The following is a 143,626-nucleotide window of genomic DNA, read 5'->3' as shown; positions in this document are numbered from 1 at the left end:
AGCAGGACAGGCTGTGTTCGTTTGAAGTTTTAGTAGCCTAAACAAGTTCAGAGCCCAAGTGTTTGTGGTTCGTTTTAGAGGTTACCAGTGGGAGATGAGGACCAGCAAGAGCTTTCAGGGCTCGCACCTTTAGCGTAAGAGCAATCGCTGGACGTTCGCAATTTCGGTGTTGAGCTCTGGCCAGATTGAGCAGGGGTGGCTGTGTACGTTGGAAGTTTTAGTAGCCTAAACAAGTTCAAGAGCCCAAGTGTTTGTGATTCGTTTTAGAGGTTACCAGTGGGAGATGAGGACCAGCAAGAGTTTTCAGGACTGGCACCTTTAGTGTATGAGTAATTGCTGCACGTTCGCAATATCGGTGTTGAGCTCTGGCCAGGTTTGAGCAAGAGAGCGAGTGTACGGTGGAAGTTTTAGCACCTTAATCACGTTCAGAGCCCAAGTGTTTGTGGTTTGTTTTAGAGGTTACCAGTGGGAGATGAGGACCAGCAACAGCTTTCAGCGCTGGCACGTTTAGTTTAGGAGCAATCGCTGGACTTTCGCAGTTTCGTTTTTGAGCTCTGGCCAGATTGAGCAGGAGAGGCTGTGTACGTTGCAGTTTTAGTAGGCTAAACAAGTTCAGAGCCCAAGTGTTGGCGTTCGTTTCAGAGGTTACCAGTGGGAGATGAGGACCAGCAAGAGCTTTCAGGGCTGGCACCTTTAGTGTAAGAGCAATCGCTGGACGTTTGCAATTTCGGTGTTGAGCTCTGACGTGAATTAGCGAGACGAAGCGATGATACGTCTGGACCTTTGAGTGTCTAAACAAGTTCAGAGCCCAAGTGTTTGTGGTTCGTTTTAGAGGTTACCAGTGGGAGATGAGGACCAGCAAGAGCTTTCAGGGCTGGCACCTTTCGTGTAGGAGCAATCGCTGGAACGTTTGCAATTTTGGTTTTGAGCTCCGTCCAGATTGAGCAAGAGAGCGAGTGTACGTTGGCAATATTAGTAGCCTAAAAAAGTCCAGAGTCCAAGTATTTGTGGTTCGTTTTAGAGGTTACCAGTGGGAGATGAGGACCAGGGGACAGCTTTCAGGGCTGGCACCTTTAGTGTAGGAGCAATCGCTGGACGTTCGCAATTTCGGTGTTGAGCTCTGGTCGATTGAGCAGGACAGGCTGTGTTCGTTGGAAGTTTTAGTAGCCTAAACAAGTTCAGAGCCCAAGTGTTTGTGGTTCGTTTTAGAGGTTACCAGTGGGAGATGAGGACCAGCAAGAGCTTTCAGGGCTCGCACCTTTAGCGTAAGAGCAATCGCTGGACGTTCGCAATTTCGGTGTTGAGCTCTGGCCAGATTGAGCAGGGGTGGCTGTGTACGTTGGAAGTTTTAGTAGCCTAAAGAAGTTCAGAGCCCAAGTGTTTGTGGTTCGTTTTAGAGGTTACCAGTGGGAGATGAGGACCAGCAAGAGTTTTCAGGACTGGCACCTTTAGCCTATGAGTAATTGCTGCATGTTCGCAATATCGGTGTTGAGCTCTGGCCAGGTTTGAGCAAGAGAGCGAGGTGTACGGTGGAAGTTTTAGCACCTTAATCACGTTCAGAGCCCAAGTGTTTGTGGTTTGTTTTAGAGGTTACCAGTGGGAGATGAGGACCAGCAAGAGCTTTCAGGGCTGGCACCTTTAGTGTAAGAGCAATCGCTGGACGTTTGCAATATCGGTGTTGAGCTCTGACGTGAATTAGAGAGACGAAGCGATGATACGTCTGGACCGTTGAGTGTCTAAACAAGTTCAGAGCCCCAAGTGTTTGTGGTTCGATTTAGAGGTTACAGTGGGAGATGAGGACCAGCAACAGCTTTAAAGGCTGGCACCTTTAGTGTAGGAGGAATTTCTGGACATTTGAAATATCGGTGTTGAGCTCTGGCCAGATTGAAGAAGTGACCGAGTGTACTTTGGAAGTTTTAGGAGCTTAAACACGTTCGAGCCCAAGTGTTTGTGGTTCGTTTTAGAGGTTACCAGTGGGAGATGAGGACCAGCAAGAGCTTTCAGGGCTGGCACCTTTAGTGTAGGAGCAATCTCTGGATGTTCCCAGTATCGGTGTTTTGTTCTGGCCAGATTGAGCAGGAGAGCGAGTGTACGTTGGAAGTTTTAGTAGCCTAAATATGTTCAGAGCCCAAGTGTTTGGGGTTCGTTTTAGAGGTTACCAGTGGGAGATGAGGACCAGCAACAGCTTTCAGGGCTGGTACCTTTAGTGTAGGAGCAATCGCTGGACTTTTGCAATTTCGGTGTTGAGCTCTGACGTGAATTAGCGAGAGGAAGCGATGATACGTCTGGACCTTTGAGTGTCATAAACAAGTTCAGAGCCCAAGTGTTTGTGGTTCGTTTTAGAGGGTTACCAGTGGGAGATGAGGACCAGCAACAGCTTTCAGGGCTGGCACCTTTAGTATAGGAGCAATCACTGGACGTTTACAATTTCGGTTGTGAGCTCTGCCCGGACTTAAAAGGAGAGTGAGTGTACGTTGGAAGTTTTAGTAGCCTAAAGAAGTTCAGAGCCCAAGTGTTTGTGGTTCGTTTTAGAGGTTACCAGTGGGAGATGAGGACCAGCAAGAGCTTTCAGGGCTGGCACCTTTAGTGTAGGAGCAATCACTGGATGTTCGCAATATCGGTGTTTTGCTCTGGCCAGGATCAGCAGCAGAGCGAGTGTACATTGGAAGTTTTAGTAGCCTAAACAAGTTCAGAGCCCAAGTGTTTGTGGTTCGTTTTAGAGGTTACCAGTGGGAGATGAGGACCAGCAACAGCTTTCAGGGATGGCATCTTAGTGTAGGAGCAATCGCTGGACTTCCGCAATATCGGTGTTGAGCTCTGGCTAGATTGAGCAAGAGACCGAGTGTACGTTGTAAGTTTTAGTAGCTTAAAAACGTTCAAAGCCCAAGTGTTGTGGTTTGTTTTAGAGGTTGCCAGTGGGAGATGAGCACCAGCAAGAGCTTTCAGGGCTGGCACCTTTAGTGTAGGAGCAATCGCTGGACGTTCGCAATTTCGGTGTTGAGCTCTGACGTGAATTAGCTACAGGAAGCGATGATACATCAGGACATATGAGTGTCTAAACAAGTTCAGAGCCAAGTGTTTGTGGTTCGTTTTGGAGGTTACCAGTGGGACATGAGAAAAAGCAACAGCTTTCAGGCTGGCATCTTTAGTGTAGGAGCAATCGCTGGACCTTCACAATATCGGTGTTGAGCTCTGGCAGGACTTAGCAGGAGAGCGAGTGTAGATTGGAGGTTTTAGTAGCTTAAACACGTTCAGAGCCCAAGTATTTGTGGTTCGTTTTAGAGGTTACCAGTGGGAGATGAGGACCAGCAAGAGCTTTCAGGGCTGGCACCTTTAGTGTAGGAGCAATCGCTGGACGTTCACAATATCGGAGTTGAGCTCTGGCCAGATTGAGCAAGAGAGCGAATGTGCGTTGGAAGTTTTAGTAGCCTAAACACGTTCAGTGCCCAAGTGTTTGTGGTTCGTTTTAGAGGTTACCAGTGGGAGATGAGGACCAGCAACAGCTTTCAGGGCTGGCACCTTTAGTGTAGGAGCAATCGCTGCACTTTCGCAATATCGGTGTTGAGGTCTGGCCAGATTGAGCAAGAGAGCGAGTGTACGTTAGAAGTTTTAGTAGCCTAAACACGTTCAGAGCCCAAGTGTTTGTGGTTCGTTTTAGGGGTTACCAGTGGGAGATGAGGACCAGCAAGAGCTTTCAGGGCTGGCACCTTTCGTGTCGGAGCAATCGCTGGACGTTCGCAGTATCGGTGTTGAGCTCTGGCCAGATTGAGCAAGAGAGCGACTGTACGTTGGAAGTTTTAGTAGCCTAAACACGTTCAGAGCCCAAGTGTTTGTGGTTCGTTTTAGGGGTTACCAGTGGGAGATGAGGACCAGCAAGAGCTTTCAGGGCTGGCACCTTTAGTGTAGGAATAATCGCTGTACGTTCACAATTCCGGTCTTGAGCTCTGACGTGTATTAGCGAAAGGAAGCGATGATACGTCTGGACCATTGAGTGTCTGAACAAGTTCAGAGCCCAAGTTTTTGTGGTTCGTTTTAGAGGTTACCAGTGGGAGATGAGTACCAGCAACAGCTTTCAGGGCTGGCACCTTTAGTGTAGGAGCAATCGCTGGACATTCGCAATATCGGTGTTGAGCTCTGGCCAGATTTAGCAGGTGAGCGAGTGTACGTTGGAAGTTTTAGTAGCCTAAACAAGTTCAGAGCCCAAGTGTTTGTGGTTCGTTTTAGAGGTTACCAGTGGGAGATGAGGACCAGCAAGAGCTTTCAGGGCTGGCACCTTTAGTGTAGGAGCAATCGCTGGACGTTCGCAATATCGGTGTGAGCTCTGGCCAGATTGAGCAAGAGAGCGAGTGTACGTTGGAAGTTTTAGGACCTTAAACACGTTCAGAGCCCAAGTGTTTGTGGTTCATTTTATAGGTTACCAGTGGGAGATTGAGGACCAGCAAGAGCTTTCAGGGCTGGCACCTTTAGTGTAGGAGCAATCGCTGGACGTTCGCAATTTCAGTGTTGAGCTCTGACGTGAATTAGCGAGAGGAAGCGATCATACGTCTGGACCTTTGAGTGTCTAAACACGTTCAGAGCCAAGTGTTTGTGGTTCGTTTTAGAGGTTACCAGTGGGAGATGAGGACCAGCAAGAGCTTTCGGGCTGGCACCTTTAGTGTAGGAGCAATCGCTGGACATTCACAATATCGGTGTTGAGCTCTGGCCAGATTGAGCAGGAGCGAGTGTACGTTGGAAGTTTAGTAACCTAAACAACTTCAGAGCCCAAGTGTTTGTGTTCGTTTTAGGGGGTTACCAGTGGGAGATGAGGACCAGCAAGAGCTTTCAGGGCTTGCACCCTTTAGTGTAGAGCAATCGCTGGAACGTTCGCAATTTCGGTGTTGAGCTCTGACATGAATTAGCGAGAGGAAGCGGATCATACGTCTGGACCTTTGAGTGTCTGAACAAGTTCAGAGCCCAAGTTGTTTGTGGTTCGTTTTAGAGGTTACCAGTGGGAGATGAGGACCACCAGCAACAGCTTTCAGGCTGGCACCTTTAGTGTAGGAGCAATCGCTGGACATTCGCAATATCGGTGTTGAGCTCTGGCCAGATTGAGCAAGAGAGTGCTTGTACGTTGGAACTTTTAGTAGCTTAAACAAGTTCAGAGCCCAAGTGTTTGTGGTTCGTTTTAGGGGTTACCAGCAACAGCTTTCAGGGCTGGCACTTTTAGTGTAGGAGCAATCGCTGGACATTTACCAATTTCGGTGTTGAGCTCTGGCCAGATTGAGCAGGAGAGGCTGTGTACAGTTGGAAGTTTTAGTAGGCTAAACAAGTTCAGAGGCCAAGTGTTTGTGGTTCGTTTTAGAGGTTACCAGTGGGAGATGAGGACCAGCAAGAGCTTTCAGGGCTGGCACCTTTAGTGTAGGAGCAATCGCTGGACGTTCACAATATCGGAGTTGAGCTCTGGCCAGATTGAGCAAGAGAGCGAATGTGCGTTGGAAGTTTAGTAGCCTAAACACGTTCAGTGCCCAAGTGTTTGTGGTTCGTTTTAGAGGTTACCAGTGGGAGATGAGGACCAGCAACAGCTTTCAGGGCTGGCACCTTTAGTGTAGGAGCAATCGCTGCACTTTCGCAATATCGGTGTTGAGGTCTGGCCAGATTGAGCAAGAGAGCGAGTGTACGTTAGAAGTTTTAGTAGCCCTAAACACGTTCAGAGCCCAAGTGTTTGTGGTTCGTTTTAGGGGTTACCAGTGGAGATGAGGACCAGCAAGAGCTTTCAGGGCTGGCACCTTTCGTGTCGGAGCAATCGCTGGACGTTCGCAGTATCGGTGTTGAGCTCTGGCCAGATTGAGCAAGAGAGCGACTGTACGTTGGAAGTTTTAGTAGCCTAAACACGTTCAGAGCCCAAGTGTTTGTGGTTCGTTTTAGGGGTTACCAGTGGGAGATGAGGACCAGCAAGAGCTTTCAGGGCTGGCACCTTTAGTGTAGGAATAATCGCTGTACGTTCACAATTCCGGTCTTGAGCTCTGACGTGTATTAGCGAAAGGAAGCGATGATACGTCTGGACCATTGAGTGTCTTGAACAAGTTCAGAGCCCAAGTTTTGTGGTTCGTTTTAGAGGTTACCAGTGGGAGATGAGTACCAGCAACAGCTTTCAGGGCTGGCACCTTTAGTGTAGGAGCAATCGCTGGACATTCGCAATATCGGTGTTGAGCTCTGGCCAGACTTAGCAGGTGAGCGAGTGTACGTTGGAAGTTTTAGTAGCCTAAACAAGTTCAGAGCCCAAGTGTTTGTGGTTCGTTTTAGAGGTTACCAGTGGGAGATGAGGACCAGCAAGAGCTTTCAGGGCTGGCACCTTTAGTGTAGGAGCAATCGCTGGACGTTCGCAATATCGGTGTTGAGCTCTGGCCAGATTGAGCAAGAGACCGAGTGTACGTTGGAAGTTTTAGGACCTTAAACACGTTCAGAGCCCAAGTGTTTGTGGTTCATTTTATAGGTTACCAGTGGGAGATGAGGACCAGCAAGAGCTTTCAGGGCTGGCACCTTTAGTGTAGGAGCAATCGCTGGACGTTCGCAATTTCGGTGTTGAGCTCTGACGTGAATTAGCGAGAGGAAGCGATCATACGTCTGGACCTTTGAGTGTCTAAACACGTTCAGAGCCCAAGTGTTTGTGGTTCGTTTTAGAGGTTACCAGTGGGAGATGAGGACCAGCAAGAGCTTTCGGGGCTGGCACCTTTAGTGTAGGAGCAATCGCTGGACATTCACAATATCGGTGTTGAGCTCTGGCCAGATTGAGCAGGAGCGAGTGTACGTTGGAAGTTTTAGTAACCTAAACAACTTCAGAGCCCAAGTGTTTGTGGTTCGTTTAGGGGTTACCAGTGGGAGATGAGGACCAGCAAGAGCTTTCAGGGCTTGCACCCTTTAGTGTAGGAGCAATCGCTGGACGTTCGCAATTTCGGTGTTGAGCTCTGACATGAATTAGCGAGAGGAAGCGATCATACGTCTGGACCTTTGAGTGTCTGAACAAGTTCAGAGCCCAAGTGTTTGTGGTTCGTTTTAGAGGTTACCAGTGGGAGATGAGGACCACCAGCAACAGCTTTCAGGGCTGGCACCTTTAGTGTAGGAGCAATCGCTGGACATTCGCAATATCGGTGTTGAGCTCTGGCCAGATTGAGCAAGAGAGTGCTTGTACGTTGGAACTTTTAGTAGCTTAAACAAGTTCAGAGCCCAAAGTGTTTGTGGTTCGTTTTAGGGGTTACCAGCAACAGCTTTCAGGCTGGCACTTTTAGTGTAGGAGCAATCGCTGGACATTTACCATTTCGGTGTTGAGCTCTGGCCAGATTGAGCAGGAGAGGCTGTGTACGTTGGAAGTTTTAGTAGGCTAAACAAGTTCAGAGGCCAAGTGTTTGTGGTTCGTTTTAGAGGTTACCAGTGGGAGATGAGGACCAGCAAGAGCTTTCAGGGCTGGCACCTTTAGTGTAGGAGCAATCGCTGGACGTTCACAATATCGGAGTTGAGCTCTGGCCAGATTGAGCAAGAGAGCGGATGTGCGTTGGAAGTTTTAGTAGCCTAAACACGTTCAGTGCCCAAGTGTTTGTGGTTCGTTTTAGAGGTTACCAGTGGGAGATGAGGACCAGCAACAGCTTTCAGGGCTGGCACCTTTAGTGTAGGAGCAATCGCTGCACTTTCGCAATATCGGTGTTGAGGTCTGGCCAGATTGAGCAAGAGAGCGAGTGTACGTTAGAAGTTTAGTAGCCTAAACACGTTCAGAGCCCAAGTGTTTGTGGTTCGTTTTAGGGGTTACCAGTGGGAGATGAGGACCAGCAAGAGCTTTCAGGGCTGGCACCTTTCGTGTCGGAGCAATCGCTGGACGTTCGCAGTATCGGTGTTGAGCTCTGGCCAGATTGAGCAAGAGAGCGACTGTACGTTGGAAGTTTTAGTAGCCTAAACACGTTCAGAGCCCAAGTGTTTGTGGTTCGTTTTAGGGGTTACCAGTGGGAGATGAGGACCAGCAAGAGCTTTCAGGGCTGGCACCTTTAGTGTAGGAATAATCGCTGTACGTTCACAATTCCGGTCTTGAGCTCTGACGTGTATTAGCGAAAGGAAGCGATGATACGTCTGGACCATTGAGTGTCTGAACAAGTTCAGAGCCCAAGTTTTTGTGGTTCGTTTTAGAGGTTACCAGTGGGAGATGAGTACCAGCAACAGCTTTCAGGGCTGGCACCTTTAGTGTAGGAGCAATCGCCTGGACATTCGCAATATCGGTGTTGAGCTCTGGCCAGACTTAGCAGGTGAGCGAGTGTACGTTGGAAGTTTTAGTAGCCTAAACAAGTTCAGAGCCCAAGTGTTTGTGGTTCGTTTTAGAGGTTACCAGTGGGAGATGAGGACCAGCAAGAGCTTTCAGGGCTGGCACCTTTAGTGTAGGAGCAATCGCTGGACGTTCGCAATATCGGTGTTGAGCTCTGGCCAGATTGAGCAAGAGAGCGAGTGTACGTTGGAAGTTTTAGGACCTTAAACACGTTCAGAGCCCAAGTGTTTGTGGTTCATTTTATAGGTTACCAGTGGGAGATGAGGACCAGCAAGAGCTTTCAGGGCTGGCACCTTTAGTGTAGGAGCAATCGCTGGACGTTCGCAATTTCAGTGTTGAGCTCTGACGTGAATTAGCGAGAGGAAGCGATCATACGTCTGGACCTTTGAGTGTCTAAACACGTTCAGAGCCCAAGTGTTTGTGGTTCGTTTTAGAGGTTACCAGTGGGAGATGAGGACCAGCAAGAGCTTTCGGGGCTGGCACCTTTAGTGTAGGAGCAATCGCTGGACATTCACAATATCGGTGTTGAGCTCTGGCCAGATTGAGCAGGAGCGAGTGTACGTTGGAAGTTTTAGTAACTAAACAACTTCAGAGCCCAAGTGTTTGTGGTTCGTTTTAGGGGTTACCAGTGGGAGATGAGGACCAGCAAGAGCTTTCAGGGCTTGCAACCCTTTAGTGTAGGAGCAATCGCTGGACGTTCGCAATTTCGGTGTTGAGCTCTGACATGAATTAGCGAGAGGAAGCGATCATACGTCTGGACCTTTGAGTGTCTGAACAAGTTCAGAGCCCAAGTGTTTGTGGTTCGTTTTAGAGGTTACCAGTGGGAGATGAGAACCACCAGCAACAGCTTTCAGGGCTGGCACCTTTAGTGTAGGAGCAATCGCTGGACATTCGCAATATCGGTGTTGAGCTCTGGCCAGACTTAGCAGGTGAGCGAGTGTACGTTGGAAGTTTTAGTAGCCTAAACAAGTTTCAGAGGCCAAGTGTTTGTGGTTCGTTTGAGAGGTTACCAGTGGGAGATGAGGACCAGCAACAGCTTTCAGGGCTGGCACCTTTAGTGTAGGAGCCAATCGCTGGACGTTCGCAATATCGAAGTTGAGCTCTGGTCAGATTGAGCAGCGGAGCAAGTGTACGTTTGGACGTTTTAGAAGCTTAAACACGTTCAGAGCCCAAGTGTTTCTGGTTCGTTTTAGAGGTTACCAGTGGGAGATGAGCACCAGCAAGAGCTTTCAGGCTGGCACCTTTAGTGTAGGAGCAATCGCTGGACGTTCGCAATATCGGTGTTGAGCTCTGGCCAGATTGAGCAAGAGAGCGACTGTACGTTAGAAGTTTTAGTAGCCTAAACACGTTCAGAGCCCAAGTGTTTGTTGGTTCATTTTATAGGTTACCAGTAGGAGATGAGGGACCAGCAAGAGCTTTCAGGGCTGCACCTTTAGTGTAGGAGTAATCGCTGTACGTTCACAATTCCGGTCTTGAGCTCTGACGTGAATTAGCGAAAGGAAGCGATGATATGTCTGGACCATTGAGTGTCTGAACAAGTTCAGAGCCCAAGTGTTTGTGGTTCGTTTTAGAGGTTACCAGTGGGAGGTGAGGACCAGCAACAGCTTTCAGGGCTGGCACCTTTAGTGTAGGAGCAATCGCTGGACGTTCTCAATATCGGTGTTGAGCTCTGACGTGTATTAGCGAAAGGAAGCGATGATATATCTGGACCTTTGAGTGCCTAAACAAGTTCAGAGCCCAAGGGTTTTGTGGTTCGTTTTAGAGGTTACCAGTGGGAGATGAGGACCAGCAAGAGCTTTCAGGGCTGGCACCTTTAGTGTAGGAGCAATCGCTGGACGTTCGCAATATCGGTGTTCAGCTCTGGCCAGATTGAGCAAGAGAGCGAGTGTACGTTGGAAGTTTTAGGACCTTAAACACGTTCAGAGCCCAAGTGTTTGTGGTTCATTTTATAGGTTACCAGTGGGAGATGAGGACCAGCAACAGCTTTCAGGGCTGGCACCTTTAGTGTAGGAGTAATCGCTGGACGTTCGCAATTTCGGTGTTGAGCTCTGACGTGAATTACAGAGAGGAAGCGATCATACGTCTGGAGCTTTGAGTGTCTAAACACGTTCAGAGCCCAAGTGTTTGTGGTTTGTTTTAGGGGTTACCAGTGGGAGATGTGGAACAGCAAGAGCTTTCAGGGCTGGCACCTTTAGTGTAGGAGCAATCGCTGGACGTTCGCAATATTGGTGTTGAGCTCTGACGTGAATTAGCGAGAGGAAGCTATGATACGTCTGGACCTTTGAGTGTCTAAACAAGTTCAGAGCCCAAGTGTTTGTGGTTCGTTTTAGAGGTTACCAGTGGGAGATGAGGACCAGCAAGAGCTTTTGGGCTGGCACCTTTAGTGTAGGAGCAATCGCTGGACATTCACAATATCGGTGTTGAGCTCTGGCCAGTTTGAGCAGGAGCGAGTGTACGTTGGAAGTTTTAGTAACCTAAACAACTTCAGAGCCAAGTGTTTGTGGTTCGTTTTAGGGGTTACCAGTGGAGATGAGGACCAGCAAGAGCTTTCAGGGCTGGCACCTTTAGTGTAGGAATAATCGCTGTACGTTCACAATTCCGGTCTTGAGCTCTGACGTGAATTAGCGAAAGGAAGCGATGATACGTCTGGACCATTGAGTGTCTGAACAAGTTCAGAGCCCAAGTTTTTGTGGTTCGTTTTAGAGGTTACCAGTGGGAGATGAGTACCAGCAACAGCTTTCAGGGCTGGCACCTTTAGTGTAGGAGCAATCGCTGGATGTTCGCAATATCGGTGTTGAGCTCTGGCCAGACTTAGCAGGTGAGCGAGTGTACGTTGGAAGTTTTAGTAGGCTAAACAAGTTCAGAGCCCAAGTGTTTGTGGTTCGTTTTAGAGGTTACCAGTGGGAGATGAGGACCAGCAAGAGCTTTCAGGGCTGGCACCTTTAGTGTAGGAGCAATCGCTGGACGTTCGCAATATCGGTGTTGAGCTCTGGCCAGATTGAGCAAGAGAGCGAGTGTACGTTGGAAGTTTTAGTAACCTAAACAACTTCAGAGCCCAAGTGTTGTGGTTCGTTTTATAGGATACCAGTGGGAGATGAGGACAAGCTAGAGCTTTCAGGGCTGGCACTTTAGTGTAGGAGTAATCGCTGGACGTTCGCAATTTCGGTGTTGAGCTCGGACGTGAATTAGCGAGAGGAAGCGATCATACGTCTGGACCTTTGAGTGTCTGAACAAGTTCAGAGCCCAAGTGTTTGTGGTTCGTTTTAGAGGTTACCAGTGGGAGATGAGACCACCAGCAACAGCTTTCAGGGCTGGCACCTTTAGTGTAGGAGCAATCGCTGGACGTTCACAATATCGGAGTTGAGCTCTGGCCAGATTGAGCAAGAGAGCGAGTGTGCGTTGGAAGTTTTAGGAGCCTAAACACGTTCAGTGCCCAAGTGTTTGTGGTTCGTTTTAGGGGTTACCAGTGGGAGATGAGGACCAGCAAGAGCTTTCAGGGCTGGCACCTTTAGTGTAGGAGCAATCGCTGGACATTCACAATATCGGTGTTGAGCTCTGGCCAGATTGAGCAGGAGCGAGTGTACGTTGGAAGTTTTAGTAACCTAAACAACTTCAGAGCCCAAGGTGTTTGTGGTTCGTTTGAGAGGTTACCAGTGGGAGATGAGGACCACCAGCAACAGCTTTCAGGGCTGGCACCTTTAGTGTAGGAGCAATCGCTGGACATTCACAATATCGGTGTGAGCTCTGGCCAGATTGAGCAGGTGAGCGAGTGTACGTTGGAAGTTTTAGTAGCCTAAACAAGTTCAGAGCCCAAGTGTTTGTGGTTCGTTTTAGAGGTTACCAGTGGAGATGAGGACCAGCAAGAGCTTTCAGGGCTGGCACCTTAGTGTACGAGCAATCGCTGGACGTTCCCAATATCGGTGTTGAGCTCTGGCCAGATTGAGCAGGAGCGAGTGTACGTTGGAAGTTTTAGTAACCTAAACAACTTCAGAGCCCAAGTGTTTGTGGTTCGTTTTAGGGGTTACCAGTGGAGATGAGGACCAGCAAGAGCTTTCAGGGCTTGCACCCTTTAGTGTAGGAGCAATCGCTGGACGTTCGCAATTTCGGTGTTGAGCTCTGACATGAATTAGCGAGAGGAAGCGATCATACGTCTGGACCTTTGAGTGTCTGAACAAGTTCAGAGCCCAAGTGTTTGTGGTTCGTTTTAGAGGTTACCAGTGGGAGATGAGGACCACCAGCAACAGCTTTCAGGGCTGGCACCTTTAGTGTAGGAGCAATCGCTGGACGTTCGCAATATCGGTGTTGAGCTCTGGCCAGACTTAGCAGGTGAGCGAGTGTACGTTAGAAGTTTTAGTAGCCTAAACAAGTTCAGAGCCCAAGTGTTTGTGGTTCGTTTTAGAGGTTACCAGTGGAGATGAGGACCAGCAAGAGCTTTCGGGGCTGGCACCTTTAGTGTAGGAGCAATCGCTGGACATTCACAATATCGGTGTTGAGCTCTGGCCAGATTGAGCAGGAGCGAGTGTACGTTGGAAGTTTTAGTAACCTAAAGAACTTCAGAGCCCAAGTGTTTGTGGTTCGTTTTAGGGGTTACCAGTGGGAGATGAGGACCAGCAAGAGCTTTCAGGGCTTGCACCCTTTAGTGTAGGAGCAATCGCTGGACGTTCGCAATTTCGGTGTTGAGCTCTGACATGAATTAGCGAGAGGAAGCGACCATTACGTCCGGACCTTTGAGTGTCTGAACAAGTTCAGAGCCCAAGTGTTTGTGGTTCGTTTTAGAGGTTACCAGTGGGAGATGGAGGACCACCAGCAACAGCTTTCAGGGCTGGCACCTTTAGTGTAGGAGCAATCGCTGGACGTTCGCAATATCGGTGTTGAGCTCTGGCCAGATTTAGCAGGTGAGCGAGTGTACGTTGGAAGTTTTAGTAACCTAAACAACTTCAGAGCCCAAGTGTTTGTGGTTCGTTTTAGAGGTTACCAGTGGGAGATGAGGACCAGCAACAGCTTTCAGCGTGGACACCTTAGTGTAGGAGCAATCGCTGGACGTTCGCAATTTCGGTGTTAAGCTCTGACGTGAATTAGCGAGAGGAAGCGATCATATCTCTGGACCTTTGAGTGTCTAAACAAGTTCAGAGCCCAAGTGTTTGTGGTTCGTTTTAGAGGTTACCAGTGGGAGATGAGGACCAGCAAGGGCTTTCAGGGCTGGCACCTTTAGTGTACGAGCAATCGCTGGACGTTCACAATATCGGTGTTGAGCTCTGGGCAGACTTAGCAGGAGAGCGAGTGTACGTTGCAAGTTTTAGTAGCCTAAACAAGTTCAGAGCCCAAGTGTTTGTGGTTCGTTTTAGAGGTTACCAGTGGGAGATGAGGACCAGCAAGAGCTTTCAGGGCTGGCACCTTTAGTGTAGGAGCAATCGCTGGACGTTTCGCAATATCGGTGTTGAGCTCTGGCCAGATGGAGTAAGACAGAGAGTGTACGTTGGACGTTTTAGTAGATAAACGCGTTCAGAGCCCAACTGTTTGTGGTTCATTTTATAGGTTACCAGTGGGAGATGAGGACCAGCAAGAGCTTTCAGGGCTGGCACCTTTAGTGTAGGAGCAATCGCTGGACGTTCGCAATATCGGTGTTGAGCTCTGGCCAGATTGACCAAGAGAGCGAGTGTACGTTGGAAGTTTTAGGACCTTAAACACGTTCAGAGCCCAAGTGTTTGTGGTTCATTTTATACGTTACCAGTGGGAGATGAGGACAAGCTAGAGCTTTCAGGGCTGGCACCTTTAGTGTAGGAGTAATCGCTGGACGTTCGCAATTTCGGTGTTGAGCTCTGACGTGAATTACAGAGAGGAAGCGATCATACGTCTGGACCTTTGAGTGTCTAAACACGTTCAGAGCCCAAGTGTTTGTGGTTCGTTTTAGGGGTTACCAGTGGGAGATGGGGACCAGCAAGAGCTTTCAGGGCTGGCACCTTTAGTGTAGGAGCAATCGCTGGACGTTCGCAATTTCGGTGTTGAGCTCTGACGTGAATTAGCGAGAGGAAGCGATGATACGTCTGGACCTTTGAGTGTCTAAACAAGTTCAGAGCCCAAGTGTTTGTGGTTCGTTTTAGAGGTTACCAGTGGGAGATGAGGACCAGCAAGAGCTTTCAGGGCTGGCACCTTTAGTGTACGAGCAATCGCTGGACGTTCGCAATATCGGTGTTGAGCTCTGGCCACACTTAGCAGGAGAGCGAGTGTACGTTGGAAGTTTTAGTAGCCTAAACAAGTTCAGAGCCCAAGTGTTTGTGGTTCGTTTGAGAGGTTACCAGTGGGAGATGAGGACCAGCAAGAGCTTTCAGGGCTGGCACCTTTAGTGTAGGAGAAATCGCTGGACATTTGCAATTTCGGTGTTGAGCTCTGGCCAGATTGAGCAGGAGCGAGTGTACGTTGGAAGTTTTAGTAACCTAAACAACTTCAGAGCCCAAGTGTTTGTGGTTCATTTTGGCAGTTACCATTGGGAGATGAGGACCAGTAACAGCTTTCAGGGCTGGCACCTTTAGTGTAGGATCAATAACTGGACGTTCGCAATTTCGGTGTTGAGTTCTAACGTGAATTACCGAGAGGAAGCGATCATACGTCTGGACCTTTGAGTGTCTGAACAAGTTCAGAGCCCAAGTGTTTGTGGTTCGTTTTAGAGGTTACCAGTGGGAGATGAGGACCAGCAAGAGCTTTCAGGGCTTGCACCCTTTAGTGTAGGAGCAATCGCTGGACGTTCGCAATTTCGATGTTGAGCTCTGACATGAATTAGCGAGAGGAAGCGATCATACGTCTGGACCTTTGAGTGTCTAAACACGTTCAGAGCCCAAGTGTTTGTGGTTCGTTTTAGAGGTTACCAGTGGGAGATGAGGACCAGCAAGAGCTTTCAGGGCTGGCACCTTTAGTGTAGGAGCAATCGCTGGACGTTCGCAATATCGTTGTTGAGCTCTGGCCAGACTTAGCAGGAGAGCGAATGTACGTTGGAAGTTTTAGTAGCCTAAGCAAGTTCAGAGCCCAAGTGTTTGTGGTTCGTTTGAGAGGTTACCAGTCGGAGACGAGGACCAGCAAGAGCTTTCAGGGCTGGCACCTTTAGTGTAGGAGGAATCGCTGGACGTTCGCAATTTCGGTGTTGAGCTCTGGCCAGACTTAGCAGGAGAGCGAGTGTACGTTAGAAGTTTTAGTAGCCTAAACAAGTTCAGAGCCCAAGTGTTTGTGGTTCGTTTTAGAGGTTACCAGTGGGAGATGAGGACCAGCAAGAGCTTTCGGGGCTGGCACCTTTAGTGTAGGAGCAATCGCTGGACATTCACAATATCGGTGTTGAGCTCTGGCCAGATTGAGCAGGAGCGAGTGTACGTTGGAAGTTTTAGTAACCTAAACAACTTCAGAGCCCAAGTGTTTGTGGTTCGTTTTAGGGGTTACCAGTGGGAGATGAGGACCAGCAAGAGCTTTCAGGGCTTGCACCCTTTAGTGTAGGAGCAATCGCTGGACGTTCGCAATTTCGGTGTTGAGCTCTGTCATGAATTAGCAAGAGGAAGCGATCATACGTCTGGACCTTTGAGTGTCTGAACAAGTTCAGAGCCCAAGTGTTTGTGGTTCGTTTTAGAGGTTACCAGTGGGAGATGAGGACCAGTAAGAGCTTTCAGGGCTGGCACCTTTAGTGTAGGAGCAATCGCTGGACGTTCGCAATATCGGTGTTGAGCTCTGGCCAGACTTATCAGGAGAGCGAGTGTACGTTGGATTTTAGTAGCCTAAACAAGTTCAGAGCCCAAGTGTTTGTGGTTTGTTTTAGAGGTTACCAGTGGGAGATGAGGACCAGCAAGAGCTTTCGGGGCTGGCACCTTTAGTGTAGGAGCAATCGCTGGACGTTCGCAATATCGATGTTGAGCTCTGGTCAGATTGAGCAGCGCAGCAAGTGTACATTGGACGTTTTAGAAGCTTAAACACGTTCAGAGCCCAAGTGTTTCTGGTTCGTTTTAGAGGTTACCAGTGGGAGATGAGGACCAGCAACAGCTTTCAGGGCTGGTACCTTTAGTGTAGGAGCAATCGCTGGACGTTCGCAATTTCGGTGTTGAGCTCTGACATGAATTAGCGAGAGGAAGCGATGATACGTCTGGACCTTTGAGTGCCTAAACAAGTTCAGAGCCCAAGTGTTTGTGGTTCGTTTTAGAGGTTACCAGTGGGAGATGAGGACTAGCAAGAGCTTTCAGGGCTGGCACCTTTAGTGTACAACCAATCGCTGGACGTTCGCAATATCGGTGTTGAGCTCTGGCCAGACTTAGCAGGAGAGCGAGTGTACGTTGGAAGTTTTAGTAGCCTAAACAAGTTCAGAGCCCAAGTGTTTGTGGTTCGTTTTAGAGGTTACCAGTGGGAGATGAGGACCAGCAAGAGCTTTCAGGGCTGGCACCTTTAGTGTAGGAGAAATCGCTGGACATTTGCAATTTCGGTGTTGAGCTCTGACCAGATTGAGCAGGAGCGAGTGTACGTTGGAAGTTTTAGTAACCTAAACAACTTCAGAGCCCAAGTGTTTGTGGTTCGTTTTGGAGGTTACCAGTGGGAGATGAGGACCAGCAACAGCTTTCAGGGCTGGCACCTTTAGTGTAGGAGCAATCGCTGGACGTTCGCAATTTCGGTGTTGAGGTCTGACGTGAATTACCGAGTGGAAGCGATCATACGTCTGGAGCTTTGAGTGTCTGAACAAGTTCAGAGCCCAAGTGTTTGTGGTTCGTTTTAGAGGTTACCAGTGGGAGATGAGGACCAGCAACAGCTTTCAGCGTGACACCTTTAGTGTAGGAGCAATCGCTGGACGTTCGCAATATCGGTCTTGAGCTCGGCCAGATTGAACAAGAGAGCGAGTGTACGTTGGCAGTTTTAGTACCTTAAACACGTTCAGAGCCCAAGTGTTTGTGGTTCGTTTTAGAGGTTAAAAGTGGGAGATGAGGACCAGGAAGAGCTTTCAGGGCTGGCACCTTTAGTGTAGGAGGAATCTCTGGACGTTCGCAATATTGGTGTTGAGCTCTGACGTGAATTAGCGAGAGGAAGCGATGATACGTCTGGACCTTTGAGTGTCTAAACAAGTTCAGAGCCCAAGTGTTTGTGGTTCGTTTTAGAGGTTACCAGTGGGAGATGAGGACCAGCAAGGGCTTTCAGGGCTGGCACCTTTAGTGTAGGAGCAATCGCTGGACGTTCGCAATATCGGTGTTGAGCTCTGGCCAGACTTAGCAGGAGAGGCTGTGTACGTTGTAAGTTTTAGTAGCCTAAACAAGTTCAGAGCCCAAGTGTTTGTGGTTCGTTTTAGAGGTTAAAAGTGGGAGATGAGGACCAGCAAGAGCTTTCAGGGCTGGCACCTTTAGTGTAGGAGCAATCTCTGGACGTTCGCAATACTGGTGTTGAGCTCTGACGTGAATTAGCGAGAGGAAAGCGATGATACGTCTGGACCTTTGAGTGTCTAAACAAGTTCAGAGCCCAAGTGTTTGTGGTTCGTTTTAGAGGTTACCAGTGGGAGATGAGGACCAGCAAGGGCTTTCAGGGCTGGCACCTTTAGTGTAGGAGCAATCGCTGGACGTTCGCAATATCGGTCTTGAGCTCTGGCCAGACTTAGCAGGAGAGCGAATGTACGTTGGAAGTTTTAGTAGCCTAAGCAAGTTCAGAGCCCAAGTGTTTGTGGTTCGTTTGAGAGGTTACCAGTCGGAGACGAGGACCAGCAAGAGCTTTCAGGGCTGGCACCTTTAGTGTAGGAGCAATCGCTGGACGTTCGCAATATCGGTGTTGAGCTCTGGCCAGACTTAGCAGGAGAGCGAGTGTACGTTAGAAGTTTTAGTAGCCTAAACAAGTTCAGAGCCCAAGTGTTCGTGGTTCGTTTTAGAGGTTACCAGTGGGAGATGAGGACCAGCAAGAGCTTTCGGGGCTGGCACCTTTAGTGTAGGAGCAATCGCTGGACATTCACAATATCGGTGTTGAGCTCTGGCCAGATTGAGCAGGAGCGAGTGTACGTTGGAAGTTTTAGTAACCTAAACAACTTCAGAGCCCAAGTGTTTGTGGTTCGTTTTAGGGGTTACCAGTGGGAGATGAGGACCAGCAAGAGCTTTCAGGGCTTGCACCCTTTAGTGTAGGAGCAATCGCTGGACGTTCGCAATTTGTGTTGAGCTCTGACATGAATTAGCGAGAGAAGCGAGCGATGATACGTCTGGACCTTTGAGTGTCTGAACAAGTTCAGAGCCCAAGTGTTTGTGGTTCGTTTTAGAGGTTACCAGTGGGAGATGAGGACCACCAGCAACAGCTTTCAGGGCTGGCACCTTTAGTGTAGGAGCAATCGCTGGACGTTCGCAATATCGGTGTTGAGCTCTGGCCAGATTTAGCAGGTGAGCGAGTGTACGTTGCACGTTTTAGAAGCTTAAACACGTTCAGAGCCCAAGTGTTTCTGGTTTGTTTTAGAGGTTACCAGTGGGAGATGAGGACCAGCAACAGCTTTCAGGGCTGGGACCTTTAGTGTAGGAGCAATCGCTGGACGTTCGCAATATCGGTGTTGAGCTCTGACGTGATTTAGCGAGAGGAAGCGATGATACGTCTGGACCTTTGAGTGTCTGAACAAGTTCAGAGCCCAAGTGTTTGTGGTTTGTTTAGAGTTACCAGTGAGATGAGACCCAGTGGGCTGGACCAAAGCTTTCAGGGCTGGCCCTTAGTGTAGAGCTGGACGTTCGCAATATCGATGTTAGCTCTGGTCAGATTGAGCAGCGGAGCAAGTGTACGTTGCACGTTTTAGAAGCTTAAACACGTTCAGAGCCCAAGTGTTTCTGGTTTGTTTTAGAGGTTACCAGTGGGAGATGAGGACCAGCAACAGCTTTCAGGGCTGGGACCTTTAGTGTAGGAGCAATCGCTGGACGTTCGCAATATCGGTGTTGAGCTCTGACGTGATTTAGCGAGAGGAAGCGATGATACGTCTGGACCTTTGAGTGCCTAAACAAGTTCAGAGCCCAAGTGTTTGTGGTTCGTTTTAGAGGTTACCGGTGGAGATGAGGACTAGCAAGAGCTTTCAGGCTGCACCTTAGTGTATGAGCAATCGCTGGACGTTCCCAATATCGGTGTTGAGCTCTGGCCAGACTTAGCAGGAGAGCGAGTGTACGTTGGAAGTTTTAGTAGCCTAAACAAGTTCAGAGCCCAAGTGTTTGTGGTTCGTTTGAGAGGTTACCAGTGGGATGACGACCAGCAAGAGCTTTCAGGCTGGCACCTTTAGTGTAGGAGAAATCGCTGGACATTTGCAATTTCGGTGTTGAGCTCTGGCCAGATTGAGCAGGAGCGAGTGTACGTTGGAAGTTTTAGTAACCTAAACAACTTCAGAGCCCAAGTGTTTGTGGTTCGTTTTGGAGGTTACGAGTGGGAGATGAGGACCAGCAACAGCTTTCAGGGCTGGCACCTTTAGTGTAGGATCAATAACTGGACGTTCGCAATTTCGGTGTTGAGGTCTGACGTGAATTACCGAGTGGAAGCTATCATACGTCTGGACCTTTGAGTGTCTGAACAAGTTCAGAGCCCAAGTGTTTGTGGTTCGTTTTAGAGGTTACCAGTGGGAGATGAGGACCAGCAACAGCTTTCAGCGTGACACCTTTAGTGTAGGAGCAATCGCTGGACATTCGCAATTTCGGTGTTGAGCTCTGACGTGAATTAGCGAGAGGAAGCGATCATATCTCTGGACCTTTGAGTGTCTAAATAAGTTCAGAGCCCAACAGTTTGTGGTTCGTTTTAGAGGTTACCAGTGGGAGATGAGGACCAGCAAGAGCTTTCAGGGCTGGCACCTTTAGTGTAGGAGCAATCGCTGGACGTTCGCAATATCGGTGTTGAGCTCGGCCAGAATGAGCAAGAGAGCGAGTGTACGTTGTCAGTTTTAGTACCTTAAACACGTTCAGAGCCCAAGTGTTTGTGGTTCGTTTTAGAGGTTAAAAGTGGGAGATGAGGACCAGCAAGAGCTTTCAGGGCTGGCACCTTTAGTGTAGGAGCAATCTCTGGACGTTCGCAATATTGGTGTTGAGCTCTGACGTGAATTAGCGAGAGGAAGCGATGATACGTCTGGACCTTTGAGTGTCTAAACAAGTTCAGAGCCCAAGTGTTTGTGGTTCGTTTTAGAGGTTACCAGTGGGAGATGAGGACCAGCAAGGGCTTTCAGGGCTGGCACCTTTAGTGTACGAGCAATCGCTGGACGTTCGCAATATCGTTGTTGAGCTCTGGCCAGACTTAGCAGGAGAGCGAGTGTACGTTGCAAGTTTTAGTAGCCTAAACAAGTTCAGAGCCCAAGTGTTTGTGGTTCGTTTTAGAGGTTACCAGTGGGAGATGAGGACCAGCAAGAGCTTTCAGGGCTGGCACCTTTAGTGTAGGAGCAATCGCTGGACATTTGCCATTTCGGTGTTGAGCTCTGGCCAGATTGAGTAAGACAGCGAGTGTACGTTGGACGTTTTAGTAGCTTAAACGCGTTCAGAGCCCAACTGTTTGTTGTTCATTTTATAGGTTACCAGTGGGAGATGAGGACCAGCAAGAGCTTTCAGGGCTGGCACCTTTAGTGTAGGAGTAATCGCTGGACGTTCGCAATTTCGGTGTTGAGCTCTGACGTGAATTAGCGAGAGGAAGCGATCATACGTCTGGACCTTTGAGTGTCTAAACAACTTCAGAGCCCAAGTGTTTGTGGTTCGTTTTAGAGGTTACCAGTGGGAGATGAGGACCAGCAAGAGCTTTCAGGGCTGGCACCTTTAGTGTACGAGCAATCGCTGGACGTTCCCAATATCGGTGTTGAGCTCTGGCCAGACTTAGCAGGAGAGCGAGTGTACGTTGGAAGTTTTAGTAGCCTAAACAAGTTCAGAGCCCAAGTGTTTGTGGTTCGTTTGAGAGGTTACCAGTGGGAGATGAGGACCAGCAAGAGCTTTCAGGGCTGGCACCTTTAGTGTAGGAGAAATCGCTGGACATTTGCAATTTCGGTGTTGAGCTCTGGCCAGATTGAGCAGGAGCGAGTGTATGTTGGAAGTTTTAGTAACCTAAACAACTTCAGAGCCCAAGTGTTTGTGGTTCGTTTTGGAGGTTACCAGTGGGAGATGAGGACCAGCAACAGCTTTCAGGGCTGGCACCTTTAGTGTAGGAGCAATCGCTGGACGTTCGCAATTTCGGTGTTGAGTTCTGACGTGAATTACCGAGAGGAAGCGATCATACGTCTGGACCTTTGAGTGTCTGAACAAGTTCAGAGCCCAAGTGTTTGTGGTTCGTTTTAGAGGTTACCAGTGGGAGATGAGGACCAGCAAGAGCTTTCAGGGCTTGCACCCTTTAGTGTAGGAGCAATCGCTGGACGTTCGCAATTTTGGTGTTGAGCTCTGACATGAATTAGCGAGAGGAAGCGATCATACGTCTGGACCTTTGAGTGTCTAAACAAGTTCAGAGCCCAAGTGTTTGTGGTTCATTTTAGAGGTTACCAGTGGGAGATGAGGACCACCAGCAACAGCTTTCAGGGCTGGCACCTTTAGTTTAGGATCAATCGCTGGACGTTCCCAATATCGGTGTTGAGCTCTGGCCAGACTTAGCAGGAGAGCGAGTGTACGTTGGAAGTTTTAGTAGCCTAAACACGTTCAGAGCCCAAGTGTTTGTGGTTCGTTTTAGAGGTTACCAGTGGGAGATGAGGACCAGCAAGAGCTTTCAGGGCTGGCACCTTTAGTGTAGGAGCAATCGCTGGACGTTCGCAATATCGGTGTTGAGCTCGGCCAGATTGAGCAAGAGAGCGAGTGTACGTTGGCAGTTTTAGTACCTTAAACACGTTCAGAGCCCAAGTGTTTGTGGTTCGTTTTAGAGGTTACCAGTGGGAGATGAGGACCAGCAAGAGCTTTCAGGGCTGGCACCTTTAGTGTAGGTGCAATCACTGTACGTTCGCAATATCAGTGTTGAGCTCTGGCCAGATTGAGCAGGAGAGCGAGTGTACATTGGAAGTTTTAGTAGCCTAAACATGTTCAGAGCCCAAGTGTTTGTGGTTCGTTTGAGAGGTTACCAGTGGGAGATGAGGACCAGCAACAGCTTTCAGGGCTGGCACCTTTAGTGTAGGAGCAATCGCTGGACGTTCAAAATATAGGTGTTGAGCTCTGACGTGAATTAGCGAGAGGAAGCGATTATACGTCCGGACCTTTGAGTGTCTAAACACGTTCAGAGCCCAAGTGTTTGTGGTTCGTTTTAGAGGTTACCAGTGGGAGATGAGGACCAGCAAGAGCTTTCAGGGCTGGCACCTTTAGTGTAGGAGCAATTGCTAGACGTTCGCAATATCGTTGTTGAGCTCTGGCCAGACTTAGCAGGAGAGCGAATGTACGTTGGAAGTTTTAGTAGCCTAAGCAAGTTCAGAGCCCAAGTGTTTGTGGTTCGTTTGAGAGGTTACCAGTCGGAGACGAGGACCAGCAAGAGCTTTCAGCGCTGGCACCTTTAGTGTAGGAGCAATCGCTGGACGTTTGCAATTTCGGTGTTGAGCTCTGGCCAGACTGAGCAAGAGAGCGAGTGTACGTTGGAAGTTTTAGTAGGCTAAACAAGTTCAGAGCCCAAGTGTTTGTGGTTCGTTTTAGAGGTTACCAGTGGGAGATGAGGACCAGCAACAGCTTTCAGGGCTGGCACCTTTAGTGTAGGAGCAATCGCTGGACGTTCGCAATATCGATGTTGAGCTCTGGCCAGATTGAGCAAGAGAGCGAGTGTACGTTGGAAGTTTTAGTAGCCTAAACATGTTCAGAGCCCAAGTGTTTGTTTTCTCCATCTTCTTCTTAATATTCATCTTCTTCTTCTTTGTCTTCTTCTTCGACTTCTTCTTCTTTGTCTTCCTCTTCTTCCTCTTCTTCCTCTTCTTCAGCTTCTTCTTCTTCTTCGTCATCTTCTTCTTCTTTGTCTTCTTTGTCTTCTTCGTCTTTTTCTTCTTCTTCTTCATCTTCTTCTTTTTCGTCTTCTTCTTTTCTTCATCTTCTTCATCTTCATCTTCTTCTTCGTCTTCTTCTTCTTCCTCGTCTTCTTCTTTGTCTTTTTCTTCTTTGTCTTCTTCGTCTTCCTCTTCTTCTTCTTCTTCTTCTTAGCCTTCTTGTACTTCTTCTTAGCCTACTTCTACTTCATCTTCTTTGTCTTCTTCTTCACCTTCTTTGTCTTCTGTCTTCTTCTTCGTTGTCATCTTCGTCTTCTCCTTCGTCGTCTTCTTCTTCTTCTTCTTCTTCTTCATCCTCTTCTTGTTTTTCTTCTTCTTCTTAGTCTTCTTCTTCTTCTTCATCTTCTTCTTCTTCTAAGTCTTCTTCATCTTCTTCTTCATCTTCTTCTTTGTCTTCTTCTTTTCTTTGTCTTTTTCGTCTTCATCTTCTTTGACTTCTTCGTGTTTGTCTTCTTCATCTTCATCTTCTTTTTTATCTTCTTCTTCGTCTTCGTCTTCTTCTTCGTCTTCTTCTTTGTCTTCTTCTTCTTCTTCTTCTTCTTTGTCTTTTTCGTCTAATTCTTCTTAATATTCGTCTTCTTCATCTTCGTCTTCTTCTTTGTCTTCTTCTTCAACTTCTTCGTCTTCTTCCTGTTCGTCTTCATTGTCTTTTTCTTCGTCTTCTTCTTCTCCTTCTTCGTCTTCTTCTTCTTCATCTTCTTCTTCTTTTCTTTGTCTTCTTCGTCTTCTTCCTGTTCGTCTTCATCATCTTTTTCTTCGTCTTCTTCTTCTCCTTCTTCGTCTTCTTCTTCTTCCTCTTCTTCTTTTCTTTGTCTTCTTCTTCTTCTTCTTCTTCTTCGCTTTCCTCTACTTCTTCTATTTCTTCATCTTCTTTGTCTTCTTCATCTTCTTCATCTTCTTCGTCTTCTCTGTCTTCTTCGTCTTCGCCTTCGTCTTCATCTTCGTATTCTTTGTATTCTTCTTGTTCTTTTTTTTTGTCTTCTTCGTCTTCTTTTTCTTCTTCATCGTCTTCTTTGTCTTCTTCTTCATCTTCTTCGTTATGTTCTTCTTCTCAATCTTCTTCATCTTCTTCATCTTCTTAATATTGGTCATCTTCTACATCTTCTTTGACTTCTTTCTTTTCTTCTTCTTCGTCTTCTTCTTCTTTGTATTTTTCATCTTCTTTGTCTTCTTCTTCTTTGTATGCTTCGTCTTCTTTGTCGTCTTCTTCTTCTTTATCTTCTTCTTCTTCTTCTTCTTCTTCTTCTTCTTCTTCTTCTTCGTCTTATTCTTCTTCTTCTTTGTCTTCTTTATCTTCTTCCTCTTCTTCTTCTTCTTCGTCTTCTTCTTCTTTGTCTACTTCGTCTTCTTCATCCTCATCTTCATCTTCGTCTTCTTCTCCTTGTTCTTCTTCATCTTCTTCTTCTTCTTGTTCATCTTCTTCGTCTTCCTATTCTTATTCTTCTTCTCTTTCTTCTACTTCTTCTTCGTCTTCTTCGTCTTCTTCTTCTTCATCTTCATCTTCTTCGTGTTCTCTGTCTTCTTCGTCTTCGTTATGCTCGTCTTCTTCATCTTCTTCATCTTCTTCGTCTTAGTCTTCTTCTTTGTCTTCTTATTATTATTCATTTTCTTTTTTTTCATCTTCCTCTTCTTCGTCTTCTTTGTCTTCTTCGTCATCTTCGTCATCTTCTTCGTCTTCTCTTCATCTTCTTCTTCTTCATCTTCTTATTCTCCGTCTTCTTCTTCTTTGACTTCTTCTTCTTCCTCTTCTTCATCTTCTTCTCCTTCTTCTTCGTCTTAGTCTTCTTCTTTGTCTTCTTCCTCTTCTTCTTCTTCTTCTTCTCCTTCTTCTTCTTCCTAACATCACATAGAACCACAAAAAACAACATATCATAAAATATAATAAAACAAAATCAACCAAAACAAATTAAATTTAAATTAAATTAAATTAAATTAAAGTAAATTAAATTAAAGTAAATTAAACTAAATTAAATTAATAATATAAATTAATAAAAAATAAGATAAAATACACACAGTAAAATAAAAAATTATACTAAAATAACATAGTATAATACAACATAAAATAAAACATCATAAAATAAGAAAAAATGCAAAGGAAATAAGAGAAAAAATGGAGCAAGAAAGAAGGAAAAAGAGAAAATAAAAGAATAGAAAAGAAGAGAAAAGGAGAGAAAAGAAGAAAAAAGAAGAAAGAGAAAAAAGAGAAAAGAAGAAATATGTAGAGGAGAAAAGAAAAGAAAAGAAAAGAAAAGAAAAGAAAAGAAAAGAAAAGAAAAGAAAAGAAAAGAAAAGAAAAGAAAAGAAAAGAAAAGAAAAGAAAAGAAAAGAAAAGAAAAGAAAAGAAAAGAGAAAAATAATAAAGAAGAGAAAAAGAATAAAGAAGAGAAAAATAAATGAAAATAAATTTGATTTCCACTTGTAACCTTTATGATTTGTGTCTTTTTAATGTCTTTTTAGAACTGAAAAGCCCCTGGCATTACAGGCAAATAACAGCCTCATCGTTACTCGACTCCTGGTGAGTGCAGGGAATGGAAAAGAAGAGCATAGAGTAGAACACAACAGAACAGAAGAGTAATGCTTTGTTATGCCTAGAGTTCTGCATGCCCGTGGCTGCCCCTGTCTCCTGGATGGGCAGGGGACCTTATCGAGTTAAAGGGCAAAGCAATTGGGCAGAAAATAAAACCCCTTGTGTTCCAGCTTGGCCTCAGGTATCCGAGGGGCTGGGGTTGGCTGGGCTTAGATTCTGAGCGATGCCCAATTCTCTCTGTTGCAAGTCCGGTCGTGTTCAATATCTTGAACTCTCACGATTACCGATGAACTCGTAACACCATACACTTTCAGTCTAGTCGCGTTGCATGAACTAGCATGGCCACACTTCAGGAATTTGGTGGCGTTCAATGAGAACTCTCATGGCTAGATTAAGGAATAGTGCAGTTTATGGAAGCAACAGATGCACATGTTCTTTTGGATTGCCGGTGATAGAACTGCTGCCTACAAAGCATGTGCACATCCCAGGATGAGCCTCCTGCTCCTGGTCCACGAAGGTGGCCCTTGTGCCCTGCACGCGAGGGCTGGAATCTTTCTAGACTCCCAGGGTGGGCCTGGGCCCCTGCGCTCACCAGGTGTCAAATAACGATGAGACTGTTATTTGCCTGTAATGCCAGGAGGGTTACCAGTGGAAATAGGATCCCTTCCCTTCCCTTCCCTTCCCTTCCCTTCCCTTCCCTTCCCTTCCCTTCCCTTCCCTAAACCTTCCCTAAACCTTCCCTAACCTTCCCTTCCCTAACCTTCCCTAACCTTCCCTTCCCTAACCTTCCCCAGCCTTCCCTTCCCTAACCTTTCCATTCCTTTCCATTCCTTTCCATTCCTTTCCTTATTGCTTTTCTTTTCCTTTCCTTTAGTTACCTTTCCTTTTGTTTCTTTTCCTTTCTTTTCCTTTCATTTTCTCTTTTTGTTCTCATTTCTTGTCCTTATTTTTTCTCTTCTTTTCAATTCTTTTCTTTTCTCTTCTTTATTGTTAATGGGTTTTTTCGATTTTTTTTTTTAAATTTATGGTATTTTATTTTATGGTATATTTTATTATGCTATTTTATTATAATTTTAATTATTTTACTTTATTAATTATATATTATTTTATCTCTTTTTTTATTTTGTTCTTTTATTTTTATGTGCTGGTTTTGTCTGGGGTAGAGTTAATTTTCTTCATAGTAGGTAGTATGGGGCTGTGTTTTGGATTTGGGTTGGAAACAATGTTGATAAAGCAGGAATGTTTTAGTTACTGCTGAGCAGGGCTCACACAGAGCCAAGGCCTTTTCTGCTTCTCACACCACCCCACCAGTGAGTGGCCTGGGGGTGCACGGGAAGTTGGGAGGGGACACAGCCGGGACAGCTGACCCCAACTGACCAAAGGGGTATTCCATACCATATGACATCATGCTCAGTATATAAAGCTGGGGGAGGAAGAAGGAAGGTGGGGACATTCAGAGTAATGGTGTTTGTCTTCCCGAGCAACCGCTATGGATAGAGCCCTGCTTCCCTGCAGATAGCCGAACACCTGCCTGCCGATGGGAAGTGGTGAATGAATTCCTTCTTTTGCTTTGCTTCTCCACGTGTTTTTTTTTTGCTCTACCTATTAAACTGTCTTTATCTCAGTCCACGAGTTTTCTCACTTTTATTCGTCTGATTCTCTCCCCCACCCCACCTGGGGGTAGTGAGCGAGCGGCTGTGTGGTGCTTAGTTGCCAGCTGGGCTTAAACCACGACAGTCCTTTTTGGTGCCCAACGTGGGGCTTGAAGGGTTTGAGATAATAACAGGTTCAACAGAACTTCTATCTGTTAAAAGTTATAGGTCAACATTAGTTTATTTAATCTGCACCATGATCTTTTTTTTGCTGTATCTGTTAAAGATTGGCCTGCGCTTTTTCAGTTTGCTGTGCTCTGCAGAAATTAGTGATGTTTTGCCTGGGAGATTTGTTTTTCAATCACTGACCTTGAGCTGGGTAATCTGGTGTTTGGTCTCTGCGCTGAAGCCATTATTGTACTTTGGGTACCATCTCATGGAGATACTTAACAATTATGCTCCTTCTTCTGAGAGTTATTTTGTGGAGGAAATACAGAACAGCACCCTTGCTTCCTTCTTCTGTGATGTTGTCTCCCTCATGACAATGACCTCTCAGTACCTTGAACATCCTTGGGCAGTTAAAATACATCTATTGATATTCCTTAGACATATTGCTTCAGTTTTCTCTACGGTCAACAAGCAATTTAGGAATATGACCCAGGTTCCACGAGAGTATGGTCATGGGTGGCACGGCATATGGGAGAATATGGGCAGGTATCTAGAGAACTTCTCACCTCCAATGGTCTGGACTTTCACCCCTGAACAACTACGGGATCCTGATGAAGTGGTAGAATGTTTGAAAAAAAAATGCCATGGCTACTCCAGAGAGGCACAACTTACCACGCTGTGCTGGGCCCTGGCCAGTATCTACCAAACACTGCTTGATACTATGCAGCACCCTCAGGGAGAAGAGAGGGGAAATAAACCAGGCACTGTATCAGTTGCCCCTATAACTAAAAAGAAACAGTGGAAGCGGAAGTCAGCTCGTTTAGTAAGGGATGAAGAAGCTTCTCCTAAGAGGGAGAAAGAATCAGAAGAGGCAGCCTGTTCTGCAGCAGAGCAGCCACAAGAACAGGAGGAGGAAGGGACTGAGATAATCAATGAGACGGAAACCACCTGCTCCCTATCCCTAAGTGAGCTGTGAGATATGAGAAAAGATTTTAGTTGTCAACCAGGTGAGCTAATTCTCAGCTGGTTGCTTTGATGCTGGGATATTGGGGCCAGTAGTCAGGAATTAGAGGGTAAGGAAGCCCAGCAGCTGGGATCCCTTGCCAAGGACAAGGCCATTGACAAAGGGATTGGAAAAAAAGCAGGAGTCCTCAGTCTTTGGCAGCGACTCCTGTCAAGTGTGAAGGACAGGTATCCCTTCAAGGAAGAACTCGCAAATTCTCGAAGGAAATGGACCAACATTGAGGGGGGCATCCAGTATCTGAGGGAATTAGCCGTGTTGGAGGTGGTCTATAACGACCAGGCATGCAAAGACCCGGATGAAATCCAATGCACAGGGTCCATGTTGGCGAAAGTTTGTGCGAAATGCAGCAACGTCTTACACCCACACCCTGGCGATAATGAACTGGACAAACATTGAGGTACCAACTATAGATGAACTGCCCAGGCAACTCCGAGAATACGAAGATAACCTTGCTCCCTCCATGTGTGCTTGTGTCTCGGCTGTGGACAGACACAGACTGACTCAAAACATGTTCGAGCAAGCTGAGAAGGGTAGGTTTTCCTCATCCACTCCAACCAAAGCCTCAGCTGTTAAGAGTCAGCTTTTTCCTGTTCAAGCGAAAGGGTACCAGCGGCGCACACCACGTGCAACCCTGTGGTTCTTCCTGCGTGACCAGGGGGAGGACATGAGGAAGTGGGATGGTCAACCTACCTGGAGACTAGAAGCTCAGGTACAGGAACTTCAAGGGAAAACAACAGCCAAAAAGCATCCATCCAGCAAAATGACTGCTCCAGTGTCTGTTGGAGAGAGTAGAAGGGCTGACAGTACTTTTGATCCTGATGAAGGCACTTCTGTTATGCATTTACAAAAACCAAGTAATGAAGACTCAGACCAGGAGTAGAGGGGCCCTGCCTTTGGTCAGGCGGAGGAAAGGGACAATCGAGTTTACTGGACTGTGTGGATTCGATGGCCTGACACATCAGCCCCAGAGGAGTATAAAGCTCTAGTGGACACCAGTGCACGGTGTACTCTAATTCCATCAGATTACAAGGGGGCAGAATCCATCTGTATTTCTGGAGTGACAGGGGGATCCCAAGAACTGTCTGTGTTGGAGGCTGAAGTAAGCCTAACTGGGAATGAGTGGCAAAAGCACCCTATTGTGACTGGTCCAGAGGCTCCATGCATCCTTGGCATAGACTATCTCAGGAGAGGGTACTTCAGAGACCCAAAAGGGTACCGGTGGGCTTTTGGTATAGCTGCTTTGAATACGGAGGAAATTAAACAGCTGTCTAGCTTGCCTGGTCTCTCAGAGGCTCCTTCTGTGGTGGGGTTGCTGCAAGTTAAAGAACAGCAGGTGCCAATTGCTACCATGACAGTGCACCGGTGACTGGTTCCCATCCACAAGTTGATCCGTCAACTGGAAAGTCAAGGAGTGATCAGTAAGACTCATTCACTTTTTAATAGTCCCATATGGCCCATGCAAAAATCTAACGGAGAGTGTCTGTTAACAGTGGACTATTGAGGCCTGAATGAGGTCACACCGCCGCTGAGTGCTGCCGTACCAGACACGCTAGAACTTCAATACAAACTGGAGTCAAAGGCTGTATGCAACAATAGATATTGCCAATGCGTTTTTCTCGATCCCTCTGGCAGCAGAGTGCAGGCCACAGTTTGCTTTCACATGGAGGGGTATCCAGTACACCTGGAATCGACTGCCCCAGGGGTGGAAACATAGTCCTACTATTTGTCATGGGTTGATACAGAGTGCACTGGAACAAGGTGAAGCTCCCGAACACCTGCAGTATATTGATGACATCATTGTGTGGGGCAACACAGCCGAGGAAGTGTTTGAAAAGGGGAGAAGAATAATCCAGATTCTCCTGAAAGCTGCTTTTGCTATAAAACAAAGTAAGGTCAAAGGGCCTGCACAGGAAATTCAGTTTTTAGGAATAAAATGGCAGGATGGGCGTCGTCATATCCCAATGGATGTGATCAATAAAATAACAGCCATGTCTCCACCAACTAACAAAAAGGAAACACAAGCTTTCTTAGGTGTTGTGGGTTTCTGGAGAATGCATATTCCAGGTTATAGTCTGATCGTAAGCCCTCTCTATCGAGTGACCCTGAAGAAGAAGGACTTTGAATGGGGCCCTGAACAGCAGCAAGCCTTTGAACAAATTAAACGGGAGATAGTTCGTGCAGTAGCACTTGGGCCAGTCCGGACAGGACAAGCTGTGAAAAATGTGCTTTACACCTCAGCCGGGGATAACAGACCCACCTGGAGCCTCTGGCAGAAAGCACCTGGAGAGACTCGAGGTCGACCTCTAGGGTTTTGGAGCCGGGGATATAGGGGATCTGAAGCCTGTTACACTCCAACTGAAAAAGAAATATTAGCAGCATATGAAGGAATTCAAGCTGCTTCGGAAGTAGTTGGTACTGAAGCACAGCTCCTTTTGGCCCCTCGATTGCCTGTGCTGGGCTGGATGTTCAAAGGGAAGATCCCCTCTACGCATCACGCAACTGATGCTACATGGAGTAAGTGGGTCGCACTGATAACGCAACGGGCTCGCATGGGAAACCCCGACCGCCCAGGAATCCTGGAAGTGATCATGGACTGGCCAGAGGGCCAAAACTTCGGAGTGTCACCAGAGGAGGTGACTCGTGCTGAAGAGACCCCTCTGTATAATAAATTATCAGAGACTGAGAAGCAATATGCCCTGTTTACAGATGGCAGTTTTCTCACTTTTACTCTTCTGATTCTCTCCCCCACCCCACCTGGGGGGAGTGAGTGAGCGGCTGTGTGGTGTTTAGTTGCCAGCTGGGCTTAAACCACGACAATCCCTAGTACTACAAATAGGTACCAGAGAGAGTACTTTAGTTTCTAAGAAAGAATAGGGGTAGTCAAGATCTTTCGAAGTGCAAGCTTACTTAAGGGAAAAAAAAATCAGCCAAAGATCTGACAAAGAAATAACAGCAATGTCAGCAGCATAGTCTTTAGAACAGTGTTTCTTTGTGGCGGCCCAAGAAAGTGCCAAAATACTACATGTTACATATGCTGTATTGACTAAATATAATACTAGAAATGTCACCTGAAAGCTGTTGCTAGGATTTGGGGCGATTTAGGAGCCCTGTGACAAAAAAAAAAGGTCTGAATTGCCAGAATGTGCTTTAAGATAATATTGAACAAGCTACAGTATCTGAGGAAATGTTTCTTACATTTGAAAACTTGCTGAGCTTCCACATACTCATTGATCTCTATCTGCATGCTGCTCATCACGAATCACACATGCAACCATTGATACAGTTAACAAACCATTCATACATCATCCAAAGCATCCCATGAGCAGAGGCAATTCAAAGGCTCCTGTGGACTTGATGTACAACTAGAAAGGCTCATGCTTCCTGCCACTGCTAGAACACTACCAGGCTCGCAGCTACATCTACAGACCTCCTGAAGATGAGGAAGTATGAGGAAACACTTTAGATTGCCACACAATGGTTTCTTCCTCCATTGACCTTGAAGAACATACCCCAAGGCGAGTAACACGTTCTGAAGGCCTCTCCACCATTACAGCACACATTCATCATTCCCAAACGTTAACCACTCTACCAGTTGTTTCTGCAATGTTTCCAGCTGAAGGAATAGAAAGCTAATCTGCCTGGTTAATTTTCAGCGTTAGAACAGCAGTGCCATTCCTTCTTTATCCCCACATCCAGCTATTGGTTTGATCTTTGATGCTAGCAGCACGTCTCCTCTTATTTTAGGACAGCATTAAAAGAGCAGGATAGGGTGCCATCCAACCAGAAACGGAGGATACACTCACAAGGCAGCACTTAGCAGACATATACATCCATTAACCCCCCAAACAAGGCCATCTTTATAAGAACCATGCTGTGGCATCCAGAATTACTAGGGAGTGCCTGAGAGCACTGAAGCAACTACTGCAGTAATACGCCCAATGTTTACATGCAGAGCCACATAAGTTCAGGAGTTTCTGCTTGCAAATACTTCATGGGCACCAGGATGCTGCTGTACTGTTTGTTCGAGACACACTGTAACTCATCAGTCTACTTTATTTCTTGAGAACCAACATCAGAAAGATGTGGCAAAACCACAAGCTAATAATATCTACTGATTGTGCTGAGGAGGCATACCTTTAAGGCGCCTGGAAAACATGGCCATTCAAACAAAGCTAACGTAGCTGATACAGAACTGGACTGTACGAATACGTAAATGAAAGCCATAATCCTGTAGTCAGGATTGCATTTGAATAGCTGTAATTTTAATCAATACACCCAATTCTCTGTCCTCCGTAAATCTTAGGAACACAGAATTAAAACCTGGAGCACAGGCAATACACTTCAGGGTATTGTTCTTTTTCTCTTGCCTGAAACAGACATTGTCTTTAGGGAACTAACAGCAACCACTTATGAATGGAACTTCTTGTTTGCATGGTTCACCAGCTGACAACCCTTGGTCTTTCCTCTATAGCTCGTACACAAAACGCCAGATTTGGGGCGTAAGAATACCTACCATATTTCCCCCCCGCCCCCCGTCCTCCCCATGGGACAGACATGTTAAAATCTACCCCATGACAACAAAAACTAACAGCAGCTTATAACTAGAAAGATACTATCTGAATGCCTCTTGAAACTAACACCCATAAAAAAAGTTGACACACTGAAACCCCTAACAAAGAATACAATGCCTTATGGATACTTACAGAACACAGGATTTGCTGGTAGCTTTAACTCCTCCTACAGGGATTCTTCTAACAATTGCCAATGAGTTCTTAGGAATCAGGGCCTTATCATCTGTGTATTCTGAAAACAACATAAATACAGAAAAAAACATTAGTCAGTTTGTAAGAATGTATATTAATATGTAATTACACAGCCCTTCAGAGAATCCCTTTACAGCTATAAAAGCAAAACTTTATATGTAACATTGCGCTGTTATCATCTCAACATGCGAACAAGTACATTTCAAGAAATCTTTGCGTTTCAGAATCAAACACCAGCAGCAAAATCTTTTTCATGTTTTTGAAACAGTTTGAATACCAACAGCACAACGGTCTCAAAGGTTACTGAAGGAGAGTCCGATAATGCACGAGGTTCTTTCCCGATCTAGCTTAAGTTGCTTTGGCTTCCGTTAGGCTACAAAACCAATAGATCTTTGGAGCAAAACAAACCACAGCAAAGTCTCACCTGCAGAAACCAGATTCTAAGCCTGACTAGCTTGCCCTGCAACAAACCAGGCACTTAGCTAAAGCATGAAAACTCTGTGCTGTCGCTTTCATAGCTGTTACCTAAAAATGATTCACCTCTGCTGCTCGTGCTCCAGACTGACAGAACACAGAAGAGAGCCTGCCATCGCTGCCTATTTCTTGGAGCTTAATCCATCAACAAGCACACTTCTCAGCTGCCTAGTGCTTTACATTTAAATGGAAACAAAACTGGCAGGGCTAGAGTATTCTTTCTGGTCCAGATCACAAACCACTGGATTAAGACCAGTTCAGAGTCCCATTTCTGTGAGGGTTTTTTTTTTGTATTTTGCCTGATAAGCAGAATAGCACATTCTCCAACTGTTTTGAGTCAAAATGTTACAGGGTAGGGAAGAGTACTCAAGAAACCTGAGTTCTGGAGTTTGCAATTCTTCCACTATATTGCGAGAACAGCTCTTATAATAGACAGGTCAAGAAATTCAGATCGAATTAAAAGGAGGCAAGTTTGACTGTGTAGACATGGCACTTTGGTTTAGTGGGCATGGTCTTTTCCAACCTTAATGACTCTGTGATTCTGTAAATGCATCATTCTTGAGTATAGGCTTTTTGAAAGGAATTCTCCTTTATAGAACATGCCTCTATAGTAAGCATGGAAGACGACACACGCGCACACACACACACCCCCCCGGCCTTTCAAAATAGGTCCCAACCATCCATTTTGTCTTCCCAGCATCCTCAAAAGAGTCCCTCATATCATTTTCTTCCACTGATATTTAAAATCCTGATTACTTTCAACTTATATTAGAATTGTTTCTATTACTAGATTTCCACTATGAAAAGTAACAAGTTACAGAACTGTAAAAGCCTAGAGGACTTGGAAAAATCTGAACAAGTATCACGGAATCACAGAATCACGGAATTACTACAGTTGGAAAAGACCTGTAAGATCATCAAGTCCAACCATCAACCAACACCACCATGCCCATTAAACCATGTCCCAAATGCCACATCCACAAGTTCCTTCAACCCCTCTAGTGTTGGTGACTCCACCACTTCCCTGGGCAGCTTCTTCCAGTGTTTCACCACTCTCTCGGTAAAGAAATTTTTCCTAATATCCAGCTTGAGTAGTAGGCCATCTTCACTCAAGGTTCAATTTGTTCTTTCTAAGATCATTTCAACATGTAGTCAGGACTCCACCATAGACAACATTATAAAAAAACAGAATATCCGGGTCTAGTTTTTCCCTTTGTCTTCTGAAAGTGAGTTTAAGCATCTACAGATGGTTAATAAAAACTGAAACTCACGGTTATGCATATAAACCAAAAGTTTGACATATATATACATTCCACTGAAAGGTATTCTCTAGCTTTGCTCTGAAAACCACTGGGGGATTTTGAAATCTCCACGTGGAAAACACCCTTACGGAAGCTTCAATAAGCATCTGTGTCACTAATATACCAAGTGTAATTTTTTATACTCATTTTACAGATGTCGAAGTGCAACACAACCTACTTAGAGGAGGATCTTGTCACTGTTAAACAAGAGTGACACTCTTTAAGGCAGGAAAGATACTCCTGCTTTAACTTCACCTTCAGGCAACACCACATTTAACAGAACCTAGTGAGGCAGATACTTTCCCTTCACTGGCTTTGGATTACATATGAAAAAAAAGCAATGCACTTTGTAAAACTGGTATTATGGGTATTAGCGTAACACTTTGTGGGGGAACTTATTTATGAGTATAACTTTTTGTCCTAAAACTTTGTAACAGAATGCTATATAACTTTGTTATAACAGTTTCTGCTATAACGGAATCCACGTGATTTGCCTATTTAAAAACTTTTTTTCTTCTGGTGATAATAATAGGGCTCCATCACAGTTTATTACCATCCAACATGCTGGTTTTAAGGCTCTGTTTGACACAGACCCAACTATTACAGGAGTGACGTCAGCCAGTTGGCCGTTCAGCCTGCTAGCATTTCTGAAGCTGAAAGTACATTAGCAACTGAACACAAAATTCAGAGACCCTTCTGCAGCAAAGCCCTTCAAGCAAATTAAACATTGTTCAAAAGCTCTTAGCAATTTTATTCAATGCTACTAGAGAAATTCAAGACTTCCAAAATATATCTCTATCTATGCATGTCATGCAATCCAATGGCATCCCGAAGACCCCCAACACCCGTGCTGTTCAGTCTCTTCGCAGACACTCTCCCAAAAAATATCTGTAGATACAGAGCGAGCTTTCAGTCCAACCACTTCAAAGACTACAGCTGAAGTTACCATTACCGCAGCATACGTATTACAGAATCCTAGAATCACAGAATGATAGGGGCTGGAAGGGTCCTCTGGGGATCATCTAGCCCAACCCCCCCACCACAGCAGGTTCACCTAGAGCAGATTACACAGGAATGTGTCCAGGCGAGTTCTGAATATTTCGAGAGATGAGGACTTCACAACCTCTCTGGGCAGCTTGTTCCAGTGCTCTGCCACCCTCAAAGTAAAGAAGTTCCTCCTCATGTTTAGATGGAACTTCCTGTGATCAAGTCTGTGCCTGTTACCTCTTGTCCTCTCACTGGGCACCACTGAAAAAAGACTGGCCCCATCCTCCTGGCACCCACCTCTGGAGTATTTATAAGCATTAATAAGGTGACCCCACAGTCTTCTCTTCTCCAGACTAAAAAGAACCAAGTCCCTCAGCCTTTCCTCATAAGAAAGATGTTCCACTCCCCTACTCGTCATTGTAACCCTTTGCTTTACCCTCTCCAGAAGTTCCCTGTCCTTCTTGAACCCGGGAGCCCACAACTGTTCACGGTACTCAAGATGCGGCCTCACCAGAGCAGAGTAGAGGGGGAGGATAACCTCCCTCGCTCTGCTTGCCACACTCTTTCTTGATGCACCCCAAGATGCCATTGGCCTTCTTGGCCACAAGGGCACATTGCTGGCTCGTGGTCAACCTGTTGTCCACCAGGACTCCCAGGTTCCTATCCACAGAGCTGCTCTCCAGCAGGTCAGCCCCTAACCTGTACTGATGCATGGGGTTATTCCACCCCAGGTGCAGTACCCTACACTCTCCTTTGTTGAATTTCATAAGGTTCCTCTCTTCCCAACTCTCCAGCCTGTCCAGGTCATGCAGAATGGCAGCGCAGCCTTCCGGTGTGTCAGCCACTCCTCCCAGTTTTGTGTCATCAGCAAACTTGCTGAGGGCACACTCTGTCCCTTTATCCAGGTCATTGATGAATATATTGAACAGCGGGAGCCAGTACTGACCCCTGGGGAAGACCACTTGTTACAGACCTCCAACTAGACTCTGTGCCACTAATCACAACCCTCTGAGCTCTATCTATCAGGCAGTTTCAATTCACCCTACTGTCCATTCATCTAACCCACACTTCCTAAGCTTGCCCATGAGGATGATGTGGGAGACAGTGTCGAAAGCCTTGCTGAAGTCAAGGTAGACAATATCCACTGCCCTCCCCTCATCTATCTGATGGCAGTCATGCCGTCAGAGAAGGCTATCGGATTCGTCAGACATGACTTCCCCTTGGTCAATTCATGTTGACTACTTCTGATAACCTCCTCTTCCTCCAGATGTTTGAGAGGACGCCCAGAATGAGCTGTTCCATCATCTTTCCAGGGATGAAGGTGAGGCTGACTGGCCTGTAGTTTCCTGTGGTTTCCCATATTATTCTGTTGAAATTTTAGTACATGAAACAGGAAGAGGAAAAAAAACCACTATTACACATTTTAAAGAAAAGACTGTTGTAAGAGTGTCAGAGAACCACAGAAACAATTTACAAGTCTTTTTATTTATTTTTTTTTTTTTTTTTTATTTCTTTTTATTTCACCTCTGAGAATCAAGCACCATTTATTAGCTTTAAAATAATTTATGACTTCTCTAAGAACACTCCTTAACGCATATCCACCATTAATGTTCTGCCATAAAACTTCAGTACTGCCCTGATGTGGTTACCACGTAGTGCCAGGAAAAAAACCCCAAGGTTAGAAATCAATGATGAAATGATGCTCAATAGCATCTGAATGGCAATGTCTTTGGCGTAGAAAAGACGTTATATTGACAAGAAATTCCTAAGTATAATTTAGAGACAGAGAAGACTCATGTGCAAGATGGCTTTAAAGGCTCTGCATAGATTATAACTCATGGATACACTCTTGATTCAAAATGTGGCTAGTGAGCAGTTTCTGCAACAGCCACAAAACCAGTTTTCCAATGCAGTGGAGTAAAACAAGTTGAAGACAAGACGAAGTCACCAAACCCACTGTTTTAATTCAAGTTAGCCACGTGTTCTGTTTCTATCACCTTCAGCTTTCTCCGCCAGATGTCAAAGAAATCTGGCAAGTCTGTTATTACAAGATATCCTTCCACCTTTCCTTATCATTTTACCTAGAAGAATTCCAGGAAAGCAAAACTACTGTAAGCTCTACATGTTGCACATAAACAACGTATTCTTCTACGCCTAGCTCAGCATCTAAAACACAGATCTGAAGGTGGTTGTCAGAATAGCAACTACAAAAGAACAGCTCTGTGAGGCCCCCAACACAAGTCACAGCTACCGATCCTGGCCAAATCGCATTATTGCTTCCCACCCCGCTTCATCCCAGACGCCACTTGCCCCCTGCGCAATGGTGGGATAGGCCCCAGGCTGACTCATGCTGCACAGGGACGAACCACAAAGAGCAGAGCAGAGCTCCTGCAAAGAGCAGTCACCGCAGAGCGGTTTGCGACTCCGCCAGCCGGGCGGTCCCCCAGGCCCCGCACCTGCTGCCCCCATGCACCTTCTTTGGTCTGGGCGTTGGTGATCTGCAGGTCACAGTTGGCCGCCTTCAGCCTCTCGTGGCCCATGATCTGGCGCTTGAAGTTGCACAGGGAGATTTGGAGGCCGTCGGAGGTGACCATGTCATAGTTCAGCTTGGAGGAGAACTTGTAATGGATGCACGACATGGTCAGGGCCAGGCGGTGTCTGCTCTGCAACAGCGTCTACCGCAGGTTAGGACCCGCAGCGGCTCAGGGAAGGGCCCACTGAGGGGGTCAGGGCAAGCAGCGCAGGCTGAGATCAAGCTCCTCCTCTCAGCGGGGTCAGGAGGGCAGACAATGGGGAGAGGTCCCCATGGCCCTAGCTCAGCCTCTGCACTCTCTCCCGCACACAGCGCTCCCAGGCCCGACCGCTCGCTATGGCGACTCGGGGCCGCTGCCTCAGCATTCTGCTGAGCGGTTTCCAAGCCGACAACCACACAGGCCGCTGTGAGCGCGTCACTGCGCATGTGCAATGGCACACCGCACCCATCCCCTGCCTTATGTAACGCAGCGCATTATGACAAAAGGCCCACGTCATGTGGGCGTGGCGGCCCCACCCTCTTTGTCCTAACGCTGAGCACCCCGTAGGGGAGAGCCGTCACCGGTCGGCATCACCGATGGTCAGCCCTGGGCCTGTCACCGTCCCGGGACGCTGGTGTCCCTGCTTTCCCCAGGCCTGTCACCGCCTGGTGTCCTGTCACCCCCCAGGCCTCTCACTGCCCAGTGTCCCTCCTGTCACCCCCCAAGGCTGTCACCACCCGCTGTCCCCGCCTCTCAGCAGCCAGCCACGGCAAGACAGCCTGGGGGAGGTGCAGCGGGCTTTGCTGTGTGGCGCTCGGCTGCCCATGCCGGAGGGCAAAGGGATGGGACATCTCAGGGGCTTGAGTGGATCTTGGTGCATTTATGGGAAGTTCAGTCAAAGAAGCTAGTGACCATTTACGTTTAGTGCCATAGGCTAATGTACTTCCCAACTGTGGTACGACCACTGTTGCTTGAATGCTGGAGAGGAGGACTAAAAAGCAAGGAACGAACCATGAGCATTAGGAGGGGCCCCAGGACAGTATTTCTTGCTTTCCCAATCATCACAGCTGCTGCTGCAACAGCCCTCCCGCATGAAATGATGCCTTGAGTTACAAGGGCTAGTTCTGCTCAGTACTATGCTATGGCTTGCATATGTTTCTGGGCCAAATGGCTGTTCCTTTCTCCTCATGGAAATATAATAGAACAGGCTTGGTGTAGTCTGGCAGGGCTAACGAGGGAGCTTCCACGACTGCTTGGTTTAGATCTTTAAATGCCTTTTGGGTTTCCGGAGGCAGGAAATCCTTTTGATTTCAGTGCTGTCCTCTATATCCAAGGGGTAGTTACTTTTGCTCTTTGTGTCTGTTTGGTTTTCCTGTTAACAGTGAGTTGGAAGCCTAGGTTTTAATATGGTAGCCTTGCTTATAACCCTGTGGTGGAATATGGATTATACTTTTTCATTCTGTAATTTGGCCATAGCCACAGTCCAAACTACAGCAGCAGAGGCAAATAAGCCTGACTGCTGCATATGCACGAAAAGCCCATCCTCTACCAGAAACCAACTCTCCTGGGCATCTGTCCCACTGAATTCTCAGTGGTACAAGGATGGGCATCTACGTTAGGAATTTTCACTGGAGAAAGGAAGCATACCGCCCTTCTGCCAAGAAGGGTTTGTCACTAGATCTGGTCCATAGATCTGTTTCTATGCCTAAAGGCAATTCGTATTCCTCCACAGATTCTCCCAAAACCTTACTGTAGACCACATGCACTGAGCATTGAAGGGGGGTGCTCCAGAAGCCCTTACAGAAAACCTGTTCTAATAGGCCTTCACGATGCAGATTTCTTCCTGGATGGAGTTTATCGGGCCCTGCAGACTCCGAGACAATGTGGATATTGGCAGATAGATTAACTTGGTATTCTGCAGAAAGCCATAATCAAACTAAAGAGAATGTTAAAAGTTTGGTGGCTGCTACAGGCCTATAGGCTCAGAGTCATCTCTGGGTCCGAACCTTACAGGTTTAACTAATGAACCAAATCTGGCACATGCTAACCCTTTTACAGGAAATAATTTACATGATTCAGATTTATTTGAGGATTATACTACCCTATTTGCACAACTACCAGGGCAATATTAGATAGGTGGAGAAAGGGCATTTGAGGATTTACCCTCAACCTGAGCTGAGAAGTGTATTCTAAGTGCATTTACACCATCTGCACAGGTTCGAACCAGTATCTCTCCTGCCTCTGTCGCTCCTAGCTACTGCTATCTACGGGAAAAAGTGTTACAGTCCTCTGACAGAACGTGGCACCAAGTTCCACCTCTCTGTAACAGCTTTTATCCCACAGTTAGGGGGTTGCAAAACTAGAAAGAGCTATAGCAAATGTGTCAAGAGAATTCGAAAAAGCCATTAATGAAAGCACACACAGTATTACAGCCCCACGGGGACAAATCAAATTATTATCACAAATGGTAATATAGTCTCTGTTAACCCTCGGCCGCCTTTTGACAGCACAGCACAGCACAGCACAGCACAGAGGATGTGCATTATTGAGTAACACCTGCTGGGCTTTTTATGTAAAGCAAGACCAGAAAAATGAAACTGATAGAACCAAGATAAAGCCTCATTTAAAAATATTACAGGAAGTAAGGCAGGGATCTCTCTGAAATCTGTTTGAGTGGCTAACCTCTTGGCTCCCAGACTTAGGTAGACGACTGTGAACTAAAAGGTTTTGGGCTGCTGTATTCACTCTCTTGTTTGACTTTATAATTATATGTGTGTACAGTGTTGTATTACCTTATGAACTCGACTCACGACTTAATGAATAGTGTAGTGTGACCCTGATGGTCAAAGGAAAAGGAAAGACTGTTAGGAAAATCTCATTTTCTTAACTATTGCACCAATTAGTCTTTAGAGTATGAACTGGTATGAAATTACTCAAGATATATCTAGTTGACATTATATACTGCCTAGCCATGGTTCAATCAGCATGACTAAAGGACCCAAGCTCATTGCACAGAGGAGGACAGCCCCCACCCTCAAGAAGAAAGGATTCCCCTGGACTACCCAGATCATGCCAGCATCCCAGCCCCTCCGACACCTCTGGGAAACCTTCCCCTTATCTGGCATCAGAGATAAGGAACTGCAGCAAGACCAACTCCGGGTACATCTAGATCAAGGAAGAAGCAGGTGGATGATCACGCCACAGAATTTGAGTTGCTTTGCAAAACAGCATCGTGTGTGTGTGTGCACGCTAAGTAGCGATTGGTCAAATCGCGTTGGACCTGACCGCTTGAAAGGTGTAAGAATTATGTGTAAAAACTCATTTGGGGTGCCCCAGTTTGAATGGGACAGCTCATCCACATGATGATAGCAAGAATTCCTCTTGTATAAAAAATAAAAAAAATATACTTTGCATCCCAGCCTGTCTCCTTGGGCACCAGTGCCTCCTTCAATGAAGTCCCTGACTTCTTAGAGAATGGGATGGAGGGCAATGGCCCCAAGGACCACCTGGGAGCAGCAATGCTGGGGGACGCTGACTCCTTCTGGGGGGTGCAGCTTCCCCATTGCAGGACCCTGAGGGGAAGCAGGGTGGGGTGGCAGCCAACCTCCCCACCTGGCTGCCACTCTGTCCCTTGGAGACTTCCGAGGACAGCTCTCTGGAGAGCTCTCCAGACAGTTCTCTGCAGTCTTCAGGGGACGGTCCTGTGGAGAGTCCCCGGAAGGATCCCCTGAAGGGTCCTCCAGAAAGTCCTCTGCTGAGCCCCCTGCAGATCCCCCTGCTGAGTACCCTGGCCAGCCCCCCAGCTGCCCCCAGCATCAACTACCCCATGTGGCCCAACTGGTGGAGGAGGTACTGTGGAGGAAGCCCTGGGAGGTTTTGACTTGCTGGACGCTGCCTCCGGGCATCATCTCCTGCTGGGTGGTGCCCAGATTGGGCAAGGCGGGCGGCAGGAAGAACAAGTGCCCCGCACCAGCCAGCACCCCCAGATGCAGGAGACCACCCGCGGGACACAAAAATATCCAAAAACCCTGTGGCAGGGGAAATTACATGGGGACGGCACGGCAGTGAGCAGCAGTGGGCAGCAGGCAGAAAGCAGCAAGCAGAGAGCATCTGAGAGCAACAAGGTGCCTGCCAAGAGACCTAGAACCCATAACCCACCACTCCAGCACTGTCTCCCATAGCACCCACGAGCAGAAGAGATCCAGAGGCAGAGACTTGCACCCACCTGCTCCAGCCCCAGCCCTCTCCCACATCCCCATTTCTTGCTTAATTCATTAAAAAGACTTGGGTGTTCACTTTGCAGCACCCCTCTCTGCCTGAGGTCATTTGTGCAGTGGGAGGGGCAGCAGGGGGGTTAACGCAGCCCCAGCCAACCCCGCAGGTGGATGAACTGGGCTGGGGATGGCCATTGAGAGGGTGGGTAGACGGGGCATCACACCGGGTGGCGGGCACCCGTGGGAGGAACCACCTTGATTAGCATCAACGCCGGGAGGACGGTGGCCTCCATCACTGCCCCAGTACAGGCATCACCGCCCCGGTACCGGCATCACCATCACTGCCCCAGTACCAGCATCACTGCTGCCGAGCTGGATCCAGCCCTGGGAAGGAGCCACGGCAGCCCTGCGGGGGCCAGGCAGGGACGTGCTACATGCACATACTACGATAAGCAGTGTGAAAAGATACACTCTAGAACCAAACATGCAAACAAATGTAGACACAATTGTAAGAAGATGCCGAACTTGTTGTGTAAACAATCCCAAAATACAAAGAAAACCCCCTGCGGGTGACGTGAAAAGAGGAAAAAACCCTGGGGAACACTGGCAGATAGATTTCTCTGAGTTACCAAAATGTAGACAGTATCTACCAGTGTTAGGAGATACATTTTCAGGACGGCCATAGCTTTCCCTTGCCACACCAATCGGGCTAGAGAGGTTGTTAAGTCATTATTAAAGGAAATAATCCCTAGATTTGGGATTCCTGAAGGGATATCTTCTGACAATAAGCCTCATTTCATTTCAGAGGTAGTCCAGGGAGGGTCAAAATTTCTCCAATTTAAATGGGATGTCCATACCCCACACTCTTAAGAGGCACATCTCAAAATTCTGCCGAGAAACTCAACTGAAGTGGGGGGATGTTTCACCAATTGCTTTAATAAGGTACAGTACGGAAAGTGGGTGGTTAAATAAAATACTTCATGGGATGGGGTTCTCCTTAATAGGTTGGTTACAGAGCTTACTTCAAACTCTGATTGTGTTTATAATACTGATTGTAGTAGTTTGTATCATTTTTGGATGGATCGAAAGTATAATTGTTCGGGCTGTAATGTCACGATCCTCACCCTTAATGACAACCACAACTCAGGAAAGAAAAAAAGACCCTGGAAGCCTCCCTATAAAAGGTGGAACCGAATTCCAGCAAAACGTACGTTGACGGGAAGAAACCGACAAACAGCTTTGGAAAGTCTTGAAGCCCCCCCGCTGCCACCCCCTGATGGAGATTCCAGATTAAAAAGACCTAAGTGAGACTTATGTGAAATAGGGATTATTTATCTAAGTCTCAAAGGGGGGATTTGTTGGAGATGGGCAAGAAACAAAACAAAGTCTATTGCTCAAAGAGTTAATAAGACATGGCCCTGGGACAAGGAACAGGATGGCACCCTGAATCAGTCAAGCAAGGAAATACCAAGGTAAGCACAAAGGCAACAAAACTGCTGATAAAACCAAAGAGAAAATTGTTTGAACGATGAGTGAACTGTCCTAATTAACACAGTAAAAAACCCACCTCAGGCAGGGAAACCCCTTACCAACGAAAGCTCCTTCCTCACAGAATACGAGCAGGAAAAAGAGAGGATGCTGGGACCTAAACTGAAAACAAGGCATCTAAGAGGCAATGGGAACCAGGGTAACTAAGCTCAGCTGTAAAAAGCACTGATAACTGTTGCTCGGCATGTAGAAATGCTTCACCGTGTGTTTACCGAGGGGTGCTAGCTTTGTGGAGTTACCACCTAGCACCCATTGCTGCGCAGACATGAGATCAATCAGGATCTCGACTCTGTGTGTATCGGCCTCTTGTACAGCGGGTAAAGAACCCAACTTCTGGGACAACACTGGGCGCCAGCAGCTCCCCCCCCACAGGCCAGCATCTCTGCTGCAGGGCCGGTGGCCCCATGGCCACCCCCGGGCCTGAAGCACTGGGAGCTGCTTAGTACTAAGAAAATAAAGGGCAAGTCCCGTGAGAGGCTGCACACGAGGAAGAGGGAGGCAGGAATCCGTTCGCTTCCTCTCTGGTACCACACACCTCTCTCCAGCTTCCACCTGACATTGCTCAGACACAGTCTCTCTCACTTGTTCTGGTTTCTGCCTGTCGGTTGCAATATTTGTCTCTTCTTCTGATTTGCTCTTGAGAGGCGATGGGTTTTCTTGAGAGACATTGTCTTTTTGCCCCTCATGCCCATGAAGCTTTCTCCAAAGAGACATAACATCCAGCCAATACTTCGGCTCCTCAAGGACAAGGCTTTTCATCTCATGCAGCATTTTGCCTGGAAGAAAAAGCGGGTTCAGGTTAAGTAGTTCAGTCTCAGCATTTGATTCTCCTATGAATCAAGAAGAGCTGTTAACAGAGACCATGTTCAGATTTCATTCATGAGCAAAGCCAGGAACCGCAGCAGCAGCAGACATCACAGGCACAGCCAAGCTCTCAACACCCACATACCCCACCAGCAGAGCCCCAGGCATCGCTCTGATTACGAGGAAGAGAGAGGCCAATTCACTCAAAAACCTTGACGCTGCTCAAGGAGGGGGCGGGAAAAAAGGCATTTCTATTTCTCATTTAGAATCATGGTTTAATTGGATCCTAAAACTGAAGGCCATTTGTGATCTCCCAAATAAAACTCCCACCCACCAGCACGCAGGTATCAATCCACTCACTTGAAATTCTTATTCCAACACCGACAGACAATGTCACCTGAGTAGCCGAGTTCTGCGAGATCTGTGCGCTGAACACTTAAGTGACACAAGATACACATCTGGATCCGCTTAACCGACAAGAAAATGACTTGTCCTTTAAATGCACCAAAGGGTCCAGAACAGGACTTCAGTCTCGGGGGGGGTCAGGGCGGGGGGGGTGGGGGGTGCATTTTTTTGGGGGCGGGTGGTGTTGCACATACACACGTATGTACAGTTTCAATGGTCCTAAAGGCGTTGGTTCCCATTGTGGCTTAGGGGCTTTCTTCACTCTGGTGTGATGCACCCACGAGGTCTGCTCTTTAATCTTGATCACTCTATGGGAAGTCAGCAGCACCTGGAAGGGACCTTCCCACTTCGGTTCCAGAGGTGGATCTGTAAAGGACTTCACATACACATAATCACCAGGCTTAATATCATGCACCGGCCCATCAAGACCTGGGGCTCTGGTTCCTAAGACCACTTTATCTCCTGAAGTTGTTTTTACAGGCTTATCACATAATTAGGTAACGTTTCATCCCCAATCTGAGTTGATATTCCCTCCTGCACGATATAGGGCCTCCCGTACAGTATTTCAAAAGGGCTCAACCCCTCTTTAGTTCTGGGCTTAGTTCTAATCCTCAGGAGTGCCAAAGGTAATGATTGTGGCCAGGATAATCCGGCCTCCTGCCCTAATTTTACAATCTCTAACTTAATTAGGTTGTTCATCTTTTCCACTTGATCACTTGCTTGTGGCCTATATGAGGTATGTAACTGCCAATCTATTCCCAGGAGTTTATTAACTTGTTGAACAATTTTTGCAATAAAATGTGGTCCTCTATCCAAGGAGATTGTTGCAGGAATCCCGAATTTCGGTATTATTTCCTGTAGTAGTGCTTTGGTTACTTTCTTAGCCTTATTAGTTTGGCAAGGGAATGCTTCTGGCCAGCCTGAAAAGGTGTCTGTTAAAACTAGTAAATATCGGAACCCTCCTTTCCTTGGAAGTTCCGAAAAATTAATCTGCCATTGTTGCCCTGGATAATTTCCTTTTCCTATTTGTCCCAACTGGACTCTAGAGCTTACTTTAGGATTCTTTTGTAAGCATATTTCACATTGCTGTGTCACTTGTCTTACAGTGATGTAGAGGTTCCGGGCAACTATACGTTGACTTAACTATTTATACAATGCCTCAGCTCCCCAGTTAAATTTCCTGTGTTCTGCTATAACTATAGCCCATAGTAACGCAAATGGGATTATTATTTTACCCTGTGGAGTCTTTGCCCACCTACCTTTCTCTATTTCTCCACCTAAGTCTTCAACTAATTTCTGATCCTCTTTGAAATACTTAGGTTCACAATCAATTTGTATTTTACCATCTGGGATCAGCAACTGTATTTCTACCTCATCTTTTTCGGCTGCTCTCTTAGCTTCGCGATCAGCCATAGCATTGCCTAATTCTTGAGCAGTTTTTCCTTTCTGATGTCCCTTGCAGTACATATTAGCTACTTTGTCAGGCAATTGTACTGCTTCCAAGAGTCTGAGAATTTCCTCAGCGTGTTTGATATTCCGCCCTTGGGTAGTTAAGAGTCCTCTCTCTTTCCATATTGCTCCGTGGGCATGGACTACCCCAAAGGCATATTTTGAGTCCGTCTAAATATTTATTTTCTTATCTTTGGCTAACTCCAAACCTCGAGTCAGAGCTATTATTTCTGCCTTTTGAGCTGAGGTATTTGGAGCAAGGGCTTTGGATTCTATTACCTGATCCATAGTGGTTATCGCATACCCTGCTTTGCGAACTCCTTATCCAACAAAACTGCTTGTGTCTGTATTATCAGAAGTCTTCAGCATCTTCCAAAGGTTCCTCTTTTAGGTCGGGTCGGCTGGAATAGACCGCTTCAATTGTTTCCAGGCAGTCATGTGATATCGGTTCTCCAGTGGTCCCGCTAAGGAAAGAAGCTGGATTGACAATGTTAGTGACCACTATCTCCACATCATCCTGTTCCACCAGAACAGCCTGATATTTGAGGAATCTTTGTGGTGAGAGCCAGTGCCCCCCTTTTACCTCTAATACTGTAGATACAGTATGGGATATTGATACTGTAATCTTTTGGCCCAATGTAAACTTACGGGCTTCTTGAATATTTAGCACCAATGCTGCTACCGCCCTCAAGCAGCTAGGCCATCCGTTACTTACTTCATCAAGTTGTTTGGAAAGATATGCCACCACTCTTCTATATGGTCCCAAGTTTTGGGCTAGGATTCCCAGAGCTATTCCTTGCTTCTGGTGGGAGAACAACCAAAAACGCTTAGTAATATCTGGTAACCCCAAGGCACGGGCGTCCATTAGTCTCTTTTTCAGTTGCTGGAATGCCTTTTCTGCATCTTCATCCCAGGTGAGGTCCATGGGATTGGAGTTTATCAGTTCATAAAGTGGCCTTACCAAGAGGCTGTAGTTATATATCCATAGACAACACCATCCGGCCATCCCTAAGAATGTATGGAGTTCTTTGACCGTCTGTGGCCTAGGAGTTTGGCAAATGGCCTCCTTTCGTGCCGCTCCCAAGGTTCTCTGACCAGCCGTTATTTCATATCCAAGATATTTACCTGTTGCTGAGCCATCTGGGCTTTCTGTAAAGAAACTCGATAACCGTTAAGTCCAAGGAAATTAAGTAAGCTAACAGTCCATATCACACATAATTCCCTGGTTTTAGTGGCTACTAATAAATCATCCACATATTGCAACACTATTCCATCTCCATGGGGTCGCTCCCACTGTTCCAAGTCTTTGGCTAGTTGGTTCCCAAAAAGAGTGGGGCTATTTTTAAACCCCTGTGGTAAAACAGTCCACGTTAGTTGTAACTTTCTTCCAGAATCAGGGTTTTCCCACTCAAATGCGAACAGCAGCTGGCTCTCTGGACTCAAAGGTAAGCAAAAGAAGGCGTCTTTCAGGTCCAATACGGTAAACCAAGCCAATTCAGGTGTCAATTTAGTTAATAATGTATATGGGTTTGCTACGACAGGATGCAGATCTTCTACAATTCTATTGATCGCTCTCAGATCTTGTACTATTCGATAATTACCATCCAGCTTTTTAATGGGCAAAATAGGAGTGTTATATTCCGATTCGCATTCTGTTAATAGCCCATATTTGATAAACCGGCTGATTATTGGTCGGATTCCTTCCCTGTCTTCGGTTCTGAGGGGATACAGGCCACGCCCCTGATCTGAATCTGACTACTATTGGGGAGGCATTTTTTGCTTTTCCTGGTATTTCTGAGGCCCATACCCCTGGATACACTTGGTTCTGAATTTCTTCAGGTACCTCTGAGCTAACAGGAGTATCTATGAGGGCCAGACTTAGAAGTTCAATTAGCTGGTCATCCCCCACTCAAAGTTCGAGCTTTCCTTTTTCAAATTTTATCTCCGCTTTCAGTTGTTCCAGTAAGTCTCGTCCCAATAGAGGTTTTGGTGAGTTAGGCATATATAGGAATTTATGTATTCCCAATTGTTTTCCCAGTCTAAATTTAAGAGGTCTTAAAAAGTACGCCTTTTCACTTTGGCCAGTAGCTCCCTTTACCGTTACAAAGTCTTCATCTGTAGGTATTAGAGCTTGGTTTAAAATGGAAAAGGTTGCTTCCATGTCAACTAAAAACTTCACATCTTGTTGTTGCTTCCCTAGCTTTAATATAACCAGCGGATCCGCTAGGGTAGATTCCCCAGGTCCCCATCAATCTTCCTTAACTTGGGCCTGTCTTTTCCTTTTCCCTCTCCACCTTTCCGGACATTCACTTCTCCAGTGTCCCCTCTGTTTACACCACGCACGTTGGTCTCTTCCCAAAGGTCTCAGTCTTCCAAATCCCATACCTTTACATTCCTCGCTTTCTTGCAAGGCAGCTACTAAAGCCCGCTTACCCTTCCTTCTATCTTCCTCTTCCCGATTACTAAACACTCTCCATGCCTCATCTAATAAAGCTTCCAAATTCCTACTCTCAGTTGGCTTTAGTTTCTGTAATTTTCTTCGAATATCACTTGCTGACTGCCCTATAAACAGGGATACTAACTGTTGTATGCCTACTTCTGATCCCGGATCCAGAGGGGTATGTCTCCTCATCGTATCTCGTAATTTATCCAAAAAATCTGAAGGAGTTTCCGAGTTTCCTTTGGGCCTTGCCACACAGCGTATAGAGCAGACCAATTTATAGTCTTTGGAATTGCTCTTTCCATACCTCTTGTAACCCAATCTCTATGTTTATTTAGTAACTCCTTATGAGCACTTCTGTTAGGATCCCAGTGCGGGTCCTGTAAGGGGAAATGATCTTTTATGTCCCCTCCTGTGCTTTTACGTTGGTCACTGGCTAAGTCAAGGCCCGTTTTTAAGATTAACTTTTTTTCGGTTTCTGTCATGTGATCCAACAATAGTTGGATATCATTCCAATCAGGGTTATGTTGTCTGATTAAAAACTGAAAGTGCTTAGTGACCCCCACAGGATCATTTCGATAGCTTTTTGCTACTGATTTCCGTGTTTCCAGATGAAATGACGAGAAAGGGACCTTTTTTAGAATGGGACCCCCTGCTGGTCCCACTGCCTCCCTAAGAGGTGCTTGCACCACTACCTGCTCTTTTCTGCTCTGGGTTCGGGAAGACACAGGGCTGTCTAAGGAAGCCTCCAAGTCTGAACTTTCATCTTTTCCTGATTGAATTCCTGCAGGAAGTCTATACTGTTCAGGCAAATCTCCCACCCCAGAGTCCCCGATCCTTCCCAACTTTGTACACCTTTGCCCAATACTACTAGCTGAACAACATCTCCTAATTTTCCCTTTCCCTTCTTTCTTATTTTCTTTTTCTAACACCAATATCATAGGATCTTGTGGAGGTACCAATCCACAGTCTTTCTGATACTCAGGATGATTACAAAGAGTGAAAAACATATCTGCATATGATACCTCATCCCATTTTCCTTCTCTCCTTAAAAGTAACATTAATTGTAGTAAGGTATTATAATTTAAAGTTCCGTCAAAAGGCCACTTTTCCCCATCATCCAATTTATATAGTAGTTTATTATATTATATTATTTTATATAGTACTTTATTAAAGTCTTTCTATTTACACTTCCTCCTGGTGGTCCTCCTATCTCCTTCCAGTGTACCAGGATGCATCCTAGAGGACTTTTTTTCAATATTCCTCCACTCTGTCCTCCCCCCATGCTAAGTGCTTACTTGCGGGAGGTTATCTTTTAATTCAAAAACACAACCTGATTATATTGACAACAATAATACCTTATCCAAGGTATAAGGTGCAAAGGCGTGCTTGCCCCACAGCAAATGCACCTAAATTCAAGACAATTGTCGAGATGAAACTCCTGTCTTCCGTTAAAAGAAACAATATACTTATGACACTTCAAACACTTAGCTTGAACAAACAAACCACACCGATGGCAAAGCGGACAGACACTCGTCCATACTCCACACCAAATAAACTCGTCACTACTCTGTTCTGTATTTCCCCCCATATAACACTTTTACTGATTCTCTACATTTCTCATGTTTCCACAAAGCACCTGCTTAAGTTGGCCTGATCGCTCAATCCTATCCCAGTTAAACCAGTTTCCCCGACATTCAACACACCAAAAATTGTCCCCAAACCACACCCAAACGTTCTGTTTACAGTGAAAGCATTCAAAAACATATATTGGGTTGCATGAAAAATCCTGATGTCCGTGTATAGGACAGTAAAAGTTAACAATCGGTTCAATTGAATCTGTCATACACTTCGTTCATCTCCAGCCGCTCTCCTCGCAGAGAACATGGAACCACAGATCAGGACTCCACACTCACCCAGCAATCCAGCTACGTCTCACCCGCTTCAACTTATACCCGCACCAACTACATGCTCATACTTTTCATACAACACAAGGTACTGAGCCCACAAGTTTCTTCAATATACAAATTGTAATGACTATTACCAATATCCCAATTATAGCCGCAATAATATAAATTTCAATTCCCATGGGTTATAGTTGGTATAAGTGATAGCCATCTCGTACTCCCGCAACTTCAGCGAAGAGCACCCACAGTGTACTGCCCTTTATCAGGGATTCCCGCATCCGCATACTACCCTTTATCAGGGATTCCTGCGCCACTACTGGATTCGAATCCTAACCACCCAGGGGCAAGCGCCAATGCTCTTAACCTCGCGTAGGATGTCTCCTCACGACTTACAGGTTCCCCTTCCACATTAACATACCTGGTCCACTGATGGTCCTTGTCTGTCCCTGCAGTGATCGGGCGAGCGAGGGAGGCCCTCCGAGAAATCTCGGGGCACGCCAAAGACATCCCACGCTCAGCCGGTCCCTCAGCCGGGCAGAGAGTGTCCCATCTGGGTCGCCAAATTGACGCGCAGAAACAAACTTCACAACTCACAAAGAGTTATAAAGCAGGTATGTTTACTTCGGCGCCAGGGTTCAAGGGGATTGTTCCTCAAAGCTTGCACACTCCTTCGGCAAGTAAGCAATTATTTATTACACAAAAGCATACATATTCATGAGATTACATAAGACAAATCATACATATTCATAAATGGGGTGGAGTAATTAAAATACCTATGGCATCAATTCTAAAAATGTCCACGTTATCTTTGCGCATGCTCGGATCTGGCTGTGGTGGTCATTTACTTCCTTAGAGGGTCTTATCTTCTTCTTCCTCCTTATCCTTTGGACGAACTTTTGGCCATTAATACATATTCCTCTGTACTTGGAAAATTCTGCATTTTCTAACTAGCTTTAGCCGGTTTCAAGGTTATTGTGCCTGCTTTTTGCTTTTAATTGACGCGTTAGTTCCTCAACAACCTTGGCCCTCAGCGAACATCACGAGCACGGGTTTTCATAACGAGTCTCTTAAGGATTCAACAGGAGATATAGTCACTATCTAAAGGCTTAGGCAAGGTACATATTGTACATACTGATTCAGCAAATATGAGCTAATTACAAGTGTCCTTATATTTTTACATATCAGGGCCTCAACTCGGGTATGTGCTTGAGCTTAGAGGAGGTGATGTGATAAGTAGGAGCCTGTATCCAAAGTACTAGCTAGCTTAGTGGTTAATGTATATATGTTCAGGGTAGTTAGGCCTTTGTCATAACTGGGAGGATTTCATTGTGGGAGGTGCGATTAGCTTAATTCTTGTAGTACAGGTTCAGCTTCCAAAAACGTAAAGCACCGATCTTAGAAGCAGAATTGAGAAAGCAGGTTTTTCTGCTAACCCATTTGTACGACCTTGGGTTTCATAGCTGTTTCATTCCCCCCAGTTTTTTTTCTAACCTGTAAATGGAATGGATAATGCCTACCTTTTTAAAAGACTTTGGAATTATTAGCTGAGGGAAAAAAAAAGTCAAGACTTTATTGTCATTTCTGGTTATCCCCAAGTATGCTTTAACATTTGGAGAAGGAGACAGGTTTTGTCACTTCTTCAAACTTTCTCTATGCTCTTTGAAATAGGTTTGTTCCCTGACCAGCAAAAAAACAATGGTCATGTTGCAAGTGCTACATGACATGAAAGTGAAAATATTGGTACAAGACTGAGTCCCACAAACTGAAAGCTAATGAAATAGCAATTGAGGTGGTTGTGTCTCTAAGCAAGAGCATCTCAGTTGTTCCAGAAGTCTCTAAAGAGGGGGAGTAGCAGCTGTCATCGGTTTTTAACTTGGGCAGGCAAGCTTGGTCAAGGTGGTAAACCAACATTTTGTTAATACCAATTTCAAGTTGTAGCACACACAATACTTGAAAATAGTTTATGCAATGGATGTGCTGTTGTTTCTTCACACCTTGAGAATATTATTGTTTTGGAAGATGCAAAAGTTCAGCACTTTTTTTGAAATGAAGCTTACAAAAGTGGTAGATACTGTGTTGAAGTTTTCAAGGCGTGTGTAGGCAACCTTTCTCTTACTTCAGGAATTCCTTCGTGGGGTGAAGAAGGGAGGGATGCAAGAAGTGGTTAAAATGAGAGCAAGAAGGACTGAATACAGGCAATGCAGGTTATGGTTGTACCAGGTAAAGCGCGTTGCAAAATCCAGGATCCAGGTCCCAATCTGAACTACTCCAGTACTTGGAGTCTGTGGAGGTATGTCACTGTAAGGCATGCCCAAACTAGGTAACCCTGTGCCTTCGGCGTAGACACGGGGCAGAAGAGCCTGGGGTGTGCTGCCCAGAGAGAGAACAGGAGTGGTAGTTCTGCTGCTGTTGAACGGGACATGTGTCTCTAAATCCCTTTCATGGCTTGTGAAAAATGCCGTTTATTACAGCCTCATCTCATCCCCTAAGTGTACTTCTTGATAATAATACACAAGTAAAACATGTGCTTGACCTTCAGGGCGTATTTGATATACAGTTACTTTTTTGTAGTTGTTAATTTTGTTAGTCTTTTAGAGATTGGCACGCAAGCTGAAATTTCCATGGCTTTTTGTGTTATGCTTATAATAATACCCAGTAAAACTTCAGGGTTTTTTTTTTTTTACATAGCACAGCTGACAGTGTAGGGCAGAGTTGTTCTTTTCTTCTGATTTTTATTTGTCTTTGAGCATAAATCAATCTTAAATCAGTGTGCAGTAAATGTACATGGTACCCGTGTACTTCAAAATCGGATTTTTTTTTCCCCAGCATCGATCGGTTGCTTAGAAACCCAGAGTTGCATTGACCAGGTGTTGGAAAGTCATCTGTCAATAGAAACCATCACTAATTGAGTTATGGGGAGCTCTGCCTGCTCTGTGGCATCAGTGGGTATGAAGGGTAAGGATTTGATTAAGACTGAAACTCCATCTGAATATTTTTATGTGGTTTAATGATAGTACTTGCTTACAAAGTTCTTACTATCAGAAATCTTGAAAAAAAGGTGTGGCCAGTTGGCTTGTAAGAGTTTATTTGTGTTAGAAATATGCAAAGTTGCTTTCTTTAGCAAGAGAAAGTAATTTTTGTCCAAAATACCTGATCCCAGGTATTTTAACTTGGTGATAATTGTTCAAATTGTGAACTGATAATAATGAGTTCCCATGGGATGTATACCCTGAATCCTGTCTCAGTTGATGTGGTGTGTAGGTGTGCACAGTATGCGTATTTCTTCATTTTGTGATGATGTGACTCCTAACAGTTTCTCTTTTTTAGAAATAGGTCAAGGAGCTTTGCTGCCAGGCCTGGGGCATGTTCTGAAACTGTAAATGTGAGAATGAAAAGTATGTGTTTGATGCCTTCCATGAAGCTGAAACCTCATTTGTGCATTGAGAGGAGAGTATGTCTTTAAGAGTAAGAATGGAAGACCCCTTGCAGACTCTAAGCCATCTATTGACCGCTTACAGTTATTATGATCATACCTTGGAGATTTCTATGTCACATGTTCTGAGTCGGAAAGAAAAGATTTGCTTTCCTGGCCTACTTTGTGATCCTATGTTAACCTTCTAATGTTTTCGGACATTGTTGTCCCTCACTTCCTTTTCTAAGTTCATATGAAGTATGTAGGTTTTGCAAGTCATACGAAGCCTTCAGCAACTCCTTTGCAATTCATAGGCTGTGGTGTTCCTTGAGAATAAAAATTGCTATTTTATTACTTCAATAAAAGCCAGTTTGGAATTAAACTGCTGATGTTCTCTTGATGCTTGTTGCTTTGTATAGAGAGGCTTAGGATGGTGGAGTGGGATGAGGGGGAAGAAATTAAGTGGCTGCTGCATGTTTGCTGCGAGGTAGATGTTTCCCTCCCTGTTTGACAGTGAGAGGGCACTTCCAATATAATTATAAGTTGTTTTCTTTTTGAAAATCAGTTATGTTTCTACAAAAAACATCTAAGAGTATGTTATCCGTTTTGTAGCTTCCTGTGTAGTTATTCCTCTGTTTTCCATTGTATTGCCAGTTCAGTCCCTTATGCTGTTAGTTTGGTGTGAAAGACAAGACCAAAAAGAAAAAAAATTCCTTTCTCTCAGCTTCCTTTACAGAAAAAATAACATGGTTGTAAAACCTGCTGTTGAAAATTCTAGATCGAGCATACTATTTTAGCTACTTAGCAGCTTTTTAAGGGATCATTTCTAAATTCTCTCTAGAGTAAATGTACTAACTGCTTTGAGCTTACAGTGTCTGAGTTATTTCACATAATAACCATGCAAGTTTTGGCACAGTCACCTCTATGTTAGTGCAACTAAGATTCTGAGTCTTAATACAAACCTTGGAGGATTGGCATTATTATCACTCTATGCTTGAAAGCTTCTGGAATAAAGTATTCTAAATCAGCAACTGTTGTGAGTGACGCAGTAGTAGCTGGACAAGAGACACAGCTGAGGTGTTGACTTTCACAGCAGCTTGTATTTTCAGTGGTGATTTTGATGTTACCATACTCTTATGCTCCAGAAAGAGTATGGAATGCATCTTTTTTTAAACTCTGTGCAGTTACCAGATACTACTCGGAGGGTCTGAGGTTTCTGTCTGTTAATACCAAAATCATGGTGACTCAGCTCCAGGTTATGTTGTGCTTCTTGCACTTAGGCTGGCACCTGCATTTCAGGCAGCCTTACAGATGCACAGAAACATTAATGTTCTCAAGACAGCACTCAGCTCTTGTTTTGAAGTTCACATCTTTCCGTTGACATAAAGGAAAACTGTATGAGACCCCTGAGCACATGTGGTTTGACGGTTTTGATGAGGTAGAGCATGATATCACTGTTTGACTAGGACACTTCTGTTCTGGTGCTTCCTGAGACCTGAGACCGCAGTCAGGAGGAGAGTGAGTGTACGCAGTTCTGGCAGATGCTGGGGGTTATGGACTAAGTGTTAAAATCGTGGTACAAGCAGTGAGAAACTGAAGTTGAATGAGATAGTGTCATGTCAAGCCGGGTTAAAGTTAACTAAGTTTAATGAAAATGCAAACCCATAACTTGTCACGTAATTGTGCTGTGCCACTTGAATAGGTAGTGGTGAATTGTTTTAGCAAATGTCAGAGAGACTAATCAGAACCCAAACTCTGCAAATTAACTCTTCAGGTGAGTTTTGAGTTGTGTCTTTATGAGCTGGTAGTTTCTACCTCCTTTGTTTTGCTCTAGTTTGGGATTAAAATTCTTTGCCATTGTCATTTCTGGAGTTTGCAAGCAAGTCTAATGGTATTTCTCTTTTTCTTGTTTTCCAGCGTGCCATCAGAAATGCTGATGAAGATATTTTCCTACTTGGATGCTATGTCCCTGGTGTGTGTTGGTTGTGTGAATAAGCACTTCTATCATATGGGCAACGACAAGTAAGGAAGAGGGAAGCATAAGTGCTAGCCTTAATGGTGCAGCAGTTGAGTTTACCTGAGTTGTGAATCTTTCTAATTCAGTTGTGTTGATGCATGTACCTACTAGCAATTACTCTGCTGAAAATGTACTGCATAGCTCACAGTACAATGTGTTGTAAGGGATTCTAGCCCTGTTCAGTTTAATAGGAATTATGAGGCGAAAACTAAATACGGTGTTTTGAAATCACACAGAATCACAGAATCAGTACGGTTGGAAAAGACCTGTAAGATCATCGAGTCCAACCTGGGGAAAAAAAAAAAAAAAAAAGAAAAAAAAAAAAGAAAAAAAAAACACACAACATCAAAAAACCCACAAAAAAAAACCCCACAAAACCCACGCCACACAACAACAATAACAAGCCACAACCCACCCAACACCACACAGCACCATGTCCATCAAGCTACATCCGACAATGCCACATCTACACGCTCCTTGAATACCTCCAGGGAGGGTGACTCTACCACCTCCCTGGGCAGCCTATTCCAGTGTTTCACCACTCTCTCAGTGAAGAACTTTTTCCTAATGTCTAGCCTGAACCTCCCCTGTCGCAACTTGAGGCCATTTCCTCTAGTCCTGTCACTAGTCACTTGGGAGAAGAGACCAACACCCACCTCTCTGCAGCCCCCTTTCAGGTAGTTGTAGAGAGCGATAAGGTCTCCCCTCAGCCTCCTCTTCTCCAGGCTAAACAACCCCAGCTCCCTCAGCCGCTCCTCATAAGACTTGTGTTCCAGACCCCTCACCAGCTTCGTCGCCCTTCTCTGGACACGCTCCAGCACCTCAATGTCCTTCTTGTAGTGAGTGAAATGTTGCTATTAGCATTTATTTTGTTGTAAAATTTGCCCATGTTTGTTTGTATGCATGTGCACCTGCACAGGCTTTTTGGTTCAGGCAATCCTTAGTGGTGTGTAGCCAGCAGCTTTGTAGAATTGTCATAGCTTTCATAATTTTGAAGTCCTACTTATTTCGCTCTTTCACTAGGTTTTGGCAGAGGGTTTGATTTAGTCCAGTGATTCACTAGTGGGTTTTATCAGCTGGTCTTTCTGACAAATGTTGGTGACTTCTAAAAGAAAACACTGACACCTTTTTTTTTGTAAGCTATTGCTTACACAGAGCTCACAAATTGCTCCTACCGGTATCATGATAATTTTGTGAAAGGATCAAGAGGAGAGACCCTGATTGGTATGTGATAACTAGGATGTCTGGATATCCTTTTTTCCTAGGATTCTGCATCTTTAGCGTTGTCTTAAACGAGAAAATCTCTTCCTACGTAGGAAGTTGCGGCATCTGGTATTCATCCACTTGTCACTTATTTGCCAGGACTTGTACAGTGAATTGGTTAACATTGGCATTGACACCTTTAGAACTGATGAATTTAAAGGGAAGACCATAATCCAGATGTATTTTTTGAGGCTGTCAGCAGATGCATGTAGATCAAAATTGTGTAGTTGAGACAAATTATGTATCTTAATACGCGTTTCCCACTTCAGGATAGTGAGGTAGGATAAAGACATTGTGGCTGTTCAAGGGAAGCCGATTCATCTTTCTCCATCTCAACAATGTCTGTTTCCATCTTCTAATCTTGACAGAGATTACTGTATGTGCACAAATGGGATTCAAGGAAAAGACACTTTCCCTTATCTAAGAGACTGACTGGTTCAGTGGGACCAGGTCACTTCTTCCTACTGGATTTCCATGGACCTTCTTGTGTCCCTGAATGTTGTGGTGAATGAACAGAAGTTTTAACTGAAGTCCCTGCATATCACTGTGGCAAATCTGATCTGGTTTTTAGGCAGAGTATCTTTTTGAGGGTATTTCTGCTGTCCTGGAGGTACAGGATGCTGTCCTTGATGCAACAGGACCATCAGCTTTTCATTGTGATATATCTGTGTTGCCTAATACAGTGCTTTGTCTTTGGGCTCTTCAAATAATGTCTGTGCTTTAACAGTTCCTTGGCACTGATGTCTTCACTGTAACTGTTGAAGGCAAGGAAATGTTTCTGACACCCCTTTCTGCATCCCCCTTGCCCCAGCATGTGGTGTTGGGATTGGCACTGTTTAACACCTTTGTCGGTCACATGGACAGTGGGATTGAGTGAACCCTCAGCAAGTTTGCCGACGACACCAAGCTGTGTGGTGCGGTTGACACGCTGGAGGGAAGGGATGCCATCCAGAGGGATCTTGACAGGCTTGAGAGGTGGGCCCATGCGAACCTCATGAAGTTCAGCAAGGCCAAGTGCAAGGTCCTGCACATGGGTCGGGGCAATCCCAAGCACAAATACAGTCTGGGTGGAGAATGGGTTGAGAGCAGCCCTGAGGAGAAGGGCTTGGGGGAGTTGATTGACCAGAAGCTCAACGTGAGCCGGCAGGACAGGCTGAGAGAGTTGGGGTTGTTCAGCCTGGAGAAGAGAAGGCTCTGGGGAGACCTTCTAGCAGCCTTCCAGTACCTGAAGGGGACCTACAAGAAAGCTGGCGAGGGCATGTAGTGATAGGACAAGGGGTAATGGCTTTAAGCTGAAAGAGGGTAGATTTAGATTAGATCTAAGGAAGGAATTCTTCACCACGAGGGTGGTGAGGCACCGGAACAGGTTGCCCAGAGAAGTTGTGGATGCCCCATGCCTGGAAGTGTTAAAGGCCGGGTTGGATGGGGCTTTGAGCAACCTGGTCTAGTGGAAGGTGTCCCTGCCCATGGCAGGGGGACTGGAACTAGATGATCTTTAAGGTCCCTTCCAACCCAAACCATTCTGGGATTCTGTGACTCTTCCAGCCTTCCTGTCATGCAGTGAGGGAAGTTCACATAGATGGTCTGTCTGAAAGCCTGAGGCTTTTGATCACCAGCAGAAAGTGCTTGTATAAGATGAAGTGAGAAGCCAGAGCACAGGGGAAGATGCCTTGCCCAGATCTTTTGCCATTGTGGTCAAGCGATGACTGACAATGCTGCATGTCTGCTTCTGGCATTTGAGTTAGCAATAAGAGGTTGGGTTGGCTTATTTGTTACAGGGCATCTTGAGAAACAAGGGTTTAAAGTAAGAAAGAAAAATGTAGAGAACATACTTTGTAACAACTGCACCCGGTACTTAGTCATAGTAGAGATAAAGACTGTCTCCACTCACTCTGTGCTGATAAAGATTGTCTTCACTGACTCTCTGCTAACTAGCAATAATGATTAGCACAAGGACGAATCGTAGAAAAATAGAAAAGACCGCCCTAGAGTTAACTTGTCTCATTATAATCTCATTTTAATACTAAAACCCACACCTCCTAGGTAGAGATGCCCCAACCCAATTTCGCCCCCTACTGTCTGAGCATGCGTGGTGAATTAAAAGAGAACTGTAACTTTAAGATGAAGTAAGAAAAGTATTAACCAATAGTTAATTAAGGGGTAGCACCAGTAGGCGTAACTAACTTTGTTAACTGTTTTAAATACCAGTCATGATTTTAACCCTGTGTGCAAGCTTTGTGGAGAAATCCCCTTGCACCCGGCGCCGCCATAAACATGCCTGCTTTATAACTCTTTGAGTTGTGAAGTTTGTTTTAGCATGTCAATTTTGGCACCCCAGACGAGACCCTCTCTGCCCGGCTGCGGGACCGGCTGAGAGGGGGACATCCTTGGCGCGCCCCGAGATTTCTCGGAGGACCTCCCTCGCTCACCCAGTCACTGCAGGGACAGACAAGGACCATCAGCGGACCAGGTATGTTAAGGAAGGGGAACCTGTAAGTCGTGAGGAGACGTCCTACGTGAGGTAAAGAGCATTGGTGCTCACCCCAGGAGGGATTCGAATCCGGTAGTGAGGGCACGGGAATCCCTGGATAGGGAAGTACACGTGGGGGTGCTCTTCGCTGAAATTGCGGGAGTACAGGATAGCTACATGAACGCGGGAATCCCTGATTAAGGGAAGTACACAGGGTTGCTATCATTTGTACCAACTATTATAACCCATGGGAATTGAAATTTGTATTACTGTGGCTGTAATTGGCATTTTATGATAGTCATTACAATCTATACACTTAAGAAGTTTTGTGCCTGGTACCGTGTATTTTGTGAAAAGTGCTTCATTATACAATTAATGTTGTTGTAAGTTGTTTTAAGTTGGGTGAGGGTTTGAGTGAGTGAGACGCAGTCAGACTGCAGCGCGAGTGCGGAGTCCTGATCCGCGGTTCTGTGTTCTCCACGAGGAGAGCGGCCGGAGACAGACAAAGCGTATGACAGACTGTGTTAATCGAACTGATTGTTAACCCTTATTGTCCTATACACAGATATCAGGATTTTTCATGCAACCGAATATGTGTTTGAATGTTTTGGTTGTAAACAGAACGTCTGAGTACGGTCTGGGGACGAGATGATTTTTGGCATAGTGAGTGTCAAGGAAGCAGGTGCTTTGTGGAAATATAAAGGTATAAGGAATCAGTAAGAATGTCGCTGGTATGTGGGGGGGGAAATGTAGAACAGAATAGTGATGGGTTTATTTGGCGTGGAGCACTATCTGATTTGCCATTGGTGTTGCTTGTTTGTTTGTGCTAAGTGTTTGGAGTGTCATAAGTACATTATTTCCTTTTCGACAATTGTCTTGAATTTAGGTGCATTCACTGTGGGGCGAGTACGCCCTTGCATCTTTTGCCTTGGACGAGGTATTATTGTTGTCAATTCAATCCGGTTGTATTCTTAGGCTGAGGAATAAGCCCCTGCGGGCAGGGCGTTCATTATGGGAGGTAAACAAAGTGTCAGAATATTGAAAAGGAGCCTTCTAGGCTGTATTTTAGCTCACTGGAAGGAGATAGGAGAGCTGCCAGGAGGAAGTGTGAGCAGAAAGATTTTGATAAAATATTGTAATCAGTGGTGGCCTTTATATAAATTGGATGATGAGGAGAAATGGCCCTTTAATGGAACCTTGAATTATAATACCTTGTTGCAATTGATGTTGTTTTTGAGGGGGAGCCAGTACCATGTTTCCCAGATGGGATGGAAGCAGGGAAACCGTCCCACAGCCTCCCCCGGCTAGGGGAGGGAGCTGGAGCCCAGTAAAACCACTGTGATGAGGCCCAAGCTCGGTGCTGCGTGGTGTGTGCCCAAGCGGGCCCCTCCTGCATCAAAGGTGCTTCTCAGAGGCAGCAGCCCCGATGCTCAGAATCACAGAGAAAGGGCAGACCCTGTCCTTGATTTCATTTTCTCAAGATGAAACCTATTAACCAACTTTAACACCTATGGATGATGATTTTGTAATGGTAAGGGGAGCTACTGACCAAAGTGAAAGGCGTACTTTTAAAACCTCTTAAATCTAGATTGGGAAAACAATTGGGAATACACAAATTCTTATATATGCCTAACTCACCAAAACCTCTATTGGGGCGAGACTTATTGGAACAACTAAAAGCTGAAATAAAATTTGAGAAAGGAAAAATAGAGCTTCGGGTGGGGGATGACCAGCTAATTGAACTTCTGAGTGTGGCCCTCATAGATACTCCTGTTACCTCAGAAGTACCTGAGGAAATCCAGAACCAAGTATATCCAGGGGTATGGGCCTCAGAAATACCAGGAAAAGCAAAAAATGCCTCCCCAATAATGGTCAGGCTCAAATTAGGGGCGTGGCCTGTCAGAATTAAGCAATATCTCCTCAGAACTGAGGATAGGGAAGGAATCCAACCAATAATCAACTGATTTATCAAATATGGGCTACTAAAAGAATGTGAATTGGAATATAACACTCCCATTCTACCTGTCAAAAAGCCAGATGGTAATTATCAAATAGTACAGGATCTCAGAGCCATTAATAAAATTGTTGAGGATCTGCATCCTATCGTGGCAAACCCATATACATTATTAACTGAAATGACACTTGAATGGGCCTGGTTTGCCATACTGGACCTGAAAGACGCCTTCTTTTGCCTACCTTTGAGTCCAGAGAGCCAGCTGCTCTTTGCATTTGAGTGGGAAAACCTGGACTCTGGGAGAAAGACACAACTAACATGGACTGTGTTACCACAGGGGTTTAAAAATAGCCCCCCCCTCTTTTTGGGAACCAACTAGCCAAAGACTTGGAACAATGGGAGCGACCACATGGAGATGGAATAATGTTACAATATGCAGTTGATCTACTGATAGCCACTAAAACAAAAAACCTATGTATAATATGGACAGTCAGTCTGCTGAATTTCCTTGGACTTAATGGCTATTGAGTCTCTCCACAGAAAGCCCGAATAACTCAGCGCAGGTAACTTACCTCGGATATAAGATAACTGCTGGCCAAAGGACCCTGGGAACAGCAAGAAAGGAGGCCATCTGCCAAACTCCTCGACCACAGACAGCTAAAGAACTCCGTACGTTTTTAGGGATGACAGGATGGTGTTGTCTATGGATCTATAACTACGGTAAGGCCACTCTATAAACTGTTGAAATCTAATCCACAAGACCTCACCTGGAATGGGGAAGCAGAAAGAGCATTCCAGCAACTGAAAAGGAAATTAATGGAAGCCCCTGCTTTGGGCTTACCAGATATTACTAAGACATTCTGGTTGTTCTCCCATGAGAAACAGGGAATAGCCCTGGGAATCCTGGGCCAAAACTTGGGACCATATAGAAGAGCAGTAGCGTATTTCTCCAAAACAACTTGATGAAGTAAGTAAAGGTTGGCCTAGCTGCTTAAGGGTGGTAGCAGCATTGGTGCTAAATATTCAAGAAGCCCGTAAATTTACATTGGGCCCAGAGATTACAGTGCTGACATCTCATACTGTATCCACAGTATTAGAGGTAAAAGGGGGGCATTGACTCTCACCACACAGATTCCTTAAATATCAGGCTGTTCTGGTGGAACAGCATGATGTCTAAATAATTGTTACTAAGATTGTCAATCCAGCAACTTTCCTCAGTGGAACCACGGGAGAACCAGTATCACATGACTGCCTGGAAATGATTGAAGCGGTCTATTCCAGCCGACCAGATCTAAAGGAGGAGCCACTGGAAGACGCTGAGGATTCCTGGTACACAGATGGAAGTAGCTTTTTTCGACAAGGCATCCGCAGAGCAGGGTATGCAATAACCACCGTGAATCAGGTAATAGAATCCACAGCCCATGACCCAAATACCTTGGCACAAAAAGCAGAAAAAATCGCTTTAACCCAAGCGTTGGAGCTAGCCAAAGACAAAAAGATTAATATCTGGATGGACTCTAAATACGCTTTTGGGGTAGTCCATGCCCATGGAGCCATATGGAAAGAAAGAGGACTCCTTCGGCCACAACAACCCCAGGCAACGCTACAAGCTTGGGGATGAGTGGCTGGAAAGTTCCCCTGCAGAAAAGGACCTGGGGGTGTTGATCGACAGCCGGCTGAATATGAGCCAGCAGTGTGCCCAGGTGGCCAAGAAGGCCAACGGCATCCTGGCTTGTATCAGAAATGGTGTGGCCAGCAGGAGCAGGGAGGTGATCATGCCTCTGTACTCGGCTCTGGTGAGGCCGCACCTCGAATACTGTGTTCAGTTTTGGGCCCCTCACTACAAGAAGGACATTGAGGTCCTGGAGCGTGTCCAGAGAAGGGCGACGAAGCTGGTGAGGGGTCTGGAACACAAGTCTTATGAGGAGTGGCTGAGGGAGCTGGGGTTGTTTAGCCTGGAGAAGAGGAGGCTGAGGGGAGACCTTATCGCTCTCTACAACTACCTGAAAGGGGGCTGCAGAGAGGTGGGTGTTGGCCTCTTCTCCCAAGTGACTAGTGACAGGACTAGAGGAAATGGCCTCAAGTTGCGCCAGGGGAGGTTCAGGCTAGACATTAGGAAAAAGTTCTTCACTGAGAGAGTGGTGAAACACTGGAATAGGCTGCCCAGGGAGGTGGTAGAGTCACCCTCCCTGGAGGTATTCAAGGAGCGTGTGGATGTGGCATTGTCGGATGTAGCTTGATGGACATGGTGCTGTGTGGTGTTGGGTTGGACTCGATGATCTTACAGGTCTTTTCCAACCGTACTGATTCTGTGATTCTGTGATTCTGTGAAGGGAAACATATAAAACATGCTGAAGAAATTCTTAGGCTCCTGGAAGCAGTACAGCAACCTGAAAAAGTGGCTATCATGCATTACAAGGCTCATCAGAAAGGAGATACTGCTCAAGAGTTGGGCAATGCTATGGCAGACTGAGAAGCCCAATGAGCAGCTGAGAAAGGTGAACTAGAATTGCAGTCTTTGGTCCCAGATGGTAAAATACAAGTTGATTGTGAACCCAGGTATTCCAAAGAAGATCAGAAATTAGTTGAAGACTTAGGTGGAGAAATAGAGAAAGGTAAATGAGCAAAGACTCCGCAGGGCAAAATAATAATCCCATTTGCGTTACTGTGGGCCATAGTTATAGCAGAACATAGGAAATCCCACTGGGGAGCAGAGGCATTGTATAAAAATTTGAGTCAGCGTATAGTTGCCCAGAACCTCTACACCACTGTTAAACAAGTGACACAGCAGTGTGAAATATGTTTGCAAAATAATCCTAAGGTAAGCCCTAAAGTCCAACCCAGACAAATAGGAAAGGAAACTATCCAGGGCAACAGTGGCAAATTGATTTCTCAGAACTTCCAAGAAAAGGGGGGTTTCGATATCTGCTGGTTCTAACAGACACCTTTTCAGGCTGGCCAGAAGCATTCCCTTGCTGAACTAATAAGGCTAGAGAAGTAACTAAAGCACTATTACAGGAAATAATACTGAGATTTGTAATTCCTGCAAAAATCTCCTCGGATAGAGGATCACATTTCATTGCTAAAATTGTTCAACAAGTTAGTAAACTCTTGGGAATAGATTGGCAGTTACATACCTCATATAGGCCACAAGCAAGTGGTCAAGTGGAAAAGATGAACCACTTAATTAAGTTAGAGATTGTAAAATTAGGGCAGGAGGCCGGATTGTCTTGGCCACAATCATTATCTTTGGCACTCCTGAGGATTAGAACTAAGCCCAGAACTAAAGAGGGGTTGAGCCCTTTTGAAATACTGTATGGGAGGCCCCACATTGTACAGGCGGGAGTATCAACTCAGACTGGAGACGAAACGTTATCTGATTATACTGTAAACCTGCAAAAACAACTTCGGGTGATAGAGAAACTTGTCTTAGGAACCAGAGCCCGAGGTCTTGATGGGCCGGTGCATGATATTAAGCCTGGTGATTATGTGTATGTGAAGTCTTTTATAGATTGACCTCTGAAACCGAAATGGGAAGGCCCCTACCAGGTGCTGCTGACATCCCATACAGCGATCAAGATTAAAGAGCAGACCTCGTGGGTACATCACACCAGAGTGAAGAAAGCCCCTAAGCCATGATGGGAATCGACACCTATGGGACCATTGAAGCTTCGCATTCGAAAGCGGTGAAATGGATTCTTATGACTCTGCTGAACTGTAACCACTGTTGGGAGTGGCCTTGGACAAACGCTTATTTTGGGTATACGGGAAGCTCGGGAACGGGTTGAATTTGGCAACCGTGGCAATATGTAATAATAACATGACACTGCGACCAACTGAATGGGAAAGAATAGATTTGGTCTATACCTGGACGATTGAGAAAGGAAAGGCGGTTCAGATAGATTGTAGACTCCTTAATGTAAGTAACCCGCCTCCTCTCCAGACCCAAATTACTGTCAAGAATGGTCTGGGATTCTGCCAACAGAACAAGCAGCACGATATGTAAAAGAAAGGAGGTTTGTTGGTATCCCTTCAATATAACTCAAACAGTGACCATAGTATGTCTGGGGGCAACTCAAGAGGGGGGCCAAGCTCTAACTTTTAGATTTCGGTTGCAGACACCAGGGGAAACCACTACTCCCCCTGCCTACACTACCTCGACTCAGGCTACTAAATCAAGTCCCACAGAGCCTGAGCAAATGGGACCATATGTGTATCTGACAGGAACATATGTAATTAAATATGTCAGTCAGCAACAGGTAATGTCTAATCCAATATGGTCTCTTAAGCGAGTGGAATTATTAATACAGAACGATATTTCCACCGTTCAACCAGCCTGTTCATCATTTATAAGACCCTTACATACGGGGTGGATGTCATGGTTACATAATAGGACCCTTCCTTCCCGAATGAGAAAAACGAGACATGTGATCGGTGCAGTCGGAACAGGATGAGGAGTTTTAAATAGTATAGATACTGAGATAATAAGGAACAAACTCGCAACAGTGACCAGCGATCTGAACAAAATACAGAACCCTTTAAGATCTTCCCTCCTAACTTTAGGAACCAGCCAATGGCTTACAGCAAATATGTTACCACAGTGGGAAAAGCTTAATGAAAAGGACAATGAACTGATTATAAATGCATTAGACACGGCTCAGACTAACGTTTCTACAGCACTCAGTTGTATCCAAGCTCAATTATGGTTACAGGCAATAGCAGCTGCAATCATTAGGGAAGGTGAAGATGGAATCCTACCAAAAGAAATCTGAAAGGTAATTTGGAATAACGCAACGAAATTTGAAAGGAGATTCCAATCGTGGTGGCATTTGGTTAATTTTACCTTTGACCCTACTAACAACACAGCTACAGCTTTTGTACTAACAATATATAAAGCTTTAGTGTATAACATATACCCGATTGCTGCGCTAGGATTAAATTACCATGGAACTGTACTTTATCCCCTAGGACATAGGGTATGGGCTATGAAAAACAGGAATAAGTGGCAAACTATTGATGTCGAGGTCTGTATCGTACGAGACCAACAAGGATTTATTTGTGAAGGAAACACCATCAAAGGGCAGGATATTTGTCTTGACACTGAACAAAATGTTTGTCACTTTGAGGTGCATCCCAACGAGACCCTAAGAACCATCATAATTTACAGGGGTATGGGATGTGATTTGTCTGAGAACTCAGTGTGATGTTGTACAAGTAGATGATCAAATGGTGGACATGAGCAACCATTCAAATACTTGCATTTGCAACTTTGTTAGTCTTACAGGATGAGATTTTAACTACACGGCTCCTGTTACTACTTATCAATTGCTGCAATTTAATTATACGTTGATTCAGGATATACAGCCCACCCGTATTGGAATGAATCTCACTCTAATAAGAAAACTATTACATCATGAAAACTTAAAAAGGTTGTTAAAACAAGTTCAAGAAAGTGGAAGAAAGACTTTAATCACTGTCCATCATGATGCAGAGGAAATACACCAAGTAGTGGAACGAGTGAAGTCAGACGGAGAGCACAATTGGTGGGATGTGTTTAGGGGTTATTCCCCATCAGCTTCCAAAATCTTGAACATAATGACCCACCCAATATTGGTGTTACTAATAGCCACCTCAAAATTAACAATAGTAAATCTTATCCTTTGGTGTAAACTAAAGGAAATTATTGGGCAAGTATGGACACTAAAAGTAATGATGAAACATAACGAACCACTTTTAAGAGCAAAAGAATTTGCTTAAGGGAAAGAAAAGGGGAATGTTACAGGGCATCTTGAGAAACAAGGGTTTAAAGTAAGAAAGAAAAATGTAGAGAACATACTTTGTAACAACTGCACCCGGTACTTAGTCATAGTAGAGATAGAGACTGTCTCCACTCACTCTGTGCTGATAAAGATTGTCTTCACTGACTCTCTGCTAACTAGCAATAATGATTAGCACAAGGACGAATCGTAGAAAAATAGAAAAGACCGCCAAAATAGTGCCCTAGAGTTAACTTGTCTCATTATAATCTCATTTTAATACTAAAACCCACACCTCCTAGGTAGAGAAGCCCCAACCCAATTTAGCCCCCTACTGTCTGAGCATGCGTGGTGAATTAAAAGAGAACTGTAACTTTAAGATTAAGTAAGAAAAGTATTAACCAATAGTTAATTAAGGGGTAGCACCAGTAGGCGTAACTAACTTTGTTAACTGTTTTAAATACCAGTCATGATTTTAACCCTGTGTGCAAGCTTTGTGGAGAAATCCCCTTACACCCGGCGCCGCCATAAACATGCCTGCTTTATAACTCTTTGAGTTGTGAAGTTTGTTTCCGCGTGTCATATTGTAACAACGTCCAAGAAGTGGCCTTGAGATGACTATTGTATTTACCACTTTGAGGTAAAAGTGGTACATGTTCCGCTGTGAAAAAGGCAAATTGATGCTTCCCTGTTGGATGCCTTTTTGATTTGTCTGCCCTGAATTCTTCAGAAGTTGAGGACAAAGGGGCAGTGATACCTCTCTAAACACTTGTGATTCCAAGTAGCCCTTTTTTTTTTCCCCTGCCTCCCTGCCCTGACTGAATTGTTGAGCTTCTTGAACTGATTTCTCACTTGCTTGCACAATGCTGTTTTGGGGAAGGAAGAAGCAATATGTAACTGAGAGTGAGGAGAAGGGTGGTAGATACTGGTGGCAAGTCTGTCTGCTCTCAGCTTACATTGCCTGAGACTGTACCTTCAAAATGTGGGAAATGCCTACTACTAATCCCTGTCCTTTCAGCATCATGCAGCCAGATGCTGAGTATCTCTCTCCATGAAAGAAAGGATGTCTGTCTGGGGAGGGTTATAGGAGGACGTCTTACGGGACTTTTTAGGCTGAATAAGACCAGTTGGATGATATGCAGCTCAATTTCCGCTGATGATGGTGTGTCAAGGACATCTCTCGTCCATTTTCATCATTCCGCAATTCTTAGCTGTTTTGGAGTTAAATAAGAATTTCCCCCCTCTGTCAGAAATGTTTTATACTATCTGATAAGTGGGTTATCTTGTCTTTTCTGGTCTCAAAATTGAAGTATCTTCAATCTTTGTTTTACTTGTGGGATTTTTCTTCATGTTCTCTTATGGCTATGCTGTCTCAGAGCTTCATCCTGAATGCTGTATTTTCAGGAAGACAGCCAAGACTTACCTCTTCTTTGTTTCCTCATGATAGCTTTCTCTCGGATATGTACTGTTTTGTTTTGCTGGGTTTTGTTGTTGTTGTTGTTGTTGTTGTTGTTGTTGTTTTTAAATCTGCTTCAGTGAATGTCCGTGAAGGAAGTAACAGCACGAGGGGGAGGAAGGCTTTTTAAAAACCGCATACTCTAGTGTGCTATTGAGAGGCATAGACCAGCAGGAAGTTCCCAATATCCGATGATCCTACTTTCTAGAGCACTAGTCAAACATTTTCTGTGTATGTGGTTGAGATGTTTATCAACCTTCCTGGCATATTGTAAGAATTAACTGAATAACTTTTTTTTTATTATTTTTCTGCTAACATTATGCTCAGTTGTAGCTGAGACATGCATGTAAGAATTATTAAGTAACTATTCTTGACATTTATGTGGTTTTCCTCTTTATTCTCTTTTTATTTTCAGTGGAATCTGGCTGAAAATCTATTCCAGTTGTTTTCAGCCAAAAAGGACAATTTGGAAAATGAAGTCTGAACCAACAGAAACTGTTTCCTTGGGCTGCGCTGCTCTACATGAGAGAAAGCCTGGGTACTGGAAGAAAGAATACCTCTTCAAGCAAATAGTTGCTGTCAAAACGAGAGTAATGTGACTTGTTAAACCTGTAGATCCTTATACAGGTCTTCCATGTAAAAACAAAGAAGCTATGCAGTAAGCAATGCCTTGTCACAGAAGATGTTGACTTGAGAACAATGTACAGAATATTAATGATGTGGAAAATGCTGGGGGGATAGGGAAGTAGAGCTATAAAATATATATCATAATGGGAAGATATGATGATAGCCTATAAATGACCTAGCCTGAGAAACATAAGTAGCAGTTAGTAGAAATTTTAAAATTCTGTTGGAAGCATAGTTTAACTTTTGTCACTTTGAGAATCTTTTTTTTTTAAACACCCCTCTCCCCTCTTGATTCCTAAATAACAGAGCCTCTGGCTTGAGGTGGATAATTGTTCTAAAGGACAAAAATGGAAAGGAACATGTAATGGAGAAGGCAAACCTATCGTTTAAGGACACATCTGTTACTATACTTTGGTATAGTACAAATTGTCCATGCTTAAGACATCCTGTCAAGCCTGAAACCGTTCGGAGTTATGCCATTGCTTCCTGACCAAAGCAGAGCTCCCAGCAAGAATGGGTGAGTTTGAATAGAGGATTTTTGAGGGGGTTTTGATGTAACTGGTTGATAATGTGTCTGTAGGAGCTATCTGGCCTTGCTTTGACTTAATGAGTTAAGTCTTTCTTAGAAAGCCTCTCTGTAATATTTCTTCCAAAGCCTGTGTCCTCTTCATTGGTAGGGCTTTTTAGCAAGAAATAGGTATAATCCAGCAAGCTCTGACATGAATCCATAGGTTAATGTAGCTACTGGCATGCAAGATACAGACTGATAGGTCGGGCCTTGGAAAGCTGAATCTAAGGCATAGCTAGAAATGAGCGTGAAACAAACATGTAAATCTCGGAGAATTCGTTGTGAGGCATTTAGAGTGGAACTGTTGGTGGCTACAATGGGGTAATCTCTGTTATTAACATTTATTTTTTTTTCTATGGGATAGGTGTGTATGTGAATTTAGGGAACTTAGTGTTTGGCTGTGTGTACAATATAAGTATATGCATATAAAAAAAATAGCCCACAGCACAATGTGGGATAGCTGTTGTTTTGTAACTTAAGTGTGTACTATATTCTTCTGGCATTATATTCCGAGCAAAGATGTTTAAATTAAAAGTGTGTATTTGAGGTATGTACATATTTGGTTGCTGTCAAGGAGTTTTCCACATGTCTCTGTCTTAGGTGTCATTTTAATAGCTACAGTATCGGCTACATGCTGCTTACACAAAACCTCTAGCAGTAGAGCTCTGAAAAGAGGGTATTGTTGTTCACCTTTGTGAATTTCAGTTGTTAGGTGTTGATATCCTGCTCTTATGCTGTAGTTGTTTAAAAGTGATTTTATGGCTGTGCATGCTGAATGCTTTCAAAACCATTTCCATCATGTGCTGTTGGTCAGACTTCAGAGCTAAAAATGAAATTAGGCTGAACTTTTACATAAATAAGGAGACATAGTCTTGTTGCTACATTCTGTCTATTCTTTTCAAAGACTTCGTCGACGTTCCTTAATTGCTGAATACCATCTTGCTAACCTGACTGAAAGTAGTGTAGCCGTTGGTGCTGATAAGCTTGTCCAGCTCTTCAGTCTGAATCCAGGACTCTTAGTAGGACTTTGAAAGGTAAGATAACATTTTGTTTCAATACTTTATTATGACTTGAAGAAACAGATTCTTTTGCCTTGTAGTTTGGGATTTTGAGAGTTTTTTAGGGTTTGGGGTTTGGTTTTTTTAATCTTCCTTTTTTTCTTTGAATTTTGAAAGATCTTGTCTAAACTAACAACAAGGAAATACAGGTAGGGACAGCTAGTTGATGATTTATTGTATTCTAAAGGGCTGTCGCAGGAGTATCTGTACTTTAAAAAAAAAATCCACCTCTAATTCCAAGAACCGTTATGTGTCATAGTGTATTAGATACTGTACTCATCTTATTTCTGTGTTCAATTGTATTTATTTTGCAGTCTTCACATGCCAGAGTTTGACATCCTAAAGACATTTTAAATAGAATGGTTTGAGGAGAGATGTGTTTCTTCCCCTGACTCATGCCTTGCCCTGTCCCCATCACTCAAAGTGATGAATTCCCACAAGGCAACTTTGCTACTTGTTTCCTTTAATCTACATCACCGGGTAGTCGTATCCTGCTCCCACAGTAGGAATGCTGTAAATTGAGCCCTTTTGGGGATACTCAATTCTTGGTATTCAGTGTCTAAGTTAAGGGGTTAGTCTCTGCAGGCTGTGTGTAGAGATGAATGTCTTTAGAGAGCAATGCAGAACATCTGAAGTAGACTTCTACTCTAAAGGAATCTGTGTCCCAGGGACCTAGGTGTCTGCCTGAAGTCGCATACGGTTGGATGCTATGGAAGCCTACCTCAGGTGTTCTGCTCTTGGACGGAATTCGGAGATGGCAGCTCTTTCTTCCTCCCACAGCCATGTTACTGATATAGACTTGTATTATTTGGTCCTGGCAAGGAACTTCCCTCAGGGAACCTGTGAACAGTTGCTCTAAGCTGTGTCTCATTTCCATCTGGAAACTCTTGCTACTTCAAATGTGCACAATCAGCAGAGGAGTTGTTTTAAAACCACAGAAGGAATATTTGTTTCACTCTTACTTAAAGGTGTCCATTTCCTAGAAAACTTGAGCCTGCCTGAGCTGCATGAGCCTATTATGGGTTGCCTCAATCTATGAAAAGCTCGGATAAGTGAAGAGATGTTTCTTTCGTATCTTCAGAAGTTTAGTAGAATAGTGTCCCTGCGTTGGTGTCCCTATGGTCATGCTAGCGCAGTACCTCTTCCCGTGCTTGGAAAGAGAACTCTTTCAGCACCTGGAAATAATTCAGCCATCACGAAGTACCACAAAGTTGTTAAGCACTGAGTGCCTCACTCCAGTATATTTTTCCTGCTTACTTTTCTGAACAGCTGTTCTTATTCTCTGTGTGGGCAGAGTAACATTAGACAGTTAACTGTAGATGGGTGTAATAATGTTAAAATTTTTTTTATGTTCTTCTGAGTTAGAGCAGTCTCAGACTTCATTAGTCTGCTACCAGCTTTCCTTTTAGGTGTCATTTCTTTGATTGTCTTGATGTACAGTAGTTAAATACAGTTAAATACAGGTTGTCTAAATCACTTGAGAATGGTCTCACTGTACCGAACCACTGGTAATGTCGCAACAAGAGTTACGGTATATTGGCTCTAATTGCAGTAGTACCTTTTTCCATGCATGTATATCACTGGAAATGTGTTCAGTTCACCACAAAGCTGACAAAGAGCTGAAATACAGCTGATGACTCCATTTTTGCACATATGTAACAGACTGTGGGAAAAACTTGTAACTGTGTCTCTGTGGTTTCTAAAGACTTTGTTGGAAGATCTTGGCTTCAGCGTGTTCACTACTTTCCTGAGCTTTCTAGAAAGAAAACTGGTCTGCCTTGAGTTAAAACGTTTTAGTATAAAATGGGCAGATGACTGGAGCCATGTGACTTTGGCACTTCTTTGGGCACTCAAGCTTTTCAGTTGGGTGCCAAATGTTCTCCGCTTAAAATAAAGCGGACATTGCTGCAAGCTGGCATTGGGCTGCTTTTGGCTGCAGGATAATCTTTTGCCAACTGTGTGTCAGAAGTTTCTCTCAAAAATTGTACATATTCAAAATCTAAACATTCACGATGGGCAGCTGTTCTGCATTCAGAGAATATCAGTTTCTGCTGGCAAGTGGCTGACTGTTTGCCAAAGCTGTTTCATACAGAAAGAATTCAGTTGGTGTTTTTTACAGGGTCTGATGATTTCTGTGACCGTAAGCTTCCCCAAGCCCAAACACTCGGTATCCTGTGGGGGTATCCTGTGAATGGCTCTTGTAGCAGCTCTCAGGAGCTACTAGCCTTTTCTTTGAAAGTAGCAAGACCTTTTTATCACTGCAGGCTCCCAGTCAGATATGTAATCACAAAAGCAAATTTACCTGCTCGTGGTACCTACAACATCTGCAGTCCGTGCTACAGCTCAACTGCCTGAGGTGTGAAGAACCACATCCCTTTGTTTCCTTTCAATCTGCCAAGTGTGAATTTCATTTAAAGTTCTCTGTTTCTTGCATTATGAGGCACAAACCGTAATTCCTTCTTCTCTCCTTCTCTTCACTCATGATACCATAGATCTTTTTCAAACTGCCTCTGAATTCTCCTTCCATAACACCTCAACTGCATTTCCTTTGCTTCATTTTAAGCCCATTCCTCCTTGTCCTCAACATGGTGCATGGGGAGAAGTCAATTCCCTGTTTCTTTGCAGCATCCTTTGAGACATTTAGAGGCCCTTACACAGCTCTCTTCTGCCTTCTCTTCCTGACCTTAAACAACAAGTCCATTCACCCTATGATTAATCCTTCTTCAGACACCATGTTTTCCAAAACCCTCATCCTTCTTAGTCATATTCTCCAGGTGCCTCTGATAGGCATGTATCTCTTTTGAACGGTGATCCTCAGAAACGGACACTGTGTCAGTGGAGACCCCAGCCCAGGCATGACTCTGGGAGCAGTATTCCATCAGCCCTCAGTGATTTGATCGAGACTAACCTCCATTAGCCTGCTTATAGGAACACCACGTGCAACCATGTGGAGGCTTTCTGGAGTCCACATCCAGGTACCTGCCCTTGACAAGCTGTTCTGCTGTCAGAGAAGGAAACTGATTTGTTGCTGTTTTTGCACAGCCCCCTCTTTGTTGTCATTTTTTGTTGTGGTTGCCTGAATACACCCGAACTATTGGATAATTTCTTTTTTCAAGTATTTTTTTGGGTGGAAATGGAAATTTAACTCACCAGTTGAAATAATATGATTTCATTTTCAAATGAAATTTATGAATTTTCAATTTGTTTTAATTTTTCTTTGCTCCTCCTCCCACTTCTTATCAATTCTTCACCATCCTGCCGTGACAAACCGTGTTGCTCTGGGGACACGGTTGAACCGTGCGGGGCCAGTGGGGCTGGTTCACATTTTTGGACCACAGACGCACTTTCCTTTTCAGAAACCGGCCTGATTGTGTTCAGCACGAGCGTTTGTTTTCATGATTCCTGCAGTGCCTGTTCTCGTCTGTGTTTAGTGAGGGCCAGTTATCAAACTGGGGTCCCTCTCCCTTTGTGGTGGTCAGGCGAGAAACAAATGCCTGATGTCAGAGACAGTCATTCATATGTCAGATGAGCTCAGAGTTGAGTGCCCGGCCTCACTGCTGTCTTCATAAGGCACCTCCAGTAGTCAGGAGGAGGGGAGAGAGGCGGGTGGTGCATTTTGTGTCTTCCTGCTGCGATACTGATGCCCTAAACCCCTCCACCATGGAGCCAGACCTGCATCTCTCTCTCTCAGGAGGCTGGAAGTTTTAACCAGCCCCACCCAGCTATTCCAGGTACAATAGCTTCCATTTTAGCAAGATGCAGCACAAGTTATGGTTGCGCCCTCAAAAGAAGAGAATACCCATGATCTCCACTTTGTTGTACAGCCTTTCCCAGTTTGGCAGAAGCCCTTCTGGTCACCCTTACCTGCCAACCCGTGCCTGGAGTAACTACTGGACAAACTGCCATGAAGTCACCCCGTTAAATTCGGCCCTGAGGAAAGGCCTTGCTCTTTGCAGAAACCCCTCGGACAGCCGGGGTTTGCTCCCGGGTTTTCCTCAGGGCTGTTCTACTCTCGGCACTGCCCAAGGGCACGTCTGTGCTGTGAAAGATCAAAACCTGGGAAATACCAGAATGTGGGAGCTTTCCAGAGCTGTTTCTGGAAGCACTGAAGATCCCGTTGTGCACGAAGCTGAAGCAAACCCTGCACATCAGTGGAAATTTCGAGGAGTATTTTCCCTGTGTCAGTGCTCAAGGACTCAGAGTAGTGGCTGAAACAGTGAAATGCTGAACTTTGGTATTGTGCTTGTAATTGGCAGACCTCAAAGTGCTCGACAAAGACCGTCATTTATATACCTGGGGTGTTTTAGAGATGAGCAGATGGCTTCTGGATATGTTTTCTTTCCTCTCACACTCTAACTGGTTATTAATGTGTCTCTTAAACAAGGCATCCACGAGACACTGTCATTGTGGGTGCCGCAACACGTATTTTGCCTGTGCTGAACCAAAGCTGTGTCTGGACAAGAAGGGAAGAAGAGATTTCCGCACACTCAACTATGGAGTTTTACCAAGTGTATTCCCAGTTTATTCCTTGATGTTTTGTTCCAAGATGAAGGTTGTTGATACTGAGGTGGAAGAGCATTACAGGGCTTGGCGAAATCCCCGGTCAACGGCAAGGAGGACTTTGTGGATGTGGTGCCCTCTGCAACGCCCAGGCCATGTGTTTTGACTGGCTCGTGTGCCCGTCTTGTTGTTGGGAACAGGCTCCTCTCTGCAGGGGGAAAAGCTGAGGGGGAACCAAACCCAGTGTCAACTGGGCCTTGCCACTCCTGCACCGAGCTGTGCGTGGCCTCAGCCCTCCCTGTGGCCCTGAGCCCTCTGGCTACCTCCGCATCAGGGCTGTGTCAGGATGGGCAGCGCTGGGTGGCTCGGCCTGGCCTGGCCTGTCAGGCTTTGCCCCCGGGGCCGGTCCCTGGGGCAGGCTCTGCCTTGGGTGCCACTTTCTGCCCCCTCTCCCTCCTCCCGCCATTGCTGCCAGCAGGCGCTGCCTGGCTGGTGGCTCTGGCAGGCTGCTCTCTCCTCTGGCTGAGCTGTTGGCACCCCCCTTCTTCCCCTGGGGCTCCCTCCCCTCTCCTCTCCCCAGCAGCGGGAGCACCCGCGGCTTCAGGAAGCTTCGGGCCGTGAGGGCCGGCGCAGGTGAGGGGAGACGTTGAAGGCAATGGCCGCCGCCGTGGGGCGCTTGTGTGGAGCTGCTGGTGGGCTGGGGCGGCGGGAGCGGCACTGCCGTGAGGAGGAGGAAGGAGGCGTTTTCGGGGAGGACAGCCTGGGGAGTGGACACCTTGTGCTTGAGGTATTAGCGAGGGGAGAAAGCCGCTTTCCTCCAGGGAGCAGGCAGTGGGCAGCCTGCTGAGAGGGGCGGAGCCTGTGCCCGGCCCTGCCGTGAGGGATGGCGCTCCAACAGGCACCAAGTGTGCTCCAGGCTATGGAACATGGGTGTCAGAAGCCTGAGGTCCCAGCAGTTCAGAGGCTGAGCACTGGAGTCAGAGGCTGGGGAGGGACCTGGTGCTGCCTGTTTCCACCTCACCAGAGATTATTACAGAGCCCTGCCCCCACCTTGGCATTTGGAAACTAACCGAGTTGGTTATGGCTTTAGTATTGACACAAGGGGCAGATTAAGACGCGCAAGCACCTTCAGAACCTTTCCTTCACCCAGAATTATTTGTGTGGAATAAATGAAGCCTTGGCCCATTGCACTGAGCTACAGCTGGGGGGTTGGGGGGGGACAGAAACCAGCCAAGGGCATTATGCTCAGGGAGCTCCAGTCATCCTGTGCTGGACATGGGGAGGAGGGTCTGACTTGAGAAATACCCATGGCCATGTACATCACCCCCAAGCCAAGCAGGAGCTGCCCGAGCAGGCTTAATTCTAGCAGTGCCCAGCTTTGTGGAGCTTGACTGAAAAGGTGGTGTGGAGTCATCTCTTCAGAGCAGTGTCATGAGCGTGTCTTTGCTTGTGGTGTGGGTGCCAGTTGCCCTTCCATCCGTGCTGCTCACAGGGGGAGGAGGGGACTCGCTTTCAGAGAGGCCCCGCTGCCCTCATGCTTGAGAAAGTTTTGTAGGGTCTAGTTTAAAGTGCGCTGGCTTGCACATTGTTTTCCCTGCTAAGTGCAGAATTTGCTGCATTCTGGTGTTTGGCAGCCCAGAAGTGAGTCGCTCTGTGTTATTGTTCTGTATCCCAGTGTAGTAATGCTGCTCGTCTCTTGCAGGATCTTCTGACAAGCTTGAAACTAAGATGAGGAGACTAGAGCAGACTGGTCACCAAGTCAGCTTCTCTGTGATACAGCGTGGGGACTCGTTCTTAGATGTCTTTCAAGCTTAATGGTAAGAAACTCAAGTGGCAAAGAAAGAGTATTCTGGAGGTGAGAAGTTGAATGGAAACAAAACCTGGTAGAAACAAATGCCTTGTTTAGCTGACACCTAGTCCAGATTTCACAAGCTAGTGTAGCGGTAGCTCGTGTTCACACTCGTGCTTAGTGATGGTGTGGGATGCTTTGACCCTACTGAAAGCCACATATAGCCTCTTCTGCCTTCTCCTAGCTTTTCCTATATGCGTATTCTCCACGTACCAGTACCTGACAGCTCCTGTCTGTCTGTCTGACAGGTCTGCTTGCACCCAGCCACACGAAATGGGGATGTTTAACAGCAGCAACTCAGATTATTCTAGAATAGCCTTTGCTTTGAAATGCCTTACTTCTTGCTAGAAAGTGGGAAAAGGCCAAGGCCAAAACACCTTCCACTTGACGCATTTCATAAAAATTCATCTCTGTTCTTAGATCAGCCTGTTCTGTCCAAGGCTTATTGCATTCCTGAAGGGCAATCTCCTTGGTTCCTTCCTCTCTGCCTTCCCAAGGGGAATTCATTTGGTAGGGTGGAGGGATTCCCCTTTCTGCTTGGTAAAGACGGCATCATAGCTGGCGCTTGTGGTAGCATCTTGGCGTTTGGGAAAAGCAAGCGAGGAACACTTGTTCCCTGTGGGGATGCCAGTAGCAAGGTTTCTAGTTGTTGTGGACCCTTGCAGAGCAATATCGCTCCTGAGCCATCCTGAGATAGCTGTTGTGGGTCAACATGCTTTCCCTTTGCTGTATGTGGTTCTCTGTGCTTGAAGCATAGTCCTGCCTGCAGTTATATTTAAATAGGAATGTTTTTATGGATGATATTTCTGTAAAAGTACTGATATTTTATAAGTCTGTAAATACTGATACCTGTACGTAGATTTCTATTATCTAGCTATAATGACTTTTCTATTTAGCCCAAAGGGGGATTTCTCTGTATCAGACACTGCCCAAGCATCTGACCAGTTCATTGAGTCGCTGGGTGCCCTCCACAACAGTGTGAAAGCAAGTTTAGCTGAATGTGATTTCTTCTTCCTTCCCAGGGAGAGAAAGGTGGGGGGAGGAACTTGAGCTGAACATGGCCAGCTTTCCCCAGGAGGAGCTCTCCTGTGTCTTCTCATGTGCCTGCCAGCCCTGTGCTTTCTAGAACTGTTGTACTTGCCCCTGTGTGGCCTCAGATGGCTTCAGATGGGAAGACCTAGCCTTTAAACTCTGCCTTCGTTTCTGTTGCCTGTCTGCAATGGCTTTAGGGTGCCCTAGACTTGCCGTGCTTTGGTTCTCTAGAAGTGATGGGAGGTAAGGGTTGCTGTCTTCAGCAGTTCCCTGAATGTCCTAGGAGCAAGTGTAGTGCTCTGCAAACGCTTTTGTAGAGCTCTTAACGTGAGCACTTGCTGGTGATGAATTGGGGGAATACTGGAGTGACATGAGAAATCTCTGGGGATTCGTAGACTGGGGTAGGTCGGGGGGGTCCTCCCGCTGCCATCTGGTCTGATTTCCTGCTCAGAGCAGGTCCCGTCAGATCATGTTGCTCTGGGCTGCGTGCAGTCCTGTTTGGGGTATCTCCAAGGAGGGAGATGCAGCATCATCTCTGGCAACTTGTTCCAGTGCTTGGGCACCCTCGTGGTGAGCACCTTTCCTTGTCTTGAGTTAGAATCCCACCCAGAAACACCCACACACACACCCTGCCCACACAACCCCCTGCCCTGTGTAGCATCTTTTCTAGCTTTTTCCCTGTCCTTTGCCAGTAAGTTCCCTTCCTGTTGAGCAGTGGCTTGCGTTTCCCTTAGGCTTCCTTCTGCTTCCAGAAGCCCTTCCTGTTGTCTTTCATCTCTTCCTAGTTTGTCTCCAGCTAAGCTGTGGCTTTCCACAGTCCATCCCTGCATGCTTGCGCAATGTCTCTCTGTTCCTCCCGGGTATCCCATCTCTGCCTGCACCTTGGGTGTTCTTCCTTTTTGGTGTTTCAGCTGGGTCAGGAGTTTCCTGTCCATCAGTGCTGGCCTTCTGCTACTTGTGACCAACTCTGTGTCTTGGCATGGACCCTTCTGGTGTCTGGGGAGGTGGGGGCTGTTGTCCTTGAAGTTCAATCCGTTGCCCTGCTCCCCTTTGCCCTCCAGGCCAGTCTCCTGTTGGCTCCTGCCTAGAAGCTCTTCAGGAAGCAGCAGTCTGCTCTGCTGAAGTCCAGCATTGTGATTCTGCTGGTTTGCTCACTTCTCTCAGGTTTTTAAATTCTACAACCAAATGGTGGCTGCAGCCCAGCGTGCCCTTGAACTTCGCATCCTTGATCAGTTTTTCCGTGTCTGTGGACAAGGAGTCCAGCGGAGGGTGGAGACGGGTGCCCCGTCATTCTGCTTTCACACACAGGGTGTGAGATGATGTTGCTCCATGCTGCTGTCCCCTGGACGCCTCCTCACTGCCCCCAGCACCCTGCCTGCAGAGTCTGAGAAGCCTATGCTGGTGTATGTGGTTGCAGTTCCTCACTGGGTTAGCCAGCCTGCTAGCAGAGACTCTCTTGCCTGCTCAGTCAAGGAAGCCCTGTCCCTGGGCCAGCACTCCTTATTCCTTGTGCTCCTCAAAGAAGGGTCCTGTGGTCATAGGAGCCGAAGCCCTGACTGTGCCACCAGCCCGATGGTGCTAAGCAGCAGGATGTGTTTGCTCCTACTTGAGCCTTCCTGAGGACAGCCCTGCCAGGGTCACGGGCTCTTCCCCCTGGGTGTCGTGGGGATGAGGGCCTGATGAGCTTCATCAGCCCCCCTGGAGCAGGATGGCCCTGAGCACCCAGTGAGCTGCAAGCCACCTGAAACTTCAGGTCAGGTTGGCAGAAGGATGCCTCTCCTTAGCTGCAAGAGGAGGGCTCTGATAACTGACAGCCCCCTTGCAGCCTTGCCTTGCCTCACCCTTCTGCCTGTGCTCTACAAAGAGGGCATCGCCTGTGTACGGGCAGGAGCACCCCACCTTCCCCTGCCTCTCTGGGTCTGTTGTGCAGATGAGCAGTGCATGTTCTAAGTACAGAGACGTCTCTACTCTATAAACAGCCTATATTCCACATATAGGCAGAAGAGCCCCGTACTTACTACCTGTGTGCACCAAGTGTTTGCTCTGCAAAAAGAAAAGCCTCACCTCCCCTGTTTGTGTGCTTCTCTAGGCAGAGTGTGCCTGATGTACAGAGACGCTCCCCCTCCACCCCCAGCCTCCCCAGATTTCACATGCGGGTGCATGGGCAAGCCCTGCCTCACCTGGCCCGTCTCTGCTCCGTAACCGGAATACGGTCTGTGTCCTGACAGGGAAGTGGAGTGCAGTGCTCTCCATGTGTATTCTCCGTACAGCCATTTTACAGTCTGTATGGTGGTAGAAAGCTATTGCCCCACCTCACCCTTCTGTTGGTTTCTGTTCTCTATACAGCCAGCGTACAATGTGTAAGCAGACCAAAAAGCCCTGCCTTGGCAGTATCTAGTCTATGACTAGACATGCTTTGCCTGCATACAGTCTATCTACAGACAAAATATAGTCTGTATCCGGAGAGAAAAGCCTCACTGTCTCTTTTCTGATAGGCAGAGTTTAGCCTGATATACACTGCATACTGAGAAAGCAAGCCTGGCTTTGCCTGTCCATACGTAGTCTTGAGGAAGACAGTATGTAGTCTGTATAGCAAAAGAAAAGCTTCCCCTTGTTGCAGGTATGTTGAGTGTACACAGATGGTTGGTATTAGATGTAGAGGTAGGTGAGGCACTGCTTTTCTATGTACATATGTTATATTTAGCCCATATAGTCTCTGTGCAGACAGAAAAGCCTCTCATCATGTTGTGTGAGTATATTCCACATATGCATAGGCTGTATTGATACAGAGACATAACTATCTGCTTTTAACCACTTGGATATTGTTTCTTGTTTATTCGCTTAGATATTGTTTCTTGTTTATTCTTTCTAAAACTCACTTACCAAGGCTGGCGCCTGTAACGTCTGTTAAGGGTTAAGTTTATCAGGGACTGGTATTTGTCAAGAGCTACTTGCTGAACAAAGGGAGTGATAACAGGAGCTGCAAGGTTAGTCTGACCACAGAACAGGCTAGGACTTATTAAAAACTGCTGAAATCAACAAGTAAGAAGAGAGCATGCGTAAATGAGGACAGAAGAGGAAGATAAGACCGCTGAAGAAGTAAAAGACTACCAGAGACAGATCTGAGCCTGCGCAGTTTCTGAATCAACTCCACCCCCAACTTATACGTATGTATTATGTAATCCTATTAATATGTATGCTTTGGTGTAATAAATATCTGATTGCTTGCCGAAACAGTGTGCAAGCTTTGAGGAGAAACCCCCTTGCACCCGGCGCCATAATAAACATACCTGCTTTATAACTCCTTGTGAGTTGTAAAGTTTGTTTCCGCGCGTCAAGGGCGTACTCGATCCTCTCATCCAGGTCCTTGGTAAAGATATTAAACGAGACCGGCCCAAGTACCAAGCCCTGAGGAACACCACTTGTGACTGGCTGCCAACTGGATTTAACTCCATTCACCACAACCCTTTGGGCCCGGCCATCCAGACAGTTTTTCACCCAGCAAAGAGTACGCCCATCCAAGCCGTGAGCAGTCAGTTTCTCCAGCAGAATGCTGTGGGAAACGGTGTCAAAAGCTTTACTAAAGTCTAGGTAGACTATATCCACAGGCTTTCCCTCGTCCACTAAGCAGGTCACTTTGTCACAGAAGGAGATCAGGTTAGTTAGGCAGGACCTGCCTTTCATAAAGCCGTGCTGACTGGGCCTGATGGGCTGGTTGTCCTGTAACATGCCACATGATGGCACTCAAGATGATCTGCTCCATAATCTTCCCTGACACCGAGGTCAGGCTGAGAGGCCTGTAGTTCCCCAGATTGTCCGGCTGGCCCTTCTCCAAGATGGGCATCACATTTGCTAACCTGCAGTCCACTGGGACCTCCTCGGTTAGCCAGGACTACTGGTAGATGATGGAATGTGGCTCGGTGAGCGCTTCCACCAGCTCCCTCAGTGCCCTTGGGTGAATCCCATCCGGCCCCACAGACTTGTGAGTGTCTAAGTGGTGTAGCAGGTTGCTAACCATTTCCCTTTGGAATGTGGGGGCTTCATTCTGCTCCCCATCCCTATCTTCTGGCTCAGGGGGCTGGGTAGCCGGAGAACAACTGGTCTTACTATTAAAGACTAAGGCAAAGGTGGCATGAAGTACCTCAGCCTTTTCCTCATCCTTTGTCACTATGTTTCCCCCCATGTCTGGTAAAGGATGAAGAGTCTCCTTAGCCCTCCTTTTGTTGCTAATGTATTTAAAGAAACTTTTTTGGTTGTCTTTTACGGCAGTCTCCAGGTTAAGTTCTAGTTGGGCTTTGGCCCTGCTGATTTTCTCCCTGCAAAACCTCACAACATCCTTGTAGTCCTCCTGAGTTGCCTGCCCCTTCTTCCAAAGGCCATAAACTCTCTTTTTTTTCCTGAGTTCCATCCAAAGCTCTCTGTTCAGCCAGGCTGGTCTTCTTCCCCGCCGGCTTGTCTTCCGGCACATGGAGACGGCCTGCTCCTGTGGCTTTAAGACTTCCTTTTTGAAGAGTTTGCCACCTTCCTGGACTCCTTTGCCTTTCAGGACTGCCTCCCAGGGGACTCTGTCCACCAGGGTCCTAAAGAGGCCAAAGCCAGCCTGCCAGAAGTCCAGGGTAGCAATTCTGCTCACCCCGCTCCTTCCTTCTCGCGAATCGAAAACTCTCTCATTTCATCATTGCAATGCCCAAGGCGGCCTCCCACCATTGCATCCCCCACCAGTCCTTCTCTGTTCACAAACAACAGGTCCAGCGGGGCGCCTTCCCTCGTTGGCTCACTCACCAGCTGTGTCAGGAAGTTCTCTTCCACACACCAGGAACCTCCTAGACTCTTTCCTCTCGGCCACATTGTATTTCCAGTGGACATCTGGCAAGTTGAAGTCCCCCACGAGAACAAGGGGTAGCGATGGTGAGACTCCTCCCAGCTGATTAGCCTGCAAGACAATGCACACCTACTTCACTGGCATGAATGGCAAAGCAGATTAATGTCGTCGAGAGAGCGGTACCTTGACCAGAACCCGCTTAACACAGAAAGCACAACCCAGTCCTTGTCTTCCTCTCCAGCTGATCAGAACTGATGTTCAGTAGTGCCTGCCAGCCCTGTGCTTTCTAGAACTGTTTTACTTGCCCCTGTCTGGCCTCAGATGGCTTCAGAAGGGAAGACCTAGCCTTTAAACTCTGCCTTCGTTTGGGTTCTGCCTACATAAAAGCAGCGGGGGAAGCATGTCACATGCCAAGTAGCATCCTTCCCCCAGCTAGAGGGAAGATGCTTGGCAAGTCAGCAGGAGGCTCGGCTATCCCCAGCTTTCATCTCCTGGGCACTGTTATTAGATGGGCAGGGTGTGCTTTGGAGGGCCAGAACACAATAACACCACAGAAAGCTTCTCTAGCCCGGACCAGCTGTCTGCACTGGCTGTGTTTTTCTGATTGTCCATCAGCATTTAAAGATGGAGGATGTCCTGTCCCTACAAGCCCCTCCCTTTGCAAGGCGGCTTTGTGGAATGCGCCTGTGGGCACAGCTCAGCCTGTGGGGTGCACAGGCAGCCCCACAGACCCTTGTGGGACGCCTGGGTGCAAATCCACATCATCCACTGACATCTCCACCAACATCAGCACAGACACCCAGGAGGAACGACCATTTCGAGGCCGCTCTGATGGCACTGCCAGCACTGATGGCCCTGCAGCACGGAGCTCTCCACGGCCAAGGTTGCCTGCAGGAACTCCCAGCACAGTCCAGGCACCGGTCAAAGCCCTGGCTGTCCTGCTCTGCCCTTACCAGTCTGCCCGAGCTCCGGCTGAACTCAAGGAAGATGTGCCCCACCACATCCCATGCCCAGCAGTTCTGGGAGCCGGAGCTGAGCCGCTCCCGGATGAACTCCAGAAGTGCCCTCCGCACCTGCCAGGGGAGAGTGTGGTTAAGGTCCTCCTGTTCAAAACTCAAAGGGAAGCCGCCTTTGCTTGGGGGCAGCCTTTGTGGCTCATGGAGAGATGACGAGCGCACAGCAGAAGCTTTCGCTCCTGGCGTCAGGGCTGGGCTTTAGCACCAGGCTGGATGGGCATTTGCCCCACAGAGTGCAGCGACCTCCCTGCTCCACTCTGCCAGCTCTCCCCGAGGACGGGCCATCACCCACCTCCTGGGCAACGCGCTGGTGCTTTCCCAGGCACCCTAGCTGTGCCCTGATGGAAAGGGTCTCTCTGCCTCCCCTGGTGGCACCGTCCCTTCCCAAACCAGCTCACCTGGGCACTGGGGTCATTGCACACTGACCGCACGGCCTCCACCACCTGGGGCAGTTTCTCTCTCATCGCAGGTGCTGCAAGAGATATGGAGAGGTGTGTGTTGAGGCAGAGCCCCGATGGCAGAAGCTTCCAAGTTTTTCGCACACCAACGGGACAGAAAAGCTGGGCCTGACTCTGACTTTGCAGGAGGCAGCGGCGTAGCCAGAGTGACTCCATTTCTAGAGGCACAGCTGTTTTATAGGGATTGAAAGCTATGGTAATATGGTAACACAGAGGACAAGAGAAATGGCATGGGTACAAGCAGCTCTCGTGCAAACCAGCCCACCCACCTGCCCACCAGCCTGCCCGTGTTTCTGAGCTTGGAGCATCGTCCCTGGTGTGCCGCCATTTCTAACTGCCGGGGGAGAGCTCGAGCCCTGTTGTGGGGTGTCGGCTCAGCTGGGGGATCTGCTCTTTGCAGCTCCTTTTGAGTGCAGGTGCACCGCTTTCAGCCCGTTCCTGCTCTCAGCCCAGCAGCCTCAACCCCTGCCTTGTGTCCCTGGTCTGTGGCACTGACCATCAGAGTGGGCCAGCGTTCCCAGCAGGCCCAGGGCTGCCACGTGACCAGCCTCACTCTCACTGCTCAGCTGGGACTGTAGAAGCACAACCGTCTCCTCAGGGCACATCCGTGCTGCCGGGAAGAAATTGCATTCTGCATTAGCAGGCAGCTGCCCCCGACCGCCAAGGACAGGGAGAGAGCTGCCACGGCATGGCGGGGCATCGCCCAGTCTCCTCTCCTTACCCTGCAGCATGATGCAGTGGGACAGCGCTGCCTTATGGGCCAGGCCAGGCTCCTTGGTCACATCAGAGAACTGTGGGAACAAGGTCCATTTTAGAGAAAGTTGCATCAGTGTTGAGGGGGACTGAAAAGAAACTGTGCTCTCCGCTCTCCTCTCCCTGGGCACTCTGGGCACGGGACCCACAGCCAAAACCCATCCCACCCCACGGTGGCCCCGGGCACACACTGAGCTTTGCAGCAGCCTGGGCTGCCCAGGAGCTGAGGATGAGGGGTATTGCAAGGCTCCAGAGTCCTCCTGTGACTTGGCTGAGAGGGAAATTGCTGCGCGAAGGGGGCTGCCCCTCGGGCCCGTTCCAAACAGCCAGGATCAGGCCTCCTGTAGCCTTAAGGTGGCACCTGGATCACAAATTCTGGCGTGCTCCTGGCCTTCAGGAAGGTCCCGGCAGAGGGACACCCTGCCCTGCCCTGCCCTGCCTTGCCCTGCCAGCTGGCAGGTCTTTCCCCTCCATGGCAATCACGTGTATGGGCCTGAGGCCGGCAGCCGGGTGCAGGCTCTCCTTACCTGGCAGTGCACAGTGGTGCTGACGGCAAGAGCCATGCCCTGTGGGATTGGGATCTGAACTGCCTCCAGCATCTCCAGGACATAGCTGAGGTTCTACAAGAGAACAGGGGAGGAAGAGGCAGCTAAAGCCACCTAAAGGCACTTGGGAAAGGAGAAAGCCAGCACATCTGGCATAAGGGCAATCCCTAACACCAGCTCCCAGGGAAAACCCCAAACCCTCCTGAACGGGGCTTCTTGTTTGCCTTCCCCTCAGAGCTGCATTGGCAGGGTCTCTTTCCTCTGAACAGAGCCCTGTGTTGACAACTCAGTTTCACAGCAATTCCCACTCATCAGACTTTGCCCCTCACTGGATGGGACTGGACATGGCCGTGGGCATTATGGCAAAGCTCTTCCCATGCACAGAGCCCTAGGGGGGTGGGAATGCCTCCCTTCCTGAGAAGACAAGCCCCAGGGACTCTTGCGTCCCTCCTGGCCCTCTCTGGGTTGCTCTTTTCTTGCCCAAGGAGCCCAGGAAGCCTCAGGCCTCCTTCTCTAAGGGCTTCCCAGCTCCTCCTGGCACCCCACAGCTCCCCAGCACCTCAAGGCACTCACGTAGACCCACCCCAGCAGCCACGCTGGACCCTGCGCAACACCTCACCTCAGTGACCCAGGAGGTGTCTCGAACCTCCTGATATTGGTGCAGGAGCCAGAGGAGCTGCTCCCAGGCATGCTCTCAGTGCTGCTCCTCATGCAGAAGGACCCCCATCATGGCAGCCACCACCCCAAGGACAGCCTGCTTGTCCTGAAGAGGGAAGGGAGAGGCTCTGCTGGGAGGGCTGAAAGTCTGCCTAGCGCTCAGTAGCCCCTGGACACCAGTCTGCCCTTCCCCCTGGGAGGGCTTTCGCTTTCCCTTCTGCCCTGCAGCAGAAGAGCTCACTCCAGAGGAGAGAGAGCATTTCGCCATGTTGGTACCCCAGCCTTCCCTGCAGAAAGGCCCCAGGACTGGGCTGCTTCCCATCAGGGAGCTCCCCTCCCCTCGCCTCTCTGCTCGCACCCCACTGGGCACAGACGGACCCAGTGATGTGGATGTCCCCAGTGTGGCCCCAGGTGTGGAAAGCAGCACTTCTCACCTCTTCCTCCTTGCAGTCCAGCCAATTTACTACCGCGTAGCGGAAGACCGGGTAAATGGCTTCACAGAACTGTGCTACCCCCTTGCGAGGGAAGGGGCATTGCTCCCGGTTGCAGAAGTAGGTGTTGACTCCTTTTGACCATTGCTCCAGTGTTGGAGAGGGAGAACCACCCGGAGTAACGATGGAATCTCAATATGAGTATAGTCGTTCTCCCCTTTATTCAAGCTTACAGAGTACATATAGACAGATGCCAAGAACACACGTCCGCAACAGTTGTATAATTGGCTTACAGCCTCTGTTCATGCGCCAGGGCGGCGAGTGTGATTGGTACAGTGCTCTTGTGCACGCACAGGAGCACTTCTCCTCTTCGTGGATGTAGCTCCTTCTTCTTGTTTACCATTCCACTGTCTCTTATCACAACAGGCTTTCAAGGACAGTTAGCGGTTTCCTCTGAGCCTTTCCTCTCATCAGAGACTGAGTTGCTCATGGGAATCAGATCATGTCCCTTGTTACTAAGCCATTCCTCCACAATTCCCCCTTCTTGTTTTTGAGCAATTCAGGCTTGATGAGTGAGCTGCAAAATCAACCTTTTTATACCAGATACAGTACAGCTTAAGCATACTAAAACAGTAATTAACAAATCAGCGCACTTTGATTTAGTTTGTTCCCATTCATGCACAACCAAATGACCGTACTAACCAAATGATCAATACAAATCATGCAATGTAGTAACCAAGTGATTAATACAAACCATACATGCAATTGTATGTCACCAGGCGGGGTTCTCACGAACCACAAGTTATGAGCAGCTTCAAATAACCGGTCCCTAACAAAAATGAATGCCTTATTCTTACCAGAGGTCCTTGTCTGTCCCCGCGAGGATCCGCTGAATCGGTGAGTCCCTCCAGAGAAATCTCCGGGGCCGGCCTAGAGAGTCGCCGATTCAGAGGTTCCTGCAGCCAGACAGAGATTGTCCCATCTAAAACTCAAACAACAAAGTCGGTACCGAGCCCGCGATCAGGACGGTTTTCCGAGATGAATAACTTAATAACAACTAGTTTGTTATTAAGCAGGCATTCTTTAATACAGCGCTGGGCAGCACTGGGGATTTGTCCACCATGAGTGCTCCAACGGGTTAGCAAAGCACCTTAGTTCATATACAGAAAAATCATACATATTCATCAGAATTCTAAAAAGGGCAGTCTTATGTGGATGAGTTCCTGGAACTCTTTTGCTACCAGATCCATGTATACCATAACCAAGACTGCTGGAGCAGTCTGTCAGAGTTGGCCTCAAGCTCGAGGCCTGTTGTATACCACGATGCGAGAAGCATTGTGAATTGATTTGGTATTGACCTTCTAAACAGTCATGATACCAATGTCCTGCTAATCCTCGACAACGAAATTCTTGTTGTCCGCAGGTGGCACAGTGCACTCAGTTGTCATTCAACTGGACGGGGTCAATCGAAGGAGGAGGTTCTTTCGGCTTCTCCAATATCGTGACCGTGTCCAAACATCGCGCATGATACTATGCATGTCGAAATGATTAAACACTTGAAGGTTTGGTATTAACATCCCAGGTGTACAGTGCCCAGTCCAGTTGCCAGGCAACTGCTTTCTGGCTATCAAATCACCACACAGCCACCATAGGCCTGGGTGTAAGTCACAGGTGACGTTGATCGCGAGGCTTTCATTCTGTCTAGTGAGAACATAGAGAAAGTTGGTCCACTGTGGGAGATTTATACCTGACGTGTTGTTTTGTGGGCCTTGTCTAAGTGCGTTAAATGGACCATATTTCAACTGCACTCACGTCCAATTTTCCTTCAAGGTATTAAAAATCCCATAATAGGGTGAGGATGTTCCGTTCCAGGTTACTGCTTCATTATCATAAGTATAATTGATATTGTATGCACTCCAATTCGTTATCCGAATACCAATTAGGGGGTTCTGATATTGATCAACCGTACCACAAACCCAACATTCTTTCAACCCGGTAATACTTACAGGCTTTTGGAGTAAGGTGATAAACGAATTACCATAAAAGGCGGTAAGGCTGCTGCCGGTTAGTATTAGTGCGATTATTATTAATAGTCACTGTTTCAAATTTAATTGTTAGTAGCTTTAGTAAGTAATTAAGGGGTTCTTAACTATGTTTTAGTACGATTTATATATGCAATTATGTATTAGTCGGTGAGTCTTGATCAGTACACTGCTCTTCAGAGCGTAACGCTGGCTTCACAGTGTCGCGTTAAAGGGCAAAGCAATTTGGCAGAAAATAAACCCCCTTGCGTTCCAGCTTGTCCTCAGATATCAGAGGGGCTGGGGGCGGCTAGGCTTAGATTCTGAGGGATGCCCAATTTTTCTGTGTTACAAGTCCAGTCGCGTTCAATGTATTGAACTCTCACGATTACGGATACACTCATAACACCATCAGGATGTTACAAGCCCGGTCGCGTTCAATGTATTGAACTCTCATGATTACGGATACACTCGTAACACTGCACACTTTCAGTCTAGTCGCGTTCCATCAACTAGCACGGCCACACTTAAGGGATTTGGTGGCGTTCAATGAGAACTCTCATGGCTAGATTAGTGAATAGTGCAGTTCATTGAAGCAACAGATACACAAGTACTTTTGGATTGCCTGTGATAAAATTACTGCTTGCAAAGCATGTGCAAATACCAAGAATGTGAGTAATATAGCCTGGCTACAAACGCGTTAAGTTATAAAGCAACTCTATAGAGATTTCTAAGTTTCCCGGGGAAGCACTCGGTATAACCAAGTGTTCGAATCTTACCCAAAGGCGTCCCTGTGGGGGGGAAGAGAGGCTCAGCCCGTCGACTGATCCCAGGTGTCAAAGGTGGTCTGCGATGGTATCTTCCCTGGCATCCCTCCTCTCTTGAGCCATTTTATATTATTTGTCCTTACAGGTGGAGCTTGAGTGACTCTAGTCATACATACCTCTATTGTAATTGGTGTAAAAGTTTCTCGTTCTCTTTTAAAGGTATAGACTAAGAAAAATTCAGAGCGCAAGCTCAGTGAGGGGTGGTCGCACCTTGGAGGTGGGTAGCTTTGGGATGGAGGTGTGTTCTCTGGTATTATAATGAGATTATAATGAGCAAAGTTCACCCAAAGGATAGTATTTTGTCAAAAAATGACAGACTGTTGGCTCAGGGTGGTAAATATGCAGCTCAGGGTAGTAAATATGCAGCTTGTCAGTTCCATAGTACCTTCCAGTTCCCGTCTTATCACAGAGCCTGGCTGCGGTGTCTTCACTCCGCTCCACCCTCCGTGTAGTTTCTCTTAGAGTCAGCGCACCAAGCTCCCCTGGTGTTGCCAACATCTAAGGTTGCCTAGGGAACTTCTGTGGGATGGATTCCTTGCATATTCGCCACACTCCACCCTGAAGATTTCTTCAATGCTGTACCTTTAATATAAAATTAATTCCTAAATTACCTCCAGCAATTATTCCACACACAGCTCGGCTGGGAACCCACACTGGACCTTGATCTGTGGAGACACACATATAACCTTGACCATTGAAAATAACTGACACAGGTCCTTTCCAAATTCCAGAGATTGGATCTTTATATAACACTTTAAGTTGTGGGAGCATTGTTGTATTGTTAAATTTAAGATTTTGATGGTGAATTATCACCGGTGGTTCCTCTCGATCACCCATTAGGCATAGAAAGTTTAATGTAAAGAGGACACGATGCAACCGTTGCCGGGGATCGTCCTCAACTCCCTTTTGTTTAGCTAGGTAGTCCTTCAGTATTTGATGAGTGCGCTCTATTAAGCCCTGTCCCGTAAGCGAGTGTGGGATTCCTGTTACGTGATCAACCCCCCATCTTAATAAAAAGGCTCTGAATTTTTGACTAACATAAGGAGGTCCGTTATCTGTTTTAATGCGTTCAGGCACTCCTAAAACTGCAAAGCAAGAGAGCAAATGTTTACACACATGATATGCCTTTTCCCCAGACTGTGCAGTGGCCCAAATCATCTTAGAAAAGGTGTCTATAGTAACATGTACATATTTTAGGCGACCAAATTCTGGGACGTGAGTAACATCCATTTGCCATAGTTCTAATGCTTTTAAGCCTTTGGGATTCACTCCTAATCCAATTCCTGGGCCATGGTTTCCACATCTTGGACAGGCCTGGATGATGCCCTGAGCCTCATTTTCTGTTAGACCGAACTGTCTTTTTAGACCCTTCGCGTTTTGATGAAAGTTTTCGTGACTTTGCCTAGCTTGTTGAAATTTATCTATAGGAGGTACATGACACACCGGACTAACCAGGCGATCTGCAAGCTGATTGCCCTGGCCTAGTCCAATGTTTAGTTGATGGCTACGGATATGGATGATACAGCAGGCGGCTGTCCTTTGGTCTAGGACAGAGCGTAATCGAATAAATAACTTCCCCAATCTAGGATTAGTTGTCTCCCTCAATAAAGCATCTTCTAGATGTGGTACCATTCCTGCTACATATAAGGAGTCTGTTACCACATTCAAGGGAGTGCTCAACCAATTGTCCAGGGCCCAAATGACTGCCGTGAGCTCCAACATTTGGAGGGAATCTTGGGGCTGTCCCTCTATGATGTGTTGACACCACTTATCCTTTTCCTGCCAGACACAGGCGGCACGCCTGGAGCGTTTGCCTGCATCTGTGTACACCGTGAGACCATCTGGCAATGGATCTCTTTGTACCTTGGGTCTTTCTAGCCACTGATTCCTTTTTAAAACTTGCCATAATTTCCCTGCTGGTTGTTGCGAGTGCACTTTCCCGCTATAACCTAACAAGGCCTGTTGTATGGCAGCGTCATGACACAGCCACCATTCTAAATCAGCGGCGTTGGCCGGTATGCTGATATCGTCTGGCTCTTTACCACTGATTTCAACAATTCGTGACCTCCCTTTTTGTATTAGTTCTCCTATTGCTTCCGTTCGCATCTGAATGCTTGTTTCTGGCTGTACACTTAGGAACACCCACTCCAAGATGTTAAAAACTGTTTCTTTTGTGGCTTTTCCCTCACATTTGTCAGTGGCATCCTCAAAAGAGGAAAGGGGAGAATCAAGTTCTCCCTTCTTGTTTTGCCACTGACAAATGACTGCATAGGGCGAATCTTTGCTATTGCGTATTAATAGAGACACTGGCAAGAGTAAAAGGCGTCGATATGACCACATTGATTGAAGTTTTTGTGTAATTTTTTGAAGTGCTGTATGGTGAGTTGTAGTTAGAGTAAAGTTGTCGGCTGGATGATTGCCTCGCAAGAGTTCTGTCAGGGGTGCGATATCCGTGTTGGAGATGCCAACACAGTTCCGCACCCATTGTATGTCTCCAAGCAAGGTCTGGACATCAGTTAATGTGCATAACTGGGTTGCAAGTTCCATTTTTGTGGCCGAATTTTAGAGTCTATAATAGACCATCCGAGGTATTTCCAGGGAGCGGTGCGCTGCACCTTTTCCGGTGCGACAACAAGCCCCTTTTTTGATAACATGCTGGTTAGTTGCTGTAAGGACCCTTCGGTAAAAGGTTTTTCTTGACAACAGAGAATATCATCCATGTAATGATAGATTATTGTGTCTGGCCATTGGTCCCGGAGTGGTTGTAATGCCCAGGCTACATATAGCTGACAGAGTGTAGGTGAGTTTTTCATGCCTTGTGGTAAGACGACCCATTCATAGCGGTCTGCCGGTGAGGCTTTGTTTATAGCTGGCATTGAAAATGCAAATCGCTGTGTATCCTGAGGATGTAAGGGAATGGTAAAGAAGCAGTCTTTTAAATCTACAATCAAGATATGCCACCCATCTGGTAACATATTAGGCGAAGGCATTCCAGGTTGCAAAGCACCCGTTGATTGCATTTGAGCATTAACTCTGCGTAGGTCATGTAAAAGTCTCCATTTTCCACTCTTTTTTGGGATTATAAATATGGGAGTATTCCAGGGACTAACAGATGGTTTTATGTGGCCAGCTGCAAGTTGTTCAGCAACTAATTGTTTAGCGATTTGCAGTCGCTCCTCGGTCATGGGCCACTGGTCAACCCACACAGGTTCATTGGAGGTCCAAGTCAACGGTGGGTTGGGCGACTGCACTCCAGTGCCCATAATTAAAAATGGTTTGTAGATAAAACAGCACCAATTTGGCTTAAGACATCTCGGCCGACTAAGGCTTCCAGCTCTCCGGGCAAAGGTAATACATATACCTTAAGGCTTGTTTGTTGGCCTTCTGGAAATTTTATCTGTACTGGTTGTTTACTGATATAAGGTGTGGATTGTCCTCCCACGCCTGCAATGGGTGACATTGGCAGTTCTACGGACCAACTTGTAGGCCATATAGTTCGGCTTATAATTGTAACATCAGCCCCAGTGTCCAGTAGTGCTTTAATTTGCTTGGCCACTCCATGTTGTGAAATGGTTAAATTCATTGTGGGATGTCGGTCCATTCTTGTGGTGAAACAAACAGCAGGCCCGGTGGATCCAAAACCTTGGTTGCCACGAAGGGTATCTGCCTTTGATGGATAGTCAAGTGGATTGTTAAGTGTAAGTATTTGTGCGATTCGACTACCTTTAGGGATAAACAAAGGAGGACAGACTGTGTATGCCATGATATAAATCCGCCCAGTGTAGTCTGCGTCAATTACCCCTGGTAATATAATCAATCCTTTAATTCCTGCCGAAGAGCGGCCTAGCAATAATCCCCTGATTCTACTGATTGGGTGAAACAAAGGTCCCACCGCGTTGCTAGGGATTTTCTGGACATTGGTATCAATGAGAGTAACGTCTACTGTGGTTTCCACGTCAACTCCCAGGCTTCCTTGGGTCGTTGGTTGGTGCTGTTGAAAAAACCTTTGTCTTGTGTAGAGGGTTCACTTGTTTCTGCACGCGGCCTCTCTCCGCGCTCGGCTTCCTGTTTCCTGCACAGATTGCGGTGGCATGAGTATTCCTTTGACAATGGTCACACCATACTGCGCTGTGGCAATTGGCCTTGATATGGCCTGACTCACCACAGCGGTAGCACTTGCCTCGAAAGGGTTGTCCAGGCGGTCGGCTTCACTTCTTCCAAACCACCGCGGCTAGGGGCTGCATAACTTCTCGGACAGCACCTTGAACTGCCGCGGCGACGGTGGAACTTTGTTTTTGAGCTTCAGCTCTGTCTACTCTCAATAACATCTCATCTACCCCTGCTTCTTTAGGCAAACTAGCTAGAAATTGTTTGGTGGTTTTATTGGCGTTGTCAAAAGCAAATACCTTAAACATCTGTTGCTTGCCAGTTTCATCTAAATCAGGGTGATTCATGACTGCTTCCCACAAACGATCAATAAAGTTGCTATACTTTTCTGTGGCGCCTTGCATTATGTTGCCAAATGATGGGATATTAGATCCTGGAAGACTAAGGAATGCATCCAAGGCAAGTTGTGCTGTTTGCTGCAAAAGGTTTGATGGGAATGTAAGTTGAACTTGTAGATCACTGTATGGTCCCTGTCCCGTAAGCATGTCAGCAGTGACTCCATAGAGGGGGTCCTCTTGTCTCTGTCGACGGACCGCCTCATTTACGGCCCGTTGCTGCCAGCTGGATTACCATAAGATATATTGAGTATGGAGTGAGCAGTAGTCTCATCAAATTGCGACAGTCATATGCACACATGAGATCCGCAGAAAAGATCCAAGTGACAATTTGCCGGGTTGCTTCAGACTTTATTCCATATGCTGAGACCGTAGCGCGAGCTTGTTGTAAAATCTTCCAATCATGTGGTTCCCACTTCCCATGACCATTCTCTTGTAGCACAGGGAAGGCTAGAGGCGAAGGTCCACCCAGATTATCAACTGCTTTCCACTGTCCTTCTAAATAGCATCTCTAATGACGCCACTCCAGCGTGTAGATTTTGGAGGCGATGAGGGGTACCTCAGCCATGAAGGGGTGTTTTCTTCTTTTCTTCTCAGACGTAGATCTAACTCGTCAAGGCGTCTCATAACTGTTTGCAACAATTTTTTTGCGGCATTTGAGGGCACCTCACGACTCCTGTTGGCAGATGGAGTTGTTGAGCCAGACGACTCGCTGGAGGAGGGCAGTGGTGGATACAAAGAAGGTGGAGTCACCAGAGGAGGCGCAGTGGGCGGAGGTCGACACGCTGCTCCTCCCAAACCGATGAGCTCATTAGGTGGCTCAGGTCCCTCCTCCGTTAGAGTTTTCTGAGGAGGCACTTCCGCATGCGTATTATTTCTCCGTTTTGGCTTAGAACCGCTCACTTCCGCTTTTCCCGCGTCCTGCACGGGGCTCCGCGGCAGACTTTTTCTTTCCTCAGGAGGGTCAGGGGTCTCATTAGTTTGAATATCAGCAACAGTTTTGCAAACAGTCCCGGACATACCCTTCACCGCAGGCATACCAAAGAACCGCGCAATAGGTCCCAGCTTACTTGGCGGTTTCAGAGCAGCCGTTCCTGAGCCTAGCATTTGAGCGGCGGCACAGGCTATTTCCCGCTCTGCTTTCATCGCTTTCAATGTTGCTAACACGTCATTCCACAGTCCACGGACAATCTTTATTTCTTTTTCATCTTTTTCATTCCCCTCAATCGTTTTTTGCCACATTGTCCCTCCAAAGTCCCGCCATTCCGAGACAGAAAACAGCATATGCATGTCAGAAAAATGACCCCATCGCTGTCCCAATCTAATTAACTTAACCAGCCACTTTACAGGTGCTTCAATCCCTCTCTTAGAGAGGATTCCTGCAAGCAAGGTGGCCGCAGCTTCTATTTCCATAGCTGCGCCTGAGGGGTGAGGAGCGACCTCACACACCGGTGTCTGCCGCACTTCTTGTGCCCGAGCAGCACCTCCCTCAGCCGTGGTTTCCCACTCCCCTCCTCTAGCTGCTTACCACAGTCTCGGAGACCTCAGTCGAACTGAACCATCCTCTGCTACCAGATGTTGGAGAGGGAGAACCACCCGGAGTAACGATGGAATCTCAATATGAGTATAGTTGTTCTCCCCTTTATTCAAGCTTACAGAGTACATATAGACAGATGCCAAGAACACACGTCCGCAACAGTTGTATAATTGGCTTACAGCCTCTGTTCACACGCCAGGGCGGCGAGTGTGATTGGTACAGTGCTCTTGTGCATGCACAGGAGCACTTCTCCTCTTCGTGGATGTAGCTCCTTCTTCTTGTTTACCATTCCACTGTCTCTTATCACAACAGGCTTTCAAGGACAGTTAGCGGTTTCCTCTGAGCCTTTCCTCTCATCAGAGACTGAGTTGCTCATGGGAATCAGATCATGTCCCTTGTTACTAAGCCATTCCTCCACACTCCAGAGCTGCACCAGGAGAAAGGAAAAGGGAGCATGTGAGAGTCTGCAGCAGGGACGGTACCTTGCACCATCACCCAAGCCTGCTCGGCAGGGGTCAGCCCAAGACCAGATCTGGATCTGAGGGCAATCTCTGCTCTTGAGGTATCTGGATTCAAACAACCCACTGTTACTCTCCTCCTCCCCATTACACATTCACCTCCTCAATGGCCCCTTCCCCTTCAGCATTTCTACCTGCAGCCCCTTCCCTTCCCTTCCCTTCCCTTCCCTTCCCTTCCCTTCCCTTCCCTTCCCTTCCCTTCCCTTCCCTTCCCTTCCCTTCCCTTCCCTTCCCTTCCCTTCCCTTCCCTTCCCTTCCCTTCCCTTCCCTTCCCACATACTCGCCCTTTCAGAGCAGGGCTTTTAATCCCAGAACAAAGCAGGGGAATAGAAGCCATGGGAAGGGACCCAGGAGTTCCTCCATTCAGTGCCGTCCTGCCCACAGAAACCTCCCGGACTTCCCCCACTCCTTCTACATGCTCATAGCGGTTTGGGATCACCAAGACCTGACCTCACTGTGGGCTGACACCCACCATGTTCCCTCTGAGATCACATGGAGGCATCGAAGGCAACCCCAACCCCTGCCCCTGCGACTCCGGCCAAGGAACCGACACTCACCACTGCAGACGGCACGTAGGGTCTGGCCACTCCCCACCCAGCTCAGCATAGTGTGCAGGGCGAGCAGCATCATTCCCACGAAGGGGATGCACTGCAGGGCTGCAGGGGAGGCAGGGACAGAGGGACCGAGAGGGTCAACGAGAGACATGAGAAACTCGGGTCCATCCCTGGCACGGCTGGAGCTGCTGGGCCATGCAGGACATGCCAGAGGGCGTTGGGAGGGCTGCCTTCCCCAAGGGGGACACAGGGAAGCCCTTGGAGGAAATGGGGAGGACAGTGGGGGGCAGAGATCCCGCGGGTTTGTCTCCATCAGGTTCCCACTCTTCAGGAACTGGGATCGGGCTGTTAAGGCAGAGCTGCCAACAGGCCCTGGCACAGAGCAAGGAGGCATGGCAACTCTATAGCCCCCCAGTTCAACAGAGTGTTTAGGGAGGGGGAGGATCCCTTCTCCCCATTATCATCGACCCCTACACAACCCAGGAGGCCAAGGGTGCCATACCGTAGCTGCCGGCCATTTTGGCCAAGGTGAGGAGCACAATCTCATCAGGGACCTCCCCCATGGCCTTCAGGTGCCTCTGGAGCTCAGACATGACAAAGTGGAAGTGGGAATGGGCCAGAGCCACCAGGACATCACTGGCAGCTGTCTTTATGTCACCTGTCACACCCTGCAAAAGCACCACAGGTTAAACACTCCAGAGAAAAAGGCTGAGGCACTTGGACAGCCTGAACAACTCTGTCTCCTCTGCAAGAGCCCTCGGGGCAGTTGTGCTCGGGGCCGGTGACTGCCGCCTCTTGTACCCTGGGGTAGGCGAGCAGCTCCCTGGAGAGACGAGGGAAGGCTTTTCCCTGGTGCAGCCCTGTGCTGCTGCCCCGTCTCCACGGAGATGCCAGGAACAAACTGCCGCAGACTCGAGACCCCTCTGGGACCTCTCTGTGGGGCTGATGGGTTCCTCTGGCTCTTCCTCATGGCAGGAGAAATAACATTGAGCTTGAACCCAGCTCTTGCTCAGTTAGAAACAGCCCCGAGTCTGCATCGCTGCACAGCTCTCTGTGTCCCCTCTCCAAATTCCCTGTAACGATGAGTCCCCAGAGCCTCTCCCCTTAGGACCTCCGCTGGGTCTGAATAACCAAGGAACATCTCTGCACCACTCTATTTCCCCAAAAACCAGGGGTGGAGGCAGGCTGCTCTGGTGGCCTTGAAAGAGAACAAGCTCATCCGGGCTGCTTGCATGTCACTGGAGGCCTCGGCTATCAGGCGGTTCAGAACACCGCTCTGCAAATGGTCGCCGTCTCCCTGCAAGACGTTCTCCAGCTCCCGGTACGTCTCCACTCGGTCACCCTGGGGACAGACCACAGAGGGGAGTGATGGGACTTGCTTTGCCCTTGTTCCCAGGGAGCCACAAGAGATACCTGCTGCCCCCCAAATCATCTGTGTGACATGGGCACGAGGTAGGAGCTGCAGGCATTGGTTAGGACAGCCACAGGTGAAGAGCAGAGATGTTTTGCGGCGCCTGCGACATCAGCAGAGAGCCAGACAGGGACATCGACTCCACCAGGGGAAAAGGCCAGAAAAGGGAGCCCAGGAAGTCACTCCTGAGGACGGGGGATGGTGGACGTCAGAGGGAAAGCACCAGGCAAGGAAGGGTGTGACTGTTCACTCAACTCCTGCCTAGAGTTGGGCTAACCCAGCTCACGCTAAGGCCTGAGGTGTGCTGGGAGCAGTGCCATTAGGTCAAAGCAAGAGCACCATGTAGGCAGGACAGGTGGCCATGATGCAGCCATTATCACCTGCAGATTGCTGTCTGCGGCAGCCGTTATCTTTTGTCTGGCAGTTTCCTCAGAACCCGCTAACTTATGGAAATGGTATAGACCAAACCTCCAAGCTGGAGGGTTTAAAATATCAGCTTACTCAAAAAGCTTTTGAAGGGGATCCAACAGCAGCTGAACTGCTCAGGCTTTTGTGCTTGCCAGTGTGATACAGGGCGTGCCTGCACCCTGACGGAGGAGGAACGACGAGCCCTCTCACCATCAGCTAGGGAACTAATTCTTTTTTTTACTCAGAGGTGCAAGATATTAAGAGTTACGGGTTGTAAGTTATGAAACCTTATGACTTGACTGGCGAAGAAGTGAATTCACGTGATAGACTGGTCTGGGCAAAAGGGGATTGAACCGCTGTTTGTCGTGTTTGTTTATTGTATTTCTTAATGAGCTCAAGAAATAAAGTTTAAATCACAGAGTATGTTGTCCTGTAAATTTGAGAGTTCCAAACGGGCTGTGAGAAAGGGGAAGATGTGGGAACAAGAGCATGCCCCGAGGAGGTAATGCCACGAGCACCCTGCACCTTGGGGCACAGTGTGCTCCTCGCACCGGCAGGAGCCCCGGCGCTGGGACAGTTCCCACACCAAAGCTAAGGAGAGGATTTGGACCCTTGGGCAAAGGTGCTGGAGAGATGCTGGGATTTATGCCAGAGCCAGAGGGTTTGCTTTGCCCAGGAGAGTGCTGCGAGCTCCTGGGAAAAGGAGGAGGGAGCGGTGGCATTAGCCCAGCTTGAGCAGCAGCATGGGCGCTTGGAGACAAAGCGCCTGCAGAAGGACAGAGGTGCCATCAGGTGAGATCCCCCTCTGCCACGGCAGCCGGGGAAGCCAGGGGCACGGAGAGGGGAGCCCTCAACCCGCCCCGTCTCACCTCATTGTCTTGCAGCCACTTTAGCAGGGAAGTCCCGGCAGCCACAAAGGTAGTGACAGCCGCAGGGACAGTCCCCGTTGCCCTGCCTGCATCCTCAGAACGTGCAGGTCTGGACTGGGAACCCACGCACAGGCAGAGAGCTGGAAGAAAAGAAAGGAACGCTTTTGCTGGCTGCAGGGCTTCGCACCAGGGAGGGGTGAGGATCTTCCAACCTGTGGTTGTGTGCATCGCTTTGCTCTGTGGCTCTGGGTGTCTGCTTTGGGAGCAGGGTGAAGGAAAGGGCTTCTGGGTGCTCCTCTGCATCCATCAGGCTGGGTGTGCTGCCGCCAGGGCAGGCACTGAGCACAGCCCTGTTGAAGGGCATGTTCCTCACCTCTGCTTTAGCGGCATGACAGCAGCATTTGGGCCCTGGGGGACTGGGCAGTCAAGCAGCAGCACTGTCTGCTCCCAGGCTTCCCAGTCCTTCCCAGGGTCCGGGAAGTGGTCCTCAAGCTGACTCTGGCTGTCCTCATCCTCCTTCAGGAGGTCAGTGCTCCTGCGAGCTGGCACAGGAGCACTGGTGAGTCGTGCCTGAGCCTTGTCGGTTGGGAGCTGAGAGTAACGAGGGTTTTGCCAACTCTGCCTTACAGGTGGCAGGAGGCCTTTTTGCCTGGGAAACGCAGGAGGATGGAGCTCTTCGAGCCCTGTGCGTGGACATCCTGGGCTCGCTGGATGTCTCTCTGACAGGGATGACCAAAGTAAGTCACCCTCTGCCCTGCTGCTGTGGCCACTTCTTGCCTTCAGGACATTTTTCCTCGTGCTCCCCCATGCCCTGCACCTCTCCCTTCACGTGTGCTGAAGCACACAAGGCTCAGGGAAATGCAGACTGTCCTTTTCGTCTTGGAGCTGAGTGGAAATGCCAATGTGACCAATTGCCTGCTTCTTCTCTGCAGCTCCTGTGGCCGAGGCTGCAGCAGTACGTGGTGCCAGCCCAGTACAGCGGCATGCTGATCTCGCTCTCCTGCTGTCTCCAAGCCCTAGTGGAGAGGTGAAAGAGAGCAGGGTGCAAGGAAGAAGAAAAGGAGCCTGATGCCATGGACTCCCAGGAGCAAGGTAGGAGTCCCAGTGAGCACTGCTGGGTTTGGCTGGGGCTGGGGCCAGTCCGTGTCTCCCTGCTCCCCACCAGCCCTCAGCAGGAGCCCAGGAAAAGCAAAGGGCAGAGCCAGGCTCTGCTGCTGGGCATGAGGGCCTCTGCCCTGCATTGCCCTTTGCCCGGCGCAGAGGCCTGGCTCTCCTGTTCGCGACGTTCTCCTGGTGAGCCGGGGCTCATTCCTGGCCATGCTGGAGCTGCCTTCATCTCTTGCTGGGCAGCCCCCAGGCCAGCGCTGTGGCAGAACAGCTGCTCTCAGCCCTCAGCCTTGTGTGAGGCATTGGAGGTGCGAGGGGCAGGGCACGGAGGGGCTCATGGGCTCACCCAGCCTGTCTTCCTCCCCACAGCCCAGCTGCTGGCTCCCCAGGCCCTGTTGACTCGACTGCTGGTGAGTAGTGGGGCCCTGGAGAAAGAGCTTTTCTGGCCAGAGGGGGTGGGAGAGCCCAGGGCAGAGATGCTGTTGAGGCCAGTGCCGGGAGCCCCCGAGGAGGAGGCAGCATGCCCGAGCCTGCTGGAGCCCATCGGGTGTCTGACTCTCGGGGCTGGCAGCACCCTGGGTGAAGCCATCGGCTGCCCGCTGCTGGCCAAGTGGCGCTGAGCTCCCTCCCTCCGGGGAGAAGCTGCGGCTCTGGCGACAGGAGCGACCCTTCTCTCCTGCCCTTGCCCAGGTCGTGGCGGCAGATCCTTACGTGAGCGGCGAACGTGCAGTCACTGCCTTGCAGCTGTTGCAGGCCCTGCATGGTAGGATCCACAGAGCCTTGGGGGCAGCGTGGGCGACCAAGATCCCCCTCCTGCTGCAGTACCTGGAAGGTAAAGTGCGGGTGGGGAGGGAGAGGCTGGGGGGAGGGAAGGGGGGCAGGAAAATGCAGCTTCCTAGCGTGACGGAGGAGAATTGTCCCCAGTTCCCCAGCACTTGCTCTGCTGCCTTTTCCCTTCCAGGGAGCCAGCACTGAGGCTGGGAGCAGCCCAGCCCAGCATCGATTTGGCCCAGGGGATGGATGGGGCTGGTTTTGTCCACTTGGATGGCAGGTCTTGGTGGTACTTCCACCTCCTGTCCGGGACGGTGTTTGGGGGAGGGACAGGACTGGTGGTCCCGGAGGGGGTGCAGCCCCTGGCTTTGGAGGACCAAGTCCCCAGGCCAGGCCAGGTTTGCAGCATCCGTCCTTGGCAAGAGCCTGGGAGAAGGGCTGCAAGTGGGTAAAAAGCAGTAGGTCATTAAGGAGAAAATGTATGTTGCTGGTGCATGCTGTGACTCAGTGGTCGGAGTTGTTCTGGGAGCTGCAGTCAAGCAGTGGGGATCTGCCACAGTCAGACAAATGCCCCTGGGATCCCTCCTGTGTCTTTGGCCTCGCAAGGGCTTTGGCATAGGTGCTTGTAGGCCCTTTCTAGCCTGATGGCCTGGGACTTTTGGTAGGTCTGACCGCAGAGGAGACCACCGGGCTCGCCTGCAGTGTGAGCTTAAATAGCAGCGAGAGCTTTTGCTTCCTCTTGCTTTCTAGGAAAAAACGGGAGCTGCAGGAAAAAAACCTGCTCTGCAGAGTGGGAGCGCTGTGTGCTCAAGGTAGAGCATCCTTGGGGGGGGTGTCACAAATAGACAGGGACAAGAGGGAGCAGACAAAGTTGTGGGAGGAAGCTCGGGGCTGCCTGTGTAGGCAGCAGGAGGTGGGGGCACCTCCTGAGCACCCTGCGCCTCCCCCACAGTAGGTGCCTGCCCACTGAGAGGAGCTGCTCTCTGCACACGTGCCACGGCTGATGGCTAATGCCTTGTAACACTGTGGCACATGCCTTAGCACTGCTCGCTCCTCCACATCCGGCGTGCCGGGGGGGTCTCACCTGAGGTGTTAGGAGAAAAGGGAGGCTGGTGAAAAGAGGGCTGGGTGGGGTGGGGGAAGAGACTGCCGTTCTCAGCAGCTCTGCCCCAGCAGCATCCCGGGACACGCGAGTGTGGAAAGGGCCCTGACCATGGGCTTCCTCTTCTGTTCACCCCAGTTCCTGCGAGCATCGCTGGAGCCCATCGAGGACAAGGCCTGGACTGTGGGCCTGAGCCAGGAGCTGAGCCAGAGCAGAGCTGGGCAGCTCTGCCCCCAGCTCCTGGGAGAAGGTGTGTCTCCTGCCCCACGCCGGGGCTGGGGCTGGCCCCGGTGCTCTGCCCATGCAGGCGGTTTCCACTTCTTCCCCTTCCCTCGCCCCCAAAAGGCGCTCCCCCCTGGCTTGCCTCAGTGGCTGGCTACAGCCTGGCACTGTGGCCAGCCTCACCTGCTCCCAGGGGCGGTTGGGTCCGTGTGGGGCCAGCCCTCTCCTGACAGGTCGGGCCGTGATGGCATCTTGGGCTCGGCCTCTTCTCTTTCAGCTTTTCCTGTACAAGGCTCTTGGGACAGCGCTGGCAGCTTGTCGGGACCTCAGACACGTCCAAGGGCAGGTGCTGAGGTTCCTGCAGGAGACAAACTCCGTGGAGCTGTCTGAGGCCCAGGTGAGGTGATGCTTATGTCCTGAGCATCCCCTGCCTGTTCCTGGGGGAGAGGGAGGGCTGCTCCAGACCTTGATTTCCCCGCTGCTGCCATTTCCCCCTTGCTGCAACATCCTGCCTGGCTGTTGTTGCTGACCATGGCCGAGTGTCTGGGCTGGAGCCGACTGCCCTTTTCTCTGTGGTTGCAGGAAATGATTTCTGTTGTGTCCCATGCTGCCAAGAGCCATTTCCACCTGGTCTTGGACACAGTGACTATGTTCTCTGCCGCTTTCACCAGAGACTGGTTCTTTCAGACTTCCACGGGCTGGAAGGTAAAGGATCCAGGGTTTTGCTCTTTGGCTTTCCTTTTTTGGCCTTATTTGCACTTCTACACCTGGCAGCTGCCTTTAGATTAGCCCCCTTGTAAGAGCTACCCGAGACCTGTGTTTCAGAGGGGACGTCCTGGCATTGGGGCCCCTGAAGTGTCTTTGGAAAGGAGGGGGTTTGACACCAGGTGGATCAGATCCACCCAGATGGGGCAGCTGCAGCGGTTCCTTGATTTCAGCCACGTTGCCCCGACTTAACTTCAGCAGGAGCTGGCGACAAGATGGGGTGGGCACAGTGGGACACTCTGCCCCTTCCTCTAAGCTGAGGGCTGGGAGCAGGAGCCTGGTGAGGTCTCGCTGGCTCTGCTCCCCACCTGGGGGCTGTGGGAAAGCCTTTCAGGGCAGGGCAGGGCCCTGCAGAGAGAGCGGTGCAGCCTGGCCTGGGGAGGTGAGCAGACTGGGCTCATCTGCACCCCTGACGCACAAGGGCTGCGGGCCTTTGATCCCAAAGATCCAAGTGTATGCTTTGGTGTAATAAATATCTGACTGCTTGCTGAAACGGTGTGCAAGCTTTGAGGAGAAATCCCCTTGCACCCAGCGCCGCAATAAACATACCTGCTTTATAACTCAATCTCCGAATTGTAGAGTTTGATCTGCACGTCAGCAGGACAAAGCAGAACTGAGCAGGACCTTGAAGGCCAGGTGAAGAAAAAATAGGCAAGTTGAACTACAGAAGTGTTGTGAAGAGGAGAATTATTTTGTTTAAATCTCGACTGAGTCTTGCTTATTCATCCCTTACCAATTATTCTGATTACCAATTCTATTTTCACACGGGCATTTTTTTCAACATTTAAGAAGATGCAGCTGTCCGAAGCGCACAGCGCGGAGCAGCCTGTGACAGTCCCCGTTGTCTCCTTAGGACGAGGAGCAGCCCCAGGAGCTGCCCTTGGGCAGAAGGACGGCGCAGGAGAAGCACGGAGCAGCCGCTGCAAGGAAGGAACCAGGGACTCGCTGAGGCTGCCCAGGGATGTGTGTCACCGGGGCAGGAGGGCTGGGTCAGGGGTTGAGCACCGGGAAGGGGCAGCAGCAAGGCTGCCTTAAAAGCCAGAGTGCACAGGTGACCCCCAGAGAAGCACCCAGGAATGGTCATCCAGCAGCGAGGTGACAACCTGCAGGCTGGCAGCACATCAGGTGGTACAAGCTTGCAGAGAAAAACAATGGCAATTAGTGACATCGCATTTACAGCAATCAAGAGCCACAGCATTACTGCAGTGAAGATCAAGTACATTGTGCAGAGCTGTTGAAGAGCAGAGAGGTGGAGATGAAGGAGCACCTGACTCTGGAGGCTAAAGCAGGGCCACCCACGCCACGAGGCCCTCCTGCTATTTCCAGTCTCAGAGCAAGTGCTGCTGCCATATTTCCCAATCAGAAGCACTCCCAGCTTCCCAGCACATGGAAACATTAATCACATTTCAATTACTTCTTGTACCCTAATTACTTCAGATTTCTGCTCTGCCCGCAGTAGAGAGATTGTTTTCTGATTATTTTCTGAATGGGGAGTAGGTCGTTCAAACTTGAAAAAACAGACTTTGTCTTTTGAAGAATGTGCAACTAAAAAGCTCACCGCAGAAACGGAACTCTCTTCATCCTGGAAGCCAGAGGAGCAGCAAGGCTCTGCTAAGGCACTGGGCCCCAGGACACCCCCGTGCCCACCCCCAGCCTCTCCCAGCACCCACAAGCTGTGGAAACCCATCCTAGGAGCAGGCAGAAGGCAAGAACCCGCCCAGGGTCAGCTCTCGCCTCCCGGCTTCATGCCAGCTTCTGATGGATGCACCTTGGCTCAGGTAACTCCAACCCTCTGGAACACCACTCTGAGGCTGTTTAATCACATTAAACCCAGCCAATTCACATCACCACAAATAGCAGAAAACATTAAACGTGTCATTTTTTTCCCATTGGAACTAAAAATAAAGGGCTAAACTTAACTTTCCCTCTGTTAATCTGGTAGATAAACCCTATGGACACAACGTACCCTTACGTACAGCAAAGACCTGTCACGTTCAAGGTAAAAGGACAAGCACAGTCACACACCAGCACATCTGAACAGCCCTAGCTGTGACAATGAACATTTTTTTTTAAAAAACGACAAACAAATCTTTTTAAAAAAAAAAAAAAAAGAGAACCATGTAAAATTTAGGGGGTTTAGATCAACGTTTTCCCTTTCCCGGGCTCCCCTGCCAGGGAAAGGTTCTGGTCTGCTGCTGCCTCCTGGGGCCCACGGTGGCCCCACCCATACTGGCCCCACCCACCGATCATGAATATTCATGAGTCACCACTCACCCCAGCTCCTGGCTCCGCCCCCGCCGTGGGGAGCCCCGGCAGCGCTGCCTGGCGGCGGCCTGGCGAGTCAAATGGTGCGGCGGGGAGTGGGGCGGAGGCCGGGGGAGAAAGGGCGGGCAGGCGGATGGAGCCCGGCTGGGCTGCGGCGTCACGGGAGAGAAAGGGGCCGTGAGCTGCCACAGCGGGGGCTCCCGGAGTGACACGCTGCACCGGGGCTGCTGCAGCCATGGAGCAAAGTGCTGCCCGGGAGCTGTGTCTGTGCGCAACAGTGGGATTTAAAACCGAAAAACTGCCTCTGCCTGCCTGTTTCCTCCTTGTCCTCCTCCTCAGGAGCCCTCCTTTTCCTCCCACTCCTCCTCACCACAAGGCAAAAGGACATCCCTGAATGTTCCTTTGCCTTGGGAGACTTTGCTTTAACCACAGAAATGTGGTGTCCATTCTTCAAGGCAACGTAGAATCACCTGAACTACCAGAATCAGGCACAGGCTCGGACAGAGCCGGGAATGCATCTGCTCATAGCTGCAGTACTAGTACCTTCTCCAGAACTTTTAGAGACCTCTTCCTTCTGACTCCACGTTTCCTTTCTTTACCATTTTGTCCATTTGCTGCAGCAGCTGCACTGCACCCTCAGCCTCACCAGTTGCTCTTCTTTGTTCAAGGTTACATTCCACAGGTCTCCCTGTAAGAAACAGCAGCCAGAACAAAAACACAAGCTCGCTCTCTCCACACTCCCCGCACGCCCAACAGCAGACCCTGAAACTGAGAGGTGGGTCTGGGCTCTGATGTGACACCTGGGAGGTTTCAAAGCTGTCACGATGCAGATGGATTTGGAGGTAGATTCCATCTCACAGTCCAGCTCTGAAAGAGCTACGCAGCCAAGCTCCATGGGTGAGAATTCGTTACGCGGGAAGAGAGTCTCAGCCAAAATCGGTAAGTGATGCTGGACTAAACTCACACTCATTTTCTTTGGAGGAATTCTGAAAGGAAAAGGAACCCAAGAACTGTTACACAATGTAAAATTCTATTGTACAAGAGATTTGTATTTGTTTGCTCGCTTTAAGGACCAAAAGGCAAGATCTACTCTCTTGTTCTGTGATTATATTTTTTTCCTGCTACTATGAAAAACTTTCTTCACCAATATATTTTGACTCCTCCCTCCTCAGGACATTCACAGGCCTAACATAAAGCTTTAATTCACTGAGTAGACTTTAACTTATCAGCTAGTGAAAGAGCAACAGTAGCTATGGCATAGACAGAGTATTTTAAAAACCATGAACCGAGGTCCTGCGGGAAATAACAGCCATCAGGCAATACAGGCCCCTAGACATCAGCCCTGCTAAGACATAGTCATAGGAAACATAAGACATAGTCATAAGAAACAGAGTAACAGGGAAGGGACAAAAGTGAAAAGTGCCAGAAGCAAGAGGCGAGCCAGGAATACCCATTAGGAAGGTTATCAGCAATAGAAAGCACCAGAAACAACAAAATCAGCGTGTAAGCTTCTTTAAGAGAGAGTATAACAACTTTGTCATGTTTCTGCAGCTGCTCAATTTTCAAAGACAGTATTAGTTCATCTGCCTTTCTTGTCTGGAGAAGTGGAGGCTGAGGGAAGACCTTATGGCTCTCTACAACTACCTTAAAGGGGGTTGCAGAGAGCTGGGTGTTGGTCTCTTCTCCCAAGTGACAAGCGACAGGATGAGAGGAAATGGCCTCAAGTTGTGCCAGGGGAGGTTTAGGCTGCATATTAGGAAAAATGTCTTTCCTAACAGAGTGGTGAGACACTGGAACAGGCTGCCCAGGGAAGTGGTGGAGTCACCCTCACTGGAGGCGTGATTTAGATCACTTAAAGAACCACCGTCAAAGGTATTAGCAAAAGTGGTTTTAACTTGATGTTGTGAAAGTGTGACTTAAAGTTCCATGGCAAGACTCAGTCTTACTGCATGGAAGAAACACAGCCACGCTGCCATGCTCTCCTAGTAGGAAGAGCTCACTTAGGCTCACTTAGGCTGTCATATTTATGGGATAAAGTGGTTGGCTTGTTGCACATTACATGCAATGGGAAAGGTACACGAGACTCCTTGTACCCACAACTTTCTTTGTTCCCTGATAAATGAGTCTCGGAAAAAACACCCGCAATTCATGGGTTAATCGCATGATGGTGTTCCAAGCTCTTATGCATCGATGCTCACTCTGTCACTCTGCTCCTTTGTGCGTTTTCACAGAACAGATTGAAAGTAGAGGAGTTCACGGCCCAGCTATGGCTCAGGCCTTGACCTCTTCTGCAGCCTGCACCAAACCACTGCCAGTCTGGTCAAGAGGTCAAGCGCACCAGTCACCACCACCACCACCCCACCCCGGGGGCCGTGATGGCTGCATCCAGCTTGAGTTGGACCTTGGAGGAGACAGATGGCAACACAGCAGCCAAAGGCTGTCTGGAGCAGTGACCAGACATCTTGCTGGTATGCAAATATGATTATAAGTCAACCACCTTACTCTATAAATAGTCGACAGCCCAGGGCCCACTGAGCTCTCCTGAAAGAGCAGGCTGCATGCCAGGATCTCCCCTTGAGTAGGGACGCCTCTCAAGGTTACTCCTCAAGGTTGAGAGATTCCTTGATGCAACAGATTCTCAGTAAGTGTCTAATAGCATGCTGAAACTTTGAAACCTTCGCTAAATAATAAGAAGGATTGATTGCGCATATATAATCCTTTAGACATAAACCATTGACTAAGTCTGGGACTAGGACTGGATCCAGCCGCACCTAGACTTCTCTCTGAGGAGTTTAGAAAGCATGGGGGTCCTTTCTGAACATCATGACTCCGTGGGAAGGTCTCCCTGACAGTTTTGTCTGACCCTGTCCTTATGCAGTAAATAGACAAGTGAACCTTGCCATTGAATCTCATTAAACCACTGTCGCATTCACCCTCAAACTTTGTTAACTCACTGTTTTATATCAATAAAGTATACTATTGCTTCCCTCTTTGAGTGAACTGCATTCTCACTCGATCTGCAACAAACATATTTCTATCCTCCAGAATTCGGTTCTGGAGTGGTGTTGACTAGTCTACAAGTAGAGACCACAGCACTATTAGGTAGGAGCATCAAGTCTAACACTTCCGTTAATGCCTGTTTTGGAGATTACTTGTCAAGGTACAGTTAACATCAAAAAAACCTAGACTACAGCACTATCCCTCCTCTAACCCACAATCTTCAGCTGTGTGAACAACCTTACTGTTTCATTGCATGTCCATACAGTGTCTCTGCTGTTACCTACCTTCACTTCCCACTTCGTGGCTGGCTTACCCCGTCTAACAACATGCCACCTGAACAGGAATGGGAGAAGAAAAGCCAAAGTTGCACTAAAAGGACACAGCCATCACAAACTCAGAAGAATCTGCAGTTCACTGTCTGCTACCTTGCCGTAAAACAAAGACTAGCATTTGACAAGAGGTTAAGAGACATAACATTTACTGTAAGCAATTAGTATCTTAACACCAGAAGTATCTATCAACAGCCCAACTCCAAACTAACAAACCTCTAAAATCTTGCAGTATTTGGCCTCTAAGTTATTTCAGCCTAACTACTACTAGATACGCTGAACTATTTAGTGTGATGGGGTCCTTGTTGGGTGTAATAAAGCTGTAATAAAGCTGGGTGAATTCCAGCCTCACTTTTTTTACTATTTAGCCCAGTCATACTGATAGCATTTGAAAGCTTGCTCTCTCTCAAGTTCACTTCCCTTCAGTACCAGCATACCAAAACAAAGTGTGCCGGATCCCATAAACCGACATTAGAACTTCCAAATGACTGCTTGAACTTCTCCCCAACATACATTACATTTCAAAGATCTCAGCTGCATCTTGAGTTGTATTACTACAGTGTCCTTTTCTAGACATTCAGAGACAAACGATGGCACTCTAAGGTAGTAAAAAACCAGCACTTGTCTTGAGAACTTCGTTCTAGGAAATGTCCATCAGACTCTAACCGGTACCGTAAAGTTCTCTGACCCAAGCCTGCACTTTCTTCAGAAATTTATGTCCTCTACTAGGCTTAGCTATGACTGAACAGACCAAAATGCACATTAACACAAGTTTTGTGAAAGAATATGCCTTTATTAATTTTTAACTAAGACAATTGATCCATCCTGCCCACATCCCTTCAGTATCATATTGTCAAAGACGATTTTGCAATTGGCTATTCACAGAAGTTTGTCATTTTAATCAAGACTAAAACTTTTATTAAGAGCTCCCTTCAGACATGAAAGCTGTAAGACTTATTTCATACAAACCCCATTATAAAATAGATTTTGTTATAGAAAATATAGGTGTGATAGAGCCAGCTACACTAAAAACCACTAAAAATTAAATTTTTGGTTAAGTCTTTTGAAGACACAAGTTTGGATTGTTTTAGTCTAATTTAATTTCAAAGTTTTAACTGAAATTCCTATGCTACCAAGAAAGAGTCTCCATAGTAGCTTTCGGAATTAACATTTCAGTAGTTGTTCATTACTGTTCACCAAGTAATTACTGGTTGAAGCGACAATATAAGCCCTACTAGAGCACATTTTACCATATTGAATTATGCATTTGAAAGAAAACAAGAGAATTAAGAATACCACCAGCATCACCCCACCCCGCAAAAAAACCCCAAAGCTTGAAAGTAAGGATGATCAAAAGGCACATGGAATTGATTGTTTACCCTCAATATAGCTGCAGCCCTATAATATAAAACCAGCAAAGTAACAAACTTGATAGAAATAAAAAATTGATACAGTATCTTTGGGCATAACAAGACACGTACATAAAATAAACTTTCTCTACCAGATCCCTATGGTATGCCAAGATAAGGCAAATCAAACCAGAAGAAGGAAAAAAAAAACCAACCCCACACTTACCAACAAATTACTCTAAAAAAATAAGTAAAAATCACAGCCTGAGCTTAACTACATCCCTGAGGCCAGTGGGCAGTGGAAGGGTGGGTGGGTGCCCCGGGTGAGGCTGCCCTGGGCAATTAAGGCCTATTGCTGCACTCCGGACCCCGATGTCAAAGCTGTCAAAGCCAACATGCTTGGATTCATCAAAAGAAAAAATCGCTTAAAAAGACATACAAGCAGATACAATCTAATTCCCAAGGTTTTGTTAGGCGCATGCACACATCTTTAAGGAACTCATGTCATCTAGCCACAAGGGACTTGGATGCCATGGTTTGCTTGAAGAGCAGTTAGTATTTAACTGAAAATCTCCTCTAAATTTCTAAAAAGCTGTACCTGCCCAGACATCCAGCATGAACATACAGTCATCCTTCCCTTGCAGTTGATAGATATGTTGGCATCTATTGTTAGAGAATATCTTGAAACACAAGGTCAAAAAATAAGTGAAAAGAATGCAAAAGACTGTAAAGAAGATATTTTGTAATGCAGGCACCTGGTATTGAGACATATTAAAGATAAAAACTGTCTCCACTAGCTAACAATAAGGATTAACGCAAGGACAAATTCTAGGAAAACAGAATAGAGTGCCAAAATAGTATCCTGAGATGAACTTAGCTAATTAGAATAGAAAAATCCTAGCCCACTTTTATGTTTATTATATGTAAATGAGTTAGAGCATGCGCAAATGTGTTCTGTTGTTTAGATTAGAGTCAGCAATTTTTACAAGCAATCATTATGAAGTATGCTAATTACCTGTGTGATATAAGCTGTGGGGTTAAGACCAGGAGGTGTGCTGGTTTGGACCACCTCCGGAATGTACAGTTGGAGATACAAAACTGACTCATGAGTTTCTATATGTGCCAGAGTGTCCCCTACCTCTCTTAGAATGAGATTTGCTTTGCAAATTGAATGCTGAAGTGACCTTCTCTGAGAAGTCTGTACAGCTCCATATCCCTTGAGAGATAGCACAGAAGGCTCAAATCTGCTTACTGACAGATAGTACCTTGGAGGAATCAGAAAATGACATCCCAGACACAGTATAGAATGCAGGAATTCCTTTGGTGTGGGCCTCAGAGAAGCCAGGTAAAGCAAAGAATGTAATTGTGATTAAAACGGAACTTAAACCAGGGGTAAGCCCGGTGAGGGTAAACCAATACCCTGTCAGATTGGAAGCGTGCAAAGGATTGGAACCCTTGATAAATACTTTCATGCAATATGGACTGCTTAGAGAGTGTCAATCTGAATTTAATACTCCTGTTCTACCAGTAAGGAAGCCTCATTCTCAAGAATACAGACTAGTACAGGATTTAAGAGCAATAAATCAAATGACTGTGGACATACACCCTACGGTATCACATCCTTACACCTTGCTAGCTTCGGTACCTGAAACAAATGCTTATTGTAAGGTTCTGGATTTAAAAGATGCCTTCTTTTTTATCCCAGTGGATGAACAAAGCCAGAAAATCTTTGCTTCCAAGTGGGAGAATCCCACAAGAGGAAGAAAGGCGCAGCTGTGTTGGACTGTGCTCCCTCAAGGATTTAAAACCAGCCCTGCTCTGTTTGCTAACGTATTGGCAAAGGAATTGGAACAGTGGCAAGGTAAATACAATAATGAAAATGTGGATTTAGAATTATACACTGATGGTAGCAGTTTTATGCAGAATGGAGAAAGAAAGGCTGGATACGCTGTGGTGAATCTCTGGAAAGAGATAGAAGCCAAAGCATTGCCTAAACATACCTCGGCACAAAAAGAGAAACCATCGCACTGACTAGAGCTCTGGAAATAGGAAGGGACTTGAAAGCTAATATATATACTTACACTAAACATGCTTTCAGTGTTGTCCATGCTCATGGTGCTAATTGGAAAGAAGGGGGTTACTGAATTCACAGGGAAGCAGTGTAAAATATGGAGAGGAAATTCTAAAACTGTTAACATGCAGTCTTAGAACCACAAGAAGTAGTGATAATCCATTGTAAAGCCCACCAAAAAGGACAAGGAGAAATAATTGAGGGAAACAGAAGAGCTGATTTAACAGCAAAGAAAGCTCCTTACATGCATGTGCAATTACCCCCTGAAGTTTGGGGCCTCGTCTCTCCTCTCTGTCAGGCACTGGCGGGACTGTTCCCTCTGCCATGCCCTAATGGCCTCCAAGGCCCAGAAAGGCATGAGGGAAGGGCCGGACCCAACTTAGTTTACTAAAACTAAACTAGTAAACTCAAACTGAGGCTTTGGACCCTAAAAATGAGGCTTGGTACCCTAAAAGGAGTGCTAAGGCCAAACAAATGTGGCTTTGGACACAGAAAAAGAGAGTTAAAAGCACTAGAAATGAGTCTTTGGATTCTAAGAGTGAAGATTCGGATCTGAAACTGATTCTCTGAGCCTTAAAAATGAGGCTTTCAGCTCTGAGAAAGATGTTTGGACCCTAAAAATGATGCTTTGAACCCTGAAAATGAAGGTTTCAGACCCCAAATGAGGTTTTGTTCCCTAAAGTGAGGGTTTGGATGATAAAATTGAGGCTTTGTACCCTAGAATTGATGCTTTGGACTCTAAAAATAAAACTTTGGGCCTCAAAATGAGACTTCAGACAGCATAAACGTGGATTTGGACCATAAAAAAGTGGCCTTTGGCCCTAAAAATTACTGTTTAGACCCTTAAAACAAAATTTTGGGCCTTAAAAGTAAGATTATGAGCCCTAAAATTAAGACTCTGAGCTGTAAAAGAGGGATTTGGAACCTATAAATGTGAGTTTGGACCCTAAAAATAAAGCTTTGAGCCCTGTAATGTAAGGTCTGGAAACTAAAATGAGGCTTTGGACTCTGAAATGAGCTTTTGTGTCTTCAAAAGAGGTTTGGACCCTAAAAAGGAGGCTTTGGAAATGAAAACTGAGGCTTTGACACTGAAGAATCATCATTGGCAGCAATTTCAGGTTTATGACCTAAAATGAAGGTTTGGACCCTAAAAGTGAGGCTTTGGACTCTATAAATGATAGTTCTGGCCCTCAAAATTCCATGGGCCTCATAGATACTCCTGTTAGCTCAGAAGTACCTGAGGAAATCCAGAACCAAGTATATCCAGGGGTATGGGACTCAGAAATACCAGGAAAAGTGAAAAATGAGTCCCCAGTAATGGTCAGGCTCAAATCAGGGCCATGGCCTGTCAGAATTAAGCAATATCCCCTCAGAACTGAAGATAGGGAAGGAATCCAACCAATAATCAACCGATTTATCAAATATGGCTACTAACAGAATGTGAATTGGAATATAACACTCCCATTCTACCTGTCAAAAAGCCGGATGGTAATTATCAAATAGTACAGGATCTCAGAGCCATTAATAAAACTGTTGAGGATCTGCATCCTGTCGTGGCAAACCCATATACATTATTAACTAAATTGACACCTGAATTGGCTTGGTTTACCGTATTGGACCTGAAAGACGCCTTCTTTTGCCTACCTTTGAGTCCAGAGAGCCAGCTGCTCTTTGCATTTGAGTGGGAAAACCTGGACTCTGGGAGAAAGACACAACTAACATGGACTGTGTTACCACAGGGGTTTAAAAATAACCCCCCCTCTTTTTGGGAACCAACTAGCCAAAGACTTGGAACAATGGGAGCGACCACATGGAGATGGAATAATGTTACAATATGCAGATGATCTATTGATAGCCACTAAAACAAAAGAACTATGTATAATATGGACAGTCAGTCTGCTGAATTTCCTTGGACTTAATGGCTATTGAGTCTCTCCACAGAAAGCCCGAATAACTCAGCGCAGGTAACTTACCTCAGATATAAGATAACTGCTGGCCAAAGGACCCTGGGAACAGCAAGAAAGGAGGCCATCTGCCAAACTCCTCGACCACAGACAGCTAAAGAACTCCATATGTTTTTAGGAATGACGGGATGGTGTCGTCTATGGATCTATAACTACGGACTCTTGGTAAGGCCACTCTATAAACTGTTGAAATCTAATCCACAAGACCTCACCTGGAATGGGGAAGCAGAAAGAGCATTCCAGCAACTGAAAAGGAAATTAATGGAAGCCCCTGCTTTGGGCTTACCAGATATTACTAAGACATTCTGGTTGTTCTCCCATGAGAAACAGGGAATAGCCCTGGGAATCCTGGGCCAAAACTTGGGACCATATAGAAGAGCAGTAGCGTATTTCTCCAAAACAACTTGATGAAGTAAGTAAAGGTTGGCCTAGCTGCTTAAGGGTGGTAGCAGCATTGGTGCTAAATATTCAAGAAGCCCGTAAATTTACATTGGGCCCAGAGATTACAGTGCTGACATCTCATACTGTATCCACAGTATTAGAGGTAAAAGGGGGGCATTGACTCTCACCACACAGATTCCTTAAATATCAGGCTGTTCTGGTGGAACAGCATGATGTGGAAACAATTGTTACTAAGATTGTCAATCCAGCAACTTTCCTCAGTGGAACCACAGGAGAACAGGTATCACATGACTGCCTGGAAACGATTGAAGCGGTCTATTCCAGCCGACCAGATCGAAAGGAGGAGCCACTGGAAGACACAGATGGAAGTAGCTTTGTTCGACAAGGCATCCGCAGAGCAGGGTATGCAATAACCACCGTGAATCAGGTAATAGAATCTGCAGCCCTTACCCCAAATACCTTGGCACAAAAAACAGAAATAATCGCTTTAACCAGAGCATTGGAGCTAGCCAAAGGTAAAAAAATTAATATCTGGACGGACTCTAAATACGCTTTTGGGGTAGTCCATGCCCATGGAGCCATATGGAAAGAAAGAGGACTCCTATCCACCCAAGGGAAACATATAAAACATGCTGAAGAAATTCTTAGGCTCCTGGAAGCAGTGCAGCAACCCAATAAAGTGGCTATCATGCATTGCAAGGCTCATCAGAAAGGAGATACTGCTCGAGAGTTGGGCAATGCTATGGCAGACCGAGAAGCCCAAAGAGCAGCTGAAGAAAGGTGAATTAGAGGTGCAGTCTTTCGTCCCAGATGGTAAAATACAAGTTGATTGCGAACCCAGGTATTCCAAAGAAGATCAGAAATTAGTTGAAGACTTAGGTGGAGAAATAGAGAAAGGTAAGTGGGCAAAGATTCCACAGGGCAAAATAATAATCCCATTTGCGTTACTGTGGGCCATAGTTATAGCAGAACACAGGAAATCCCACTGGGGAGCGGAGGCATTGTATAAAAATTTGAGTCAGCGCATAGTTGCCCGGAACCTCTACACCACTGTGTAGAGTGACACAAGTGACACAGCAGTGTGAAATATATTTGCAAAATAATCCTAAGGTAAGCCCTAAAGTCCAACCCAGACAAATACGAAAGGAAACTATCCAGGGCAACAGTGGCAAATTGATTTTTCGGAACTTCCAAGAAAAGGGGCGTTTCGATATTTGCTGGTTCTAACAGACACCTTTTCAGGCTGGCCAGAAGCATTCCCTTGCCGAACTAATAAGGCTAGGGAGGTAACTAAAGCACTACCACAAGAAATAATACCGAGATTCAGGATTCCTGCAAAAATCTCCTCGGATAGAGGACCACATTTCATTGCAAAAATTGTTCAACAAGTTAGTAAACTCCTGGGAATAGATTGGCAGTTACATACCTCATATAGGCCACAAGCAAGTGGTCAAGTGGAAAAGATGAACCACTTAATTAAGTTAGAGATTGTAAAATTAGGGCAGGAGGCCGGATTGCCTTGCCCACAATCATTATCTTTGGCACTCCTGAAGATTAGAACTAAACCCAGAACTAAAGAGGGGTTGAGCCCTTTTGAAATACTGTATGGGAGGCCCCATATTGTACAGGCGGGAGTATCAACTCAGACTGGAGACGAAACGTTATCTGATTATATGATAAGCCTGCAAAAACAACTTCAGGAGATAAAGTGGTCTTAGGAACCAAAGCCCGAGGTCTTGATGGGCCGGTGCATGTTATTAAGCCTGGTGATTATGTGTATGTGAAGTCCTTTACAGATTCACCTCTGAAACCGAAATGGGAAGGCCCCTTCCAGGTGCTGCTGACATCCCATACAGCGATCAAGATTAAAGAGCAGACCTCGTGGGTGCATCACACCAGAGTGAAGAAAGCCCCTAAGCCACGATGGGAATCGACACCTATGGGACCATTGAAGCTTCGCATTCAAAAGTGATGATATGGATTCTTATGACTCTGCTGAACTGTAACCACTGTTGGGAGTGGCCTTTGACAAATCCTTATTTTGGGTATACGGGTGTCGTGTTAAAGGGCAAGGAAATTTGGCAGAAAATAAACCCCCTTGCGTTCCAGCTTGTCCTCAGATATCAGAGGGGCTGGGGGCGGCTAGGCTTAGATTCTGAGGGATGCCCAATTTTTCTGTGTTACAAGTCCGGTCGCGTTCAATGTATTGAACTCTCACGATTACGGATACACTCGTAACACCATCAGGATGTTACAAGTCCGGTCGCGTTCAATGTATTGAACTCTCACGATTACGGATACACTCGTAACACCATCAGGATGTTACAAGTCCGGTCGCGTTCAATGTATTGAACTCTCACGATTACGGATACACTCGTAACACTGCACACTTTCAGTCTAGTCGCGTTCCATCAACTAGCACGGCCACACTTAAGGGATTTGGTGGCGTTCAATGAGAACTCTCATGGCTAGATTAGTGAATAGTGCAGTTTATTGAAGCAACAGATACACAAGTACTTTTGGATTGCCTGTGATAAAATTACTGCTTGCAAAGCATGTGCAAATACCAAGAATGTGAGTAATATAGCCTGGCTACAAACGCGTTAAGTTATAAAGCAACTCTATAGAGATTTCTAAGTTTCCCGGGGAAGCACTCGGTATAACCAAGTGTTCGAATCTTACCCAAAGGCGTCCCTGTGGGGGGGAAGAGAGGCTCAGCCCGTCGACTGATCCCAGGTGTCAAAGGTGGTCTGCGATGGTATCTTCCCTGGCATCCCTCCTCTCTTGAGCCATTTTATATTATTTGTCCTTACAGGTGGAGCTTGAGTGACTCTAGTCATACATACCTCTATTGTAATTGGTGTAAAAGTTTCTCGTTCTCTTTTAAAGGTATAGACTAAGAAAAATTCAGAGCGCAAGCTCAGTGAAGGGCGGTCGCACCTTGGAGGTGGGTAGCTTTGGGATGGAGGTGTGTTCTCTGGTATTATAATGAGATTATAATGAGCAAAGTTCACCCAAAGGATAGTATTTTGTCAAAAAATGACAGACTGTTGGCTCAGGGTGGTAAATATGCAGCTCAGGGTAGTAAATATGCAGCTTGTCAGTTCCATAGTAACTTCCAGTTCCCGTCTTATCACAGAGCCTGGCTGCGGTGTCTTCACTCCGCTCCACCCTCCGTGTAGTTTCTCTTAGAGTCAGCGCACCAAGCTCCCCTGGTGTTGCCAACATCTAAGGTTGCCTAGGGAACTTCTGTGGGATGGATTCCTTGCATATTCGCCACACTCCACCCTGAAGATTTCTTCAATGCTGTACCTTTAAAATAAATTTAATTCCTAAATTACCTCCAGCAATTATTCCACAACGGGAAGCTCGAGAAAGGATCTAAACAGGTTGAATTTGTCAAGTGTGGTAATATATAATAATAACATGACACTGCGACCAACTGAATGGGAAAGAATAGATTTGGTCTATACCTGGACGATTGAGAAAGGAAAGGAGGTTCAGATAGATTGTAGACTCCTTAATGTAAGTAACCCGCCTCATCTCCAGACCCAAATTACTGTCAAGAACGGTGCTGTTTGGGATTCTGCCAACAGAACAGGCAGCACGATATGTAAAAGAAAGGAGGTTTGTTGGTATCCCTTCAATATAACTCAAACAGTGACCATAGTATAGATACTGAGATAATAAGGAACAAACTCGCAATGGTGACCAGTGATCTAAACAAAATACAGAACCCTTTAAGATCTTCCCTCCTAACTTTAGGAACCAGCCAATGGCTTACAGCAAATGTGTTGCCACAGTGGGATGAGCTTAATGAAAAGGATGATGAACTAATTATAAATGCATTAGACACGGCTCAGACTAATGTTTCTACAGCACTCAGTTGTATCCAAGCTCAATTATGGATACAGACAATAGCAGCTGCAATCATTAGGGAAGGTGAAGACGGAATCCTACCAAAAGAAATCTGAAAGGTAATTTGGAATAATGCAACGGAATTTGAAAGGACATTCCAATCGTGGTGGCATTTGGTTAATTTTACCTTTGACCCTACTAACAACACAGCTACAGCTTTTGTACTAACAATATATAAAGCTTTAGTATATAACATATACCCAATTGCTGCGCTAGGATTAAATTACCATGGAACTGTACTTTATCCCCTAGAACATAGGGTATGGGCTATGAAAAATAGAAATAAGTGGCAAACTATTGATGTCGAGGTCTGTATCGTACGAGACCAACAAGGATTTATTTGTGAAGGAAACACCATCAAAGGGCAGGATATTTGTCTTGACACTGAACAAAATGTTTGTCACTTTGAGGTGCATCCCTAAGAACCATCATAATTTACAGGGGTATGGGATGTGATTTGTCTGAGAACTCAGTGTGATTTTGTACAAGTAGATGATCAAATGGTGGACATGAGCAACCATTCAAATATTTGCATTTGTACCTTTGTTAGTCTTACAGGATGTGATTTTAACTACACGGCTCCTGTTACTACTTATCAATTGCTACAGTTAAATTATACGTTCATTCAGTATATACAGCCCACCCCTATTGGAATGAATCTCACCCTAATAAGAAAACTATTGCATCACAAAAATTTAAAAAGGTTGTTAAAACAAGTTCAAGGAAGTGGAAGAAAGACTTTAATCACTGTCCATCATGATGCAGAGGAATACACCAAGTAGTGGAACGAGGGAAGTCAGACGGAGGGCACAATTGGTGGGATGTGTTTAGGGGTTATTCCCCGTCAGCTGCCAAAATCTTAAACATAATGACCAGCAGCCTCAATAGGAGTCAGTTTGGACAATGCCCTTAAGAAGATGCTTTAGCTTTTGTCTCACCCTGAAGTTTGGATTGTGGGCTTTTTCTTTTCTTCTGTTTTCCTCCTTCCGTGGAGCAGAAGACGTCTCTGTGGCCCCCGAGAGCTGCGGGCGGTGGCAGTGCAGCTGCTCCAGGGGACAGGAGTTTTGGGGCGAGGAGGGTGCTCGGGGCGGGTCAGTGTGTGAGGCGAGACACTGAGCAGCAGCAGCAGCGGGAGCTGCAGCGTGCCGTGCTGACGCCAACGGGACCGCGCCTGCCCGGGGTCCCGAGTGGCTCCCACCGGCCCAGTGGCACCACTGGGACTGCCCTAAGGAAGGGGCTTTTCCCCCCCGACCCCCGGCACTGGGGGACTGCCCCGACGGGGACCTCACCCTGCACCTTCTGCAAGCCAGACCCAGAAAGGTGGGGCCACTTCCCAAAGGCGCCGTTGGCCGCATTGGCCCCAGGTTGTGGAGCTGGAATGGGAAATGGGTGATAAAGAGAGAGATGAAGTTTCCAGGCACTTTACGGCTGGGGCAGTGATTTTTTTCTTCTTGAGTTTTTTTTTTTTTTCCTCCCCTTCCTTGTCTCTTGTGTCTGTACAAGGTGCAGCCAGACATGGGAGGAGGGTCCCTGCCTGGCCTGCAGCTCCCTTCTTCGCCATTCTTGGGGTGATTTGGGGTTATTTTGCTGGGCAGTGAGGCAAAGCCTGGCTCTGGAGCGGAGCGCGGTGGGACCCGAGGAAGGGCGTGATTGTCTTGAGGCTTTGAAGGGCTTTGCACCGAGCCCCGTCCCCGCTGGAGGGGACGCTGGTCGTGTTGAAGACGAAGGCGTTGCAGCCCTTGTTGTCGTGTGTGTCCATCCCCACCCTGGCCCCCAGGGTCTGTCCTTGTCCCAGGGGCTCCGTGCTGCTTTCTGCGTGGGGCCGTGTCTGTGAGTCATGCAGGGACCCATCTCTTCTGGCTCCCCCACCAAAGGGCTGCTTCTCCTGGGGAAGGGGACAGGGCAGACCGCCCCCCACCGCCATTGCCTGCCCCGCTGCTGGAGACTGAGCCCTGGGGGCAGCTCGGTGCCCTTCGGGGCTTGCTGGCTCTGCTATGGGGCTCAGCGGGGCTTTTGCACCTCTTGGGTGCCGTTTCCCGGTGCCTGCTGCCCTCCCACACAGGCATGGAGTAGTTCAGGAGAAATGCCTTTTAATGAACAAAACAAGAGAAATGGCCTCATTCAATCTAGTATAACACCAACCCCACCACCCCCAATTACACCACCCCTCCTCCCCCACCCCCCACTCCCCCCGTCTCCATCTCACCCCTCCTGGGGGTCTAATCCCCTCCTGCCACCCCCGTGCTGCCTGCGAGAGCCCTGCGCTTGCTGGCTGGCTTTGGCGAGGTGGTCTTGGCACACTTCTTCCCCTGCTTCTCTGCTGTGGCAGGCTGGGACGATGGCAGGTCCCCGCCCGCATCCCTCCATGGCTCCTGGGGCTCCAGCCCCATGACGAATTCGTCCAGGCTCAGGATGGCGTTGGCGATCTCAGGGACGCTGTAGTCGGGGGTGAGCAGCTCCTCGGGCAGCGCGAGTGAGGCAAAGTCGCAGAGGGGGATGGCTGCGCCGGTGCCAGCAGGGTCTCCAGGCATGGGGCCGCTGCTGGGAGCCTCCTGGCTGACCCCCACCGTGTCCAGGGAGCAACCATAGAGCCTGAGGGCTTCTTCGAGGAGCAACTCCTCGGACACGTTGAGGTCACCTGTGGGGTCCCCAAGGGCTTGGTCGTGAGCGGGCTGCAGAGGGGTTGGAGCGGATATCGCTTCCCGGGGCGATGTTGCTTCCCTGGGGTGCTCCTGCAGGGGTGGCCATGCCAGAGGTCTTGGTCTCTGCAGACTGCCCCTGGATCTGCTGGTAGCCAGGGATGGACGTCGGCAGCACTGCGGGGGCTGGAGTCACCGCTCTGTGAGGCTGCTGGAATGAACTGATAACTGCCTTCTCCAGTGACCATGAAAGGGTGGAATTTGAGATCCTTAGGGCAGTGGGAAGGTTGCACAGCACGCTCGCTACAGTGAACTTCAGGAGAGCAGCCTTTGGCCTCTTCAGGGATCTCCTTGTAGTGTATGATGGGAGAAAGCCCTGGAGGGAAGAGGGGCTCATGAAAGCTGATGGATATTCAAGGATCACCTCCTCCAAGCTCAGGAGCGATGCTTCCCAACAAAGAGGAAGTCAGGCACTGCCAGCTCATGTTGAGTTTCTCATCAATCAGCACCCCCAAGTCCTTCTCCTCAGGGCTGCTCTCAATCCATTCTCTACTCAGCCTGTATTTCTGCTTGGGATTGCCCCGACCTATAGGCAGGACCTTGCACTTGGCCTTGTTGAACTTCATGGGGTTTGCACGGGCCCACCTCTCGAGCCTGTCAAGGTCCCTCTGCATGGCATCCGTTCCCTCCAGCATGTTGACTGCAACACACAGCTTGGTGTCGGCAGCAAACTTGCTGAGGGTGCACTCAATCCCACTGTCCACATTGCCAACAAAGATGTTAAACAGCCAATACTGATCCCTGAGGAATGCCACTCGTCACTGGTCGCCACTTGGACATCGAGCTGCTGACCGCAGCACTTTGAGTGCGATCATCCAGCCAATTCCTTATCCGCTAAGTGGTCCAGCCTTCAAATCCATGTCTCTCCAATTTAGAGACAAAGATGTCATGCGGGACAGTGTCAAATGCTTTGCACAAGTCCAGGTAGATGATGTCAGATGCTCTTCCCATAGCCACCAACACTGTAACCCCATCGTAGAAGGCCACCGGCAGAAGCCGGCGCTGGGACTTGTTCAGTATCGCGCCGCTGATGATTGCCCAATGCTCCAACCTCTCTAGGTCTCTCACACATCTCACAGTTGGACAACTTGTCCAGAAGGATGCTGTGAGGGGCAGCAGCAAAAGCCTTACTAAAATCCAGAGAGACAACATCCACCGCCTCCCCTTCATCCACTGGCTGCGTGACCTTATCCTGGAAGGGTATCTAATGAGTTAAACAGGACTTTCCCTTTGTCAACCCATGTTGACCATGCCTGGTGATTACATTACTCTTTAAAAGCCTTTCAAGAGAACCCAGTATGCTCTTCTCCATCATTTTTGCAGGAAGTGAGGTTAGACTCACAGGTCTGTAGGTTCCTGGCTCCCAAGATCGATGATGGGACCTTTAATAGCCTAGGCAAGCGCAGAGCCGAAGTGCTGGTGGTCCTGTGAAAAGGTTACCAGTGGAAGGTGAGGGCCAGCAACAGCTTTCAGTGCTGGCATCATTAGCGTAGGAGCAATCGCTGGACATTTTCAGTTTCGGTTATGGGCTCTGGCAAGAGTGAGAGAGAGCAAGCGAGCGTATGTTGGGATCTTTAAGAGTCTAGGCAAGCACAGAGCCCAAGTGTTGTGGTCCATTTAATAGGTTCCCAGTGGAAGGTGAGGGCCAGCAACAGCTTTCAGTGCTGGCATGTTTAGAATAGGAGCAGTCACTGGACATTTTCAATTTCAGTGATGGGCTCAGGTGACAGGGAGATTGAGCGCAAGGGGATGTTGGCACCTTTAATAGTCTAGTCCAGCACAGAGCCCAAATGCTGGACCACTTAGCGGATAAGGAATTGGCTGGATGATCGCACTCAAAGTGCTGCGGTCAGCAGCTCGATGTCCAAGTGGCGACCAGTGACGCGTGGCATTCCTCAGGGATCAGTATTGGCTGTTTAACATCTTTGTTGGCAATGTGGACAGTGGGATTGAGTGCACCCTCAGCAAGTTTGCTGCCGACACCAAGCTGTGTGTTGCAGTCAACATGCTGGAGGGAACGGATGCCATGCAGAGGGACCTTGACAGGCTCGAGAGGTGGGCCCGTGCAAACCCCATGAAGTTCAACAAGGCCAAGTGCAAGGTCCTGCCTATAGGTCGGGGCAATCCCAAGCAGAAATACAGGCTGAGTAGAGAATGGATTGAGAGCAGCCCTGAGGAGAAGGACTTGGGGGTGCTGATTGATGAGAAACTCAACATGAGCTGGCAGTGCCTGACTTCCTCTTTGTTGGGAAGCATTGCTCCTGAGCTTGGAGGAGGTGATCCTTGAATATCCATCAGCTTTCATGAGCCCCTCTTCCCTCCAGGGCTTTCTCCCATCATACACTACAAGGAGATCCCTGAAGAGGCCAAAGGCTGCTCTCCTGAAGTTCACTGTAGCGAGCGTGCTGTGCAACCTCCCCGCTGCCCTAAGGATCTCAAATTCCACCCTTTCATGGTCACCACAGCCAAGGCTGCCCTTGAGCTTCACATTCCCCACCAGACCCTCCTTGTTGGTGAGAACAAGGCCCAGCACAGCTGCTCTCCTCATTGGCTCCTCTATCACTTGGAGAAGGCAGTTATCAGTTCATTCCAGGAACCTCCCTGATTGCTTATGCTCTGCTGTGTTGTCCCTCCAACAGATATTGGCGTGGCTGAAGTCCCCCATGAGGACCAGGGCTTGTGGACATGAGGCTGCTCCTATCTGTCTGTAGAGGGCTTCATCCGCTCGGTCTTCCTGGTTGGGTGGCCTGGAGCAGACCCCCACTATAATGTCACCTCTCCCTGCCCTCGCTTTCATCCTGACCCACAAGCTCTTGGTCAGCTCCTCCTCCATCCCCAGGCAGAGCTCCATGCACTCCAGCTGGTCATTGACATAGAGGGTGACACCCCCGCCTCGTCTGCCCTGCCTGTCCTTCCTAAAGAGCCTGTATCCTTCCATTTCAACACTCCGGTCACAGGAACCATGCCACCATGCCTCCGTGTTGCCAAGAAGATCCTAGCCCTGCAGGTGTGCGCACGTCTCTTAACTTCTCTTGTTTATTCCCCATGCTACGTGCGTTTGCATAGAGGCATTGAAGTTGGGCCCCTGAGGAAGCTAACTTACTGGCTGGAGAGGCTGGAATTCCTTTGTGCTGCTCTTCAGGTGCTCTCCTGCTGACCTGGGACCCCTCTCCAGGCTCTGGGCATCTATTGCAGGCACTGGCATCCAACTGGTAGGAGTGGGATGGATTGAGGTTCCCCTCCCCCGGCAACTTTAGTTTAAAGCCCTCTTCACCAGCTTGGCAAGCCTAAGTCTAAAGATGCTCTTAGCCTTCTCCCCCTTCTCTGACAGATGGACCCCATTAGCCCCTAGTAGACCAGGTTTCTCAAAATCTTAAAAGCTCCAATGGTTGCTTTAGACCCCCTCTTGCTATGAGGATACTCAAAAAAGCCTTTCTTCATGTCTGACAAAGCACTGGCCAGTTTCAACTCTAAATGAGCTTTGGCCTTTCCCATCTTCTCCCTGCATATATGAACCATCGCTTTGTAATCTTCCTGTGAAGCCTGACCTCGCCTCCACAGATCGTACAACTCCTTTTTCCTCTGGAGCTCCTCAAGGACTACCCTGTTCAGCAAAGTTGGTCTTCTGCCCCACTCGTTGACTTCCGACACAGGGGAATTGCCTGCTCCTGACCTTCTCAAAGGTGCTTCTTAAAGACTGACCAGCACTCGCTGACTCCTGAGCCCTCAACAGCAGATTCCCAGGGGACTCTGCTAAGTACCTAACAGAATAACGGAACGTTTGCTCTCTCAAAATCCAGCGTAGCAACCCTGCTCTCCTTTTTTCTCATGACACTGACAATTTTAAACTCACCCATTTCATGATCACTGTGGCCAAGAGCATCCCTTCTCTCACGAGCCCTCCTCTATTTCCAGCTAGCAAGTCTAGGAGGGCATCTTTCCTAGTTGGCTCCCTGAGTACTTGTGACAAGAAGCTCTCTCCCACAAACTTCAGGAACTTCCCAGACCTGCTCCTCACAGCAGGATGGTATTCCCGGCTGGTGCCTGGGAAGTTGAAATCCCCCGTACAGACGCGGGCTGCTGAGCCAGAGATTTCTCCTATATTGCCTGTAGAATAACTCCCCAGTGCTGGCATCCCGGCTGGGCCATGGGTAGTAGACACCCGCTGCAACATCTGCTTTGGTTTCCATCCCCCTCATCCTCACCCAGAGGCTCTCAACCACGCCGTCGACAACTGTAAGGGCTGTACCATCAAACCTCTGTCTCACATACGGACAGCGAGACACCTCCACCTCGCCTGCCCTGCCTCCCCCCCGCCCCGAACAGCCTGCACCCTCCATCCCAGTGGGACTCCTTCCACCAAGTCCCACTAATCCCAAGCATATCCCAGCTCTGGGAAGGGACCAAGGCTTCCAGCCAAAGGCACTTGCACCCACAGCCCCCCGACAGATGCCTGCAGGGGCCGGGGCAGCCCATCCCCCACTTAACCCTTTCCCTCCCCAGGAGGAGCTGGGGAGGCTGTTGGGGCGGGGCGGAACACGGGGAGCCCCCGCATTCCCTCCTGGGAGACGCCAGAGAGTCCTTAGCAGCCAACAGCCACAACGGACCATGGCGCTGCCACCACTGCGGCTCCCACTGCGTGGCCCCCGGCCCCCCCCGGCGCCCCGGCTTCTTCAGCTTCTTGTGCTCCCCGAAACCTTCTACCCCCGAGGCAGGGACCCACCCCGACCCCTCCAGCCCAGGGACGCTCTTGGGGGCAAGAGCGGAGGTGACTGCCGGCCATCGCTCCTGTCTCTCTTGCAGGCTCACCCAACCTGTGCCGACTGCCCGCGCAGGAGCAGCCCTTCCCTGCAGCCTGGGCACCCCCACTGGGGGTGGCCCCCCACGCCCCCCAGGCACCACCAGCAGGTATGGCACCCCTGTCTGCTCGGGCTGCCCGGCACCTTCAGCACCTTCGGCACCCCCGACCCCTGGGCACTCCCAGGATCCCACCACCATCCCCAAGCACTCCCAGCATCCCCACCACCCCCGTCCCCCCAGCAGATATGGCACAGGCCTTCAGCAAGCCCGGGCCAGCATCCCCTGCCCTTGCCTGGGACGTGCGCGCCCACTAAACCCCATTTCCAGAGGATTTCCCAGATACTTGGCGCCACCTCTCCCATTTCACCTCCTAGAAGGCACTCTCCTCCTCCCCGATTTGCAATCCAATCCCGCTGGCACGGCAGCTCACCCCGCAGGGAGCGCCCCGGCCACAAGCTCCCCATGTGCCTGGCACAGAGCAGGGGGACATCCGCCATCGGGGCCGGCTTGGCGGGTGCCCCTGGAGGGTGCCCCTGGCCCAGCACGGCTCCCTCTTCCCCGCACAGGTCTGCAGCGGGCTCCATGCGGCTGCTTCTTCCACCCCGGGCTCTTCCACATCCAGGGCACGAGCACCCACCTGCCTCCACTGGCCACCGCCACGCTCGGCCACGGTGCCGCTTCTCTGCCGGCTGCTGCCCTGTGGGGTCCTGGGGGCTGCGGGACCCCCCTGGCCTGGGCAGCCCCTTGGAGCCCCCATGGCCAGCTGCAACACCTCCCACCCTACACCCATGAGGGGAGAGCGGTGACTCCAGCCCCCCCGGTGCTGCCAACGTCCATCCCCGGCTACCAGCAGATCCAGGGGCAGTCGGCAGAGACCGAGACCTCCGGCACAGCCACCCCTGCGGGAGCACCCCAGGGAAGCAACATCCCCCCCGGGCAGCGACGTCCGCTCCAGCCCCTCTGCGGCCCCCCACGACCAAGCCCTTGGCGTCAGCATGGCACGGCGCAGCTCCCGCTACCGCTGCTGCTCAGTGTCTCTTTTTCCAAGACAGCAACAGCTTTCATTGCTGTCACCTTCTATGTGGGAGCAGTCGGTGCTGCCTCCTTCCGTGTGGGAACAGTGGCTGGACGTTTTCAATTCTGGAGCTGTGCTCTGGCAAAAGTGAGAGAAAGAGTGAGGGTTCTTTAGGCAATCACAAAGCCCCAGTCTTTCTTGGGCTGTTAAAGTGCTGCCAAGGGAACGTGAACATTAGCAACAGCTTACAGTGCTGCCTCCTTCCATTTTGGTGAAGTCACTGGATGTTTTCAGTTCTGGAGATGGTGTCTGGTGAGAGTGATAGTGAGGGGACTGTTAGGTGGTTACTCAAACATAGAGCCCAATATTTGGAAGGTCTCTTAAAGGGCTGCCAAGGGAACATGAGAGCCAGGAACAGCTTTCAGTGCTGGCACCTTCAGTGTGGGAGCAGTCACTGGATGTTCTCAATTTTGGTGATTGGTTCTTGCCAGAGTGAAAGAGAGAGGAGATTGTTGTGAACATTAGGTGGCTAGGCAATTGCAGAGCCCCAGGGTTGCTAGGGCTCTGAAAGGGCTGCCAAAGAAAGCTAAGCACCAGCAACAGCTTTTATTCCTGACGCTTTCGTGTTGGAGGAGCCACTCATCATTTTCTATTTTGGAGTTCACCTTCGCTATAGTGATAGAATGTTGGAAACATTAAGTGGCTAGGCAAGAGCAGAGCCCCAGTGTTGTTGGGCCTGTGAAAGGGCTGCCAAGGGATGGTGATGCCCAGCAACACCTTTCAGTGCTGGCACCTTCCATATGTAAACATTTGCCTGGCATTTTCAATTTCAGAGCTGGGCTCAAACAAGTTTGAGAGAGAATGTTGGAACCATAAAGAACGAAGGCAAGCGCAGAGCCCCAGTGTTGGTGGGCCTGTGAAAGGGCTGCCAAGGGAAGGTGAGGGCCAGCAACAGCTTTCATTCCTGGCACCTTCCATGTGGGAGCAATAGCTGGACATTTTCCATTTAGGTAACGGACTCTGGTGAGAGTGGAGAGAGTTTTGGGACAATTAAGAGGGTAAGCAACGACAGACACCGAATGTTGGTGGGGCTCTGAAAGGGCTGCCAAGGGAAGTTGAGGGCCAGCAACAGCTTTCAGTGCTGGCACCTTCCATGAGAGAACAGTCACTGGACTTTTTGAATTTAGTTGATGGGCTCAGGAGAGAGTGAGAGAATGTTGGGATCATTTGAGTGGCTGCTTGCAGTGGTACTGCATTCAGGAGATAGCAGGTTGGGTCACTTGGGCCTCCATTCTACAGGGCCTTTCCCCTCGGTAGCAAAACCTGCGAGCAGCTGGAGAAGCTGGAAGGGAGCAGCCAGGGCTGTGCCAGCCGGTGGCTGTGCGCTCAGCAAGGACAGGGCTTTGGAGACAGGATGACTGGCTACGACATTGCTAGAAGGAGCCCACAGGATGGAGTGCAACCTGCAGCGGGTCCATGGGGACAGCACTGCTGGGGATGGGGACAGGGGTCCACAGGACAGTGGGGTCACCAAGGCACATGGAGGCGGAGATAAGAAAAGGCTTTATTGGGGGAGGCTGTCAAAAGGGCAGTAGCTTCTTACTGACCATGGGGAGGATCTTTCCCAGTGCATATGTCAGGTCGGTGTAGGTCGCCTCACACAGCACATGCAACAGCAGGTGGTAGAAGAGCTCAGGGTCATACCAGAAGATGCAGAACTGGCCCTCAACAGTTCTCCTGGCAAGCTGAAAGCCTGGAGAAGCATCAGCTCAGGTTTGGCCCTTTTGTTCTGGGCTTCTGCTGTACTGGTCAAGTCTGCAGGCAGCAGACCTCTGCCATGCTCCTGCAGAGGCTCACTGAGCTGTGACCCAGTCAGGAATAACTGCCTTCACCCACTGCTCCAGGTTAATGTGCTGAAAACCCCTCACAGCAAATAAAGCTGAGAGTTGATTTGCAGCAATAGCTGTGTATTGGACCTGCACAGGTGTTTAAATGTGGGCTGGTTTTCGGTTAGATAGCAAGGTGAAAGTCCTGGCCACCTCTGGGGCTTCCTGAGGAGCCCTGACATTGGCAAGCAGTACCTCTTAGCTGCCTTGTGAGATGGCACTGACTTTGTGGCATTGGGGAGATCATTTATGAGTAGACACCGCCGACCCTCTCTGTTGCCCTCAGACTCCCCTGACCCCCTCAGTTCCCAGCCAGGCACCACCGATTACCTCAGCTCTCCCACATATATCCTTGTTCCCCTCAGTTTCCCTCACCAACAGCCCTGATGCCCTCAGTTCCCCCGCGGACACTCCCATCCCCTCCCTTCTCCCAGACTCCTCCGACCCCCTCAGGCACCCAGGTACCCGCTCCCCTGCTGCCCCTCTAGACACCCTGGCCCTGGCCTGCTCCCCGGCTCAGGGGAATACAGCAATGACTCTTCTGGCAGTAATGCAAGAAATGAACCTTTCAGGAACGTGTAAAGACAATGAGGCCACTCAGAATGTTTGCAAGGCATATTTGCTGTTGGTGGCGGTGATATTGTGGTTTTTAATGGAAATGCGTAAGTCTCGTACCTTCTGGGATTGTGTGACTGTGTTGGGGCGGTGCTTAGGGCACTGTGAATGAATCCAAACCCAGTACTTAACAGCCTGGGATTTTTCAAGCAAATCATGATGCAAGTGACACTCTCCCATTCAGATAATTTTGATGGTAAAATAAGTCTTTGTCAGAAAGAATGAGCAAGCACAAGTCCCAGAAATTGCAGACTGACCGGGAAAAGGAATGCTTAAACCAGCCTTTAAAGAAGATGTTAAAGCACGGCAATGTTTTCCATTTTGTTACCAATAATCAAGCAAAATCCTCTGTCGGAGAGTGTCTTAACGGGATGCTCAAAACCAAGATGTGGAGCTATTTTACAGCCCAGAACACTTTCTGCTACATTCACGTGCTGTCAGAGTTTATAAAGAGATTGTCACGGTTTAACACCAGTGGGCAACTAAGCACCACACAGCCACTCTCTCACTCCCCCCACAATGGGATAGAGGAAGAGAATTGGAAGGGTAAATGTGAGAAAACTCGTGGGTTGAGATAAAAACAGATCAATAATGGAAATAAACAAATAAATAAATAAATAAATTGTAATGAAGAGGAAAATAACATAAAGAAATAACCCAAAGAAAGCCAAGTGATGCAAATGAAAACATTTGTTTACCACCAACTGACCAATGTCCAGCCAGTCCCCGAGCAATTGTTCAGCACACACTGACTGATGCCCAGTCAGTTCCCAAGCAGCAGTCCTGCCCCTGTTTGTTTGGTTTGTTTGGTTTGTTTGGTTCAGCATGAAGTCATATGGTATGGAATATCCCCTTGGCCAGTTTGGGTCAGCTGTCCTGGCTGTGTCCCCGCCCAGCTTCTTATGCACCTGGCAAGGCAGTGTGAGAAGCAGAAAAGTCCTTGACCTAGTATAAGCACTGCTCAGCAACAGCTAAAACATCAGTGTGTTATCAATATTATTCTCATCCTAAATCCAACCACAGTACTATAGCAGCTACTAGGAAGAAAATTCACTCTATCCCAGCTGAAACCAGGTTCCATCTGGCTCCTAGATCTGTGCCCTTTGTATGTGCTGATACGTGCCCTATTCGAAGAGGATTCCCACCATTCTGCTTCGCTCGACCTATTAAATATAACTTTTCCCCTAGTTTTTTCCTTCCGTTTCCCAGTAGGGGAGCCGCTGAGTGGCCCTAACCCACGCTGCACTGGAATCGGTATATATTGTGCCGGCGCCCAATTCAGCAGCTAGCACTACTGCTTGGAGCTCAGCCAGTTGAGCTGATCCCTCTATCTCATGTCTTTTGGATGTCTTGTCGGAGGACAGCAGGAGGGCAGCCCTTCCCTAGCGCTTCCCTGTGAGCTGATCCATCTGTAAACTATTGTTAGACCACACGTCGGTATCCTCTAGTAAATTGGATGGGGGCGGTGCATGTTGAATGGATGAGGGCAGCATATCAAGGGGTGGCATGGCACCCTTTTGCCATTGGATATTGTACTCTGTCAAGCTCCCTGTAAGCCCTGTTCCCCCCATGATCCAGTCATGACATGCTATGTACATTGTCATCTCCTGAATTGTACTGGAGTGTGCCATTCCCTGGGTAACGGGAGCAGACTCTTTAATTATTTTGAGGATAGGCAACGGTGCCTGAACTTTGAAGGTTGTGTCTGATGTGATGCATTCAGTATCTAATCGGGCTGTGTAAGTAGCCAGTAGTGATTTTTCCAATAGTGTATACCGTGACTGGGAACCTTGCCACCCCTTTGATCCATATGCTGCAGGAGTTATTTGGACATTACCGGACCACAATCCCCATTGGCTCAGCGCTTGCCTAGCAACCTAAAGGTCCCAACACACTCTTGCTCTCTCTCACCAGAGTCCATCACCAAAATTCAAAATGTCCAGTGACTGCTCCAACACAGAAGGTGCCAGCACTGAAAGCTGTTGCTGGCCTTCACCTTTCCTTGTCAGCCCTTGAACAGGTCCACCAACACTGAGGCTCTGCACTTGAATAGACACCTAACGAACCCTCTCTCTCTCTCTCTCTCTCACTCTCATGAGAGCCCAGCTGAAGAATTGAAAACATCCAGTGGCTGCTCTTGCATGGAAGGTGGCAGCGCTGGAAGCTGTTGCTGGCCCTCACTAGCTATCACATTCTCTTGGCAGGACTCTCCTGTTCCCACCACCTCAGAGCTTCAGTGCTTGTCTCCCCACCTAATGGTCCCAACACTTTGTCTCTCACTCACGCTAGAGCCCAGCTCTGATATTGAAAAAGTCCAGCAATTGCTCCCACAAGGAAGGAGCCAGAACTGCAAGCTGTTGCTGGCCGTCACCTTCCCTTGGCAGCGCTTTCAAAGCCCCATAAACACTGGAGCTCTGCACTTTCCTAGACACCTAACAGTCCTGTCACTATCTCACTCTTGCCAGAGCCCATCATCTAAACTGAAAACGACTGCGCTCACATGGAAGGCGCCAGCACTGGAAGCTTTAGCTTGCCCTCATGTTCCACTGGCAGCCATTTCACAGCCCAGCAGCAATTGGGCTCTGCGCTTGCCTAGTCAATTAACATCTCCAACATTCTCTCACTACAGCAAAGGCGATTTCCAAAACTGAAAAAGACAAGCAACTCCTCCCATAGGGAAGGTGCCAGGACTGAAAGCAGATGCTGGCCCTCACCTTCCCTTCGCAGCCTTTTCACAGGCCTACCACCGCTTTTGTTCTGCACTTGCCTAGAGACTTAAAGGTCACAAAACTCTCTCATTCCCACCAGACCCCATCAACTAAATTGGAAACGTCCAGTGACTGATCCCACACTTAAGGATCCAGCTCTGAAAGCTGTTTCTGGCTCTCACCTTCCCTTGGCAGACCTTTCACAGGTACAGCAATCCTTGGGCTCTGTGCTTGCCTAGAGTCTTAACTGTCCCAACAGTCTCTCACTCTAGCAAAGGTGAATTCTAAAACTGAAAAGACCAGTGAATGTTCCCACAAGGAAGGTGCCAGCATTGAAAATGATCGCTGGCCCTCACCATCGCTTGGAAGCCCTTTCACAACCCCAGCAACACTTGGGCTCTATGCTTGCCTAACCACCGGACGGTATTAACTTCTTTCTCACTATCGCAATGGCCCAGCTCCAAAATTTGAAATGTCCAGTGACTTGTCCCACAAGAATGGACCAGAACTGAAATCTGTTGCTAGCCCTCAGCTTCCTTTGGCAGCCATTCCACAGGCCCACCAACACTGAGGCTCTGTGCTTGCTTAGCTTAGCAAGCAGCAGCTTAGCAGCTGCAGCACTATTAGCAAGTAAGAGACCACCATCATCTTGGGAGCCTACAAGAACGGTGTCTGCCGAGGCTAGAGCAAAGAACGTGTCTTTATTTTTTCCCTTCCCAAGCTGAAGTAGGCAGGAAACTGACATATCTTGAATGATGGTTTTCTGCAATGTAAATTCAAAAGACCTGACCATGAACTTCACTGTTTCATAAATTTGATGGCATCAAAGCATGAAGGGTGGAGCCTGAGAGATGTGTTAAGGAGGCTTTCAGCCATCGATAGCCTGCTGGAGTCCAGCTCCACGCAGTCACGACCAGCAGATCCAGCCCTCCAGCAGCTGGGTGAGCTACGGACGGGCTGTGTGGGTCAGCTCTGAGCATGAGGCTGGTGGTGTCTGTCCAGTGACTTTGAAAATGGGTGTCCAGTCACTTTGAAAATGGGTGTCTGTCTCCTAGGGAAGAAAAAAACCACAGCTGGCATTAACTGAGCTTCCATTTTGGCAGTTTTGTTGGAGAAAGTGCCAAATCATCCCAGACACTGAAAAAGCTGCAAGAGATGAAGTGCTGGTGGGTCAGTGCGATGCAGGTCATGGCACTGCTGTCTGTGGGGAGCAGCTTTACTCTCCAGGAGCAACTCTGTGCAGTCCAGGTCCCGGGCCCATCCAGGAGACGGGGCAGAGACGGGCACGCGGAACTCTAGGCATAACAAAGCATTACTGTTCTGTTCTGTTCTATTCTACTCTATGCTCTTCTATTCCCTGCACTCACTATGAGGCGGATAACGATGAGGCTTTTGCCATGAGGTAACAGGTGACCTCATGGCCAAAGCCAATAGGTTTTTTGGGCTGTAAAAATGAATATTTGAGTAGTCTTAAGATTTCATATAAAGAATCAAGAATTGTCACATGAGGTCCTTCTTGGGCTCCCAGGCAATAGGCACCTTTATGGCCAGCAATAAAAAGGCATTTTGGCTAGTGTGTATGTGCAAGCAAATCCATTTTGGTAAAAGTTCAGGTCAACATTTAAACAGCCAAAACTCTGAACAGTTACGCTGCCCCTGACTTAGATTTTTATTTTACCTTCCGTTGATAGGTAATTAAGCACATTCCCTCCTACCCACAGTCTTTCCTCCCAGCCTCACAGCTCTCCCACAGAAGAAATATAAGCTACATAAGCTACAAAAGAAAAAAAACCACCTGCTTTGGTGAACACCAAAACACCCCCGACTTTCTCAAACTCTTCATTGCCCCATCTGGGAGTCAAGGGACAGGACCTCCTAAAGGCTCTTTCACAGGCACTGCCCTGAAACCCCCCCAATGCTTTTCTAGTACTGCACAATGAGATTAGGAAGAGTTTCATTTTTAAGTCTATCTCAACAGTTTCTGAACTTGCACAAGTAATTTTTATCAAGTGTAAGCCCTTTGCCTTGCATCTGGCAACGAACAGGGTGGGGACCCAGCAGTACAGACCAGTGCCATGCACAAACCACCACCCTACGCACAGGGAAAGCACAAGTCAGATGTGGTACCCAAGAACGCCAAAAAAGGGCTCTTCACGTCAGTTCTCTGTATGACCAGGTCAGTTCTTTTAGACAGACACAGAAATTGGAAGGGATTTCTTCATCTTTTGCTGAAGCACACTTTTAAATAGATATTGCCAAAGAATGCAGAAACAACCAAAAAAGTGAAAGCGGGTACTTTCATCCTCACTTGATCCATACCACTGAAGTGTTTCTCACATTCTCTTCTCTACTCTAAAGGGTACCCACTTAAGACGCATTTGACTTACATTACCTTTAAGCATACACCACTGCCAGACTTTTCTCTAGACTGACGGCTGATGGCAGCATACCAAGACAGTCCTTTCTGGACACCTCACACCTGGGTAGAAATCCTAGAGACTGCCTTTAAGGACAGAAACACAAAGAGCTACAATAAGCTTTTTAAATCAAGCAGAGGAAATAAAATGCAAGCAAACAAAAAAAAATCCACAGGCAAACCTCTGACGCACTAATGAGGAACAAAAGGTCTCCCGTTAAATCCACTGCCCCTCACAAAACAGACAAGTGCCTTAAAGGGATGCCCGCAAAGAAACCGCAGATGGAAGATAAACCTGGTAACTCCAGTACGAGCGACCAATGTGGAAACGGCAGCACTGACCCTTCTCCTGCTCCTCCTACAAGCTCTTCGCCAGTCACGCAAAAAAAGGCAAACACAAGGATGATCAAATCAGATCTGAGAAGAAGTTGCCCACCCCAAATTCAAAGTGATCAAAAAATCTATTTGAAATATAGATTCACATCCACTATCATGGGTGATGAACCTAAGCACACGTCCTGCTTTGAGATAACAGCTAAGGACTGCATGAAGTCACCACCGCAAGCAGATGTTCAAACCCAAAGCATCCAGAACATGCAGACAAACCTCCACCATTTTTTCAGCAATGTTTTAAGTCACGCGATACTCAGTCCAGGACTTTACGAAACATCAGTAAACTTAACGTTAGCAGCCTCTTTGCAGGTTTCTTACTCAAAAGGAAAAACAAAAGAGCCATGTACCCTTGGGGAAACCCTTGTCTTTCCTTGTGGCTGGTGTCTTCCCATGGCTCTTCCTCAAGGCAGGAGAAAGGACCATGAATTTGGAAGTCCACATAAATTCAGAAGTACACTTAGCCCTCTGGCAGTCATTACCTATGGGCCAGAAGTCCTCTCACCCCTTCCCAGAACTGCCCGTTACTCACCTGGCAGCCATTCTCCATGGATCGCAACTTCTCCATACCTCCCTACCCACCTACTGACTCACCAGAAATGAGTTGGACCGCACCAGAAGTGACACTGCCTGACCTGCAGTAGACATCTTAGACCAGAAATTATGGTTTCAAAACAGAAAACACAACACAGTCCACCAGAACAGCAAAAAAGCAACCAGAAGAAACATGGCTCACAAGCCAAAGGCCCCTATCCAATTCCTAAAAAGGCAAACAAGCTGAAAAAAAGGACCACACAGAACACAAGGTAAGCTAAAAATAACCTAACCCCAGGAACCCAGGGCCAACAAACCCAGATACTGTCCATAACAATAACATGCTTTAATCCTAACTCGCTTAAACTTTGGCATCCCATAACCCTGTCGCCCCATAACGCTAGCACATTGTAGGCCTAAGATATGACAAAATGCAACACAAACTCCCTGGAGATCTCTGCCAGGGCCTTCAGGTGGCCCCCATGTCGTGGTTTAGTCCCAGCCAGACTAATCACCACACAGCTGCTCACTCACTCCCCTTCCTCAACTGGACAGGAGAGAGAAAATATGATGAAAGGCTCGTAGGTCGAGACAAGGACATAGGGAGATCACTCACCAATTACCATCATGGGCAAAATAGACTTGACTTGGGGAAATTAGTTTAATTTATTACCAGTCAAAATCAGAGTAGGATAATGAGAAATAAAACCAAATCTTAAAAAAACCACCTTCCCCCCACTCCTCCCTTCTTCCCGGGTTCAACTTCACTCCTGATTTTCTCTACCTCTTGCCCCCCGAGTGGCACAGGGGGACGGGGAATGGGGGTTGTGGTCAGTTCATCACATGTCGTTTCTGCCGCTCCTTCCTCCTCACACTCTTCCCTTGCTCCAGCGTGGGGCCCCTCCCACGGGAGACAGTTCTCCATGAACTTCTCCAACATGGGTCCTTCCCATGGGCTGCAGTTCTTCACGAACTGCTCCAGCATGGGTCTTTTCCACGGGGTGCAGTCCTTCACGAACAGACTGCTCCAGTGTGGGTCCCCCGCAGGGTCGCAAGTCCTGCCAGCAAACCTGCTCCAGCGTGGGCTCCTCTCTCAACGGGTCTACATGTCCTGCCAGGAGCCTGCTCCAGCGTGGGCTTCCCACAGGGTCACAGCCTCCTTCGGGCATCCACCTGCTCCTGCACGGGGTCCTCCACAGGGTGGATATCTGCTCCACCGTGGACCTCCATGGGCTGCAGGGGCACAGCCTGCCTCACCATGGTCTTCACGAGGGGCTGCAGGGGAATCTCTGCTCCGGCGCCTGGAGCACCTCCTCCCCCTCCTTCTTCACTGATCTTGGTTTCTGCGGAGTTGTTTCTCTCACATATTCTCGCTCCTCTCTTCCCCGGCTGCCGTTTCCCAGTTTTCCCCCCACTTCTTAAATATGTTATCACAGAGGCGCTACCACTGTTGCTGATTAGCTCGGCCTTAGCCAGTGGCAGGTCCGTCTTGGAGCCGGCTGGCATTGGCTCTATCAGACATAGGGGAAGTTTCTAGCAGCTTCTCACAGAAGCCACCCCCGCTACCAAAACGTTGCCACGCAAACCCAATACACCCCAGAGCTCAAACATCAAAGCTGTGAAGTGGGAGTGAGACAGAGCAACCAGGATGTCACCACCATCCACCTTCACACCCTGAAAAAGTGCCTGGGTTAAACACTCCCGGGGAGAAAGGCTGAGGCACTCGGAGACTTTGAACTGGCCAGTCATGGCCACAGGGCTTCAGCTCATCATTTCTGTGCCACAGCCACCAGGCAGATGACCCTGTCCTCCCTGCGAGAAGCCTCAGCATAGCCATACCAACGCCGGGGAGCTGGATACAGCCTCTGCTCTATGGGGAAGCGCTTCCTGGGAGCAAGATCTCTCACAGGGACACTGGAAACCCTCCTCAGGCCTGGATGCCTGAGAAACATCTCTGTGCTGCTACCTATCTTATCAAAACCAGGGGTGGAGGAAGGCTGCTTTGCTGGCCTCCAAGAGAACCAGCTCACCTGGGCTGCTCTGCAGTTACCAGGCACCTTTGCTGCCAGGTGGGTCTCAGCGTTGCTCTGCCCCCCAGGGTGCCACAGGAGAGACCTGCTACCCCCAAATCAGCTGTGTGACATGGACACTGTGTATGAGCTGCAGATGTGTGTCAGGACAGCTGTGGGGAGGGGGCAAGACATTCTGCGGTGCCACCAGCGCTGGCAGAAAGCAGAGATGGAGACAACGGGGTGAAGCTCCGGGCAGCCGGCAACTGGCGGTGGGGCCCGGCAGGGTGCAGCGCCCATAGAAATGCCCAGCTCCTTGAGCCTCAGCCCCGGGGCTGCAGCACAGGGCCAGCACCAGCTGGGGCTTCCCTAGGAAAAAACAGGCAGGGGTGACCCTGACGCCCCACACATGTACTTGACCCCAGAGTCTGGCAACCTGTCCCTCTGCCAGAAAGCAGGGCTGCCGGCCCTGGCGTGGTCCTGAGCCATCTCTCAACATTGAATCTTGAACCAACAGGCCTAAAAAGAGGAAGGGAGAACAGTTACTAAGTTTGAGGGTGTGGGCAGCAGAAAAAATGTGTGCCTCCTGGCCCTGAGTAAATTTAAGCTGAAAACTGGAAGAAACCTCTTAACCCTTAGAAGATTTGGGTTGTGCAACAGCCTTCCAATGGAAATTAAGTAGAAAGTAACCAGCCAACCCCTTATTGCTTAATATGGGGTTCAGTAGGTTTATGATGGGCCTGGAGATGTCTTCCAATCTCTCCTTCCTCTAAATGAACTGCCTCTTCAGGCATTTTCTTTCAAGATATGTGTTCCCTTTTCACTTTTGAATTGCTCTGATGTCCTCTTTAAAGGGCTGGGCTGTTGCTGATCAAGTATTTTGATGGCAAAAGGTGCTCTGCTGACAGGATCGCTTGTGAATTGTGCTTGGGTACTCTCTGACCCTTCCCTTCTTTGGTCTCCATTTCTTCAGTCACTTCTTGTTACTAGGTCCTACAGTTCTGATAGTGCCTTGTCTCTTTGTAGACGCTTAATATCTTTTGTTCCCTTTTTTATTTAAAAGTAAAAGGTTTAAAAACAAAATACAAACAAAAAAAACCCCACACCGTCTACCTCTTCCTCACAGTAACAGGAAAAATTAATTCCAGTTGAACATTGGGTTTGAAGCCAGATGCTCTTTAGGCTGTATTCTTAAGACAATGTCTGTCTTAAGACAATGTCTGTCCCTGAGATAGTGGATGAACTTGGTTTATTCACACTGCTTTCCTCTGCTTCTGCTTACTGCTGTTCTAAGAGAATATTGAAAAAACCTACCCTGTGTATGTTAGTGTGAGATGCTGTCTGAGGGAGAACTTTTGACAGCATCTGTGGTATTGAATTAAACAGCAGCAGTGAGGGTTCCCATGAACTGGACCGTGATCATCTGTAGTGCTAAAGCATTTGGAGGTCTACAGGTATAAGCTTGGCCCATGTCAGCTGAAAAGCTCGTGCTTAGTGACATCTGGGGAAAGTTACTTACCTTTGGTGTCTCATCATTACGGAAGTTGGTGTCTCAGCAATATGGCAAGGGTAATACTTCCCTTTCTCTCACGCTGTGGCTGTTGGTCACAACTGCGTGATTTCGGCCACTTAAAGAACCCCCGTCAAGGGTATTGGCAAAAGTGATTTTAATAGAAGTTTATAAAAATGTGACTTAACAAAATTTGATGGCAAGGTTCACACTATTACTTCCTAAACCATACAAAGGAAAATCGATTTAGAATCGAATCAGAATGATTTATAGAGAGACCAGAGAAACCAAAGAGTAAAGAGGACCCTCTCATTGAGTCACGAGGTTCAGAATAGACCTCCTTTCTTTCTAAACTTCTCAGAAAGGAGTTCAGGCACGGCTAGGCCCAATCCTAGTCTCAGACTTCACCAACAGTTTCTATCTAACGGATTCTATGTATTTAGCAGCAGTCTAAAGTTCATTCACAGTTTAAGGTGGATCACAAGATTTTAGCAGCACTTAATCATTGCTTAGTTTAAGATTTGCAGGGTGAGTTAATAGAATTTACTACAGTCACCACAGTAGCTTGATTACAGAGTTGAAATGGTTACACTGTACTTGCTGTCAAGTACTCAATTGATTCACATGCACGCACACAGACACATAGATAGAGATATATGTACAAAGGTACCTGTTACTAATTCCCCTTGAGTTCCATGAAATACTCACTTCAAATGTCTCAGCATTGCCCAGCGGGCAAGGGTTGAGCCTCGAGGAGGAGAGGGTTTCAGCCCAGGTCCCACCGCTAGCTTTTGGTGGCGGTCCTCTGAACTTTGTGAACTGGAGAGTTTGCACACCCATGGTTGCATGTGATTCAGCCCAGCCAAATTCCAACACTGTTTCCGATGCCATGAGTGCCTTATATGGGCTGTAGGAAAGCACCATAAAAGTCGGCAGTCACCATCACTCATGGTAATACTTGTGTCTCCCATTGTATGTTGACGATGCCTTTTTCTGCGCAGCTCGGTGAGAAACCTGAATAAATGCTGCCACCAGCACGTGCTGTGTGATGGAGCATGGGACAGAGAGGTGCAAGCTAACAAGGTGTAGAGCAGCTCCTGCTATGTCTTTTAGGCCAGTTTCAACAACTGTAGAGCTGCTTACACTTAGGAGAAACCATTTGTGTATATGGTCTGCCTTTCTGCAGTCCCGTAACTGCCACAGTAATGTGTCACGTTAAGAGTACAAATCTGACACGTGGCTGAGGGAAACCCTCCTGTTGAGTCACGGGGTTCAGGACGGACCCCCTTGCTTTCTAAACTCCTCCTCAGAGGGGAGCCTAGGTGTGGCTGGGTCCGACCTTAGTCCCAGACTTGGTCAATGGTTTATGTCTGAAGAATTATGTGTGTAGCCACTTATCAGAGTCAACGTTTGCCTGTCAGAGCCTTCTCAAGGACTTTCACTGAAACAGTTTTGCAAAGTTGAAAAGATAGATGATTTATTAAGGTGACAGATAGAACAAGTTCAGAATTGCCATTGATAAATACGCTTACTGCAACAGTCAAGCTCGAGTTAGTAATTCAGCACTTTTGTTAAAAATATTTTCCCGGGTATCACCTGACATATTTGGAGGTGCAAGTCTTTCAAAAGAGGCGTCCCTGTTGGGGAGGAGAGAGGCCCAGGCCCCTCGACCCGTCCCATAGTTGGAGTTCTCATCCTCAAAATGGAGGATTCTAAATGGCAGATTTATGCTCTTGACAAGGTGGGACTGAGTCAATTATCGTGTGCCAGTTGGCTCTTAATGCTTGTTGCATTGTCAATCAAGAGGGGAGGCGGGGGGGCGGGGGGGGGGGGAGAAAGGCATTCCAGCTTCACTGGAGCGACATGTCTTCTTTGCCTCAGTCTTTAATAGCCAGACCAGGTATCCTCAGGGTATCCATCTCCCTGAGCTGGAAGACAGGGATGGAGAGCAAAATAGGCTCCCCACGATCCAGGAGGAAGCAGTTAACGACCTGCTATGCCACCTGGACACGCACAAATCTATGGGGCCTGATGGCATCCACCCAAGGGTGCTGAGGGAGCTGGCAGAGGAGCTTGCCAAGCCGCTCTCCATCATTTATCAACAGTCCTGGTTAACAGGGGAGGTCCCGGACGACTGGAGGATTGCCAACGTGACGCCGGTCTACAAGAAGAGTCGGAAGGAGGATCCGGGGAACTACAGGCCTGTCAGCCTGACCTCGGTGCCGGGGAAGATTATGGAGAGGTTCATCTTGAGGGCGCTCACGGGACACGTGCAGGATAACCAAGGGATCAGGCCCAGCCAGCACGGGTTCATGAAAGGCAGGTCCTGCTTGACCAACCTGATCTCCTTCTATGACCAGGTGACCCGCCTGGTGGATGAGGGGAAGGCTGTTGATGTTGTCTACCTGGACTTCAGCAAAGCCTTTGACACTGTTCCCCACAGTATTCTCCTGGAGAAGCTGGCGACTCATGGCTTAGACAGGTACACTCTTCACTGGGTTAAAAACTGGGTGGATGGCCGAGCCCAGAGAGTTGTGGTGAATGGGGTGAAATCCAGCTGGCGGCCGGTCACAAGCGGAGTCCCCCAGGGCTCAGCATCGGGGCCGGTCTTGTTTAATATCTTTATTGATGATCTGGATGTGGGGATAGAGTGCTCCCTCAGCAAGTTTGCAGATGACACCAAGTTGGGCGGGAGTGTTGATCTGCTTGAGGGTAGGAAGGCTTTTCAGAGAGACCTGGACAGGCTGGATCGATGGGCCGAGACCAACTGTATGAAGTTCAACAAGGCCAAGTGCCGGGTTCTACACTTTGGCCACAACAACCCCAGGCAACGCTACAGGCTTGGGGATGAGTGGCTGGAAAGCTCCCCCGCAGAAAAGGACCTGGGGGTGTTGATCGACAGCTGGCTGAATATGAGCCAGCAGTGTGCCCAGGTGGCCAAGAAGGCCAACGGCATCCTGGCCTGTATCAGAAACAGTGTGGCCAGCAGGAGTAGGGAGGTGATCATGCCTCTGTACTCGGCTCTGGTGAGGCCGCACCTTGAATGCTGTGTTCAGTTTTGGGCCCCTCACTACAAGAAGGACGTTGAGGTCCTGGAGCGCATTCAGAGAAGGGCGACGGAGCTGGTGAGGGGTCTGGAACACAAGTCTTATGAGGAGCGGCTGAGGGAGC

General features: G+C 47.8%; 1 protein-coding gene across 1 annotated transcript; it reads left to right on the top strand.

Annotated features, from left to right (window-relative positions):
- The first annotated feature begins 41,535 nt into the window (after positions 1 to 41,535).
- Positions 41,536 to 71,871, top strand: LOC132319615 (F-box only protein 15-like). Its single transcript, XM_059830678.1, is given in 8 exon segments — positions 41,536 to 41,709; positions 42,119 to 42,399; positions 54,645 to 54,762; positions 56,645 to 56,751; positions 70,061 to 70,303; positions 70,579 to 70,711; positions 70,713 to 70,789; positions 71,745 to 71,871. Coding segments are annotated over 8 exon segments (1,260 nt in total).
- The last annotated feature ends 71,755 nt before the right edge of the window (positions 71,872 to 143,626 follow it).

Source organism: Gavia stellata, chromosome 29 (assembly GCF_030936135.1).
Source record: "Gavia stellata isolate bGavSte3 chromosome 29, bGavSte3.hap2, whole genome shotgun sequence".
Taxonomy (NCBI): Eukaryota; Metazoa; Chordata; class Aves; order Gaviiformes; family Gaviidae; genus Gavia; species Gavia stellata.
The sequence above is the reverse complement of the archived record's forward strand: the minus strand, read 5'-3'. Positions and strand labels throughout refer to the sequence as shown.